General features: G+C 44.2%; 1 protein-coding gene across 2 annotated transcripts; it reads left to right on the top strand.

Annotated features, from left to right (window-relative positions):
* Positions 1-47,621: 47,621 nt before the first annotated feature.
* On the top strand, positions 47,622-101,296 carry TMEM151A (transmembrane protein 151A). Of its 2 annotated transcripts, none has more exons than XM_069207918.1 (2): positions 47,622-48,317; positions 97,630-101,296. In XM_069207918.1, exons 1-2 carry the CDS (start codon positions 48,258-48,260, stop codon positions 99,031-99,033), a joined length of 1,464 nt encoding a protein of 487 aa, XP_069064019.1. In that variant the 5' UTR covers positions 47,622-48,257; the 3' UTR covers positions 99,034-101,296. The 2 variants fall into 2 exon arrangements, with proteins under 2 accessions (XP_069064019.1, XP_069064020.1); XM_069207919.1 differs by having other exon boundaries at positions 97,633-101,026.
* Positions 101,297-144,179: the final 42,883 nt, after the last annotated feature.

Here is a 144,179-nt window from a genome sequence, read left to right as displayed (position 1 = left end):
CACTGATAGTGCTTACCGCCATGGATTTCATGGCGGTTCCAAATCGCATGAAATCCATGGTGGTCAGCCGGGTCCAAATACCCAGGTCTCCAGCCCAGCGGTTGTCTCCGCCCTGGCGGGCGGAACGGAGAAGTCGCGGATGACCATGGCGGTAACCGCCATGGTCATAATTGCACAAATTTGACCGCCAGCCCTGTTGGTGGTCTTACCGCCGCTTCTCCACCGTCCACCAGGGTCGTAATGACCCCCTTTGTGTCAATGGGAAACGGATATTCAGATCAAGTCGCAAGGTTTTGCTCATTGATCTGTATATCTTTCCAAGAATTGTTTACCGGAAACTGAAAATGAAACATGCTCAGGATATGCATTAAGGGTGGTTGACACACTGGATGAGCTCAAATCGCTGCAAGGACGTGCCAGCAAGGAGGAGAAACGCTCTTGGCTCAAAATGCAATGTGTACAAAGACCTGGTGATTTATGGGTTTCAGATGAGGGAAAAATGTTTTTGCCAAACAGTCTTTTGTCACAATTTGTGAGGTTTTACCATGGTCAAGCCCATGTTGGGAGAGACGCAATGATCAGGTAGTTCAAAATAGATTGGTTCAATCCAAAATTCAGAGAAGCTGCAGAAGTTATCTGTCACAGGTGCATCATCTGTCAACAGATGAATGCAGGAAAAGGGACCTTGGTGAACTTGAGCCACATAGGGAGAGCAGGAGGTTCATTTAGCAGAATGCAGATGGATTTTATTGAAATGCCTGTGTGTGGAGGTCTGAGGTATGTGTTGGTGATTGTGTGCATTTTCAGTTACTGGATTGAGGCCTACCATACAAGTAGAAATGATAGTCTCACAGTAGCGAAGCTGCTGCTTAGGGAGTTGATACCACGTTTCGGGTTTCCGATCTCTTTAGAATCAGATAGGGGAAGTCACTTCAACAATGAGGTGATCAAGCTCTTGTGTGCTGCATTGAACATTGAACAGAAGTTGCACTGTAGCTATCGCCCTGAAGCATCAGGACTAGTGGAGCAGATGAATGGTACCTTGAAGTCGAGAATGGCGAAAATGTGTGCAGCTACGAATTTGAAATGGCCAGATGCATTGCTCTTAGTGCTGATGTCAATGAGAAACAGAACCGACAAGAAAACAGGACGGTCTCCTCATGAAATTCTTATGGGCTGAGCTATGAGATTGCCTGCAGTGCCTGCAAATGCTCTTGTGAATATCACGGATGATATGGTGTTGGACTACTGCAAGGGTCTGGCTCACGTGGTCCGCTCTTTCTCTCACCAGATGGAAGCCACCACATTGCCACTGATAAATGATCCAGGTCACACCTTGAAAGCCGGTGATTGGGTTGTTGTCAAGAAACACGTGTGGAAGTCGTGTTTGGAGCCACGTTGGAAGGGGCCGTATCAAGTGATACTGACAACTACTACTGCTGTGAAATGTGCAGGGCTTCCAAATTGGATCCATGCCAGTCACACAAAGAAGGTGACGTGTCCAACTGATGAGGAACCAGAGTTGTCGAGAATAACAGCTGCAAGAAAGGAAGTCTCAGGGCCGGAGAGTAATCAAAGGGGAACTGAGACTGAAGGAGAGCCCGTTGAGGACGGCTTGGTCACTCAACCAGCAAACGAAAAACAGCTGGGTGACAGTGAGCCTATCTCAACTGAGGCACCTGGAGAATCGACCCAGAGAGAGTTTCTCCCAGAAGCAGACGGATACGGGTTTGAAGTTAAGCCCTTGACAGACCCAGAAGGCGAAGGAAGTGAGGCGGAAGGAAGTCAGAGTGTTCGACTCCTCCTGAGCCGCTTGCAGAGCCATCAGGAGAAAACACCATAGCACAAGATGAGGGCTGTGAACAGCAACCTGAAGGATCAAAAAGTAAAAAGACATAAAGGGAGATAAATGGCCAGAGGCGCAAGCTGCAAAAGGGAAAGTGGTAATAGACTAAACAATACAGGAAGAAGTTGATACCACAAGGAGGGAGGACCTGAGTGAAGAAGAGTTGCAGGGTGATCGCAAGCTGAAGAGAAAAAGAGTTGCAAATAGAAGGTACGCAGGTCCTGAATGGGCGTATGCAACATCAGCTGAGTGGCAACAAGAAATCTTGCCATTTTGTTTTGATCGAGGGATTCCAGGTCAATATTATGGTACATGAAGTTGCTCACAAGTAAGAGACTGTATTAAGTTGAAATTGAATAAAGCTGAAAAGATGAGAGAAGAAAAGAGGCTGATAAATTACCGGATGTGACACTGTTAACCTGAATTGACTTTGAAAACTGATTATGACACCTGCTAACCGGATGTGACAAAGGGTCCTGGGAGTGAGTGAAAAGCTGTAAATACTTGCTAAAGAAAGACTTTGCTCAAGAAAAAAAAAAAAATAAAGAGCTTTAGTTCTTCCTCGGTTGATTGTTTGCTTCCTGTTATTCTGCTCTCTGATTCTTTATAGATCATGAGTAATATTAGGGATAATAGTAACAGGGGTAGGACTCGTGGATGTTTGAGTGTTGTTTTGGGTGTTGTGTGTACAATCGTGATAATAGCTGTGATTGTGGGAATGCCATTGGTGGATAAGAGTGCGATTAACAATGCTTCAATTCCTGAGACTGCTACATTAACACCATGGGAGAAGTTTGAGCAGGATACAAAATATTTGCATGAAGGAACTAATACGAAAAGGGAACTATCTACTAATGTCTTCTATCGCTTGTTGAATGAGTATGTTGAGACAATGGATGCGAAGAATTGTTTTGTGTGCACAAAGATTCCTGCGTCAGTACAAGAAGGGGTTACTTATCATAGTTTGCCGCTTACCTACGGAATAAGCTGTAGTTTGCTATTACCTAGATTCTACAATCAACAGCATGTTCAATACTTCTATTCTAATTTAGATGTAGTGTTTTCTTTTGTGCCTATAATTGAGTTCCTGAATAAAATAGCTAAAGAACATAACATAAAAATTGTTAGGGGTTTCTTTGAGTCAACACTGACATTCGGGACAGCTTATGCGCACCGCATAATCTAACCTGCTTACTAACGCCTGTAGAGAAGAGCTTCTTAGATCACACTGATGATAGAAGAAAAGCATTAAAAGAGATACTAGAAAAGGGATTAGAAAAACGCACGTTTGTAAATGACAATGCTTATAGTGCAATAAAGACACAGGGCAAATTAGCTATAGATGCACTGCACGTAGGAAAGCTTTGAATATATAGGCCGAAATCTGATCATTACACTTTATTTGTCGGAACGAGTGAATGCAGACATGTGTTTTTGTTTCAGAGTAAGTGGACATTCATGTTAAATGGACAGGATCCAGCGATCTCAGGGATCTATTACATATGTGGACTTAATGCTTGTTACCGTCTTCCTAAGGGATGGTATGGGACATGTTATTTGGGAATAGTTTTTCCAAAGATCTACCAATTTGATGACTTAAAGAAGCTTCCTAAAGTGTCTGAATTACATCATACTAGACAAAAGAGAGAGACAGCGGCTGCTGTCGCAGGTGATATATTTGGAGCCAAAATTCCTTCAGTGCTAGTTATCTTAAACCCCATAAAGATTCGAAAGTTGTCTATTATTGTGGATAACATGCTGACAAACTTCACATGGGCTATACTCCTGATGGATACTGAACTTGCTGCGTAGAGGGCTATGACTCTTCAAAACTGGCTTGCTTTAGCGAAAAGTGGCAGAGTCTGTAGAATGCTTAATGAGTGCCACTGTTGTGCATTTATTCCTGATAATAGTGATAAGATCAGAGGTATGCTTACTAACCTTATAAAAGATAGCGCCGATTTGAAGGAACTGAAAGAATTTGGAGTCTGGGAAAAGGTTGGAAAGGGATTTGCTAAAGTGAGAAACTGGTTTAAAGACATTTGGATTGGGATATTGGGAAAAATAATACAGGGACTATTGATTGTCCTAGTTTGTTTATTCGGACTATGATTATTATATGAAATTAGTAAAAGAATTAAGGGAAAATTGGCAAAACATAATAAGAGGAAAGAAGAAAAGAAGAAGGAAAAAATATTCAAAGAAATTTATGAAAAATGTAAAAGAGGGGAAGAAATTGAAATGCGTCAATTGAGAAAGTGAAAGGTTGTGAAGGGAAAGGTTTTGTGTGATGACAAGTGTCATCAGTGGAGGGATTGTGAGAGCGTAGCTCTTATAATGAAAATGAACATGAAATGTTTATGAACTAATGCGTAATAATGCCGCATAGAAAATGTATTAATGTGTTTTTACTAAAACGTGTGTTAGAAATGTTCCCACGGGGAGTGGCCACCAATGTATACGATGAATAATGAAATTTAATAATAATGAACAATTAATGTATTAACGTATGATTTTGAACTAGTATTATGAGTTATGTATGTTAAGGTTTTGCTAAATTAATCATTAGGCCTTAGTTAGCATGAGCCGAGGCCTAGCTGCCCGGTTTCATATTAAATGTGTTTTTCTAACACGCAGTGTGCTGACAAGACTTGTTGAAGGACATTTACTCATACTTTTCCAAAAGCTAGAGGATGTATGTAACCGTAGTGGATCCGTTCTCATGAAATTCGACTTGCTCAAGGAGACATTTTTGCTGAATGCAACAGTGTAGACTTGCAAAAGGTACAAGGTCGCCTAAACCGGTGTAGACAATGGAACTACTGACTAGGGATTCGAGAGGAGCACATGAACATGAAATCATACCGGACATTCTGCCCGTTGAAGACGTCAATCACAAGAACCAATAAACTACGTGAGGACTGTTATGAGGTGACAATTTTGACGGTCTGACTGGTAAACCATTGGATGGAGATAATAGTGCACCAAACTCACCCAATTAAGAATTAGGGGATTGTACAACAGAAAAAGGATAAAAACCTTTGACACAAGGAGGAGAGAGTTCCGGAGAAGCCATTCTTGCCGTTACCTATACACTTTGTCACTCTGCCTAAAGACTTTGCTGTATGATTCTTTGAATTATTCTTCTCCTACTTACGTTGCCCGTTTATACTTTAGCTCCTTATGATGGAAGTACCCTTTACCCTGCCTTACCGAACTTTGCTGTGTTTCCCGGCAGATGGCGAATCAACTGATGTCCTGAGGACGAAGATTGACTCTGTATGCTGACCCATTACAGAGGGTAACTATATGATGACGCAAATGTAATTGTCTGTTTGCCTTTCCTTTCTAGGTACCAACTGCTTCTTTTGACAGGGACCTTAGTTAGAGGTTTTCCAAATTGATGTTGCTAAATTGTTTTGCATGAAGCCCAACATGCTGATGCTAATTCGAGGTTAGTTAAGAAGTTCACTGAATGACGCAAATAGAAAAATGACTGAATCTGTGCTTTGTTGAATAATGTGCTAATGATACTCTGCTAAGATTGATCCATGTTTACGCCGTGTTATATGCTAATGTTAATGATCTTTGCTTTGATGGAGTCTTATTCGAGTTGCCATATTATGACAATGTTGATGTGTTTCCTGGTCTGGTTTTGAGACTAATAAACTTGCTATTAGAATAGTAATCAATAGGGAATAAATATCATAAATGTTACTAAATTCTGTTTGGTTATTCATGGCTGAAAGGTCATGGTGGTTTCCAAGTTTCATTGATACCATTGATTACTTTGATTGACTTGCTATTGTGATTATTGACGACGTTATTGATCTATTGATTGACATGTTGAGTAGCTATCTCGTCTTAAGGTGTCTTTAAACAGGGTCAAAAGATCCATCGGCCTAAAGCGAGTCCCTGAGTGAGTTAAATATTGAGTTCAGGACGCGCTAACACTCCTCAGCTACCTCTATCCTTCTCCACTACTTTCGCTGTCACAGCTTCACAATTTCTGCATTTATATTTTCTTCCTAGCAAACTTTCTCAATTATTGTGTATCTTTTCGTGTACTCTACAAAATGTACTCCTGGGACTGTCAACTACCCTGTCACTTTGTTTAGTCACCCCATTTCCTTCTCTGCCTCAAAGTCTCAAGTGTGCTACAAACTTCTCCACTACAGTCTGTACTTTTGCCAGTACAATCTATACTATCTCCCTCAACTAACTGAGTTCTGTTCTCATTCCAAGACCAGGCAGGGACATTTTGCCATGCCAGTTAGTGAGCACGTCTATCGGGCTATGCTTCCATCTGAGATATCCAACAAGGCTTTCATAGGACCCCTGCATGATGACAGTTCTGGCAATAGTCATAGAAGCCTGTGCACAATGTCCAGGGGCTGCAGTTCAGCTCCTTGGCTTGTGACCTTTCTTGCTCCTTTCTTGTTCCTCTTGGCCAGGGCACCTTTCAGTGTTTTAATCTGGTTTGATAAACCAGCAATCCCTATTTTTCTGGCAAAAAGCAGAGATTTGCTTATTCTACTTCCATAGCTCTTCTGTGAGGCCCCCTGGTCTGTGCTCAGCCAGAGACTACTGAGCAGTATCCAAGGTAAGTGATGTAACAATCTACAGTCCCATGGCCTTTATAGAGGTCCAACTGAATTGATCTGGAGTTCTTTTATACCCCCTGACTTGCCAAATGATGCTTTGGTGAAGAGTTAGTGCTGTCACAAAGAGGCAATTCTACATTTTGAACTCCGATATAGTATGGCACATAAAACTCAAAACAAGTGGCAATACAATATTTTATTGTAGGAAAATGTACAACATTTAAAAAGAAGCCAGACGTGTTATTTTCTTGAGTTGAGATACAATTACATTATTTTAGCTCATTTGACATCAGCACTACAGTGCATTAAACCGTAGAACTCATGGACAATGTTATTCTATGAAAGCGGGATCACTGGTTCCTCTTCCGTCACTAGATATACCCCATGGATCAGGCGCCACACCCTGGACAAAGGGTGAACTGTGTCAGAAGGTGCAATTTATCTCACAGGGCTATGATCCATCTTTTCCAGTTTCACCACAGTATATGGTTCAATTAAGATAGCTCACTGGGAACCACCATTGGGGCAACCACGTAAAACTCAACAATCTCACCATCCTAAAGTGTATGGGGATTTCAAACCACTGAAAGAATGTTAATGACTGGCAAAACGAAACTGGAAGAAAATTTCTAGTCATTCTGGTGTCTGATATAGTGGGCATCACGCAATGGGGTATCGAACACAGCTCAGTGGACAAGTTGGAACTCAACTGGTCCTATTCAAGTTCATGCTTCCAAAGTGAAACTGGAAACAGGGTAGCATCTCACGCCTGGCACCAGAGGATGACTAAGGAATTTAGGGTCCCGTATCTTCAGGCTTCTTGCATTGACTGGCTTGAGTGCTCTGTAATGTAGGTGGGAGTGAAGCAGTCCCTAGTTCAGAGTTAGGGTGAAGTCTAAAACTTCAAGTTCAACACAACCACGCCCACAAAGTAAAAGGTATCCAATGTTTTCACGTGCAAACGAGCAAACACTACTGTTCCTCTTCGACGAAGACAATGAGTTACGGGTACCCGCAAAAGCAAACAAAACTATTATGACCTCTTCATCCATCCTGCTCCTCTCCATGTGATTCATAGTTTCTTGCCCTGAAACTGTGTTATCTGCACAAGCATTTTTCTGTACTTTCCACATTTGAGGGGCTGGGACGCAATGAGTCACCATTGGGATGTGGACTTGTAAGTAAAAGGTCAGACAGCCCATGAGGTCTAGCTGTCAGTTGGCAGTTTAGGGGACTGACTTCAAAGGATTCAAAGTGGTTACATCGGGACGTTACAGGTCACAACCCTTGGGTGAATGTGGAATGTAGTCCAGAAGCCGAATATAGATAAAAACGAAAATTAAGAATTACAAAAAAGAAGAGTGAAAAAATTAGGAAACTAAAGGGACAAATGTTTCATGTAATATTAGATTAACAATAATGAAGGACAAAAATGACAGAAATAAAGCATCACTCCCAATAACGCTCATCTTGTCTCTGCATCTACACCTACCTCAGTACCTACCTCTACGTGTACCTCTAACTCACACACTTCCTTTAAATTTACGCTCCCCACCACTGTTTTAAATACCTCTTTCCCTATATCTCCTACCTTTTCTACACCCACACATCATTATAACTCTACATCTAACTCTAACTTTGCCACTTTGTACAGCCAAAACCACTTCAGCCTCTCTAGCTCTTCCCCTCCTCTTAAACATACCTTTACCTCTGTATTTACACCTACCTATACCTCTGTATGTAAATCCATCTTTACATTTACACATAGCTTATTCACTATTGCAACAACTTACATCTACACTTACCTGTATCTCAAAACTTACACCTATGTCTAGTTTGACCTCAGCTTTTCCTCTTCCTCGACCCTTATACCTACTTCTTACTCTCACCCTGCATCGGTACCCATGTCTACAGCTACACATATGTTTACCTCTTCGCCTACAAGATTATCCCTGTACCTAATTCTATACCTGCCTCTGCCCCTAACTTTAAGCTCCTGCATCCCGCACATCTACTTACCCCTACACATACCTCTACCTCTATAACTGTTTCACATCTAACACTACTTCCCCACCACCCTCTGTATCTGTATCTACCTGTACATCAACCTGTAAGCCCACACCCGCCTCTACCAGTACTTCTACCCCTCCTCGTCATCTGTCTCCAACTCTAAACAGACCTCTGAGTAATTTAAATGTTTTAATACATTACATCAGGTTTAGCAGATGAACCCAAAGTAAGATCTGAGCAATTGAAATAAGGAACACAGATAGACAAATATGCGAAAAAGGGAACTTTTGACACACGATTTTCACACAAAAACCGAACTAGAGTCACATAGCTCTCAAAAACTAAAAGCAGTATTGAACTCAAATGTGGAACCCAACATTATCATGATGCTAAAACTAGCTTGTGAATGGCATGTGAGACTATTCAAAATGGTAAAAGAAAAAGAAAATACTGACTTGCTGAGACATTATCACACCAGAAAATAGCTCCGGATAAGCATGGATGAAGTATGATGTATGGAGGCAATAAACCCTTAGTGAGTCCTACAAACAGGAGGGCTGCAATTCGCATACTTAATATTTCCACAAAAGAGGGAAAATATATATGAATCGATAGCATGCAACCCAAGAATAATCTCTCGCTCAAGATTAATCTCATAGAAGAAATTGTGCCTGGGCCTGCCAAAGAGGTCGACGCTTTTCATCATCTGCTAAAATGTTCATCAATCACTGCGGAGCAATGTGAGTCTTCAGATTGCCCCAGCAGATCCTCGCTGGATCTGATCACACCGGGAGAATCCAGTGAACGTGTTGTTGTCTGCCAACTTCAACCGGTTGTTGAGGTCACCATTCTAACGAATGTCATCCAGGCTGAATTTAGGTTTCAGCCGTTTTAATAGAACAGCTGCCAAAGGGAGGCACAGATTGATAAATCAGCTCAGGGACAAAAATCTCATCATTTCAAGAATGTAAAATTCATTAACGTCCATCCCACTCTGATCCTTCTCGACAACAATGAAAGAAAGAGATTGGAGAGAGGGAGGGTAGTTGGGAAGCGTCCCTGCTGTGTCATACATCCGACTTAAGATGCCAGATAAAAGTTCCAACTAAGTGAATGTATAGGTCTTGTCCTCATGGACATTCCTAAGTTTTGCTGTGTGCAACAAGGTATCACCTAATTTCCATGTAATCAGTTTCTTTGTAACGCCCTATAGCTATGGCTTGGATTGCCTTGCTCTGAGGTAATCTGGTGTTAGAAATCGGGAAGCATATTTACAAAATAATGACGCAGCCCGGCGTTGCAAGCCATTAAGAAAGCCCAGGGATATATTGTGTTTACAGTAATATGACACATCCCTGTACTTTCCTCAAACCTGGCATACAATTGACAGCCTAGCACCAACTCAGGCACCCTTGCACCATGGTGCAAGGGTGCCTGTATTGCAGGATGATTATTTATGTGCAGGAAGGGACACCTTCCACAACATCACCCAAGGAATGCCCCTTCCACGCAGAGTAATGCATGATAGGGGGCCATATTTACAAGGCCATGAAAAGCCAAGCAAGGTGGCTTTGCGTGGCCTTGTAAATATGGGCCAGCACACTGCATCACCGGAGCATCAAGAAAAGTGACGCTCTGGTGGTGCTAGGGGCTTGTAAATATGCCCCTGGGTCTCTAGTTCACAGGTGTATGCACCCTGTCAAAGTAGGGACCACAATCCTAGTCATGGCAAGTCAGTCACACACTTAAATCAGGCTTTGCTCACCTTCTTATACCCTGGTACAGAGCAGTCAGGCTCAGAATAAGAGGCAATGTGGAAAGAATTTTTGCACATTCTAAAATACAGTAATACAGTGAAGATACCACAAACATGAATCTCCACTGGTTTAGAGAAATAGATTAATCTTTACTGATCAAAACAAGACCAAAATGACAACATTCCAATTGGTGGATCTCGAGTTATGAATGATTAAAGTATAGATGCAAATACAATGTTGAAGACATATTTACATTTAGTAGGTCAGTTGCGGTCATGTGCGAGAAGTGACAATAATCCGAGCAGTGGATCGGCCGATAGGCTTTCTTGAGGTTTTAGATCTGAAACAAGTTTACTGTAGGTCCCTCAAGACCAGGTTATTTTCAGTAAGTGCAGCCACCCGCGATAACATGCAGGTCAGCTATAGAGACCTGGCTGTACACAGTACCTTTATAGGTGGAAGCAGCAAAGTTGACATCTACTTATTTGGGGCCTGCAGTGCTGTGGTCTCCTCCGTCGACCTGACTGTGGTGTTGCGGCAGGTTGCACTGAGCTGTCCTTGAGAAGCACTGTGACGGCATCCATCCATCTTGGTTGAAGATGCAGTGGCTTCCCTCGATCGGGTCCCGCACTGTCAATGTCACTTCACTTTGGGGTTGCCAGCGACGAACTCCGAGCTGCAATGGGCTGCTTTCGAACAGTGCTGAAGTGGGAGAGGCCGATACCGCAATCTTTCATAGGGAAAGTGAAGGTGGCGCTCTTTGGTCAGCGCACAGACAAACCAGTTGCAGAAGCTCCGGATGGGTTTTGGGTGATTTCAGTAGGGTAGGACTCCGGAAGAGCCAAGTCCAGCAGCAGTTACGGTAGGAGCAAAGTCTTTGATGGCCCTGAGCCTTCCTCAAGAGGGAGCAAGCCAACAAGCCCTTTGTTGAAAATGCCCCACTCTACAGGGTCACCCCCAAACATTTTGCCTTTCTTTTCCTATTTTTTGCTGGATTTTTGCTTGTTGGCCTTAGGACTCTGTGCACTTTACCACTGCTAACCAGTGCTAAACTACATGTGCTCAAGCACGTCCCTAAACATCGTTTGATTGGCATATACCTGATTGGCATATTTATTTACATGTAAGTCCCTTGATAGAGCAGTATACCATATGCCCAGGGCCTGTAAAATAAATGCTACCATGCTAGGGGCCTGCGCACCTATTGTGCTACTCACTTAAGTAGCACCTTAAAACTTGCCCCAGGCCTACCATTGTAGCCTAAAGGCAGTGTCCCATTGCCATTTCGACTTCGCATTTAAAACCCCTTGCCAAGCCTTAGACTGACCTTTTATTACAGATACATAATCCCTAAGGTGGGCCCTAGGTAGCCCATAAAACAGGGTGCTGTGTAATTAAAAGGTCGGACATATACTTTTTAGTTTTACATGTCCTAGTAGTGAAAAAAAACTCCTAACTTCTGTTTCTCACTACTGAGATACTTACCCCTCCCACAGGGTAACATTGGGGATTCCTTATCAAAATGAATAAGTTGTAATTCCCAAAACAGAGATGGTAGATATGTTATGTTTGGTATTTATGAATTTGTAATAATAAACCCTCTTTCATGGAGAAGACGGATGTATTAAGCCAAGTTTAAAATATTGCCACTTTTAGAAAGTTAACACACTTAGGGGTCACCCAGTATTCCCCTAGGAACTGGGTACAGACAATGTCTCACGTAAAAATGCTCCTAGAGGAATTATTTAGATATAGTATGTGTACATATGATCCAGTGTTCAATTAATGAATTAGACAACTCCGTACTGTTCAAACAAATGTACAACAAATCCAACAAATGTCCATCTTATAAACAACAACACTGTATACAACCCCCCTTGATCACAAGATTGAATCTCAACAGAAAATCCGGGAAGGCATTATAACCCTCCTCATGACACAATACTGCACAACATTTGCCTAGTTTCAGTCCCAGTTCAAGCAATATCACGGACATTCAATTCAGCTTGTCAAATGAAAAGGTAATGTCGATGTTTCGGCCTGTGTTGGCTGTCAGAGGTCCGCATACCATCATCAGGACTCAGTGTTAAATAATACATCAGGTTGCAAAAATAGACTCTGTAGCAACACAAAAGGGACTTCAACCTTCCAAAAATTCAGAATTTGAATCTGGCTCGCATGTGTTGAGTGGATGCGGATGGAGACAGACGCTAGTGGTCCCATATTTAGAAGGTTGAAGTCCCCTTGTGTGGTTTCAGTCCCAGGCTGTAAAGCCTTGCTGCACAGTTGTGCAGGATCGATGCAAAGCGATGCCAATCTCTCCAAAGCCTCACCACATAGCTCCCCTGGATCAAAGCAAAGGGATGCCAAACCCTGCAAAGCCTCGCGCACAGCTTCTCAGAACTGATGCTGAATGACACAAAGCCTCGCACAGCGCGCTGCGCAGACGCGCTCCACGATTTAAGGTACTATGTTCAGCAGGCCTAAGTGGGCCCCTGTAGCCAGCCCATACTCCATCGCAGTCGTACCGAACTTGTGAAATGTCCCAGTTCAGCATGACCAGATAATCACAGTTGGCACTTTGCACTTCTATGTGCTATTTTCACCTAAATCATTAACATTGCATACCTCAGGATCTACAAATTGGATTCTTGTCATCATGGATTTGTTTTATTTATTAAATCATAATCTACTTTTTCTAACCTGGTGTGGAGTCTTTTTGTGGTATTTTCACTGTGTTACTGTATGAGTTGTTTCACAAATACTTTACACATTGCTTTCTAAGTTAAGCCTTCCAGAACTATGTCAAACTACCATAGGGTGAGCACAGGATAATTTAGGTTGTGTTGTGACTTACACTGACTAGGATTGGGGTCCCTTCTTGGACAGGGTGCATACCTCTGCCAACTAGAGACCCAAATTTCTAACATCCCTAGTGTTACTTAAGTTATTGGGGTAGAGGTTGTAGAGAACAGGACCAGCCCTTCTCACTGCTAAGCAAGGGGCATCAGGCCAACACAACAGAGCAGGTAGCAAAGTGGCAGTCCCTCCTACATCACAGCAATTGGCAGACAGCAGGCCAATACAGCAAAGGAATTAGCAAAGTGGCAATCCCTCCTGCAACGCACAAACTCTCTTCTTGGCAGAATCTCCTCAGGTCCCAAAAACAAACTGATTCGGTTGGGTTTGGGGTCCAGTCCTTATGCCCAGTTGAGGCTATAAAGGTGGAAGACTTTAGAGAGAGGACTTTGAAGTGCACAAGGTCCCTGCCCTTCCTTCCCTGGCTCCAGACACTCTATAGGGAGTTATGCAGCCCTTTTTTGTATAGCGAGACACAGCCCTATTCAGGTGTGGCATCTCCTCCCTCCCACCTAGCCCAGGAAGACCCATTAGCCTAGTTATGGCCATCAGGATGCAAATGTCACACCAAGCACCCTTTGTGTGTGACTGTCTTAAAGGAATGCACAAAGCCCAGCCATCACCCATGCCCGATGAGACAGGCATAGGCACAGAATGGGTAAAGTAAGAGCATGCCAACTTTCTAGAAGTATCATTTTCAGACTTACCATAAGTTGTGATTTTGGAGTCCAGAGACACCAAGCTCCACATTTCTATTTGTTCCCAATTGGAAGTTACACTTAAAGGCTGCTTATCAGTAACCCCAATGTTAATCTATGGGAGAAATAGGCAGTGCAGTAGTGAAAACCAAATTTAATAGTTTTTCACTACCAGGACATGTTAAACCTAAGTACATGTGCAACGTTTTAAATACACTGCACCCTGCCCTTGGGACTAAGCAGGGCCTGCTTTCGAGGTGACACGTATGTAATAAAAAGGAAGGTTTGGGCCACCAAGTGAGTATATTTGCTAGGTCAAAAGGGCAGTGTAAAACTACACATACAGGCTCTGAAGTGGCAGGCCTGGGCCATGTTTAAAGGGCTACTGTAGTGGATGGCACAATCAGTGCTGCAGACTGACTAGTAGCATTTAATTTATAGGCCCTGGGCTCATATAGTGCACTTTACTAGGTACACTAAATGTGCCAATTGTGCATAACCCATTACCACCATGTTTTAGGGAAAGAACATATGCACTTTAGCACAGGCTAGCAGTGATTAAGGGGGTCATTCTGACTTTGGCGGGCGGCAGAGGCCGCCCGCCAAAGTCCCGCCGTCAGAATACCGCTGCGCGGTCAAAAGACCGCCGCAGTAATTCTGAGTTTCCCGCTGGGCTGGCGGGCGACCGCCAGAAGGCCGCCCGCCAGCCCAGCGGGAAACCCCCTTCCATGAGGATGCCGGCTCCGAATGGAGCCGGCGGAGTGGAAGGGGTGCGACGGGTGCAGTTGCACCTGTCGCGATTTTCAGTGTCTGCTTGGCAGACACTGAAAATCTTGGTGGGGCCCTGTTAGGGGGCCCCACGACACCCGTTACCGCCAGCCAGGTTCTGGCGGTCAAAACCGCCAGAACCAGGCTGGCGGTAAGGGGGTCGGAATCCCCATGGCGGCGCTGCCATGGAGAATTCCCTACGGCAGCGGGAAACCGGCGGGACACCGCCGGTTTCCCGTTTCTGACCGCGGCTGTACCGCCGCGGTCAGAATGCCCATGGATGCACCACCAGCCTGTTGGCGGTGCATCCGTGGTCCCCGGCCCTGGCGGTAGTCAACCGCCAGGGTCGGAATGACCCCCTAAGTGTCCAGAGTCCTACAGCCAACACAAAAAAATGCAGCAAAAAGGGGAGGAGGAAGGCAAATCGTTTGGGGTTTACCCTGCAGAAAGAGAAATTTCCAACATCTGGAATGAGCAGTAAATTTTTCTTAAACTTATTTTTATTCATTTTTGTTTATAACAATGTTACATAACTGGGTCATAGGCAGTTTGGATCTTTTGTTGTATCTCTACGTACTTGACCATAGAACTTTTACCAACCGTTCGACCCTTGCATAAACACTTCTATCCCTCTCCACCTCCTGTGGGGGCCTTTGTCTGTGCTCCCCTGTAGTCCTGGAGAGGTCAGTCTCTAGACTGGTTTCTATTGTCCCCAGCTACTGTTCCTGTACCACAACCGGGCATGTCTTTGAAGACCCTATATTTTTTGGTGCTTCCTTGGGCATCCTCTTCCTTGATATATCACTTTTCTTCCACTTCCATGCAGCTATCGATTGCCATCTCCATTTCTCCAGACTTGGTGTTGCTTGCTTCCTCCAGTGTCTCATAATGTCACACTTACCCACCATAAACCCAAGGCAGCAAAATATTATACAATATTTTTCTAGGCTTTTCTTTCCTGGAAACCCTATGGTGTGCTTATTTACCTATTAAATCTCCTTGCTTATTACCTGAACACCAATACTTTTGCACCCTCAAAGACTACCTCTCACATGTCTCTGTCAGATTTCTTGTCAAAAGATGATTGGTTCACTGAACTGTAGCCCGAGCAAGGAGGTGGTAGTCCAAAATATCACTGAATTGTGATGCCAAGGAAGTTCCTTCTGAGGACATTCAACAGACAGATATTTTCTACCATCAATTAGTGCTGCACTCACTCCAGTTGTGCCTTGAGTAGTACCAGGGTGTAACAGCAACATCTTAAAGCCACAATAAGCTGTGCTTTAGCCTTCAGAACCACAACATAGTGTCCAGATTTGTAACACTCAGCAACATCACCAGCAGTTTCCCATCTGTCTTAGTCAGGTATCTCTCTAGAGCAGATATGGCTTTGTCCAAGGATGGTGGCTAGCTTTATTTGCTGCTCGTTGTCTATTGTAGGCCGCTGTTATATGTTTGCTGAGAAGTTACAAGTTTTCAGTAGAAGAAAATGCACTCTTTGCTAGTCAGTCAGTTTGTTACGGTATGTCACACCTGACATGTAGTTATGCATCTTCTCTACCCAGGTATTTCTATGTTTACAGTCACTTGGAGGGACTCTCTGCCAGTTGCATGAAACAGTTGTTGAGAAGAACAGATCCAGGATTAAGGAGGCAGTGAAACTCGAAGGATCAAACCCCAGGAAAAGGGCATGGGAGAAGCCCTATAAAATATCCTACCCATTCTATCTAAGGTTCCAAATCAGATATGAAGTAGAACCTTTTCCTGTGATGTTAGTGCCTCTTTGAATCATATATAAGGAGGCATTAACGAGTGATGAATGTGTTGCAACACCTTTGTTTCTATATTTTTCATTATGTCCCTCACCACGTTGCTACTAAATTTGACCCTGATTTTTGCTTCTTGTAGCTGGAACTTCAACTGGATCCAAGTCTGAATAATAAGCTAGGACAAGGAAGACAAGAAAAAGTTCGAAATCCACCCTGAGATTCTACCACCAAATGATCCAGACCACCAAACATGCCGATCTGGTGATGCCAGCACCAAAAGAAGCAAATACATCTTCACCGCTGTGAAAGATTTCACCTCTCCATCAGCTGCCTCCAACTCAGTCACTCCCTCACAGGATCTCAGGAACAATCTCTCTCAGTTCTTCAGCATCAAACCACTGCCATTTACAGCAACTTCAGCCCACAACCTGACCCAACAGACCTAGCCAAATACCTCCCAATCTTATCCAAAGAACCAATGCTAACCACATGGCTTGTATTGACCCCAGAAGAAACCACTGCCACAATGAGGTCCATCCACTCAGGGTCCCTATCGGACCCCTGCCACCACTATACCCTACTCCAGAGGACCTTGACCCATCAGAGCCATGCTCACACACATTCAGAATGCCTCCACCTCTTCCTCTGCCTTTCCAGATTCTTGGAAACATGCAACTGTCCTCCTATTGCTGAAGAAACCCTCTGTTGACTCTTCATGGCTTGTCAACTACAAACTGATCTCCCTACTACCTTTACCGGCCAAGATCTTTAGAAAACATCACCAAGAGACACCTCACTGAATACCTCAATGACCACCAACACCTCACCACCACTTATTCAGACCCAACCACAGCACAGAGAGTGCCCTCATCACTGCCACAGATGACATCTGCATGGCTATGTACAGAGGAGACACAGCGGCCCTCATCCTCCTGGATCTCTCTGCAGCATTTGACACAGTATCCCATTGCATCCTCATCCAATGCTTACATAGCATTGGAATCCAAGGACATCTACTCCAATGGATCTGCTCCTTCCTGATTGGAAGGACCCAGTCAGTTAAACTGGAACCACACACCTCGGACAACCGTGACCTCATCTGCAGAGTTTCACAAGGATCCAACTTGATCCTGACCCTTTTCAACATATACATGAATCCTCTAGCCAACATCTTTCCCTCTCACAATATTAACTTCCTCTTCTACCCTGATGACATGCAATTTATTCTCCCCCTCTTAAACGAGACGCCTAGTACCCAGACAAGGGCCTGGCAGAAATCGCCCACAGGATGAAGTGCAACTGTCGAAAGCTGAACACGACAAGACCGAAAAAGTGATTTTCGGAAAGAGCACCTCACCATGGGACTCCATCTAGTGGACAACAGAGCTACCCCACCACCCACACCAAGAACTTTGGGATCATCATAGATAGCAAACCTGACATGACTGCCCAAGTCAATGCCATCACTGCCTCATGCTTAATGTAGGAAAGTACCATCTTGCCTGGCATGTTACCCCCATTTTCACTGTATGTATGTTTGTTTTTGCCCTTGTGTCACTGGGATCCTGCTAGGCAGGACCCCAGTGCTCATAATGTTTGCCCTGTGTGTGTTCCCTGTGTGGTGCCTAACTGTATCACTGAGGCTCTGCTAACCAGAACCTAAGTGTTTATGCTCTCTCTGCTTTCTAAAATTGTCACTGCAGACTAGTGACTAATTTTACCAATTCTCATTGGCACACTGGTACACCTATATAATTCCCTTGTATATGGTACCTAGGTACCCAGGGTATTAGGGGTTCCAGGAGATCCCTATGGGCTACAGCATTTATTTTGCCACCCATAGGGAGGTCAGACAATTCTTACACAGGACTGCCACTGCAGCCTGAGTGAAATAACGTCCACGTTATTTCACAGCCATTTTTCACTGCACATAAATAACTTATAAGTCACCTATATGTCTAACCCTCACTTGGTGAAGGTTAGGTGCCAAGTTACTTAGTGTGTGGGCACACTGGCACTAGCCAAGGTGCCCCCACATTGTTCAGGGCAAATTCCCCGAACGTTGTGAGTGCGGGGACACCATTACACACGTGCACTACACATAGGTCACTACCTATGTGTAGCGTCACAATGGTAACTCCGAACATGGCCATGTAACATGTCTAAGATCATGGAATTGTCCCCCCAATACCATTCTGGTATTGGGGGGACAATTCCATGATCCCCCGGGTCTTTAGCACAGAACCTAGATACTGCCAAACTGCCTTTCCGGGGTTTCCACTGCAGCTGCTGCTGCTGCTAACCCCTCAGACAGGTTTCTGCCCTCCTGGGGTCTGGGCAGCCAAGTCCCAGGAAGGCAGAACACAGGATTTCCTCTGAGAGAGGGTGTTACACCCTCTCCCTTTGGAAATAGGTGTGAAGGGCTGGGGAGGAGTAGCCTCCCCCAGCCTCTGGAAATGCTTTGATGGGCACAGATGGTGCCCATCTCTGCATAAGCCAATCTACACCGGTTCAGGGATCCCCCAGCCTTGCTCTGGCACGAAACTGGACAAAGGAAAGGGGTAGTGACCACTCCCCTGACCTGCACCTCCCAGGGGAGGTGCCCAGAGCTCCTCCAGTTTGTCACAGACCTCTGCCATCTTGGATTTAGAGGTGTTGGGGCACAATGGCCTGCTCTGAGTGGCCACTGCCAGCAGGTGATGTCAGAGACCCCTCCTGATAGGGGCTCACCTCTCTTGGTAGCCAAACCTCCTTTCTTGGTAGCCAAACCTCCTATTCTGGTTATTTCCGGGTCTCTCCTCTGGGCTATTCCTCAGATAACGAATGCAAGAGCTCACCAGAGTTCCTCTGCACTTCCCTGTTCGACTTCTGCCAAGGATCGACTGCTGACTGCTCCAGGACGCCTGCAAAACCGCAACAAAGTAGCAAGACGACTACCAGCAACATTGTAGCGCCTCATCCTGCCGGCTTTCTTGACTTTTTTCCTGGTGGTGCATGCTCTGAGGGCTGTCTGCCTTCACCCTACACTGGAAGCCAAGAAGAAATCTCCTGTGGGTCTACGGAATCTTCCCCCTGCTAACGCAGGCACAAAAAGACTGCATCACCGGTCCTCTGGGCCCCCTCTCGTCCTGACGAGCGTGGTCCCTGAAACACAGGAGCTGGGTCCAAGTGTCTCCCACAGTCCAGTGGCCCTTCTGTCCAATTTTGGTGGAGGTAAGTCCTTGCCTCCCCACGCCAGACAGAAAACCTGTGTACTGCGTGATTTGCAGCTGCTCCCGCTTCTGTGCACTTCTCCAAGGATTCCTTTGTACACAGCCTAGCCTGGGTCCCCAGCACTCCGTCCTGCAGTGCTCAACCTGCTGAGTTGGACTTCGACGTCGTGAGACCCTCCTTTTTTTACTCTGGGTTCACAGGTCTTCTAAGTGCCTGCTCCGGTACTTCTGTGGGTGCCACCTGCTTCTGCGGGGGCTCTCTGAGTTGCTGAGTGCCCCCTCTGTCTCCTCCTCCAAGGGGCGACATCCTGGTCCTTCAAGGTCCCCAGCAGTACCCAAAAACCTCTACCGCGACTCTTGCAGCTAGCAAGGCTTGTTTGTGCTATTTCTGCGTGGAAGAAGTTTCAAGCCCTTTTCGTTGTTGCAGAATCTTCGGCTTCTTCCACCCGGAGGCAGCTAATTTGCACCTTCATCCGGGGTTTTCTGGGCTCCTGCCCCCCCTGGACACTATTGCGACTCTTGGACTTGGTCCCCTTCCTTTTCAGGTCCTCAGGTCCAGGAATCCATCTTCAGTGTTTTTCTGGTGCTTGTGGTTCTTGCAGAATCCCCCATCACGACTACTGTGTCTTTCTGGGGTAGTAGGGTAACTTTACTCCTACTTTCTAGGGTCTTGGGGTGGGGTTACTTGGACACCCTTACTGTTTTCCTACAGTCCCAGCGACCCTCTACAACCTCCCATAGGTCTGGGGTCCATTTGTGATTCACATTCCACTTTTGGAGTATATGGTTTGTGTTGCCCCTAGACCTATGTTCACCTATTGCATCCTATTGTGATTCTACATTGTTTGCACTTCTTTTCTTACTGTTACTTACCTGTTTTGGGTTTGTGTACATATAACTTGTGTATATTACTTACCTCCTAAGTGAGGGTATTTTCTGAGATACGTTTGGCATATTGTCACTAAAATAAAGTACCTTTATTTTTAGTAACTCTGAGTATTGTGTTTTCTTATGATATTGTGCTATATGATATAAGTGGTATAGTAGGAGCTTTGCATGTCTCCTAGTTCAGCCTAAGCTGCTTTGCCATAGCTACCTTCTATCAGCCTAAGCTGCTAGAAACACCTATATTCTACTAATAAGGGATAACTGGACCTGGCACAGGGTGTAAGTACCACAATGGACCCACTATAAGCCAGGCCAGCCTCCTACACTTACATACCCTGAAGATACTAAGGAAGATTTTCAAATGGCTCCCAAACAGCACCCAGAAAATCATCATGCATGCCCTCGTCACAAGCATGCTGGACTATGAGAACACCCTCTATGCCAGGATCAACAAAAAAACACCAGAAGGCTGCAGACCCTTCATAACTTGATGGCCAAAATTACTCTTAGCCTTCCACACTGCACTGACATATCACCACAACTGTAGGAGCCCCACTGACAGCCATTCACAAACGAGCACAAAACAGGCTCCTCGCCCACACTTTTAAAGCAGTACATAACACTGCCCCAGCATATCTCAACAATCACATCTGATTTCACAAACCTTCTAGACACCTCTTTTTGTCCAACTCCTACTTGGATAAATCCCACGCATACCGAAAACCAGATCCAGCAGTCGAACCTTCTCCTGCGTCGCTCCTAAAGCATAGAACAACCTGCCGCTACACATAAGAGCCTCCTCCTTACTCGTTGACTTCTGTAAGAAGCTGAAGACCTGGCTTTGCAAGTAGTCCCACTAAGTCCGAGGTATGCTTCGACTCACACCTGCTCATCACCAGTATACCTGGGTATATAGGGGGTGAGAGCACTCTACAAATCTGTATAACATATCATAACATCTCTTTACTTGTCTCCTTTCTCATCCATGAAATCATGGTTAGTTTGGTGTCTTGCTATTCACTTTTGCATTATTCTTTGATAAAGAGCTACAAGTTTTCTACAGAAGCTTTTCACTTTATGTTTTCTTTTTTATCTATTTGGACCCCTCTTAAAGAGACACTTGACACCTTTCACGGGACCTATTAAATAAGGATGGCATCAAGGTGTACGGGAGGAGGCAGCTTTACCTCAGGAAATCATATAATGATTCAATGGATTTTACCAGAGTCCAGTCCTTGACAGCCCTAAGAAGCTGCAGGATCACTAAATTACCTTGAGAAGGCCCCCTGCTTCTTATTCACCTTAATGTCTTCGCCAATCACCTTAGCGTCCTTTTCTCTAAGAGGGGCCTTTGAACTAGACAAAAGCTGTTTTCCATCTTGCTTCTTCTGGGGGCCGAAACAAAATGACCAAGTGCACAAGTTTACAGGATCAAATTTCATAAAATCAAACCCCTTGAATTTTCACTCTCCACACTCGATCAGGAGTCTGTCGCTCATCAGTCCTATAGGATGCAGATAAAAGCAAGAGAGTTTGTATATAGATCAGAGCCATACATCCGAGCCAATTGTTATCTCATGAGAGCTTGGGGAGTGGCAGTCTTTTGGGGCCTAACAGCTAGCAGAACCCACAGTTTTACAGTTGCAGTTGTTGATCGGCAATGCAAAGGCTTCAGCCTCTGGATTTCCCTTTAAACTGCTCTCTCCTCAGAACCCCGTCCATAACCCCAGAATAGAGAGATGAAATGGAGCTTAGAGAGCTTATATCTTTTTAGGAGCCGAGTAGAGGCTGGATGTATCTATCAGAAACAGAGATGTTGTAGTCACCTCTAATCTAAACAACCTGAGGTGAGAGAGTAATGCAACAGGACACAGGAATTTTACTCGATCTGTTAGGTGTCTTTAGCACCTTTGGCCTCATCATAGACTGCATTACTCAGGAATTCGGAAAAGTGGGCAGAATTGGATAAAATTGTTGATGACTAACAAATGTCAAGGTGATGGCACACCATTTCCCAAGCGCCTAATGTAAAGTTCACTTGCAGTGTGTCAAAGGCTCAATATAACAACCAATATTTTTTAGACCCTTCACAGTGCTGCATATGAAATTCAAATAATTGAATATCATGTTTTCAACTATGCCCATAATACTCAGATACCTTAGAAACTGAGGGCCTGATTTAGAACTTGGCAGACGGGTTACTCTGCCACAACGGTGACGAATATCCGGTCTGCCGAAATCTAAATCTAATTTGATATAATAGGATTTAGAGTTCGGCGGATGGAATATCCGCAAAACTCTAAATCAGGCCCTAAACCACATGCTAAACAATGATTGAGATATGTTGCTGGACATCTGGATGGACCACCTCCTCCTAAAATGTAAATTGTTTCTCTCCATCTATCCTTCCAAAGCCACGGCAGAGTGTCAACTTCAGTGGACTACTTGAAGAACGGCTGTGTTTAGAAACACTGGGCTAACAATTAATTCTAAAATTCTGCACATAATATAGACTCACTTTAAATATGACAGAAATGAAAGCAATCATATTTTTTAATTAGCTCTTTATTGCTTATTTTTTTAACTTAGATCTTATGCTACCTATCACCAAATTATTAATTAACATTTATATTTTGTATCCAGAAAGATTAATTGTGCCATACATTAGGATCAACAAGAGCTAATAATTTAATCAAACATATCAAACATAAACTCAACAAACATATCAAACATAAATCATCCCATAATCACATATATAGATTTTGCAGTTGGTTAACCATAATCATTCACATCACAGCCATATTTTCTGGCATGGGTATACATGATAGTATCTGTAGGGAAAAGGGTAACACAACATTTAAGCATGGTCTTAGTTTGTTAATATTATGCCATTCTCAGGCTATTAAGGCCCTCCATCCCAGCAATATTGTATCTTATGTTTTCCCTATATCATCCTTCCCATCTCAGTATATTCCATAAAGTATCCTACTATCCACATGGGGCCACTCGTCTGTGAAGAAAAAATATTTAGGGGAGGAAGAAATATGCCGTTCTGCCTGTGGAATTAACGTAATTTTGGCTACTCTGCGTTATTCTTTAATGCAGGGTTCTGGGTATATTCCGCCAGTCACCACTTAATAGCATTTGTATCCTGTGAGGCTCCTGAAAATGCAAGCTGGCGAGCAAGGTTTGGCATCCCCTAGAGCGATTCTTTTACTTGCGGTCAGTGGGCTGCTTTTTGAGTAGATTTGCTGCCACTCGAGTAGATTTTCTACTCAAGCTGCTGCAAAATAAACTCAAAAGGCAGCATGCTCTTGTGCAATGCATGTTGGCATTCTGAATGATTTTCAGTGATACTCACATTACTAGTGATAAATTACAACACAAACAGTGTGAGCTCCAAATTTTTCTCCTATTGGAGGAATCCCATGGAATCTTGCAGCGTTTTTCTGTAACTCTATGTAATTCCGCTGAGTGAAACTCCGTGAGTTTCTCCCACCCCCAAAAATATTATAGTTTTTGAGTCTCTGTCACAAGGTTTATTTTCGGCCCTCTTTTGTGTAGATTTGTCCAGCATTTACTTGGGCATTCCAACCTCCCATTTCGGGTCTCCCAGGGATATTTTTTTATCTTAAATCCTGGGACAATGTGTCTCCAGCACTGTGCTCCCTCCAATGGCTGTCTGCAGATTAAAGAATTCACTCCAAGGCTCCAAACATGGAATATTGTGCTATTCAACAATTCGTTTTCACATTTCTCCAACAGAGGTATTGATTGTAACACCAATCCGGAACTCATCAATTGGCAGTCTTAGCTTTCTCATGGTCAGAAGTACAAAAATAATTGGAGATGTTATGTTCTTGTTCCAAGTGCATAAGTCAGGGGATGTGACCCAGACAGACTTAAAAAAAATATTGGCTGTCTATCCTTCAATAGAAAAAGAACTGAAAACATGCCCATTTCCAGCTTAATTTGTTAGATTCACTACATGCTATTTTTTGCTAACTGACTATCAGTCTTTTAGTATCAAGAGGCCAAACGTCAGTGAATGCTGGAGTTTAGTACCATAACATGCATGGCAGTGCAGGGGCCCCCAGGGGCCCCGCGACTCCCCTTACCGCCAGCCTTTTCATGGTGGTTCAAACCGCCATGAAAAGGCTGGCGGTAAGGGGACTCATAATCCCCTGGGCAGCGCTGCAAGCAGCGCTGCCCTGGCGGATTAAAACGTCCGGGACCACTGTGGCAGGCGCCGGTCCCGGCGGTGCGACCGCGGCACTTCTGCCGCGGTCATAATTCCCTGTGAAGCACCGCCAGCCTGTTGGCGGTGCTTCCTCCAGAACAGTCCTGGCGGTCTTTGACCACCAGGGTTGTAATGATCCCCCATATCATATACCAAAATAGCAAAATATAGAAAAGTATAAAATTGAATAATTTTACACAATATAACATAATGTGACATCACATAATGCAGAACAACTTAATAAGGCTTTACACAGAATCTACATACACAACAGCATGGAAACTCAGGTGGCCATAGAAACCTAATTAAGGTCAGTGGTTTTCTCAAAACTGACTGAAGTGGGAATCAAGACCCTAAATGAATACATTCAGCCATGCAAGGTAATTGAGGCATTTAGGTTTATGTCAAATGGCAAGGCACACAAGAGTGATGGTTCACAGTTGCATTCTGTAAAAGATGTGTAGATATTTTGGAACCAAAACTTATACATATATGTCAGGCAGTCTTTTGGGACTCCCCCCCACTATACACATTTCGAGAGGTGGAACTTACCAAAATGTAGAGAAGACGACCACATGCTCCTTCTTGTAGAGCAAAGAATTGAGGATTAATAATTAAACATAGAAGTGAGGATGATTCCAGCGGAAAACTAATAGAGTGACGGGGCTCTTGGCCCTCCAATCTTGGTCACCTTAACAAAGGCTGTATGCGTCGAGTGCAGAGTGGGCAGGACTCGCGGATCCAGGGCAGTTCTGGAGTCCTTTTGAGCAGTTCTTCTGGACAGGGCCACTGTCCTCTGGAGTTCTTGGTCCTCTGGTGAGCAGGCAGTCCACTGGGGGTTGGAGAGGTTGCTGGTCCTGCTGAATGCATCGCCTTTTGGTAGCAGAGTGCTTCATGCTACAGACAGGCAGTTAGGGCTGGGGCCAAGTTATTTGTCGTCTGGAGTCTTCACTGCTGGGGGTTAGACTTAGCAGTCCTTCTTCTTTCTTCCTTCTTCTTCTTGTTGAGGTTGCCAGGAATCTGGTGAGCTAGGTTCAAGTGAGCACTTAAATCCTAGATTTAGGGGCACTGCAGGGGTCAGAGGGCAGTAACCAATGGCTACTGTCCCTGAGGGTGGCTACACCCTTCCTGTGCCCACTCCCTTTGGGCAGAGGAGCATGCTTCTAACCGTATTGGTCCCTGTCCTCCAAACCTAGATGAAGGATTCTGTAGGTAGGGGGGGTCACTTCAGCTCTGGACACCTTGGAAGTGGTGCCAGCAGGCGTTGTCACTCCTTCCTGTTTTACCTAATTGTCCCGCCGGACCTGCCAACAAAAGTGGCCACCCATAGCAGGCTTTGTTTCTGGCCTCAGAGAGCACAAAGGCTCTCTCCCTATGAGGTCAGAAACCTGTCTTTTAGTGGCAGGCTCACACAGACTGGTCAGTCCTACAGTAAAGGGTTGGTTAAAATACAAGGGGCATCTCTAAGATGCCTTCTAGGTGCATTGTACAATAAGTCCAAAACAGTGTGGGTTTATTGTGCTGAGAAGTTTGATACCAATCTTCCCAGGCTTCAGTGAAGCCATCGTGGAGCTGTGAGGTTTGTAATGACAAATTCCCAGTCCATGTACTTAATATGGCCACACTGCACTTATAATGTCTAAGAATTGACTTATACACTGTAAGGGCATATTGCTCATGCGGCTATACCCTCACCTGTGGTACAGTGCACACTGCCTTAGGGATATAAGGCCTGCTAGAGGAGTGACTTACCTATGCCACAGGCAGTGGGTTGTGGGCATGGCACCTTGGAAGGGGTGCCATATCAACTTTACCTTTTTCTCCCTACCAACACACACAATCTTCAATGGCAGTGTGCATGTGCTCCTTTACAAGGGACTCAGCTGTGTGCCAAGGGAGCGCCAATTCTGGAGACAATGGTACAGTTTAGGGAAAGAACACTGGTGCTGGGCCCTGATTAGCAGGATCCCAGCACACTCTCAGTCAAGTCAGCATCAATATCAGGCAAAAGGTGTGGGGGTAACCATGCCAAAAGGAGCACTTTCCTTCAATCACTTAGCAGTTTGTTTGTCGAAGGATCTCGTAAAATTGTTTCATTTGATTTGTCTCCATTGATGACTATTAAAGAGGATAAATGAAGAGGGTAGTCATACACTAAGGGGGTCATTATGATCCCTGGTGGTTCAGACTGCCATGCCGGCAGAGGGTGAAAAGACCACCACCAGCATGGCGGTCTGAACCGCTATATAAAGAACACAGTGAGGGCCGCCATAGGTGGCCCTCCTCCACTGCCAGGCTGTGTCCAACAGGTAGCCTGATGGTGGAGGGAATCATTATCCGACAGGGCAGCGCTGCTGCCCCTCGGATAATGATCCCTTCTGCCACCAGCCTTTCCCTGGCTGGTTCCCCCGCCAGAGAAAGGCTGGCGGAAGTGGTCCTGCACTGCCCATGCACTTGGCATGGGCAGTGCAGGGGCCCCTGTGCAGTGCCCCATCGCACAGGTCACTGCCCGATTTACGGGCAGTGATCTGCGCAACGGGTGCAGCTGCACTCGCCACACAGAGGCATTGATGGTGGCTCCATGTGGAGCCACCGGCAATGTCCCAGCCATGCATTCTGCTTGGCTGGCGAGCGGAAACAATGATTCCGCCCGCCGGGCCAGCAGAATGTTCTTTATGCGGCCGGTGGGATCCCAAGGGGGCTGGCGGTCAGTTAAATGACCGCCAGCATGAACACGGCGGTTAACACCGCTGTGTTCATAATGAGGGCCTAAGTTGTGGTCTTATGGCCTACAGTATATTAATATGAGCCTGTGTTTGAGCTTCTACTTTCTGTTTACTCTTTTGTTTATGACATTGTCCAAGGTCTTCTTTTGAGATCTCATCTTATAAGCAGGTAGCTTTGCGTGCTGTAGAAAATAGAGAGAATGCAACTCTGGAAACATGAAATACAATATTCCTAGTTTTGCATAAGATATGGCTGGGTCCTAGATCTCAGACTTTGCTGTAAGGTTGATCAATTTTAAGTTCCCCAAAAAAACAAAAAAAAACAAAGGCGCGATTAGACAATAACTGCCCATTTCTCATCACAATAGCAGATACTTTATGGCTCCCAAAAATAATATCAATATAAGCCTTTTGAACACTTCAAATTGAACATTTTTGAATTCATGGTTTGATCTTAAGAGGAATAATATATTTACAACATGGCATTTTCTGGGTACTTTGTTTGGGATCTACCATTCCCTTTTAATGTGAGAGCAACGTTCAATTTAGAAAGAATACTCAGCATTGTAATCGTGTGTCCGTTAACTGTTACGGAATGGGAATGTATATGCCTTAAAAGACCCAGAGGTTATGACAGTGTGAGTGGTGTCCTGAGGAGCGCGGGGGGAAAAAACATCACGTTGCACAAAAAATGATTTTGCTGGCTCTGTCGTCTGAAAAGTTTGCCACAGTGAAGTTCTACTCACAGTGAAAGGACTTGTCCTTCTGCCGTGAGCAATTCTACTGAATTTATACCTATTGTCTGTATTTGGTTTTGAGCACTATACAAGGTTTGCTGAAACTATTTTGGGCACCTTGCTTTTTATTAAAGGGTGGCTAGTGCTGCTCCGTTCATTTTGGAGGCTTGGAATCATGGGATATATAGAGAGTGCTGGATCTAACTACCACTTTACAAGAAGAGAACCATTGGAATATGGAAGGGAAGACCCTACTAATCCAAGCACAGAAGACAAGATGAGCCTTACCTCTTTACTCTTCAGATCCTCTAATTCACTATTTTTTATTGCTCTGTCACTCCCTCTCTCCCTACCTCACCCTTCCATTTGCAGTCCTAGCCGTCTCTCACTTCTCCCTTTCTGATTCATACTGTCTTCTAATAAATGTTTACTTTTTGTGTTTCTGTGAATCATTGCAACTTGAAGGATTGGTTCAAAGAAATGGTGGTCTGTTTCACAAAAATTGTGCTGTATTGTACCCCTGTATCAATCCTTGTTTACTTCTGAATTCTACCTGTAAGACGGAACTTCTTGCTTACTCTTGCAAGGCAGAAGCAAACCAGGAGTAATACAAGAGTAAGTCACACCTCCATTTTGAATTCGTTCATGGGAGCTCCTTTTTTATTTGGGTTTTTTAATTATTTTATTTCTAGGAGGCACAGAGGGCCAAAGTCATGCTAACAAAGCGGGCCCTACTTGCACCTCCTTTTGGGAAAACAAAAGCACTGCAGTCTGACAAGTGAGACACAGGACTGATTAAGACTGTCAGTGCTAACTGAAGGGTGCGATGACAGTCACACTTTGCATTCATAAAATAACAAGGACCCACTGCTGAATGGTTCTGTTTATTTCTTTTTCTGTTCTCTTCCTCTCTCTCTCTCTCTCTCTCTCTCTCTCGCTCTGTACTGCCTCAGAGTATCAGTTGGGATCCGAAACATTGCTTTTGCCCTGTTAAAATTAACATAAATGTATTGTTAGGGGTGAGAAAAGAGTACCAGGCAGTGTTGTCCAAGAGCTGGACAGCCCTATCTGCCAAAAAGGTGCTGCTCAAGCTTTCCCCTAATGTTTTCAGTGTGTTGACTCTGGTGGTGACAAGGTCACTAAACAGCATCACCTGTTACCAAACGAAACGTAGTCCTAAGCAAAACCTTGGTCTCCAGCTCCTGTATAAAAAGTGAAGACGGACTTACGATGTAATGACATTCATGTGCCTCTATTTAGCTACCAACCAGCTTTCTACATTATGAGAAGAATGAATAGTTTGTTCCAGTGACACCTACCTCGCTACCAACAGTGACAGTTCAACAGTGACTATGCACAACAATGCTTTGATGAGTAAGACCAAGGCTCATATTTGGCACCACCACCATCACCGCCACCATCAGCAGCGGTGACCACTCAGTAGTAGGAAGGTGCTGCCCTAGAGACTTCTGGCAGAAGCTTGCAAGGCTAATGTAAACAAACCTGCAACTCCTTGTCCCTAAACCAGGAAGCCACACCAGACTACACTTTAATAACTTGTGTGAATATAATTGGAACTGCGCAAAACCTGAGTGCTGCTCTATGTACCACACATACAAAGTACACCAATAGGGTTAGGTTAGACAGACAGTAAGGTGAGGTGAGCGACAAGGTCAAATTAAGAAAAAAAAGACTAGTGAATCTGGAGGTACAGTCAGAGTTCAGGGACAATGGTGGCATTGAGTATTCGGAATGAAGGTTCAAGCTCTGTACCAGATAAGGGCCTGTGTCAAAAGTATCTAATAGTAAGTCATCTTTGCGACAGCTGGCAACTATGAAGAGTGGGGGGGTCAGCAAATGGGTAGTGGGTGGGTGGGTGCATGCATGCTGGGTGAGCGGTGACTATAAATAAAAAGAAATAGGCACTTACTTTGCTTGCTGCACAACGTCCGACGTCCTCCTCACTCCGGTCCATGTTCTGCTTCTGTCTCCTCCAGGCTTTGTCAGCTCCAGCCAATTCCCCTGACCAATCTTAAAGCTGCTCTCATGCTGGTAACCAGCATCAGAGAAGAACCAGGATGGAGGGAGTAGCCTCTATCAGGGCTCTCAAGAGCACTGGAGATCTGTGCTTTCTCTAACCCAGCTGTCTAGGACAGCTGGGTTAGAGATGTTTAAAATGTGCAGGTCTTGCTGGCCGTCGTGAGACAGACAGCCAAAGAGACATGCACACTTTCAAACTGAGTGCACAGCCAGCCCATCACTCCTCCATGCTGCAGCAATAGTCCCTCCTCGTAATGATGCTTGGTTCAGGACGGGTTGGTGAAAAATAAAATGGTAATAAATTAACCTAATTAACAAATATATTTTTCATCCCTGGGGCCTCTCTAAGGTGCATTTTTGTTAGTGGTGTGATGCTCCTCTGCCCTAAAGGAGGAGTTGCTCCTGTGCAACACAGTAACCAGCATTGTTTTTGCTAACGGGAATGATAAATAGCCAATCATCCTAAGACTTCACAACCCATTGAGCACTCCCAGCTTGTTCATTTCGTTATTTCTAATGTTCCACCAATAGCAACAAAACGCCATCTACTTCTGTGTGCATTTGAGGGTGATTGGTACTGATCAATGAGCTCTAGTTATATAATTCAGAAGCACTTTCTCTTGTAGGACTAGTATGCGCACTTTTCTGCGTGGCTTTAACGTGTCAAAAGACCTTGGGCAAGATGTACAAAGCATTTTTCCAGTCGCAAATGGCCGCAAATGCCCGATTCTGCAAATCGGGCTGTTTGCAACAGGAAAATGTTTTTTCCTGATGTACAAAATGCAAATAGCTATTTGTTACCACTTGTTACCAAACCGTAATTTGCATTTGCAATTCAGTATTTGGAAGGGCTGTGATTTGGGCGTCCCTTCCAAATACTGAATCGGTATGGTATGTATTACTGTATTGCAACCGAATTCTGGTCGCAAAACAGTAATACTTTATTACCATTTAAAAAGTGGTGGTAACCCATTTCCAAGTGGGAATGGGTCCCTTTGGAACCCCTTATCCTTTGAAAATGTTGAAAATTTATTTTTTAAGTAAAGGAAGTGGTCCCACAGTCCACTGCCTATGGTTAAAATATGAAATGTAAACGATTTTTTTTTTTCCTTTTTAAACACATACCATTTTCCTTTAAGGAAAAATGGCTGCATTTACGGAAAAATGCTTTATTTAAAAGCAATCACAGGCATGGTGGTCTGCTGACCCCAGCAAGTCACCATCCTTGTGAATGCAACGAATCAAAGTGGGTCAAAAATTGCAAACTACCTTATTAATATGCATGAGGTAGGTCTGTTTGCGACTCATTGGGAATCACTAATGAAACTCAAAGAGCTTCCTACATTAGAAATAGCAATTTCCTAATTGTGATTAGCAGGAACTCACAATTAGGAAAACTGCTATTCCCAGGGGAGGCTCCTCCGCTAAGGAGGAGGAGCATCGCCCCACTGGTTTATCCAAAAAGGAAAAATAAAATGATAATAATGTACATTACGTTATTATCATTTTATTTTTCCTTGTAGGGTGGGGCTGGGGTGGTGAAAAGGGGCCTGAGGATGGCTATGTGCACACAAAGTGCACGTCTTTTTGGCCGGCCCTGTTCGGCCTGCCAGAAAGACATGCGCATTTCAAACGTTCTCTAGCCAGATGTTGAGCACAGCCGGATAGAGAACATGCACTGGCTCCCATTGCCAGTCTAAGCAGTGAAGCAGGCCGCTCAGACCAATAATGATGCTGCTTTCAGCAGTGCCATGATTGATTGGGAGCCTGTGCAGCCGGGAAGAGGAAGAGGACGAGGGGTGACAAACGCGTCTCCCCTTGAAGGTGTTTATGTTTTTATTTTATTGAATTTATTTTTTAACCACACGTCCCTTTGTGCTATGCCCCGTCCTGCCACCGATGTTCAGTGGTAGCCGCCACTCGTTATTCCTAATCTTTGTAAACGTGCCCCTTGTGTTTCAGCTTCAGTTTTCTATATTTTTCGAACAGTATCTTAAGTATATTAAACCAATATTTCACAATTCATTTAAAAAAATGTATTCTTCTGTTATGTAAATCAGATTCTCAACTCTAGAATTAGAGTCGGATTCCCATCTTTCTAACAATGCTCTTTCCGTCGTCCAGAATGACTGTCTCCAACACTCACACATTGGTGTACCCCTTGTGGGAATAAGCCCCCGATGAAGAACTTGTGGTTAGTCCAAAATGCATTGGGGATCGAGGAGTTAAAATTGTATATTTTCCGAAGATTTATCACCTTGCAAGAATTTGATAACAATTTAATTCAAAGAATAAAACGTAAAACTGAATTGTGGTATATGAACTGAAGTAACTTTGCAAAATAAGAGAAAGAAACATGACTGAAATTCAAAGTCTTTTGACAGGTCAAAGTTTTGCAGGAAGATAGGCAACCCTAACTCTATAAGGGAAAGTGCAACTACATTATAAGCAGCCAGTAATGGCACATGATGTACATGCCAGAAGATGCAGTTGGCTCAAGTGATTAAAATTCTCGCATTATCATGAACAACAGGTGACCCTCAAACACAACATCAAGGGACAATATGCTATTGCAAACCAATTGGGAGCATCAACATATGGAAAACCTGATGCTGATCTCCTCCCTTCCTTCGGTGTTACACGGTTTCAAAGAGCTAATTGGGTATTTGTTTCCTAGATAAAAGGCCACCACTTTCCTCTAGAAAGTTAGTACCATAACTTCATAGGCAGGTGTTCACACAGCAATAGGAGGTGTTGCAATTATTAGTGAAGTACACATTACCATCAATATGGGAATAAGTGCTCATAACTCTGAAATCCCACTGTTTTTGTTTCAAACCACAGTGCTACATCTTGCAATAATCAATGCTGACAAGACAATAATGTGCATGCAATTTGAGGGTGTGTGAAAGTAAAAAGGTTTGTATTGGGAAATTTCACCAACAGTACCAGAAATGATGTAAAATGCAATTTATTGTATCAAGCATGAAAATTGAATGTGACGGTATACTTCCTGATGAAAAGCTACATGAGATACAAGCAAGTCGACTGATGCCTGGAAATTGCATAATTAAATTTTGCATAATCCTAGTGTAAACCTTCAGTAAATTGTTAGGTAAGACACCAATTGTCACACTTAAATTGTGGGCTGTGATGGACGAGTGGCTCAGACTTTATTTGATATAATTTAGTTTTCTTACATCAGACAATACAATGACAGCAACATCATATTAGTCTTAATCCCAGTCAATTTAAAATACATTGCTTGCTTATCAGATGTCATATATCTACATATGTCAGGTTTGCATATATATTCCACCTTTATTGATAGGCTTGCATGAATATCCAAATTCTGCTTGCAATCATATTCACTTGTAATTCCTTTTTGCCAGCATCAGCAAATACACTATTGTTAGCAAAACATCATATTAATTGGAAAAAAAACAAAGTTTAATTGGCACTAATGCTGAAACTTCCAGCATTAATCTGCAACTGGGATTCAGGAAGAGCTTCTGAGATGTGGTGCTTGGTGCATCAGTTTTCCCATTAAATACCACTTGATCGCTTGATTTACGCTTCTTGGTGCAGCTTCTTCAGAAAACCTCATGCAAGGTTGCGTCTACAGCGTTCTTTAATTCTGCATCTAATTCAATTCATTTTGTGGGAACACCAATGGACTTCCAGATGTCAGCTTCGCTGAGTGATTCAGGCTCTTCCATCCCGGTGCAGTGGATGGGTTTGCTTCATCTTACCTCAGTTCCTGTATGGCTCCTCTCCCTCTTCTTCAGTTTGGATCACAATCAATGTCACAGAAAAGTCTACAGGGCAAATGCAAGATTGCTGTGTGTGCTAAAGTGGAAACTAAAGGTCAGAAGGACTCATAAGGATTAACTTGAAGCATCGGTGCCCGCTCTCCAGAGTGATGTTGGGAGTATTTTTCCATCCCAAACAGCCAGACAGGGAGATAAGAGTATATCTGAGATCCACTATTGATATATATGCAAGAGGACACTCATTAGAGACAAAAATGGCAGTGACCAAAGTTCAGGGGACGAGGTTGAAGTCCTTAGCAGTCTTTCTAAAAAATATTTGCCTGATTAATAGAGGCTTCAATAAAGGATCAACAAAAATACCACATGGACGCAGTTCTGAATCGCTGCTTCAGGGGTTGGGTTAACCCCCTTCATGTGTGAAGCAGCTTTCAGCAGTGCCTGACAGCCTTTGCATAACATTCCTGCAGGCCTGATCTCACTTTTGGCAGGATATTTTACAGCTCTTGGTGGTGTGGGTGGTGGTGGTGATGGGGGTCAGGGTGCTTTAGTGATGGTGGATGCAGCAAAGGTGGTTCTGTGAGGTGGTACAGCAGTTGACTGTAGCAGTCGCACATGGGTAGAAGCTGCATTAACAGCTTTGGGAAGATAATGAAACAATAAATTAGCCCAAGTATTTCTGATATTTTTGGGACATATCTACCTTCCAGCTAAAAGGTGGATGTAGTATTCAAAGCACTTCCTTCCTGCAAGGGTAAGGGAAAAGTGTGGCTTGTACTTGTATGCTCAGCTGTGGCATCCAATTGCTCCCTACCAGGGAGAGTACCATCTGGGAACATTTTGGCACTGGTAGTATCCTTGCGGGTGATAATTAGGAGGAATGAAGTTCCAAAGATTTCCTCTCCAGTACAAACTGTGATGTTTTAAAAACTTTGCAAGCTACACAAACGTGAGAATATTTACATTGTACAATACAAATCTAGTAAAATTATGTTGCAAAAAAGATGTTTTTGGTAAAGTATTCCAAATAAACTTTATATGCATGTAGTTTCATTCTTAGGTGATGTTTTGGTAAATTTATGAAACTTTGCAAACTTTGTAAGGTGCAAGGATCCCATACTTCCCAAAACTCTGCTTTGAAGATTTACTTAGCTCACTATACGGACAAGAGAAATTGGCTGTCATCAGCCCATGTTCAGAAACTTACTTTGATTGAAATTAATCACCATATGAGGACAAAGAACTATGCAGACCAAAGCCATTGTGTAGGTGATGTTTGTGCAGAGGGGAGAGACTTTGTAAAAGTAAAGTGACTTATATGTCATATTTTCACTGCATGTAAAAGTATCTTACAGTATCCCACAGGTCAAATTTGACTGCCCATATTTCTTTGCAGTTGGCCATAGTCAAAGATAGTTATAGAATCTGCTGAAATAAACCGTATTTATAATATAACATTTACTTACTTCATTCAGTTTCAGTTTTACCTACCCATCTTATGGTCTGGTGCTCTAAACGTGTCTATGTACTAATTTAACTCCACTCCTACTCACCTTGACAATATGTTGGTACTGATAACATGCAAACTATGTAAGTGCAGGTTGAAATGAAAAAAAAATCAACATTATGATAGAGTACACTCTGTGACTGCATGTAGGTATGATTGTAAACCACTGCTCTCTTGCCCCTTGATGTTCAGGAAAGACAATAGTCAATCACCATTATAACTAACACTGTCTTGTGAAGCGAATGATGTAATTATTCCCAAAGACATTAAATAATATATTTTACTGCACCAACGAGCAGTTTTGCCTACTTTTTGTGCCTTTGAGTGGGGTTTGAATCAGGACTGTAGTGGACAGCTACGTAGCTGATCGGACATGGGGTAATGTCATGCTGCATTTCCATGTTTATGATAAGGGCTGGAGTACTACAAAATGTTACGCTGGGTCACCAGGGTTGAGCTCGGACTAAAAATACATCCAGGCACCAAATTAAAAGCACCACCACCATTAGCGAAGCACATAGCCAAAAAAAGTGGCATTATAAGGGAAATCGACTGGAAAAACAGGCCCGCCTGGGGATACAATAGGCCTACAACTGCTAAAAAAAAAACACCCTTCACACTGTCAGACCAGCCCATCATACACTGTCTGACTGTTCTATAGGCCAGTCCGACCCTAACAGCTTTTGACAAATTTACTGTGCTGGTTGTAGGTCACGGTGGGCACGTCCTTCTCCAGCACTCCCATTTGCTAAGTGAAGGACTTCTATTTCTACAAAGAATGACAATATTCTGCTGCATCTCCTCCAGCTGTGACTCTAGGTGGTGGCGTTACTGACCCAGGTGATGGTGGTGCTGTTGGAGGTATAATTGCTGCAAAACTTCAGATGTCCTGGTTTATCCTTGGTGGCTGATGCAGCACGTCTCCTCTCCAAGTGACTCTTGTGTCTCGATGATGTCAGCGTTGACTGCCAGCCACTTATGTCGTCACTGCCTTTCTGGTTGGGAAACATCCTGAACAACTAGGTCTAAACCACTACTTGCCTGAACCACTACTGCTAAACATCTAAAAAGTCTCTACAACTAAGTACTGAACAACTACTGTCTGAACAACTACTGTGTCTGAATAACAATTGCCTGAACAACTAATTTTAAGGTAAGGTTTTCCTTTTGGTTTTTATGGTTTATTAGTTGTTTAGAATATATATATATATTAGTTGTTCAGGCAATTGTTATTCAGACACAGTAGTTGTTCAGACAGTAGTTGTTCAGTACTTAGTTGTAGACACTTTTTAGTTGTTTAGCAGTAGTGGTTTAGGCTATAGTTGTTTAGGACCTAGTTGTTCTGTCACATATTCTTTCTGGTTATGTTCAAGCTCTAGTAAAGCCTGGGTAGTGTCCTTTGTCACTGACGCTAACTGCAGGGTTAGTTCTACAGAAGGAAAAAGAAAGCAAAACAAAAAGGAAACAGAATGAGATAGGCAAAAAGCGTTACCAAAGAGGCTAAAACAAATGTTTCCATTGGGAAGAGGTTACAAAGATGGAAGTGTAGGAGGCTAGCCTGATTTGTAGTGGGTACCTTGGGTACTTACACCTTATACCAGGTCCAGTTATCCCTTATTAGTGAAATGTAGTAGTGTTCTAGCAGCATAGGCTAATAAAGGTAGCTTTAGCAGAGCAGCTTAGGCTGAATTAGGAAACATACAAAGCTCATGCAATACCACCTATAGTTACAGAGTACTTATACACAAGTAAAGACAATACTCAGTATTACCAAAAATAAAGGTATTTATTTGGGTGACTCAGTACTAAACATATCTTGGAGACAATACTCCTTCTGGAGGTAAGTATTATACACAATATGTACACGACACCAACATTTTACAAGAAAATAGTCATGGAACAATGCAAACAATAGGAAATGCTATAGAATGCAATCGGAAAAAATAGGTCTAGGGGCAACACAAACCATATACGAAGAAAGTGCTGCAAGGTTCCTTAGGACACACTACACCTCGTGACTGGGCTGCCCAGACCCAAGGAGGGCAGAACCCTGTCTGTGAGGTGGCAGCAACTGTAGCTGCAGTGCAAGCCTCAGAGAGCTGGTTGGGCAGTACTGGGGGTCCATGGTGGAGCCCCCATGATGCATGGAATTGGCTCCCCAATACCAGATTTGGAATGGAGGGACAATTCCATGATCTTAGACATGTTACATGGCCATATTCTGAGTTACCATTGTGAAGCTACATATAGGTATTGACCTATATGTAGTGCACGTGTGTAATGGTGTCCCCGCACTCACAAGGTCCGGGGAAATGGCCCTGAACTATGTGGGGGCACCTGTGCTAGTGCAAGGGTGCCCTCACACTTAGTAACTTTGCACATAACCTTCAGCAAGTGAAGGTTAGACATATAGGTGACCTATAAGTTACTCAAGTGCAGAGAAAATGGCTGTGAAATAACGTGTGCCTTATTTCACGCAGGCTGCAATGGCAGTCCTGTGTAAGAGTTTGTCTGAGCTCCCTATGGGTGGAAAAAGAAATGTTGCAGTCCATATGGATCTCCTGGAACCCCAAAGCCCTGGGTCCCTAGTTTCCATATACTAGGGACTTATAAGGGGGGGTCCAGTATGCCAATTAAAATTGGTAAATGAAGTCACTGGCCTACAGTGACAAATTTAAAAGCAGAGAGAGCATAAGCAATGAGGTTCTGGCTAGCAGAGCCTCAGTGACACAGTTAGGCACTACACAGGCGTACACATTAGGCCATAAATTATGAGCACTGGGGTCCTGACCAGAAGGATCCCAGTGAGACAGGCAAAAACATACTGACATACAGGTAAAATTGGGGGTAACAAGGCAAGGAACATGGTACTTTCCTACAGGAAGATACATGAAAAAAGGGGAAAATTAAGGGAATGAAGTAAAGTACAAAAAGGGAACACAGAATGGGAAGAGAGGGGTAATATGATGAAAGAGAACCTGAAGCCTTCTTAAGTCATGTTGCCTGCTTCTTTGCTGACTGCTTTTTACGGCACATCATTCCTCTCATCCATGGACAAGTTTACGCATGACAAGTAAATCCCTTCTGTGTTTGTAGCAAGAAACGTTCTGGTATAGACCATACAAGTGACAGGCAGACATGCTATATTTCATCTCAAATGATTGGAGAACCTTCCTTACAAATGCCAGAGCCAGATGCTTTCGACAAACACCAGTCTGTAGCCTCAAAAGATCTGACCAATCAGATTGTCTGAGACATTCAAACCAATGGGCATACCGAAAACACTGTAAGACTGTTTTGCCTACTACACTCTGGAACACCATGAAGGTTTCTGCATCACCACTGCGCTAAAATGTCCCTTTTGGTGGACCCAGCTTCTGCTTTACCCATTCAACCAGCAAAGTATAAGAAAATTGTTCTTCCCATTCCCAATTGTAGGCAACATGCAGTAGTTGAGAAAGATGCTTTGAATACTAATTAGTTTTTAGGAAGCCTTAAATAGACATCCCAAAGTAAGTAGATTAATTGTGGTTTTGTAGGAAATTCTAGTGGATATTAGGGTTGCAATTTCGGCCGTCTTTCTAAGGTGGCAGTATTTGGGTATGGTTATGGGCAGTGGTATGGGAAATACCAGGGCACAGATTTATACTCTGTTTGCGCTGAATCCGTGTTTTTTTTTTTTACGCTAATTCAGTGCAAACCTAACTCCATATTTATATTTTGACGCTAGACTAGTCTAGCGTCAAAATATTGGCGTTAAAGTCATTTTTTGCTAGCGGGTAACTACCTTGTGTCAATGAGATGCAAGATAGGTGTTCCCAGGCAAAAAATCACTCTAAGGCCCTAGCGCCTTATTTATCCTCCCGTACAAAATGGTGCACAGGAGGGAGGCAGGTCTAAATATTGGCACTAAGCTTGCTTAGCGCCATTATTTAACGCCTGGGTCAGGGCAGGCGTTAGGGGACCTGTAGGCCTATTCCCATGGTGTTCCACCATGGAATAAGCCCACGAGTGCCCTCCCCAGGCCCCAGGACACCCCACCCACATCAGAGGGACAGCAGAGGATGGGGGACACCATCCCAGGTAAGTAGAGGTAAGTATTTGGTTTAATTTTTAAAAATGCCATTTGGCACTGGGTGCAATGGCCAAGCCCAGGGGACCCTTGTCCCCTGGGATGGCCATTGGGGTGGTTGGCATGACTCCTGTCTTTTCTAAGACAGGAGTCATGTGGTATGGAAGGTTTTGCATTGAGAAATTACGCTTGGCTGGTTACACTAATATGGCGCCCCGGCTGGTGCTCTGGAATGGCGCTAGCCCGCTGTAAACAACGCAGTTTTGTGTGAAAAAGTTTAAATATAGGCCGAAATGTGATTTTTGAGTGCTGACAATGCAAACACTCACCCCCAGTCACAGATCTGGGTTTAATCCATTGTTCTTTTGCTCACCATGCCACCCCAGTTTAGACCCAGCCATATGCAAATCAGTCTTGACCCTGTTCCTCATGGGAACAGTCCATCCCGAACTGCCAGGCCAGGTCCTGCCTGGACCGGAAACAAGCATCCTGGGACCAGTTTCAGGGTATCACCCTTCTTCAGCCAGGCTAGCTTGATTCCAGTAGCACAGTGAGCAAGGGACCCACGTCTGGGCATACCCTTCCCACTTAGGGCAACTTTAGCAATACAAACAGATGATTGACGGAGTGCTGACAATGCAAACACTCACCCCCAGTCACAGATCTGGGTTTAATCCATTGTTCTTTTGCTCACCATGCATCCCAGTTTGGACCCAGCCATATGCAAATCAGTCTTGACCCTGTTCCTCATGGGAACAGTCCAGCCCGAACTGCCAGGCCAGGTCCTCCCTGGACCGGAAACAAGCATCCTGGGACCGGTTTCAGGGTATCACCCTTCTTCAGCCAGGCTAGCTTGATTCCAGTGGCACAGTGAGCAAGGGACCCACGTCTGGGCATACCCTTCCCACTTAGGGCAACTTTAGCAATACAAAAAGATGATGGACGGAGTGCTGACAATGCAAACACTCACCCCCAGTCACAGATCTGGGTTTAATCCATTGTTCTTTTGCTCACCATGCCACCCCAGTTTGGACCCAGCCATATGCAACTTCAAAAATGAAGGCCTTAGTAGCAACTGGGCAACAGATATTGTAATAAAACCTAGCTCTGAATGTCTCGGATGTGATATGCAACAGGATTCCTACTTCCGTGACATGTTCACAGTTCCTTCTTCATAGTTTTGACATCCCTCAGAAATGGCAGTTTTGGCTTTCTGAGATGTACCCCAGGGGAGTAAAGGAACCGGAAAAACATTCATTTTGGCACACATAGTGGGGATATAATTCGGTGTATTTTTTCCTTTGTGAGGGGCTTTAAGGATTGGATCAGGCAGAAGGTTCCATTGAATCACATGCAGGATCTTTTTCGCTAAGTTCTGTTAAATATGGAAATAAGCTTCCGACCATCTGTAATTTATTGGTTGCATTTTGCAGGAATCTGCATGACTGGAAAAAGGTAATCATCCTCTACAGGGCGATAAGGAATAACCTAATGGGGGAGCTATGTGATGTGGAAATACCTACTAATATTGGTCATAAAAATTACATGGGGAAACAATGTCATCGAAAAGCAGAAGATCGACCATAATGAATGACGATAATGAGGTTCATCCAACAGCAGTTGTTACTTGACTACCTCAGTAACTTGCAGTGTAGAAACAGATGAATTTTGACGCGATTGCTGTGTTTTTTTCCTGACAGTGTATCACAATTTTTCAGTATAGGAATGTTCTTATATTTTAGTTTATGTATATCCTGATGAGTTTGCTCTTTAGTGATTTTCATGATATGCAAGAATAAATCGCTACTTTGCTTTGTACAGGACCCATCTTCTTTGTTGGATGTCACCACACCAAGGATGATAGGAACCTACTGCATGTGTTTTACATGTTGCTCATAATTTAAGGGCCACAATGTGGAATAATATGAGCTCGAAGCCCTGTTTGCATATTCCCCAAAAATACTTCACTTCACTTGAGACAGCAGGCTATCTGTCTAAGGTTTGAATCTGAGGATAATGGTGCTTCGGATAAAGGTTTATCACCCTCAACAATTGGCATTCCTACCAGTGCTATATAGCATCATCATATACAACAGTTCTGGTGGGTCCTTCAAGTGCAGCACAATGGTGCTCAAAATGTGGCACCGCAGATAGCAGCCTCTTGATGTTGAATGTTCATCAGTGTCAACAGGCACAGCGTTCATTCAAAACTTTAGCTGCACAGAGTTATCCTTGCTTATCTTTGCTAATGCTCAACATTTGACACATGGATAGTGAACATTATGGGTGTGCAAACTTCAGAACGTAGGGAACCACAGTGGTTCACGCAGTAAATGTTCAGCACCGCAGATGCTGAGCATTCGAGCAACATAGCCATAATAGTGTCTTAGGTGTGGCCAATGTTCAAAACCATGGACATCGGACATTTTAATAAACGTCCATCCCAGTAGACAGGCGGGCATGGCCGGTCCTGCCTCTACTGAATGTTCAGCACAAAAGGGAATAGTCTTTCAGCACCAATAAAGTTCAGAACCCTAAATAGTGATTGTTGTTGGTGCTCAACATTTAATAGCAAAGATAGTGGTAGTCTTACCCGGTAAGGGGCAGCGCTGCTCAAATTTCAGAACCATGGGCAGTGGTCAAGTGTTGGGGACAAGTGTTCTCGAAATGACATAAAGGTGTGTGAGAGGATTAACAGAGTCGGATAGTCTAATGCGAACGCATCTTCCATGGGTGTTAATCCTCCATATTAGCATGAGGAAGTAGGGACCACTGCTCTTGGGGCTCAACTTTCTGCCCCAAGACCTGAACTTTCAGCACTGGCAAGGAGGGACCTCTGGCCAGGGTTCTGAACTCTTAGCATCACTATCAATGGTGGGGGTTAGATCCTACAAAGAAGCAGAGCGCATATTTCAGTCTAATACTTCACAATTAGTGGTGTTTGGCACGAGTAGATTTTTATTTAATGTGTACCTTATCAGAAAACGACTTGGTCACAATCTGTAATATTTTGTCAGGTGGCCCGCTCTTTCCCTTCCTTGTAAAGGTATATGATGCACTGTTTCTTCGATCCAAGTTATTTAATTTTTTAGTTCTGGCTTTTAATTAATTTATAAATTGTTATTTATATTTTTATATGCAGTACTGCTTAATCATGGAGACATCCATATATTTCTTGCCAATTGTATGTATTGTATCTTATATTTTTGTGAAATGTATATATGTATGTTGTATTTATCTCTTGTCTTGACTTTTATGGCAATATTTGCCGAAATAAAGTTTAACGAACGAACTATCAATGGTGCCGAATGTTCGGCAACTGGGAGGACAGAGTCAACCTGTTGTCTATAGTACTGAACGTTTGAGTTACAATATATTAAAAACAGGAATTGGCAAAGCCAATAGGTCTGGCCAATAGAATTCAACTTATAAATAAAATAATTTTAAAATGCTGCTGTAGTAAAAAAACATAAGAAACAAATGCTTTTTCAGTACACAATGCATCTGTGAGCAAATAATTTAATAGGTTGTGATTCTGTGTGCTTTTGAGATTAAAAACAGACCATCGAGCATTGTAGTGTAAGAACTCTATAGGAAATGGAATGATATAACAAACACCCAAACTCATGAGGTGAAAGAGTCATGCTCCTCTAGACGGAGCCAAAGCCCACTCTAAGTATATTTTAAAGAATTGGAATAGATCTGCAGAGAACTGCACTGTCAAGTCATATCGAACAAAGCTTGTCTTTACCAAGTCGCTTGGGGGAAATGTACTAAAAGCTTAGGTGAGCCTTATCAGGACATGTACCATTAGAGAGACCTTTTTCACGGTTGTGCTACACAGCTTGCAATATGTGTTTATGGGTTGTAATGTTCATTCGAGTCTCTAACATCAGAAGTAGCTACTCTGACTTCTGGTTGGGCGATGGAATGCAAAATTACTCTACCACTTGGATTTTCAAGTTTAATATTGTCGTCTGATTGTTCTCTAAATGATACTATTCTAAAGACTTGATGATTCCTGTGGTCTCCTTGTACATTGTTTAAACTTCTTATTACCACACCACTATGCTCAACACTCATCAAGGAAAAAGAAATTAGCCAGAGCTAACGGGTCCTCGTGGTCCTGAAGAATGCCCAATGACCGTGAAGGAAGTCTATTCAGAGCAGAAACATATCGAACTTCACGCTAGTGAAAAGGGTGAGTTCCTAAATAAGGAGACACTCTTTCCAGTTTTGTTTTTAATCTTAAGTCAATGTAAAAGAGGCTAATAAAATCAGGATTTCTACTTCTTAATACAATTGTATTCCCTGACACTCGTTTAGGATACATATTTTCTCAGAACCTCAAAATAAAAGCGCAAGGTGAGCTCACCTAGCAAAAAGGTTGGTTGCAGACTTGTAGTGACCCCCAAGATGAAGCACGCCCCCTAGTGTAGGTGAGGGTCAGTGTCCGCATTTTTAAAAGACTCATAGGAATGACTCCATTGTGATGGTTGCAGAGTGTAGGGGATTACATCTTCTATCACAACAGTAACACAGTCCTAAATTGTGTTTGACAGACGTTCTGTTCCAGGGCAGCAGACTATGTATGCTCTTGCTCATCGCAATTTGTAAAGGTCATTTGAAGTGCTAACAGTTTAACAATATCACCATAAGTCCTCGCTTGTGCTAACACTTCAAAACACAGGAGAGAAGTGCATGAAACTTCGCCAACTCAGAGAGCGACCCCTGCTGGCGCCACTTGTTCAGCACCGTAAACAGTTACGGGTTCAGCACCATGGACAACGGTGTTTGCTAGTGTTGAACATTTATGGTTGCGTTATTGATGCTCAGAGTTCAGAACCCTAGAAGACGCTTATTGGGGTTAAGGTTCAGAATCACGGACAGCGACCCTTGCTGTTGCCGAGCATTCGGCAAGGTGCACAGTCATCATCAGATGATTAAAGTTCAGAAAGCGGCCTGCATTGTGGCAGAAAGTTCATGGGCAGTGGCCCTTGACTGCACAGGCTAATGTTGAGGGTTAAACGCCCTGGACAGTGACCTCTGGCAACGCAAATGCTGGGGATTAAGCACGGGGGGCTTTAGCTCAAACATTAGCACTCTAGGCTCTGGCCCTGCCTTCTCGATCCTAATGCAGAGAGTTTGAAGCACCGCAGAGTTCACCACTCTGGGCAACGACCCTTGCTTGCCCATGCCAATATGACAGTACTACGAGCAGAGTTCAGGACCCTGGACAGCAGCCCATACTGCTGCTCGCTAAAACTAAGCTTTCAGCATAATGGACAGCAGCCCTTAAAGCGCCGTAATGTCAGCAAAATAGCTCTTCTCTGGCTAGATACTAGGGTATCGGCCAAGCCCTCCAATCCAAGCCTTATTCCTCCGAGATCAAGATATGCCCCGCCATCCGTGACGGGGGCTTCGAAGCACCCAACCCAGCTCAGGCATTCTCCCAGAGCTTGCTGCTCATCAGTGGGTCAGATGTCGTCAGATAGCGTTTGATCGAATTTCGGCAGGGTTAACTCTGCCTTCCATCCTTCTGAGGATGATAATGTGGAAATCATTGTACATTACAGATTCCATATTGTGAACCAAAAACTGTCGATTGGCCAGGGATCACAGTCATTACCTCCATGACAAGCAATCTAACGAAAGACGCTGTTTTTCGTCTTTCTTGAAAGCTTGTTCAGTTTGATCCCAGGCAAGTGCTTAGAAGCCCACTGGGCGTTGGAGGACTGGACACTTTTAAAAAATAAGGCTAAAAGGAGAGTTTGTGTCTTAGGCCATGTAAAGGAGACCCACAGCAGGTTAAGAGACTCACCTCCAGTTATAGATGTTAAAATGAAGAGCCGAGGATAGACAAAGGCCCTTAAACTTAGGGTCTGATTTAAGAGCCCCTAGTGCCTCCTTGCACCACATTAGTGTCATTTTTTATGCTAATGTGGCCCAAAGAGGCTAAAATCGCTGCACCAGATTTACAAAGTGGGGTAATGCATGCATTGAGCCACTTTGTAACCCTTTGCCCTACAGTATGTCTGCGTCAGGCATAATGTATGCAAAGGGTGTGTTCCCCCACTAGGGGGCTGTAAAAATGAAGCAAAAAAATAAAAGAGATTTCTTTGCATCATTTTTTCAGCACTTTTAATGTCTGATCACAGCTGCTTAAGATCAAAACGTCTGAACACAGCTGCGTTAAACTGAGGGAAATCCTTGTTTTCAATGGACCTCGATGGGCTTTGCAAGATTAGCGTTAAAAAGTTGATGCTAATCCTGCAATGCTCCAAATTAGGTTAAAAAATGTTGATGTTAGTTTCTCTAACCACCACCATGCTGCGCCATATCTTAGATACGGCACACCATGGTGGCATTAGGGGGGGCTAAGGGGCGCAATGAAAGTGGCGCTGCACTTAAAGTGAGCCAGAGTGAGTCTGTTTTTTAGGCTGAGCCGGATTAAGGTGAATGGAACAGTCAGTCAGTTGGAGTTATACTGCATGTCAGTGGCAAAGTCAGTACATGAAGGTGAAGTGGTTTGCCAGGAATAACCCAGAAAGAGAGGGTTAGACCGAGAAACAGATGGAGGAATAGGGACCTGAGTGAATTTGCATTAAGTCGTGGAGAGTGGTTGGAGTTAACAAAAAAGGCCCGGGGAGCGGAGATGCCTCCCCAAAGGTCACATTGAGAACAAGCTTAAAAGATGGGGTTACTTTCGGATGTGCGGAAACAGGACTCACTAGAGGTCATTCGGACAGAGCATCAGACCAGCCACAGTCAGACCCATTCAACTGATGCCCTTGACCTTACTCCTCACATCAGCATACCTTTAACAGCTCCCACAAAAATCAAGTCCATTACCTTGTCTAAGGCTTGAGTTGCACATTTCTGATGGGCTGCTGCAACCAAGCATTCCCTCCCACACTGCCTGCTATCAGAGCGCTCCTGGTGAAGGCTGACAAACTAAACTTCTCACGGTTAAAGCAGATGTTTTGGGTGCATGTGGGGCTCATTTCCACCACTTTGAAGAGGTTGCGGGACCATCATATTTGTGACTGTAACACATAGTAGCGTGCTGTATGCACTTTCGAGAGGTTTCTTGCCAGGGACAATGACATATAACACTAGTGTCAATGGGATTCAGGCCTGGTGACATTTTGGGACCTTCTTATGTGCATTTCAAGGAGGTTTGGCTCAGTGAGATTTGATGCCCGCAGACATCTGAGATTTAAAGTGAGGGACCGTTTAGGGGCATGTTATATGCATTTCATGGTGGTTTGAAGCTCTCTTTGGGCATTTCAATGCGGTTTCAGGTCAAAGAGGAGGGTTTAATGCAAAAAAACATATGGAAGTATCCCTTTCAAGGAGCTTTGGATCATGGTCTTTGACATTTGTATTTGGGAGATATCTGAGAACTCTTAATATTATTACCAAGGATAATGGTCAGGAATGTTGAGCTTGAAGACCAGCCAAGGAGATTGCCTCTAGTGCAAAAATATATGAACAGTGCTTTCAGAATGTCATGGAACACTATTTTATGAATATTGACTTACATGAATACTCTGCCCTAAATAGAAATAAAAAAAAAGATTGCCTAATTGAACTTAATAATGGAAAATCCACACCCAATAGGACAGTATTTTTGTAAACAATATTTGGGAAATTATATTTATGTCAGACAATATTTCTGTAGATGATATTCCAAAATAGAAACCAGAGAGCACTGTAACTATACTCAACTACAGTCAGGCACTGAAGGAAGTAAATTGAAGGATGATAATAAGAAAGAACAATAAACACCCTGTAGATGGGACTGGCCTATAGAAAAAGGATCACCTGAATAATTACATTGCAGATACTTCCTTTTGCTCTTAGGAACATATTTTAACAGCCTTCATCCGCTCACGATTTGTGGTGCAAGCCAGCGAGAAGCATATTTGTCTTGCGATCGCTGCCAATGTGGAGCCTTTCAATGCTAGGCTTGCTGGTGGTGGTGGGGGAGGAGGTTCCCACGTATTGACTGAGAGACCTGATCATAGAATTGCAGGAGAGGAGGGGTAGAGGGGGGCTGGTACCCATGAATTATTCACGATCTTTTATCTGAAAGGAAGGAGGGGACCAGTCTTTGAGTGGTTGATGGCAGACAGGAGAGGCAGGGAATGAGGGAGATGCTCAGTGCATAACGCAATTGTGTGGATACCTGGAGTACGGCAAATGGGGAGGTGTGTGTGGATGGAGGAGGAGGAGGCAGTGACGGGGGTGTGATGGGCGTTCTTGCTGGAAGAACAGAAGAGGGAATCGACACATAAGGCGAGCTGAAATCGCACGGTGGACACCGGACTGACTAAGCAGGCTGAACTGGTTCCAACCCAAGGGACACATCCGGCGCCAGAGCGGAGTACAGTGGCGGGGGCCTGCTATTATTATATTGTGATTTTTCATTAATTTGTTTCCATGCCCCCTACATTCCCTGCAGACATCATCTGAGATGCAGCGGTGGGTAATGGCGCTCACAGAGGAGGATGGGGTGACTACTGCAACCGGCATGGGGCAGCAGGCCGGAGGCAGCACTGAGAGAGTCTGCCCTGGGTGGCTGGATACCAGTGCAGCAGACAGTGAGACTGAGAAAGAAGCATAAGGAGGTCTGGGTCCCATCATCCTTCACCTCAGGCACTCCCACCTTAAAATGCCCGCTCACTTGCCCGGCGGCCACCGCCTCCGACTTTCTCACTGGTGCCTCATCCCAGAAGGCTCCAAGGAATCATGCGTGGTTTAGTGGCGAATGGTGAAGTGCCTACACTCAATCAAGAAGGCCGAGAAGAGGTAAGAGGGGGTCCTGGGGGTGGTAAGTGAGAGAGGCCCTTCTGCCTCATCACCAACAAAGCTGGGGCAAGTCATTCTTTAACAATTTTAGGTCAAATTTTGCCAAGGTGTACTCTCAGCTCTAAGGAGATTGACATTTGTTTGTAAATAGATAAGACCCAATGGAAAAGAGGGAGTTGGTGGTAGAGGAAGGAGGGAGGGGGAAAGATGTGAACATGGTGATGTCATGCATTTACTAAAGGAGATATCCCTCTGTACTCTCTTCCCATGACTAGAGCCTTTTGTCTACTCGGCCTTTGCTGAAGGATCATTGCTGGTCGTGCTGGCATCTGATGGAGATGTACAGACCTACCTCCTCTCTCTCCAGGCTCTCCCCCCGCTCTCTAACGTTACCCACCCTACCTCACGTCCTGGCGCCATCTTTAGGGACGATCCAAGCAGAGCTGGGCACGTTCGTTCACATGCAGCTTTTGGGAAAAGGGCGGTGGTGTGGTTTGGACGCGTTCTCCATGTTGGGTGCAAGGTTCTGTTCGGAGGGGGTGGGAGGTCAACGGTAGAAAAGAGGGGTCAATTCTAATCCCATCAGCTTTAAAGCAGTAGTCCCGATGTCTCCCCGGGTGAACCTGTGACCTGCAATAATAAACATTTGGGAGGTCACGCGATTCAGTAAATCGTGAGGTCGAGGGATTGTTCCGAGCTCGCGGCATAGGTGAAACCTCCCAATGTTCACCCGCCCTACACTGGGTCCTTCAGTTTCCACGCCTTTGATCCACACTGCAAGTGGCCTTGGGCTCCTGGACCCTTTGACTCCGCCGCCCACAGGTCCCGCGGTACCCTGTCCCTGGGCCCTCTCTGCTCTCCGAGCAGACGCCGAGCCCCATCTGCAATGCAGCGCCGCCCGGGCCCCCACACCGGGCGGATTGGGTAAAGGGAGCGGAGAGCCAGCGACCATCTGTCTGCAGGGATGGTGGGAGAGCGAGGTGGGGCCTGGGGGTGGCTTTGCTTCTTTTACAGGGAAGGATCGGTGGGTGGAGGTGTCTGAGATGGGGGAGGGCGGGGAGCAGGTGGGCGATGTATGAAAAGAGAGACGGGGGAGCAGAGACAAGAGGGAGAGAGAGACCAAAAGAGAGAGGGAGGGAGAGAGAAGGAGATGAAAGGAGGCAGAGAGGGATGGATGTAGCAATGGTGGGGAAGGGAGAGACGGGCTGGCGGAACTTAGGAGGGAAGTAAGCTTTGGAGCTGGAGAGCGGAGGGGTAGGCAGGAATAAAGCAGCAGTGAATGAAAGAGTTCGGAGGCCACGAGGGAGGAAAAATGGCATTGAGGGAACAAGGCTGAACTTCAGGGGTGTGGAGCAAGGAGCAAGTAAGGGAGGGGGCGGGTAGTGAAGGAAGAGAGTTACACGAAGAGTCCATATGTGAGTGGGAAGTTCAAGACTGGAGGAGAGAGATTTGAGAGAATCAGACAGAGGAAGAGCAGGAGAAAAGGAAGGCTGAAAGAGATCCAACAAAACATGGATAAAAAGAGGAAGCAAGGGGAGCTGAGCAAGTGAGAGGAGCGGGGAGAGAGGTAATGCCACGGACTGCACTTGCTGAAGTGCACAGGCCTCTGGGGGCTCGTGGAGGGCTGGTGCGGGCAGCCGGAACCTCCATTGTTTATATTTATGTTCCCCGCCCGGCCTTTCACGCGCCTGCTCCGCTCCCCTCACCCTCCAGCTGGTGCCCTCTCCCCTCCCCTCCTCTCCGCGGCGATGAATGGGGAACACGTCTGTCACCGCGAGCACTATAAAGCCTGTCCCCAGGGAGGGGGGCACGAGGCCTAGCCCTACTCTGACAGGCCGCCCTCTGCCACAACGCAGGGAAATGTAATAGGATTCCAATAACCCCACAATTTCACAATCCACGGAATACAATTACGTGCCTTATTTACATGACTAAGAAGATACAGGATTGCCAAAACTTGGATGACTTGAATGTAAGCAATATCATTTTAAATATTTGTGGGACTAATATATGTATATATTCCCACGGGTCGTCTGCCTCCACAGGCACACTATTAGCACACTCCTATTGTCACAAACCGCCCACAGACATACACGGATACGTACCTCCTATTGACTTTATCAAGGCCGTATTGGTGGCTGTCCGAACCTTCTGAGGGATACAAATGGCAGTTTGCACCCTTCTTACTGTCTCAGGCTTTAGGCAGCGGAGTTAGTTCTCATGTTACATAGAGGTTACATACTCAAGCTCCAGGAACCTGGGTACGTGGGGCTCAGGCATCAGTCCTGTCCCCTAGGCTATGCATATTTTACAGGCTAAGACAACAGGGCAGTCTCTTAGGTTAGACAAATCTTAAAGGAACAGTGTCTTGGTAGAAAATGTATCCTTTTGGGTACACAGAATTTACATGTTCATATCTGTGATGTCAGAGCTATCCATCTACAAGCTCAGAACTATCCCTGAGCTTATACGACTGTTACAGGCTCAGGCTTCAAGCAGCAAACCTGTCCTTATACACATCCTACACGATTAGATTTTACACAAAAGAGCAAACTAAGGTTGCGCTCACCTTCCTTGCTATCGGCAACGTCACATAGTTACAGTTCAAGTTACACATTTTTTACAAGATGGATGGCCTGACATGGGAACGTTTTTCTGCATACACATATCTTATCTCCCACAACAGTATTTGCCCTACATTACTCCGACGTACAGGCCCATCTCCTCTAAAATGATTTAAAAGTTTTGCAGATGTGCGACATCCGCTGAAAAGTAGCGGATGTCCTGTCCGCTGTATTTAGAGTGCATGGACATCTGTACAGCCTAAATAGCATGACAGGAACTCCACCACTTTTTGGGTATCCTACATCGTCAAAATAAAAAAAGACTCATCAACACTAAGGCCCTTATTACGAGTCTGGCGGTCACTAATCTGGGGGCCAGACCCGTAGATGCTGGTCGGACCGCCGCAAATGCAGTAGTCCGAGTGCCATATTTCAACTGTGAGAGTCGGGCCGCAAGGGGATCACCAGCTCTGCCAGGATCAGGGATCCTGGCGGTCTGGCAGTAGGTGGCAGTCCTAATCTGCCAAGGCAGCGCTGCAAGCAGTGCTGCCCTAGGGATTACAACCTTGTTCTCCGCCAGCCATTTCATGGTGGTAGCAAAACTTTACATTCAAGATATAGTTCCAATCTAAAATGTCAGTGGAAAACATTTAATTAGACGTGTGCCTATTCTGAGCTCATTCACACAATAAACACTAACAGTATGTGTTTCACTGGTTTCACATGTTAATTTAACTATAAATAACAAATGCACATGTATTTCTCCTACTTCATAGACTAGTAAATATTTCACAGTCCCATAACTGACTTGATTTGGGTATTTTTTCAATTCAAATGATTTCTTTGAAGTTATATGCAGGCTTCTTTTGTATTTATTTCCATCCTTTCCTATTGTATTGTGTTATTTGCCTCTCCTCAAGCTTTCACAGTGGGAGATTCCCTGGTCCCATCCTTCCTCCACCGCTCCACAGCAAGCACTTGTTTCCTGCTTTGAATCACCTCCACTTTCACCAGGTGGCATTCTCCCTGCTTCTGAATTTTCTATCCTTTACTGTATACCTGTGGGTCTTAGACTCAACATAGAGGCGCACCATTTTGGCCTCTCCAGTGAGTGCTATTTCTGCCCGTTTACAGGCTACTTAATTATCTATGTCTTTGTGCTGGGCATATACAAAAGACGAGAAAAAACTCCACTCACTCCTTGCTCACAGTGATGATGTTTGACAGCAAAGTTAGTTTTTTTGCGATTTCGCTGCCAAACACAACCGCAACATTTACAGTGCAAATAATTTGAATAAAGATTTTTTGTAGAGAGAAAGGTTCCAGTGATTTTTATTACCACTATATGATTTTGGAGGATATAATTAAATCACTTCAGAATGTCCATTCTTGTGTTCCATCATTAAGATATAGGCAGCATCACTGTCTGTCCACCATCTTTGTAAGAAAAATGGGATGATCTATCTAGGGTGAACCAGCATTTTGTATCCCTCCTGATATCAGCACAGATGTTTTATCCACCACAAAGAAGGTAAAATGCATGATTGGACACCAGTAAAATCTCAGTCACATTGATATTTCATCTGCTGTAAATAATACACTATAGAAAACCACTTCTTGGACTGCATTACGTTATCTGTCCAAACAGATACACGATTGAAGTCATTTGACTGAAGACTATGGGCAGACTGAGACTTTTTGTAAGACTGAGAATTGTCTTCAACCCTTGACTTACAATCAAAGAAAGCACTCCTCTCCCCAAAGACTATATTACCTACTGTCAATCACACTCTGGCTCTTGTTTACTATAGTTCAGATTATAACCTCACTAAGAAAAGATTAGCAAAAGGGTTTTGCTAATGTTTACAAACTTAACCAAAAGCTTCTCTTCAGTCTGCCACCAGTCGCTCCTTCTTTTATCTTTTCTTGAACATTCCCAATGCCTATGATGGTGGCCCGCACATAAAGTGGAAAATAAATGGACTAATCTCTCAAACAATAAACACAAAGCAGCTTTTGATAAGCAATTGTGTTGTAATAACCGAGAAAACCCAAAACCAAGTAAAGAACCAAATAATACTGAACAAACAAACCAAAACAGTTCCTTGTGCTGGGAATGTCTGTATAGGCAAGCCTCAGCCAATGGCAAAGTATGGTCAAATACACAAGTACTGTAATGCAACTAGCCAAACACCAATGAACATTAACCAAAACTCCAGACATTTTTAATAATCCATGCATTACCAATCAGACATAGTCAAACGATCGGGTTTTCTCAGATAAGTAATATTGATCTAAATGTTCAAGTGTAGCTCATAATGGAGCAATATACAACAACTATGCAGTGGTGAATGCCCTAAAAACTGAGTGTCTACAAATCACAGCCCAATCATTAAATATCTTTCAGTCAACAAATGCACCATCAAAAAACAGCATCACATGACAAGAATTCACTATTCAAACATTACAGGGGGCAAAAATCTGTACAATTGTAATTACAATAATCAGTCAAAAACCAGAATTCACCAAGCAGGATTTAATAGTCAAACACTGGAATATACCTTAACAACATTTAAAGCATTTTTCACCATCTGGTGGAAAAACACCACTTAATGACCATTCATCATCAAAGGCACCAACCAGCTAAGAAAAAAACCCTCATTCAACGGCCAGATCTCGTATTAGTGCTTTCCTCGTCTCCTTTAGGCTGTAAACTAAGGGTGACTCTGGGGCCACACAGCTCAGCCACTGCTAATATTCTGTGTGGTATCTGCCAGGGTTCTGCTCTGCCACCCTACCTTTTTAATATCTATGTGAGGCCTCATGCCACTTGCATTTGGTCGTATGACTTTTTTAACATAAGCCAACAATAATGAGTTTGTGTTGGACTCAAAATTGATTTAGATCAGTGGAGGGCTGCAAAAGGGACGTGGTTACTGTGTCTTTTATGTTCCAGATAAGAAAAGTCCAGAGGATTTTTTCTTTCTTAACTTTTGAGGTATGTTTGACAGCTCTATTAGTCTTGTCCATTGCAATACAGAATATCTAGTATAGGCATACATTCATAAATATATTTTACAGTATCTCCAATATCTTCAAAATAAAAAATCAACCTGCCAGACACTGCTCATTCCGAGTCTGGTGGTCTTTAGACTGCTAGACCCAGGGTGGCCATCGGACCGACGCGGTAGTGGCGGTCCTATCTGCCACATTCCAACTGCTGCCGAAACGCTGCGGGAATACCGCCACGCCAGAGATGGACTCCAGCCTCGGGGTTCTGGCTGTTGTAATCCGCCAGGGCAGCACTGCAAGCAGCGCTGCCCGCTGGATTACGAGTTCCATTCCGCCAGCCTTTCCATGTCGGTTCACACCACTGTGGAAAAGCTGGTGGAATAGGGGTGCCGGGGACCCCATACACAGCCCCGTTGCACACTTCACTGCCCGAATTACAGGCAGTGAAATGCGCGGCGGGTGCTGCTGCACCCGCTGCACCGCCACATTGGCGCCGGCTCGATTACGAACAGGGGTCGATGTTAAGGCCCTCTTCACTGCAGGGCTGGTGGGTGTGTTTCCGCCCGCCGGCCCTGCGGTGAAGTCGGAATACGGCCGGCAGTGTCCTGACGGCACCAGGGGTCAAACTTGGAATGAGGGCCTCAGTCTGCTTGCAGCCCTAGGCCATGTAACCTCTTACGCCACTCCTATTGGCTTCCGATCCAATCCAGAGTCACTTTTGAATCTTTCTCTCACATTCATTACTGTGTTTCCAAGACAGCCCCTTCTTTCTGGTACAAACAGACCTGCCCTAGTCTTCCCAATAGAATTCTCCGATCCACCAGTCTCACTGGCATGGAGCTCCATGTATGTTTAAAGCCAATTCTGGGAGCAGAGCTCTTTTTCTACCCCGCTCCTTTTTTGGTGGAATGCCATCAGGACCACCAGCTCTCAAATTTTTCAAGAAGCCAGTCTTTGGCCAAAGTTGAGGGTGGAGGAAACTAGTTATAAAGCTGTTTGTGCCGATCAGGTAGTGGTGGGTTCACTGGGGTTGCCCCTCTACCCCGTTGTTCAAAATAATTACAGGTGAGATGAGCTGCTAGTACCCTGCTGTAGAATAATAACGGATAAATCCCCAACAATAATAATAACTATTTTCATTTATTATGTTCGGTTGTCATCGCTAAGGAAATGAAGGAAACAACTATTTTTGTATTTTATGAGATCTGCAATTTCCATTTTATGTGATAGTGAAACAGGCTCTTCTCTCCTGCAGTCATTAGTGTTTTCTTTTAGTTTAGAGTGAAGGTGAAAACAAACTTTTTCCACCTTTAATTCAGTTTAAGCTGATGCCTTATCGGCATTAAGTGACCTTCGTGAGCACTATACAAAATTGCCCTTTAACATCAGAACATTGTCATTCAACATGGACAAGGAACATGCACATTTCAACTACCCGCAACAGTCGTTAAGGAAAGTGCCATCAATGAGAAAGCACCATCGGTGAACCAGCAGAACCAATTGCTGCGTGATAAGCAATCACAGCACAGTAGTATATTCCGTTTAAAACAGTCAGTCATTCTAGGTAGTAACCAAATCAAATCAGTCATTAAAATAAAGACCCATTTTTTGGATTGATCTCTTGTACAACATATCTAGTTATGATTATTCTTAATCGTATTCAAGAGTGGTTACACTGTGATAATTTCAACTTCTCTTGTGATGCATCAGGCAGGCATGGGATACATAAATATGAACACTGTCGTAGATTGCTCTTTTTTCAATGACTTATGCATTCCTCAAGCAAGGTATTTTGTTGATTCTTATTGACTCTAAGGGCCATATGTACGAACACATTTTCCCATAGACCCAGAATGGGTAAAACCCTTTGCTACATCTGGCCGTAAGACTGGTACGTACAAGAAGGGGGGTGATACCCAGTGACCCCTGGGAGGCCGGGCATAGCAATGCAGGAGAAAATATTTTACCAGAAGAGAGTTTTAAAAACTCAAAAAAGGGATTATTGTAAGATTAAACTGAATCACAAGTGAAAGAATCACAAGCACGATGATCATCATTTTAAGTAAATTCCAACATTTATTCAAAATATCGATTCTCATAGCTACATTCTATCCAACGTTCACTAGTGGATATAAACACAATTTTCCAACAGCCAAAGCCTGGTTACAAAATCTCAGGAATAAGTGAACAAAAATAACCTTAATTTGGATTTTTACATAACATATAATACTTAGGTAAATACACTTGAGATTCCTTTGGGAAATTTGACAACAAAAGGCAAAGCACAGAAAGAGTGTGCATGAATGTTCATATAGTTTGTCTTGTACATGGAATATGTTGCTCGACTAAAAATTGCACATGGTGTCCCATAGAACTCAATACCGTCCCCTATCATTCCCTCTGGCAGAGGTATTACTTTGTCTCTAAGGCGATCTAATGTCCAACAATGATAATCAGATTCAACTGTCCAAGACAGAGTAAGTTGTAAGACCATTCCTTAATGCCTGTGGGAAATCGAGGCCTCTTGGTATGCGTCCAACCACAATCCTGGCAAATTTATCTTGCAAACAAGGGAAAGAATCAATCACTTGATCTTGGAAGTGGATATGAGAGAATCCCAAATGACAACCCTTACGTGAACTCAAATTAGACAGTCACCCATGTGAAAAAGTATTCCGTGTGTGGAACAAAATCAGTAGAACAAGCAAATCCTGAAGGGAAAAATTGAGTTCTGGTATGTAAGGACCAAGAACAAAAGTGCATGTGCCGGTCAGAAAATGAGGCAAAACATGTCACAGAGGCCATGACCCTAAAATATGGTTACAGAAGTCTAACACAAGGGTATCACTCTCCATAGGCACTAATGTACTTGTGTTTGCATGGCTGGGACATGCAGTTCTCAAAGGCTCATTACATGGCACATTTAAGCTATATAAGACCTTAAAAGAACAAGCCTTTAAAAGAAAATATTCTTCTCCTGATACCCCGTAAGGTAATGACAGGTTTGTAGTTTACATAATGCAATATGCAGGATTTCAAAGAGGCTGATTAAATTTGCATAGACCCATAATCTGGAGTAGAGGGATGGCCCAAGTTCCGGCCAGCTTCCATTTGCACAATGAATCATGCTCTGATTACCCGTGACGTTTTATGAAGCGTACATACAATGATGTGACATAGCTAAATGGGAGAATCTATTTTGTCATTGCATTGTTCTTCTTGCCCTTGTCAGAATTCATTCTCCTGCAGGACAATAAAGCAAGCTTCTTGGTGTCGTGGCAGCTTTATAATGCACATTAAGTACTGTATGTATGTGGTATGTATTTAGTGAGAACTGGGCCAGAACTGTATGTATGTATATATGTATGTGGTATTTTATAGTGAGAACTGGGCCAGAACTGTATGTATGTATGTGGTATTTTATAGTGAGAACTGGGCCAGTACTGTATGTATGTATATATGTATGTGGTATTTTATAGTGAGAACTGGGCCAGAAAGCAGCGAAGCACCGTACAGGCTCGCAGGCACGCATACAGTCAGTGAGTAATTGGAGAGGTGGCTGGATTCTGGGAGCAGAAGTGTACTGTTATTGCATTCTGATGTACTGTGAATTTCAATGTAAAATTATTTTAATTTAAAAAAAATTGTAAAGTCATAAGAGCATTAAAAGAAGTTACTATTTATCATTACGATATTGTTCTTTCTCATTAAGGCCCCTGGAATACAGTGTTGCAGGATAACGAACTAAGCTTTCTGGTTTTGCGGCAGCTTATCTACATTGATGTTCTTCCTTCTGGTCTCTCCTAAACATCTGACCAGCACTACGGCAACCCTCAATGTAGTGGGCAGTGAGAGGGGCATTAGACACTTGACATATGATCCTAGGTCTGTAATGTATGATTAGTTTGCTTATCTCTTGCGTAGTTTTGTCCACATAAATCTGATTACACAGCTTCTGATTACATATGTAATATTGATTGTGGTTCAGTCTGTCTAAGGCAACATTCAACAGTATCCCATTTAAATTATCACATTTGAGAACTATTGAATTTAAAGGGTCCTTGTGTAATAAGTGACTCCCGCATTCCTGTCAATGGGGTGTGGGCCAGTGTACTCAGGGTGTTAACTTTCAACAGTTAATCACTGTGACTTCCTCAAATGTAAAGTGAGCAAGTTCTTTTCTAAGGGTTTCTTTAACGCACCAAAAATATGCCCATTTTTGTGCTTCAGTGGAATTAGTATTGGATATAAAGGTGCTAGTTCATGCTAATGATGTAGTGTCCCTCCTCTTTTTTTTCTTCAAAGTGGGTTTCCCACGGGATGTTCTAGACCCATACTTATTTTCGAGTCTGTGTGACATACTCGTGTGGCAACCCTGTGTAACTAAACATCTTTAAATTTGGATTTTTGAATGCGAAAAAGTTTTCCTTCTTGAACTAATCCCAAGCAAATACTGCTCAAAGGGAAGGCCATCTTTCAGATTTGTAGGATGGACGCTATTACATATTTTGGTCAGTTTCCTTTTTGCATAGAGTCAGAAACAATCTTTTGTTGTCATCGAAGGTGATCATATTAAGGAAAACAATTTTATAGTTATGGAAGGTAATTGTGAAATGTATTCATTAGGCCTGCAATCACTGAGGCAGGCCTTGGTGCATTTCAGGCTACTACATTCTGCCAGATAGAGAAAATATCAGTGATATGTCTAACACACTGTATGAGTTGTGTGGCAAAATGATTTGTGTCATGCCAGATCCCCTTACCTTCAAAGATATCTTGAAAAAGTATTCCTAATGATATTAGCTTGATTGGATGCATAATTAAAATCCATTGCAACCCCTAGTTTGAATTAAAAAAAAGTCCTCAAGAAAGAAAACATTCTTGGATATTACCAATTCGTCAAACCGAGAATGAGAATGTGTTGGAACAACATGGTACTTGGAACACATGTTACAATAGTACTCAATTAATTCCAAAGACAAGCCTTGAGTGATGTTAGTGTAAATTGATTCAACATCATAGGGCAGCTTAATTTGTGTAAAAATCTGACTTTTTAGAATTTCTACTATGTATATGAATTCAATTATAAATATTTGGTCAGTGGAACAACGGGTTCAACAAAACAAGCCCACAAATAAAAACTAACGTTTAAGGCACAACCCACAACCTCCCATGGTGGGCCTGCCAAAGCATTTGTGAAACTTTTGTCCATCTTCAGTAATAAATACAGTCTGTATTGTGGGGTTAACCACATTTAAGAACAATGTTAGTGTTCGTGAGTTCAGTCATGCTTCAAAGCATCGTCCATAAGATTTATGGTAGGAGCTTCTAGTGTTCTTTTCGGAAGTACAAGAGTAGGAATATAGAGGATTATCCAATCATCTCGATATTGGAAACAAATGTTTGGAAACATCATGTCTCATACTGGCCCCGCCTTCATCCGTTTAATTGATCACGATAGCCTCATTGTGAGCCAGAACATTTAAGGCAATGCTTTCTTTATTAATTAGGTTCTATTTGCTATAGTGTCTCTCATTCTGATACGAATTTAAACCCACCAAGTCTGCCCTCTCTAAGGCAATCATTTCAGGTGACCTACAGAAAGAGGCAGTTCCAGTTTAGGAAGACTTTGTAGACTCAGTGTTCCCTGAAAAAAATCCATGTAGTCCGATTTTTCCAATGATATTTTTCTTTAGATGTCTGCACAATCCCAACATGAATCATCTTAAAGTGTGGGGATGAGAGAGAGTGTTTTACTGAGAATATTGTACCACATTAAACATAGCATTATTGTTTGGTTGACCGCCTACTATTTTTACACCTGCCTTCAGTAGAGATCTCATAACGTTTGTAATTTGCCTCAGCCTCACTTCCCTTGAATTGATTTATTCACCAGAACATCATTCTCAAGTTTCTCTAATTTTTCTTTCTCTCTATGACTGCATGCGTGTTCGGTTTCCATATACAGGACAAGACATTCCCTGAAACATTTTGTACCAATACAGATACAATCTGAAACTATGAAGATGATTGGGATGCTATAGTCCTGTAATTAAAGCAGGGTCGTTTTGGTTTTCACATGTTCCAATAAACTATTATCTGTAATGCAATATTATCTTTATTTACTCCATCTAGTAATGCGGTCTCGGCCCACATGTTGGGAAGTTGTAGCTCTAGTATTATCTGTGGAAAACACTGAGGGCCTGATTTATGAAAAGTTAGTGCGCCTTTGCATTGTTTTTTGACGCAAAAGCGGCATAAACTTACAAAATATAATTAGATTTTGTAAAAATGCGCTGCTTTAGTGTCAATGACACAAAGGAGGCGCTAACTTTTCATAAATCAGGCCTTGAGGGTTTTTGAAAAAGGCGTGCAATTATCTCATTGCTGATTTTTGTGAAAAAGATGCATGTCAGCATCTTGGTGTGTACTTAAAGTAGTTTTTTGGCTGAAACAAGATCAGAATCTCACTTGAAGTTGTGCAAGCCTTGAGCGAACAAGCCCAACGAGGGTAACAGCAGCAATGGCAGAGCTTCAGGGAGCAGATAAAGGCAAGCACGCTTACTGCGCTGCTTCCTTTTGCTAGTGACATGTGGGAGTCGAGATGAGATGGAAGGAGGTGACACCCACAAAAAGGCATTAAAAGGGAGATGTTCCACATTGTCTAGACCTCCCTCTTAGTTCAGAAAGCAACTATCTCTGTTCAAGCAGACCTAAAATATCAATAATGTAAGGCTGGAGAGGTATCTCGGTCAGCTTTCTGTGACCAAGAAGATGCAGAATTGTTCAGTTTCAAATTCACCAATTAATATAATGTAATCACAGGCAATTCCAACATATGTGTTGATGCATGATGATGACATCGAAGGAAAATCACATCACTTGAACTTGGGCCCTGATCAGGGGAAATATTAGTGTGACATTAGACCCAGATAACTTCAAGAAAAATACATGAAATGACGTAGAAGAACTACGTTTGAACAACCTTAACCAGATTAGCACATCTTTCCAACAGCAAACATATCAGTTAGGCACTAGCAAAATTCCTGTTTCACAAGCAAAATGTTTGTTTTACAGGCGTTACCATGTAATTTTGATAATTTTGCATTATGCAAGATATGCAAAATTCCTAAAATCACGTTATTAATTTACGTTGCATAACTGTGCATAAACTCACAAGAAAAACGTGAATAGCTAGAATGCAAGCGGGCACGTTTTGCAAAGCTTGTGGTATTTATACTATTTTTTTAGTGCAAAGGTGTCCTGGTGTCCAAAATGGAAGTAAGACAGCGTTCAAGTTAAAATATAGCATCAAATGCTGGTTCTGGATTTTGCTAATTTTTATGAAATGTTTGTGTAAGTACACAAAAGCAAATTAGGCTAATGTCACATACTTCAAATATCAAGGCAGTGCAGCGTCACTGCTTAACTCCGTTAGCAGCTGAGGGCCATGACATTAATTTCAAGTGACAAACTGGATCTAAGGGAGTTGTTGGTAATTCTTTTCCTGCTCAGAGCTGGCTTTGACCACTTAGCAGTTCCTCAAAAGCAGTCAGCTGACTCGAAACAATAGATAGGCTGTACTTTTGCTGCAAGAGCACTATCCACCTCCTAAATCAGTTGAGTTGGAATTCATTTACATATTTTGAATCTTTTATAGAGTATTCGGCCCCAGGGGACATCAGAGTGCTTTAGAGTAATACAACATACATGACATACTGTGAAAAACATCCACCTGATGCTACAAGGTAGCAGAGATAAGCAGTGGCGGCTTATGGAAGGGAAAAGGGATGGCGTGTGGCGAGGGAGGGTGGAGAAATAAAATAAAATAATTTTGTTGAAAACTTTCCTTAACTGCTCCGCTCCTCCATTATATTCTATGGAACTTGTAAAATGGCAGGCAGGATATCCGTCACGTTTGTGACCGAGTATCCAATTCGCCAAGGTCGTAATCAGGTCCTCAGTCCTGTCAACACCCTTCCTTCCATGTGAGTCAAAGGTGAATACAAATGCACAAACGCAATATATACACTTGATTTTTTGCCCTTCACTTGTTTTTGATGCTTGCCCCGCTATTAGCTTGCCCCAGTTTTGCCTGCCTGATACCCCCTGTTGCTTTGTTTTTGCACTGGTGTTTAAAGTGTTGCCCTTGAGTGCTGATAAATGCGCACCAGGAAGATATACAGATTTGCACATAAGCGGGAGTCGGAAGCTGTGATCGGCCACGAAGCAATGCTTTATTCTCACTGTATTCTGAACTTACATCTGGAACTTAATGTTACATGTAGTAAGATTCAGTTTCTAGTTTTGACTTTTCTACTCTTATCCTGATTTGCTTATTTGTAATGGATAGTTGTAAAGATACATGTGCTCTTTAAAATCAGCATGTACCCTTTAATCAGAAATATATTCACTGTAGTGTATATATATATATATATATATATATATATATATATATATTCTTGCGTTGAATTCTGAGTGTGGATTTGCCTTTTGGCTCCATTCGTCTGGAGCCAGGCCCTAAATCACGCAGCCCTTCTCTGCTCACCCACCGGGATCTCTTTAGAAGGAACTGAATTTCCGGCATTCCAGAAGGATAGGCCCTTTGTGGGTTTGGGAGGAGGGATTCGGTGGGAGGGGGGGGGGGGGGGTTGCTTGCACCCATCTCTGTACACTGACTGCATCGCATGTACTTCTCACTCCCAGAGCAAAAGGAGAGCGGACAGCGTGACCAACAGATCTACAGAGAGCATCAGAGCATGGCGGTCTGGGTAGATAATACCGGAGGTGTTCACTATTGTGGGGAAAAACAAAAGTCCAGTAAACCAATTACCGGACATTTTGTCTTCTCCGAGCCAGTGAATTGTGCTCCAACCTGTTTACCACACGTGAAACACTATATTTTAACCTTCCATGCAGTGTAAACAAGGGCATTGGAATTCCTCAACAGGATACGTCCCTGGTGTTAAAGGTGACCTCATTAAAATTATCTATTCATTGCTTTGAAATCCGCTTACAGTACTGCTCACTGAGCAGCTACATTTAACAACTAGACGGACCCTTCATTCTTAATAATTTGTTTGTAAAAATGAAAATGTGAACATGTAACTTGCAGAAACTGCAACCCCTTTTAGCACAAGCCAGCAGCCTCACAGACGAACTGTGAATAAGGTGTAAAGATAAATGAATACAAGCGGGAGGCTGGCAGGATCGGCCTGGCCTACAAGGCAATTAGGCACTGCCTGATGGGCTGGCTAGATTGTGGGACGGGTATTGTCTGTCTGTAAGCCTGTTTTGTGGTTTGCTGGGCTGTTTTTATTGTTGATTTCCCTGATATTAAAACAAATTGTGTCTGCAGTAACCTCATATCCATGCAGTCTACCATACCTTGTAATACACTTAAACAGCATGTCTTCACAAGTTCAAAATTGCCCTAATTTGCAGACATGGTGCACTTTTGTGGCTATCTGTTTGACTAATGGGGACCAATTGTATTTTGGTGCCCGGGCCTATTTTCTATTCCATTCCTACCTTGGAGGCTGCTCTGGTCAGTAATCGGTAACAGCGACTAGTGCTGTGCCAATAGTAGCATTCCATCTAATGACTCAGCGAGTTAAACGCCCACATCTGACATCTGTTGTGAACAGCAGGTCATGTCGGAAAAATAAGGACAGTTATGGTTGGTCACAGAAACACCTGTTATTTAAAGTGTTTATAAATAGCAAAGCGCTATAAAAAAACAAGTTATCTCTATGTACATTAACAGGCAAATGGCTGCCTGTGGGTCATTACAAACATTTCATGTATCTCACTGCCGCTATTCCTCGAAATGTCTGAAAGGCCTGCGTTCAACATTGCCACAAACTATACCTCCAGGATGTACACAGAAAATGCTCCCACCAAATTCACACATATTTTGTTAGAAAGCTTTAGTGTTGTAACCCACCAATCAAATAGATCATGTTTGACCAGAGTTAATGGCAAAAATACCTGTGAATAACAATTCATATATGGTGCATACTACAATGGGATTGAAGTTGGGTACTCTACCGAGTGCTTTTCAGCCAGCCCCCTTATTCTTTTCAGACTCAGAAATGTATAATTGTCTTGTGGTAGGTGTAGCTTTGGAAGACGACTGGGAAAGTGTATGTGGCAGGAAGGTACACACAGTCATTAAAGCTGGTAAAGTTAATTTCAAAATTCTTATTCATAAGGTGGAAAGAAAACCTGCACTGGCTGCTTAACTCAATAATGCTTTTTTCCTGTCCCATTCCCTCCTCCCACCTATCCTTCTGTTGCCCAACACCCACTCAATTGGCAAAGCCAATAGCTTGCCCTTAGACACGACCTTTTGGCTTTGCCAATGCTTGTTTAAAGATAAGTTCGGGTATTTAGGTGTAATGTCTTATAAGTTAGACAGGCCATTGTATAAATGCATCTTGCCATGATTGGGAGCCATTTTAGGAGTATGAAAGCCGGTGTTATGTGGTTGTATTTCAAAGAATTTGAAACCAACTAGGCTGCTGCATGTACAATAGATTTCATGGGTGCAAGGCACTTCGTTGAGAGTCCTTATGAGAAGAGCATTCCAATAGTAATGTCAAGAAAGGAAAAATGATAGCACAGCAGCTTTTGAGTCAATTGGTAGTAAGCTGAAAAACGTGTTATTTTATTTCAGGGACAAAGATAACTCATTTTAGTGAAGAGGACAAGTAAGTAATTAATGCTCCAGAGGTTGCTAATTTTGGGGAAGCATGTCAAGTTTCCTTCCTTGAAACTGGGGATAGCTTTAAGAAGTATTTACCATATTTTCACTTTGAACGCTATACTACAAGAATATTCGAGTTTTAAATATAATGCTACCAAAATGTCATAGCCAGAATATGGAGTACAAAAATATTCTGAAGGTACGTACAGTTTGTCAAATATAGGTTTAGTATGCTGAACTCCACATATATGTACCTTGACGATAAATATATCATGAAAGTTGGTAGATGAGCTAAGAACAGTAAATGTTTAGGTACATATTTATAAGTAATTTCACAGTATGTTGGTAGCTGATGTTAAGGATCCCTTGATATTTTGGCATGCAGCCCACTGAAGCCCTTACCTCTCTGGAAGTGCCCATGGTTAGACCCGTGTACTGCAATGTTTGAGGGCCAGGCAAGGAAAATGCTTGAACTCACACGTGCTCACTGGCTCCTGCGGTTTACTTATATCAAAACCCCATTAGATTTTCTTGACCTTAATCACTTGTGGGATTCTCCAGATTCTCCAGAATCGGTGTTGCCTAGCAACACTGAGGTACTAAAAGCCGCTTGTTAGGAAATGCAGAGGATGGTCATCAGTGACAGGCAGCTGGCTCTACGTTGAGGCGTTATTATCTGGAAGCAAAACCAGAATTACTAGAGTGTGTAATTGGCAAAAAGTGCCCATCTGGAAATGATAACATAGTACATGTGCTTGGGGGTTGGCTTGGCAACACTTCTAGCCATTATCTCTAGATAGGCTGGTTTTAAACTCTACCCCCTCACCCCTGGGCCAGTGCTACATTCAACCCTCTGTATGCAACTGCCTTATGGCGCCACCACAAAATGGTCTTTTTGGCAAGGGAGAGGGAGTGCCCAACCTGAAGACTGTCATTTTGACAAGGCTGCGAAAATCCCTGCCCCACAGCTGCTAAGTGCCAAACCTCCAACAAAAGTGTTATCACCTTTTCCTTGCATTATATGTAATTTAGCTCCAGCTCGAGTACATAGGCATATGTGTCGTTGTGCTAAACAGTCACTAAGGTTCACAAATGTGCTTTACACAGGTTACATGGAAAAATGGGTCAAAAGAAGAAAGTTCTTTTTACTATCTTAATTTTTCCTTTTTTTTAAGAAGGACTTGTCATAGGGTCTGATTTAGATCATGGCGGTCACACCGCCAAGCCGTGTCAGAGGTGGACCAGAGAAGACCACCAAGGTGACAGTCTTCTGCCCGCCTTACTGAGATGTTTTGCAGCTGAACCGAAGACAGCAACAATGGAATGCTCTTCCTAGCTGTCAGGCGGCAGGTTTCCAACGGCCATATTTAGATATTGCAGTTGGACAGGTGGTGTACTGATGGAGGGAGGACATTGGTTGACCCAATGGACATGGGGGAATGCCAGAAGCCATAGAATAGAGGTAAGTCACACACACACACTCCACCCTTCACATATGCACCCCCTGCTTAACACCCAACACAACCACAACAACCAACACACTCATCTACACAACCACATGCACACACAAGTACAACTACACACATCATGACTGCCACACAATAACATGCACTTGAGATCTGCACGCGGCAACACTACACAACATACACAATAACATTCATGCTATATGCAAGTGACAAACATGCTGACATAACCACATCACCCACTACACCTCCCTCCACCTCCGCCAGCCAATTGCATTGCACACACATTTACTCGTACTTACTTACACACACAAGTCAAGCACTACATGACAGATATAAGTCTCCTTGAAATGTTCACATATGGGCACAGTTGACAAGCGTGAATGTACCATTATTGTGGTGCCAGCATTCATTTGCCAATGAATACTGATTTCATAATGACAGTTGATGTACCAGTGTGTCCCCATCTGTGTCTGACCCACCCGTTTCCTCGACATAGACATGTCACTATAAATTAAAAAACGATTACGTAACATGTATGTGTCTGCACTGGTCCCGTGCCCATGTGCAGTGACCCGAAAACTTACACAGCCAATGCAAGTTGTCTTTCTTCATGTTCAGAGATGGGGGGATCATGTTTTCTCCAGGGGCCCATGGAAGCAGTGACAGAGGGTCCTGTCCAGTTATGTCCAGCCAGAAACTGAAGTGGAATCAGGAGAAAAGTGAGTTTTTAACCTTCTTTCTCCCCCAATCTGCCAAGTAAGAAGTTGAGACCAGACTGCCACTTTTTGCTTGGTGGTATGGCACATCCAAATCTGCTCGGCAGTAAGTGTGGCTGGAGTCCTGCCGTCAGTCACACTTTCCTATGGGGCCGTCGATGCGGATGGCAATGCTTGGTGGAGTTGGTGCGACTTGGGCGTGGTAAAGTCTATGCGACTGCCAACATCTAAATACTGCGGCCGGGCCATCATGGCGGCGGATGGGTCTTCAGTCGGAAAACCGACGGCGGAACCGTTACCATCAAAATGTCTCTGGGACAACAATGCCAGCTCCCACAGGAGGTGGGGAACTGGCTGGGACGACGGGGAACTTCAGATTCCCTCCGCGGTCCCCAACATTGTGACTGGGTGCCCTGGGGGGCACCCAGATCACAGGACCAGGCCCGGGGGAATGGGGCCTATTGGGCTGAGATTGGCCGCGGGGAGAGGTGGCCCATAAGGACCCCTCCCCCAAAAATGTAAATAATTAGGCCTGCCTTGGAGGATGTGGTCCCTGGGGCCAAGATCGGCCTGGTTAGTGGGGGAGGGGCGAGCTTTGCCCCTCCCCCGCCCCCAAAAAGAAATTCGGCCGGGTATCGGAGATGGGGTCCCTGGTGCTGAGATCGGCCTTGAGAGGGAGGCTGTGCCCCCTCCAAAAAACAATTACATATTTAGGCCAGGGGATGGGGTCCCCAGGGCCAAGTTCTGCCTGGGAAGGGGGCCGTGGGCCCCCCCAAGAATTTTGGGATGGGACCCAGGTGATGGGTCCCTGGGCTGAGACTGCCATGGGGAGGGGGCTGGGCGGTCCCTCCCCTCCCAAAAATATTTTAGAAGGCCAGGCCCCTGGGGATGTCGTCCCTGGGGCTGAAATCAGCTGGAGGGGACATGCAGGCCTGTGACCAACTACTGTGGTGCATGGTGAAAGGCTGTGTGCATTGTGAGGTTCAGTGGTTCTGGGTGTTGGCTGCAGGGACTGGCCACAGGCCAGACCTTGACGCCAACCCTCACTGCGCACAGCTGAAGGTTGTACACAGTGAGGGGTTGGGTGGTTATGGACTGGCTTTAGGGGTTGGCTCGCTGGCCTTAGCACAGGCCCGGCCTTGTAGCCAATCCCCACTGTGCATGGCCAAAGGCAGTGCTCAGCACAGGGTTGGGTGGTTATGGGGGTTGGCCCCAGGGTCTGGCCACAGGCCAGGCCTTGCGGCCAACACCCTCTGAGCACAGCTGAAGGCCGTGCGCAGCGCAGGGTGGGTGGTTATGTGGTTTGGCTTCAGGGCCTGCAGCCAACCGCTGTGCACGGGGGTTGTTAGATTAACATATAGTAATGAAAATTACTTTACGTTAAAAAAAAAGCATAGAAATTCACTAAAAACAAAGGTTACAGGGATGTTATAGTTAGGAAATAGAACTAAAAAACATAGACATTCAATTAAAAAAACAAAGATTACAAGGAAGTGATAGTTAGGCTCACATTTCACATGTACAAAACTATAGAAGTTCAGCAGTTATAGTTACCTGAGCTAGCTATAACTTGCGCCCGTAATGCGCTGCATATGACCTCACATATCACATCACTCATGACATGGTCAGTGACATCACTGATGACATCTCATACACCGACTATCTAGTTGGTGTGAAAGTCTATGATGCAGTTACGGCAGGTCCGTGGGGGCTCGGTCTCTCTGTATACAAGGATTTTGGATACAGTGGGTATGAATGCTGTATCACACACAGGACAGGCTGGGAAACTGGGCACGGCACACTGATCATCAGTTGGTACCTATTTTGTCACCTGGTGCTTAATTTGTGCCAGTGGTTGCAGGTGGTGGGAACAGGCACTCAGTTTTGGGGCTCAGAACTTATTTCTCATCATCAGACTTTGACTGAGACCAATAGTGAGAAATTCAAAAAAGAGAGAAAGATGGAAGAGGAGAAGAAAACATTGTAAAGCAGGGATGAATTGGGACCTGTAAGTATAAGAGCAAGAGGCATGGAATGTAGGGTGGTGGAAGAGGAGGCATGCGGTGGGGCAAGACTAGGCAGACTTGAGATTCGTATCCTTACTTGGAGACAGCGGCCCCTGAGACACTCTTTGGACCCCTGCACGTTTGTACAAATGAAACTCCGGATTGGTTTCTCTGTCTGATTTAGATGGAGTTTGTGTGCACGATTTTGTGCGCCCTGGATTGTACCGGACACTTAATATGACGCACCCAGTCCGGCAGTTGACGACCCATAGTGCCACCAACTATCTGAGAGAACTGAGAGGCCTCTGTGTAGCATGTTGGATCGGTGGAGGTGAGTGGTGGTGGGGAGAAGGAAGAGGGTGACATCAACCACCAGTGCTAAGTCACAAACAATCAATAGCTGTGCGCGTCAGCTGATAAATCTCTGCTGGCGTCAAGCCAGCAGAGACATAATTAACATCACTGCAGCAGCGACCTTGAGGCGCTCAGTGGGTTTCTGAGAACTGAAGCCCCACTGACCTTTCAATGGAGAGTCTGTGAGTGGCACCACCCCAGCCCACCAGCCATTCAGTTACATCTACTTATCGATCTCATAGATTGCATGTAGACCAGTTGACCTCTCTGCTCCAGGGTCATATGCCTATCAGAAGCATTCCAAGGTTGAGAGCAGCACAGCATGGAAATCATATAAGGTTTCTCCACAAAGAGAAAAGGTACATCAGCGACAGTGCAAGGGGCGCACACAAACACAGAGACAAACGCATAAGCACACAAGTAGCAGCAGAGCAGTGTTGCCCCACACACAACGGATAGCCACAGCAGGACAGGGCACTGCACTGACACTTACTTACACATAGGGCATGACCTACCTGAGCAGCGATATGTCAAAGGAAACACCTGTACAAACCTCACTCACACATAAGAGGTACAATTGAGCAACAGCAGTGTAGGTGTTCCACCACACTCACATGCATCAACTATACACCACACAGTATGTCAAAATGATTTCATACAAGTGTGTGCCTAGAGATACTCTGTCAGAAATTACCTGACAAGAATGAAATGCAACTATCCTTATACTAGTACACATCTATCAGTTAACTGACTCAGGCCCAGCCTCGCCGGCCTACCAGAGACACTATGCCTGAAGGAGATCATCCAGGTTCCTCTCTAGAATAGTCCCCGACAGAAACCAGACAAAAGACCATCTGTGCCGCAGTACTATTTGCTTATCGATTGAATTGGCATTTTGGGAAAGTTGCCCATTTTCTTTAGGCCTTTTAGACTCTGATGGGTTAAAATAATGTATTAAATCTAAAAAGTATATCAACTATATAGTCCATAAAATCACTGTGTGCACTATATAGTAAGTAAGCAATCTCTCATGCTCGTCGGGTGTATGCTCTTTTTTTGTTGTGAGCAGTAATGATAGAACTAGTTGGTAGCAGTGACAATAAAAAAAAATACAATGAGGCTTATGGGTTGGTAACTGCTGTTGATCGTTCAGTTAGTTCCGAGTTTGAAGCTGAGGTTGTGAGTGAGATTAGTAAAGCGGCTGAATTTGAGTTCAGGTTAGGGGTTTGGTTGTGCGTTGTGCATGGGGCTGATTGGACCCTTCAAATTATCAAGCCTGTGGTGATTAGTTTTTCAATCGGTGACCAGGCTGGGTGGGTGGCGCTTGGATGTCACTATTATGTAGAAGGCAGGAGAATGGTTTCGGCGCACCATGTGGGGGCAGCTGGCCCTGGCTGGACCCTACTATTACAATCACCATTAACTGTAAGATCAATGTGGCAACTAAAAGGGAAGTCCCTCTGACACTCAATTATGCTGCCACCACTATTAGTGTGTCAGGGAAAGGCGTATTACTGCGAAGCAAGAGTCACTGTTGACGTCGGCTCCACATCGGTTTCTTGTCTTCTGCCCCATGTGTATTTGTAGAGTGAAATACTTGAATTCAGCGTATGAGTGAATTGTCTCTGTGTCATCAGAACAGGGAATTTGTGCTTGAAAGTCAATGGTGTCTTGGAGAAAGAGAAAGGCCCTGCTGAGTAGGACTTTTGTGGGTCGTGTCTCTGCATGACAGGGTGTCCGTCATGACTACCAGGACACCGGCATTGCCCTCGGGCCACTCTTGCACCAGTTGCCAGCGCCAAATCTGATGGGCCATGCCCTCAAATTCTTGCAGGATCCACAAACCAGAGAGCACCAAGCAGTGGGCAACGCCAGCATCTGGAAGGTATGATGCGTGCATGGTGCAGTGGCGGCATACAAAAAGAAAGACTCACGCAAGTTGCTCAGTGGGGGAAAACTGAACATATCTTACTGGCACATCCTTAAAAGGTTCTATCAGTGTGTCTTTAACAAAAATATCATCTGATATAAATATCGTGTATTAAATATGAATTACAAAAATATGGTCCAATCGGGAGCATATTTTCAGTTACGAACTCAAATGGGGCAAATTATTTGTAAACACTATTTAAGACACAATATTCTAGTAGCAAACTGAGCCGGTGTCCACACGCTGGCTATTGTTCAAGGATCTACCCACGTGAGACTGCACATGTTCCATGGGATGCTTCCCAAGCACATGAAGGCTGTGATTAGTTTCTGCCTAAACAGTACTGGTACAAAGAGGAGCTCTGGTCTTTGATAAGTGCTGTGTTGGTGGGATGATGTGTCACATCTAGGTCCTGCTACAGCATATTAGTCAATGTAGTACTGAATGCAGTGGTTGAATCTTCCCTAGTGACATGCTTACTCATGCACACATCGCTCATTTGCCATGCCTTAATCACCACTAATCTTGTCTGTGACTAACGCAGAAGTGAAGTGACTACATGACGTTCCAGGTTTTGTAGGCCAATGGGAGGTACTGTTGTAATTTAACTGGCCATATCACACTGCTTCTTTTGGCTGCCTCTCGACCAATGTGGTTCGGCTGCTTTACACTCAATCTGGGCACAGTGTGCTGGAAGCGGGTAAAGTTCTGCACATAGAGCCTGGACATTTTAAGCAGATGGCGCGAAGGATAAACCAAGAAGAATGGATCAATAGTGACAACTCCTTACCCTACACTGCACCATGGGCATGCTGTGCTTGACTACAAGGTGTGAGGTAGACTTTTTATGCAAGTGCACCATGAATCAAGATTCTGAAACTCTATTTGTCCTATTGGTAAGACTGTCAAGGTTTGAACCGCCAACTTTGTTCTTACTCCTATGAAGTAGAACACATGGTTGAGAAGTTTCTATGACTATTTTGTGGCCGTAGATGGCGTAGGTTTCTATTGGTTACTGCTTCTCACGTACATTTTCTCTGTGTGAAGGAACCTCACACTTTGGTTTTCATGCTGTGCGTATGTTCATGAGAGAGAAGCTTGCACTACTGCTGCCGCTGTTCCCATTAATGTCTGTTTATTAGGAAAACTTCCATTGCTGCTGCCTGAACAGCACCTGCTCTGGATATGTAAGTAAAAATACTTTTATTGCTGTTCCTATTATTACGCATGTTCTTTGTGTGAGGGAAGCTTGCACTGCTGCTGCCAGTTCGAGGCAAGGTGGATCCTAGGAGAAGGTGACCACAGGCACATCCATTCAGCATGGCGTCTGACCTGGCACTGTATACACTAATGGTTACTGCAATGTGTCTATATTAATTGCACCTTGTTATATTTTCAAGTTGATGGATGTTTACAAACATTTTTATACAATATTGTTTAGGGTGCATATAATTTGCATGAACTCCAATACTTTTATATTATAGCATTTAATATGGTGTAGTGGGTATATAAAAAGATGCTCGTATTTGTCACACTGTGCTTTCTTTTTTTACTGTGAGAAGTATCTGAAACTGTTTCTTTCAACAAGTTTGCATCCACAAAGTGCACACTAAAATTCTCAACCTGTTGTAACCCTTAAAATCCTGCAGAAAAACTGACCTTCCAATCACTTATGTTTTTTAAATCGACCTCTGCGTCTTTCTATTTTCTGTCTCCCTCATCTGTGTACAAGTTACTCTAAGAATATCATAACTATCTGCCTTAAAGCTCTTTTGAAACCATAACAATATTAATTCCAGTTAGTAATTGTGCCTCGTGTAGCCTCTCTATTAATAATCACATCAAACTAAACAAGCCCCCACACAGCATGCAAACTAACCCCAATAACCAATTGACTGACAACTAACTAGGCTCTGAGTAGCGTGCTACTCACCGTAAAGTGCTTCAGCGCCTCATCAGGGGTAGTAAGCGCTATACAAATACTATATATATATATATATATATATATATCAGCGCTTATGACACACCTGATTAATTTGTGAATAACAATTTCACTCTTGCTAACTGTGTCCTGTGTGGGATGGAGGCTTGCACTGATGCTGTCAGTTATGTGCCTGGCCATTGCTGGAATGAAGCCTATGAGACTGCAGCTACCCTCTGAAAGATGAAAGGCTACACTCAAGGGGTCTAAGTACCCTAATTATGCAGGTGTAAGGAAGCCTATCCTCCTACTGGAAGAGGTGTGTGTGTGTATGTGCCTGTATGATATGTATTCATGGCTGGTGCCTGTGATGTTCTAGTACACTGCTGTACCCGTGCTGTTTTTCTTCACCATGCAAGTTTCACTTGTTTTGTTGCTGCATATACTTTGTTTTATGCGTATACATGCTCTTCCTGCCCTTTCTAAATCTGCTGTTTTTGTGAATTAAGCTGCTTGCCATGTGCCTTTTCTTTGCATTGGAGAAGGTTGCACCATCTCTACCTGTGCTGTACTTGCACTGCATGAGGGAAGTTGCTGCTGCCTGTACTGTGTACATTTCACCCGAGGGAACTCTGCACTGTTAAGGCCTCTGCTGCACATTTTCTCAGTGTGTGAGGGAAGCTTGCACTTCATTGCCATCCTCTCTTCCGTTTCTGAGAGAGAAGCTTGCACTGCTGCTACTGTCTGTGGTGCGGGCGAGAGATCCTAGCCCATGAAACAGCTCTCTGTGTTAAGTAGCTATGGCTGAGTTCGGTGTTTTCTCCGCGCTTACAGTGCAAATTGCAGCAAGATCACAATGATGTAACTCGCACCAGGAGAGTTGTTCAAAATTAGTAGGTTATGTTTGCAATGTTGCATATGTGTATTATGTATGAAGGGAGCTCTTATGTGCATGACAAACATGTGATTTTGTGTCATTACCTCAGAGGTCATCCTACCTTTTCCTCTGCTAGCCCAGGACGGTGGATATTTTAACCAACAATGGTTTACCAAAGCTCCATTAGTTTTCATTACTCACATGTGGCACATGTGGACGAGGAGATAAGGCTTATTCAAAGGAGACGGAGCAAGGCCTGGGGTCAGATAAAATATCAAAAACAAAAAAATGATTGGTGGAAGACTTACACTAATGTCAACGCAAGGTAATTAAGCTGGGTGCTTTCCATACAATTTTCTTTGATTGCTTTCCATTCCAATTTATGGATTTCCTCATCTATTGGTCATGTAACTCTAAGTGTCATAGGAGCGCAAGCTAGAATGAAGCCTGAGATCGATGGCTTGTGGGGTTTACATTCCTGTTTAGACGGAATGTGACCAATCATTTTGGACTGACATGCACCTTTCGGTGCAGAGCTTCACATATGGCTTGTTATCTCCTATTATAGCCCAGACAGCACATGTGTATTGCAATTCACAACCGCAAATTAGACTGCATATTTGCGCACATGGGAATTTACATTCAGGAAGAAGTTTGCAAATACAAAGTTGTTTTGTTTTGTTATTATAGTGCTGTTTTTATAATATAAAGTCTGAAAGATCAGCCAAAAAGCGAGGCATCATTGTGAAAACTAAATGATTTTCATTTATATAAATTACATCTGCTCAGATATGGCTCCAAGATGACAGAAATGAGATCTACTCTTAGTATGGGCAACATTATCCTATTAAGAGAGCTTCATGACCAACTGACAGTCCTTGAGTCTTCGAGAGAATCCCAGTTCTGTTTCCATTCAGCTGAAGTCCACAATGTTTTACTTTGTGCTCCAGATTGGCTTGTAGTAAAAAATGTGCCTTTGCCTGATAGGGATTTTTAATATCTAGGATGTTTTGGCTATTACTGAGAGGTTTGGGGCCCGTCCATTGTAGAGCACTAAATGGAATTTAAATAAAAATGAATCAACTGAGCTATTGTGGCTGCTGTGATCTGTGGTTTCTTGATGTCTACTGAAACCACAAAGAACTCTTCATCCCACAGTTGTTGCCCTGCTCTGTCCAATGATGGGTGAATTTGTCTGGGTGCCTGCAGAGTACTGGGATGCTGTGCTCATGGTGTGGAATACTGGCTGGTGGTTGTTGGAATTTCCGGTGGCCCGTAGTCTCTGGTGTCCAGAAGGCCCAGTTAGTAGAACTAAAGGGTAAACTTCAGAGTCTAATTGGGATCACCAGTTAAGATTAGAAAAAGCTTTGACGCTTGATCGTTACAGCACTGTAGCACTCTTTTGAAAGGCGTTGGATGCTCCAAATAGAAGAATACATTGAGATGTGTACAGGTAAAGGACATTTATCATTGAATCTTTACTGTAGTCCTGCTGTTCTCTGACAGGTTCACAGTTCACTATTGTTGAGTTTGTTCCCAAGATCAACTCTGAATAGACATGATAGGTTTCAGTGATGCATATTTGGAGGCATCTCAGTTCATCAGTGATTAATAGCTACTTTTGGTGCAAGCAAGTAATTGCTACAGGAAGAGTCAACCCTCAATTCAGACAGGTATTTTTGTTATCGTAGTTCTTGACATCCTGGTCTTTTTATCTCACAGTAGGGGAGTACACATAGTTTCTGGAAGGCAGGCTGGCTAGACGTTCTAAACCTGGCAAGGTTGCTGTCCTCTTCTGGGCAGGAAGAGTTAGATCTGCAAACAGTCATCCAAAAGGTGTATTAGGCTTAGCAACTTTGGTCCTCATTGTGAGCAGCCTCTTGATTCAATTCGGGCTAAAAAGGACATAAAAGGCCCCATCAGAATTACGTGATCCACGTCAACAATGCAGATCTATTTATTTTCACATTGAAATTTCATCTGCTAATATCAGCTGGTGAAAGTTGGAGGAGAAAAATTAATTGGAGAGTCAAATCTGGAATTACTGACAGGGTGTCTCTTCGTTTCTTATCCAATTGTAATTGCCCAGTGACCTAGGCACTTCGTGGTTACCTGTAATGCTGAGCTACTGGTAATAATGGCCGTGAAGTTCAGAGCGGGTTCCTATTCAATGCTTGGTTCAAGCCTCAGGGAAATTATCAACTCAGATGTGTGTATGAAGGAAGCGAAGAAAGAACCGTCAGGTTCCAGTTTGAGCAATAGCCCTTCAAAATATCGGCTTTAAGGGGCCAGTATGATTTAATTTTGATCAAATTTTGAAGAAATTCCAGCGCCAAGGAACTCAGAGGGTTTGTTCAAATTTCTGGCCATCAGTCAGATTACAAAGGAAGCTGCTATGTGATCTTTTTCGCTAGCAGGAACAATTAAAACTGACTCAGACGTTTTGCATACTCCCAGCTCAGCCAGACAGCTGAAAACAAGTCCCTGAACGACAACTAGGGGATGGGGGCACGTAAATTGAGTGAGTTATATGCAGCTTTTGAAGGAAACGCAGGCGCACAGGGGCATTCCATGGTATGTGAGAGGTTCATACACACTGGTGGTCTTATAATTGGCTTCTGCCTATGGCAGAAGCCTGCTGCAAAGTGCTAAAAGATGCAGGCAATTAACAATGGCAGATATTCATGCGAGTGAGAGATAAATGCATGAAGAGGTACTAGATCTCACTCCAGACCTCCCCACCAAAAAGTCCTACCTCTACCTACAATCAGAAGTCATGCCAACTAGGTAATCATACCTTGGTTTACCAGCGAAGCATCTCCCTAAGATGAAAGGAGGAGCACTTTGTATGCCCCTCTTCTAAGCAGTCTAAACTGCCAACTTATTTGACCCTGCTGGTGCATATCAACAGGTTAAAAGGAGATGAACCAGGGGAAATCTAAGGGAAAACTTGAAATTAGTGGGTTGGCAGAGGTGCCACAGCCATCAGCTGTCCTCACAGAGACGTTTGACCCTCAGTTCCCCCTGCTGTACCTACTCTGTGTAAGGGAAGTGGCAGTATCTCTTCTGTGCATGATGTAAGCTTATACTGAAGTTGCCTGTGGCGTGCCTGGTCTGTCTGAGGAAATCTAGCCCTGCTCTTGTCTGTACTATGAGTGTCTGTGTTCGAAGGAAGGCAGCACATTTGCACACTACTTGTTCGCCATTATGAAGATAGTCTCTTCTGCATATTGATGACAAAAGAATAAGGCTGCTGTTCCCACAGCAGGATGGATTCTTCAACATCCTCACACCACTTGATGTTGCTATCATTTGATTTCTTCTTTATTTTCAGCTCTTCTTCTTCTTAAGAACACCACAAATTGAATTCAACAAGCTAAAACATGCCAATCCTGCCACTTATTCACAAGAATGTCATGAACCATTCTCAGAAGCCACCGACTCATAAATCCTGTTTTGTGTCCATTTAAAAAAAAAAGGTTTGACCAGGATTAATCAATAACCCTACTTTTAGAGCGTTTTCAGTAGTGCGGTCACAGCTTTAAAAGCTGCACCTCCTCAGAATACAGACTGGTGCCTCAAGAAGCACAAATAATGTACATCTTTACTGCAAAGTCCCAAAACATCCATTCTGTGCCCATTATTGTCTAGATAGTGTACTTTCAATGCCTAGGTTAAGTCCTTCTAAAACTGAGCCTTGGTCCTTAATGTTTAAATCTATGTCCATTAACATATTCGTATAAAGACTCGTATGGGTCAACTCTGATTTAAAAAATGTTAACGGTCTGCTGCCTTAAGAAGATGCACTTGGACAGGAAGATACTATCAGAAAATGCAGGCGGCTGAAAGTGAAACTTGTACAGGCAGCTGTCATGATAGAACTGACGCCCCTCTTGACCAAGGTCGGACTGGCCTATAGCAATCAGGCAGTGCTGATAGGCTGATCTGGCAGCTCAGGGTGTGGAATGTTTTTGGGCTCTTTTGGGCCTGTTTTCTGGTCTACTGGGTGGGTTTACCATTCATTTACCTGATATTACAACAAACACTGGCAGCAGAAAGCACAGATCAGTGCAATCTTCCATACTTTGCAAAGCACATGTACAGAGTGCCTTTACATGTTAAAAACTGCCCCAGTTTGCAAACATGGGCCTCGTTTTAGCTATCAAATTCACTAATGGGTGCCACTTTTATTTTGGCACCCAGCCCTATTTCCTGTCCCAGTCTGACCCTGCCTTTGATTGACAAGTGTGAGATGACAGGGCACTTCAGTGGCTAGTAGCGCTTATTTTCCACCAGTGCTTGCAGGTGACAGGGACTGCGCTCATTTTTGGGGACTAGACTTTATCAGTAGACTCGGACCCAGAACAAAGGAGAGCAAGTCAGAAAAGGGAGGAAGAATGAGGAAGAGAAATATAGCAAAACGGTGACAAAGGGAGAGAAAAACAGGATTTGGAAAGCAACTGCGAGTGCCAGATCTAGAGTGTGGTGAAAGAAAGAGGCATGAGGTGGAATGAAAACTAGGCAGCCTTGGTATTCAGCCACCCAAAACACTGGCAAGAACTGACAACTAACAGTGTGGCGACGACTACATGACAGGAAAGATTTGGCAGTGACAGGACAAGCCATTGCGACTGGTTCATCACGTCAGCCCGCTCCTTTGTTGCCCCGGTCATTCCCCTCACCCCACCCCTTGTGGGCACAGCTGGGCCTGTAGCCGGCTTCGGGTGCTAAGTGGCAGCAGGTGCCGCACGGTTCTGAGGTAATGCGATCACTGAAGTGACACAAAGAAGTTCAATTACAGAGCGCGAGGCCTAGCCTTTGAGCGACCAGAAATTAGCATTAAGAAGAGACGAGTGGTGAAAGGTCGGAGGGAGGGAACTGAAAGGTCAAGGGGCAGGACTAGAAGCAACGTGCCCTGCGTGCTGCCTGGCGCTCCGTGAAGCTGTTAATTCGTCAGTTATTGTGTTGGAAAGAGTGATGGGAGTGTTGCGGCTGCCCCGGGCTGTTCAACGTAAACACGATACGTTTACACACAATCAACTCAAGATACACAATATCTACTTGCCAAAATGTTGTGATCAAGTTGAGGCACGATTTTCCAGGATTCAAAATGACAAAGTAGCACAATGATGTCATCAAAATCACTTCACCTAGGAGGGAGATGCTGTAGGACGCAGTGGCTGGTGGCAGCAGTTAGAGGGGCACAGGTCCATGAGGAGCAGGCGTAGTAAGCGCTCACAGCCGCCTGCCATCGGGGCCACACTGGCCTTTTTATCGGACAATTCCTTAGTGGGCTGGAGTTATCGGTGACTTCAAAGCAACCGTGTTCTGCGGGTTTTGTCTGTAGTGGGAAACAAGTGACACATAAGCTGCTTCTTCGAGCTAGTAGGAGACATTTCTTATGAAAGCTTCCTCTACCTTGTCCAGCTGCTAGCAGCACCTGTGCCAGCTTCCTGGGTGTGGTGAAGCAGAATGAAGGTCACAAGACAAATGCTCTCTTTAAGGTTCTTAAGGAAATAATTGTTCCTAAACGTTATTTTTACCTCTCTTTTCTTATTGGCAGCGAAAAGAGACAGGTTTTGAGCCTCAGCAGGTTGACTGATCTTGCCCTAACCGCCCATTGCTCTTTGTCCACACGCCGTGTTTCACTTTTTCAGAGATGCTTGGGAATTTAGGAATGTAATTGTTGACGGCCCATGCTGAGCAGGAGGGGCAGTGAATTTCTGAGACCTATTCAAGCAAAAATAAAATCCATACAATCACAATCATAAATCTGTAGGTGGTATGGCTTCTGAAAATTCATTATGCTACCATATAATTTAGTAGATTTATGAAAATAACTCGAGACATTAATATCTTCTTGTCCCTCTACCTGGTCACAGTCCTTACACCATGTGGTTTGCCATCAGTGTTTTTGTCTGAATGCTCTCTGCCGAGTTGTTCCTTCGCTTGGGTGCATCCTCATGGTGCAGAGGCCATCACCATGAAGAACAGGGCTCAAGAAGATGACCAGGAAGTAATCAGAACATTTCTCAGTAGCCCTGGCCCCACTAATTATTTAATCAGTTTTGGACACAAGATTTATGAATCTCATCTCCATTTAATACAGCATGCATTGCTTTCTCCCTCCCTGTGTTGTCCCCTTACTTTCTTGCAGCAGTTTGTTTGTCCTAGTTTTACCAAAGACCAACAGAAAGGCATCTGAATGGAAGAGCTGAAACCAAATTCATGATTGCTGAGCTGAGATTCATTGGATCCTTGTCATTCGAAGTAAAGGCCATCCTAAACTGAAGTGGACTATAATTAAATAAGCTTAACAATTCTTTGATTGTCCAGAGGGTATAACTGTTTATTCATTCTTATATCTTGAATACAACAATCCTGAATCCCAGCCATTAGAGGAGTCAGTGTGAACCCATTGCCATGTAACACTATGCATCTTTCACTGCTTTTCCTTCCTGCATTATTATTTATCAAACAGGGTTTTCACAAACTCGCACACTGACTCTTTTTATCTCAGACCTGCTGACTCTGAAATGAGCAAGCATGCTCTTACATACAAGCACTTTTACATGAATGAGTCCACCTATTTCCAATATTGACAATACTTCATCGTATTTATGATTATTTGGAATCACACATGCAGGGGGAATAGGAACGCATGTGTCACATATTTGATTAACATGGGGATCAGGACCCAAACAGAGAATAATTCGTTTGGATAACATCCTCAGTAATCCTCAACAAATGTTTTATTAATGCCCTGAAAAAGGATATGTAAAATAAATTATGTTAGACCGATATATAAGCAACACCCCTCAGTGTTAATAGTAGAACGAAATGATTCAATAACTGGGCGGACAAACTATACTATGAATATCTAAACACCAAAATGGAGAGCACACTCCAACAAACCAGATAATACTTGCAAGGGGCTTTATTACTTCTATCTCACAGCATTGTGAGCCTTGTAGTTCATGCATTTTTATCATCAATGCAAGATATAATTCATCCAAATCCTAGTTCAAATTCAGGTGTATAGAAGAACAACTAATCATTAAACAATAACCAAGCTGTGCCATGAATCAAAAACCTGAGGGAGCCTGTAATAACATTTTATTTTGTATGTAAATGTTGGTACACCCTCACTCATATGTACTTATCACCTGTGCTGTTCCTGATTTTTTCTCTATGCTTTGTGCAATAGACTGTCAGCTCAAAACTCTATAAAGCTGTGTTGCAATGCTAAACACATTGCTAATATTGACTCATTGACTGAGGAAGGACTCGTTAATGAGTTCATGCTGACTGATCTAGGTACTGAAGATCATTGTATCAGGTCTCAGTGTATTCTACGTTTTACTTTTTACTCTTATCCCTGCCAAGATATCCATTGAAGTGATGTCCTTCTTATAGAAAGACTTACAACTCTTCTCCATCTAAAAAATATTTTCTTGATCAAGTGGGTGTTGGATAAATTGTTCTTTTATCCTTGCAAAATGTCACAGTGGCCACACATATTCTGTCTGATATCTCAACTTCCTATTCCCCTGTGCCCAAAGTCATTATGCCTAAAAGCTAGGGAGCACCTTTACAGACCATTGATGCCACCTGGGACCCCCCATGCCCACTTTATACCTGCACATGGGGACATCACCAATGATCTCAGTGCTAACCTGTTTAGGTAGAGAACCCATTGCTCCAGGGCTGTTTCAGCAACAGTACAATGCTTTCTTGTGCATTAAGTACATCACTCTTCAGAAACCTTACATTTAAAAGGGGAGATGACATCAGCAATTTCGTAATTACAAATTTAGCTGTGCAGCGAATTTTCAATATCAGACACTTTAAGATCAATCTCCTTAGAAGACTGAGGCTGTGTGGTCATCAACCTGATTGGTTCTTGAGCTTGTCCTAATAATCTTCTGTCAGACCAGAACACTATGCTCTTATTTGAAAACTAATCACCCCAAATGTTCACTAACACTAACAGAGAGAACAGATTCAGAAAGCTGATGTAATCTACACTGCGCTGATCTTCCAAGCCACTTTTCTGCATATATACAATTGCTTGTCTAAGATGGTTACAAAGCTAGGGATTTGATAAAATGAAAATTCCACCAATGCAGTTGAAAAGTTTGGCAACTTTGCACAACATCACATGTGTGATACATTTCCCACAAATACAAGTTTTTTGTGAAACAAATTTCTTTATAAGGTTATGAAACTCCAAAGTGACTTGCAAAATCCTTATCACTTTTGCCAGGGGTACTTTATCCCATATGATACATGGACACACCATCACCTTGGTGTGAAGCTCTTTCACATGAAAGAGCAAGCATGTTTGCAAACACAAAGAATAAACATAAAAAGTCTAGTGAAAAATAAAACACATCATGAGCCTGTTAGTTATTTGTTGCATGCAAATATTAGAAACAGTTCAATACAATTCCATTTATTCTTACAAAAAAGCTGCACACACTCAGAATGTATAGAAACAAGCAGAAATAATCTAGCTTTTCTCTAACTACCTAAGGAGTGCCAGAAATAAACATGTTCCCTCTGCTTCTCATTTTGAGCTAACAAATAGAGAAGAATAAAGACAATGCTCTGTTTTCGTTGCTTTAAACAGCTGCTTCAATTATGCTGCGTGGCCTGACCTGCCTTTCAGATCGGCTGCTGGCTCTGGCAGCTGGCATTGTGAGGTCAGATTTCGACATTAATAGCTTACAACAGTCGATTTCTGACACCATTTCTTTGTAATCGGTGTCCGGGTGTGTCTCTAAATGTCTTTGCCATGTTGGTTAATGGCCCTTAATTCACATAACAAACTGACTAGCACTTGCCAGGATTACCCTGTTTCTGTGACAGATTGTATTGTATTCCATTGTAGTTGCATGTACAAACCACAACTTATTCCTGATGAGGTGCCAAAGTGCTTTTGGGAATGGTTAGCGTGCTTCTCTGTGGGAGTGCTTTGGAAGGAAGAATCTTTTTCTCACAAAGCTTATATCAGTAGTGCAAATGTTGTGTGTGAGATCCAAAGTTTTTCTTATATCTTGCTTTTGTACTTGCATCCTGTGCATCATCTTGAAGCAAAAAAAGATTGAGAGACAGGGTCTTTACGCATATGATATAAGGTCATGCAAGCTTATTGGTACCTTTTGATATCGCGGCCTAGTAAAAGTGGTACCTGTACATGCTTAAGGGCACTAGCAGAAGCTACATACAGTCTGCCCAGATAGTGAATAAACCAAAATCCTTCTTGCTTTGTACACATTAAATTCAGTGGGGAAATTCTGAAATGGCACAGAGGGGAACAACGAAAAGCCCAGTTACCTTTGTTTGCCTGTACGTTTACTGCATTTTTATACTTATTTCAGCTAGCATTTCGCTGGATCACTTCTAGGGTAGCTTCTAAGTTGGGGTCTTTAGGGACTGCATATGTTAGAACAAACTCGCGGAAAATGAAAGAGGATCAATGTGCATTTCCAACACACCATTCACATTTTTTCCTCAGCAGTGATGGTTGTCATCCCAGAGTCCTTCTAACCATCTTTTTTTAGGGGTGAACCTTGTGACAAGATTATTTGTTCACAGTTTTCTCACTCGCTTCCCATATCTTGCCTTGGGGTGCCCACCACCACACGAACTCCAGTTGTGCACAGATCTGCACCGTTGACAAGACTGGTAGTTCACTTTGTCAAATAGCCCAAAATAGCTTTTCTTCTTGATCGATCCCTCCTTCTTGCTCCTAGCTGCCGCTCTTGTGGAGGCAACCATAATAAAGTGTGAAAAAGACAATCGTCCAATATACTATTCATGGGACTAATTCAGAATTTAGTGAATGTGTAACATTTACTCTTACGGGCATACACTGAATACAAACTAGTAAATACAAACTTTTTTTAAGACAACTGGGTGTACAAAAAACGGACTCTTTACCAACACAACTTATGGAGAAAAACAACACAAATAACAAAAGCAATCACATGAACAAAGCAGCAGTTTGTAAATGTTCTAGCACACAACACCAGTGTGACCCACAATAGTTTAAGGAGCAAAGTCAGTGGTAAGGGTCACGTCAGTGTTGAACCACTCTTTCAGTAAAGTTCTAGTCCTGTGATAGGTCTGTTGGTGAGAAGCTAAGTCAAACGAAGACACAGTCTTGTTACTGAAGAAGCGAGTAGAAGGGAGGCACCAATGTTTTGGTCTCTGTTATAATTAATATATGAGTCCTCCTCAGGCCAATGCTTAGAGTAAAGTATTTAAAACCCTGCAGTTTTGCCAGTATTACTGAGCAGTGCCACTAAAACACACAGTGGAATGATTAATCCACCCCTTAAAAAATCGGTATTTATTGCCCTTCTTAAAAACAGTTGCTATCTACTTGCTGTGAAATCACTACAGTTTAAAACTAAGTATTCACAAAACCAATTGGGTTCTCCCGCTTCCTGCCTTTGGATGGATGATTTACCCAGCAGGGCCATGGATTCTTCACTGGGTTTGTACGGGGTCTATTCATTACTAAGAGAACATTTGCCCCCTACTAACTGCCCCACCAGGTCGCAGCACACACCAACTGTCCACTGTGACACAACTAATCCATATTGATTAATTCACATATGTGTGCATTTACAAACATACATTGAAAGTTGTTGCCTGTACGTAAAAGTGTCACTTGTTCACATCTACCTGTTTTTTTTAACTTGGGCCACAGTGCACAATTGTTGATTTTTCCACTTATTGCACAAATATACTTCTTTGCGTAGCCAAAACGTAGAGAGGTACTCAAAACACACCATCTTATTCTTCCTCATACCTATTCTACTACTGTCTTACTTCCTTGTCCTTTGTTACCTTCCCTTTTTCCTTCTGTGCTTCGTTCTCTTAATGATGTGGGGACCCTCTCTTGTTCATCCCATTCCTCTTCCTCAGTGTTTAATTTGTAAATAAAAAGCTGCTGGTGCCCAAAGCCCTCCTCTTAAACACGTGGCTGCTGCAATTAAATGTGTGAGCACGGACTACTGAGGCAACGTTATCCTCAAGCCATCCCCGGCATCTTCAATCCATTTAAAAGCCACTCCCTGCCCCATCAGCCCACACCTGCAGATCTCTGCTTTCTCCCATTGTGACGCTTTTTCGTTTTTCCCTTCCTCCGTCTTTCCCATATGTATCTTTTGCTCACAGAAAATGCTTGAGGCAGAAAACTAAGCACCAGCCCTCAAAAATAAGTGCCGGTGCTGCACACCAGAAACAACAAGCACAAATTAAGCACTGCACTTCCTCCTCTTCTTTGTCCTTATTCTCAGCCACCCTGTCGACCTTCCATTCACTGTCCTTATTCCACTTTTCCCATTGCCTAAATCTGCTATTCTTTGCCTCTACCCCTTTCTTCCTTTTTCTTTCTACTATTCCTGCCCTTCACAATAACTAAGCCCATGTCTGCTTGTACTCCTTTCTTTAATTATCTGTTTTCCCTAAACCATTTTCTTTTTCTAGGATGTCTTGCTGCACTTTAAGTGCAATCTGAGTCTGAGTGCTGGGGCCCTGGGATGTATTTTGGGAATCCCACGGTTTAGGATTGCACAAGATGAGAGTAATAGAGCTTCAGGACAGTGATCCAGAGGCTGAAAGGAGGGAGGATAGAGAAAAGGTTACCTTTATAAACTCAGTGAGGAGCATGTCAGTGAAAGGCTGCTGATTGGTTACTAATGAGCACTGACATTTGCAAATGATATGGTAAGTGGTAGGATTGCCACTCAGTTTCTGTTGTTGAAGGCCAGAAAGTTGCCTGGCAGGGCCTGCCTTTTAGTCTGCCCCTGAACACTGCTTCAGAAAGGCTGATGACAGCTAGGTGCAGATATCTCACAATTCAATTTGCCCTTGTTTTGCATACTAGTGCTTAGATTTAGTCCTATTGCTATCTGCTTGGAGAGCCATCACCTTGCACAAAGGCTGACTGTGTCCGTCCGCTTTTTTCCAGCAACAAAGGGTGTTAATGCTTACCTAGGAATCGTGGTGTTGTGTAGCCATTTTAGCTATAGCTTTATACACATTATTTTAGCAAATTAGGCCTGCACTTTAACCTATATATGTTTTATTCTAGCTTTGTTATATTATTTTAACAGTAGCCACATTTGCAATCTTGTTTTATTTTCTCTATCTAGCTGTTCTTCGCCTAGGTCAGCACTGCGTTCTTAAACAAGACATTTCTTTCACTCTGTGCTTTTCTCAAGGCTGCAGTAAGATAGGTTGCAAGCAAAAGCAGTACGCTTTGTCTCCAATGTTCACAGAAATATACACACTCTTACGTGGGGATTCTTGGAACATCAGCTGTTTTATTATAAAAAGACTACTTTGACCCAGGTACGTTAGAGGGAGATTCCAGCCAGATGACCACAACTATATGCTAATTGCTACGCTACAGCTGCTTATGTAGACTACAGGCCTCTTGCTCAGGTATGAAGGATGATGTCTTCCAAGGGGGATCCTGAAGGGCAGAATTAGAGCTTAACATGCTGTGCTCTAACATGGCCTATGTAGGAACTATCCTTCACAATATTAGTGACACAATAGTAGCGTTATTTTTGTGTTTTTCTCTCCTTGTCACAATCTTAATTTTATTGTGCTTTATCGTCCAAGTTATTGCAATACATGCTTTATTATCTAATATGCAGTTACTACAATAAAACCTTATTGAACCTTACTCTGCCTCTGATTGTCCTTGCATATGTGAGACTTATGTAACTCAAAGAAACGGATGAGATCTGAGTGACCACGATTCTCCTGAGGAGTCACTTATGTCATGCACTCGGTTGCCCAATCATCCCTGCTCTTGGGTGGAGATGAGGAACTGCTAGTTAGCCGGAACAAACCCGGATTAGGCCGACAGTTGTCGCATGGTGCGGGTTCAGACTCAGTCCCCCCACAGTCCAAGTGATTCTGCCGCCCAAATCCAGTAGTCTCATTAGCATAATGAGAAACTATGTGACAGTAGTTTGCCTCATTAAGTTGTGTAGCCTTAGGTTTTGCTGTGCTATTAAAGTACTTTCTTTTCCTCAAGATAAGCAGGGCGCTGGACAATACATTAGTGTATCTGTTTGATTTAAGGTTCCGAGCTCTTGCTTACCATACTACTTCCTGAGAAGCCTTCGACTGTTCGCCCTCACTGCCCTGGCAGTCATTTGTGGAAAGGGTGTACTAGATCTAATTTGCGGAGCGATAGTAGGATCGGCTCCTGGACATTAGTAGCATATTGCCTTAGCCACCATATATACAGCCTAGAAGTCGCTGTCTGTCCTGTGATCACACGAACAGCGTCTGACAGCTGTTGTCTGAGATATTTATGCTGTTCCTTTTGTGGTCAATATTTCCCTTACTAAACCCCCTTTCCCCTGTATTTCTTGCCATCTGCAGCTACATATCACACTGAAACATTCCTTTTTTGACTTCCCTTGCTGCTACATATTCTAACAAACCCATTTCCCCTTCATCTTCTGTGTTGACGCTCCAACTTTCATTTATTCATTAGTTTCCATCTTCTTCAATCGTATTCAATATCTCCACTGATTTGTTTACCCTTGCCCTACTCCGTATACCACATCTAAAACCTTTTTTCTTTCTCAGCCTCAAGGCTCACCACATTTTACAGCATTTTGTCTATCATTTCCTTTGTTATATATTGTAGTATGATTTCCTTTGTTAAATATTATAGTATAGTCATGCAGTGGACCCCGTGAAACGGGCTAGCACTAATTCTTGCTTCTTTTGCCTGGCCAAGAACCCCACTGTCAGTTCTGCATCTTACATAACCCTACCTTCCATCTTGTGCTTGATTCCATACCTTGGTAGAAACCAGTGTCACCTCAGAAAGAAGTCAGCAAAAAGGAAGGATACCAGGTGAGCAGTCTTTGTCGTCTCTACCCAAAAGGTAACCCCTCAAGCACCGGCTACCAAATCGTGAAATTCTCCTGGGGTTTCAATAAGTAGGAGGTGGCGGGGTCACGTCTCTGTGCAGCACATCTCCAAAACTACAACTGCCAAGTTGGTATGGGTCCACAAGCACTTTCATGGAGCACACTGTCATGAACACAGATGCACTGGGGAGTGCGGGGAGTTTTGATTAAGTATTGAACATTTTATTAAAAAATGTAAATTCCGTTTTCTGAAATCTCACTTGACTTTTTTTTATGTGAGTGCGTACTACACAAACCAGTCTTTTATTATTGAAAATGATACGAAATTGTCTAATGTAAAATTCTGAGAAATTTGAATAATTTTACCTAACTCAAAATGTGGTAATTTCGTACATTTCACTCACCAAATTAAAATTTCACTGGAGCCTAGTATTAAACATTGTGAGTAAGCTATACTGTGATATAATAGGTGTCATCTCCTATTCCTATATCTTAACAGAGATCCTAGCAAATGTGTGTTGTGGGGTAAGGGATGGGAACTCACATTATGCATAGGTATCAGTCCGCCTTTAGTTGATTCTATAAGAAGTCACCTGGCAGGGCATGGTTTGGAGAATGCCTAGAGACGTAAATGGAACATATACTTAAAGAAAGATTCGTTTTTCCTCCACATAACTTTTTGCCTTCTGCTCGAGATTCCAAATGTTATTTTCTTAATTTAAATATTAACATTTTATGAGCCCGTTCCTTACTTAAGACTATCATCCCTTTGTAAACTGTCTTAAAACACAGAAACAGCAGGGAATATAGGTGTAGGACAGGGAATTCAGTTTCTTGAAAAATAATTGGTTTTCTTAATGCTGAATTTTTAAAAAACTTTTACCGTAGAAAATTGCTGATGGGCTGCATACCAACATACCCCCCCCACCCCCCGCCCCCCACTTTGATGTATTCTTCTCTTTGGAAGGTTGAAAAGACTTTATAAATTGCAGGACCACTCAAGTAGCAAAAACTTTTCACAAAATGGAAAATCATATGCAAAAAGTTAAATCTTCAAAATCAGGTAAAAGTTTATTTTGCTTTTGCTAACATGTTAGCTGAATTATCTCAATTACCTAATCTAGTAATTTGCAAACACTAATGTGCACAAATGACCTCCTTGAAATACTAATGACTTCCTGAAAGCAGCTTAGATCGAGACGTACTTTGTCAAGAGGTACTGTGGTATACAGAATAATACAAATCATTTCAATACAGTTAAGAAACAAAACGTCCAGGCAAGAACACATATAAAAATAATATGAGTATATTCTCTGAGTATCATAAAAACATTTGGAATGAAAACTGGAGAAACGGCATTAGTTGTACAATTGGTCATTTCAGTAAAAGACAGTGGTTGCCAACTTTATAGTAAAAATTAACAAAGACCGATAAAAACAATTGGAGGGTCAAAGCGTCCTCTGGGGTCTTTTTTGTAGATGGGGCATATATGGACTTGCCCACTGCAAGGAAACTTGGTCTAGCTGTTATTGGTGATAGAGTGTGTTAACAAAAGTTACATTTGTACTTAGAAGGATGCCTGCACCCAACATCACCCAAGTGCGACCTGCCACAGGGAATAGACAAGGCATCTTCCACAGCCATGTAACAGGTTAATTTTATTCGAGTCACGTACCCACACTGGCATAATATTGTGAAATACTGTGAAAATGGCAGATTATTTGCGAATGGCAGATTCAATTAATGTCATATATTGTTGTTAATGCAACTTAATATAGGAATGCATTAATCACTGTTTTCTGGGTGCTGAAGTACATTTGCATGCTTTAGATATGAATAATTGTACATTGTCTAATTCCAAGTAAGGATGAAGCACGCTCTAAAGATACACTAACTCCTTAAAGAAAAAAGTTACTATTTACCAAGCTTAGCAAAGACCTGGTTTCCCATTAATTCTACTGCCATCTTCAAGCTGTGTTTCCCCAAAAGGCACACCATTATCTATAGAGCAATGGTCAGAGGTGAAGGAATTGCAGTGATCGAATAAAGATGTATCAAGCACCGTAGGCAATTCTTTCTGGCTTTCTAACAATGCTTACTTAGCAAAAACAAGTCTTTCATTTCATCACTAATCTATCACAAAGTAGGGCACAGCATGACCACCATATAGACGTTCATCATCTTAGTCTTCAATGGTCAAGCCTTGTCTCAAATAAATATCCTACTTGGCGAATCTAACCACTGGGTACACTCACTGAATGACCAACAAGATGCAGAGGAAGTGAGAAACTTGGGAGCATTAGGCTTCAACCAGTCAAATTCTGTAAGCGTAGAGTGTATGCCACACAAATCTGATTTTCACTCTTGGCATAGACTTATTGGAACACATCATCATCATCCAGCCACAATCTGAAAAGATGCTCGTCACCAATACAGCACTGCAGAGGTCTCTATTAACTAGCTCGCCCACCAAGTTTTCTTCATGGCCCTCACCAAAACAACCTTCAAATACACACAGTCCACAGAATAAGAGATACTGATCACGACAGAATTTAAGAAAGTCTATGTGCTAAACATTTTGAGGGCATGCAATCCCTCACGCTTTAAATGAGGGACAGAATGTGGAGGCAGATGGAGAGGGCATCTGTAACTTTTGTCAGCTATCCTATCGCTATTAGGGTATACCACAGGACCGTTCGCAATTCAAAATATGCTCAAATCAGAGGATAATGTTTTCCCTAGAACTCTCCTTGCAGAAGCAGACGACACAGATGACCTACACAAGTTTTTCAAGCCAAGAATTAAAACATTCACTCTTCTATCCAAGACATGACAATAGAATTGCCTATAGCCTCAGAAATATGATATTTGTTTGAGGTAACAATGTTAGAGAATGATCCAGTGAACCCCAGCAAAATCACTCAACCATCAGAGAAAAAGAGCGTAGTGAGTCTTCCATTCACACATGCCCCGCTGAGTTCCTTAAGGAGTGCATTGATATAGTTGCACAGTCATGCTAAATGCATTCCTCCTTCAAGGCTTAATTCTCACCACAATAAACGCCAATCATAAACCCACCTTTTAAAAAATATCCACATCCTAAACAGAAAACCTGCCAAAATATCAACCTACCTCTCACCTCCCTTCACCAGAAACAACTGTACACCATGATGGTTACTACTACCAGCCTCCTTGAATGGTAGTCCAGGGTTAGACTCTCCAGGGCTAAAAAACAGTCTTGACTGACATCATACGTACTCATATATATGTAGGCTCAAACCAACTCGTACCAAGGTATCCACTGCCTAAAACACAGTAGACAATGGGATTCTCTTAGTCTGTTTAATAAAGTGGGCTTTGGTGAAATGAAATTGCTTCATGAAATTCAGTGGTGATGAGGATCACCCTTCAAGTCTCCCCAGGATCATTATCAGCGCCACTGTTGTTGATACAGATCACAATACCAGAGGAAGGCGAACAAGATGCAAATCCCCCTCCAGATAAACAGCGCACCCTCAAACAAAACACAGAGATGTACTCCCTGAGCCACATTTACTTTTTGACTAAGTGAAACTACCTTTGTAGAGACAGGTATGGAAATAGCCTCAGTTGGTCGTTTGGAAGGGGAAGTTATAAAATTCCAGGCCTATAACTTTGGATTTTCAGTCTTTTAAAGAAGTCAAAATGGCCACATGCATTTGGTAAGTAAATATCTTCAATAACAAAAATATGGCAAACCAATTGTGGTGGCAGGCAGCACCACCCTTCTTTCAGACTTTTATTGTTGAAAGGCTAAATGGAAAGCAGAGCAGGCAGAAGGATTTGTCAACAGTACCAACGTAGACAGGGGGAATGAATGGAGAGATTTAATCCAATTGACAATATTTTTAGGGTGCACATCTAGAAGTCATATTAATAGGTCTCACATTTGCTCGAGTTACAGCTATTGGCTTTGTAAATTCATAACTGGACTTTTCTTGCCACATAAATTCGTCAACTTTGCCTCATAATTTTGTCTTTTGCTGCCATATAATTTCAGTGGCACTGCATATAACTAAAGCACTTCCATTTACCCTTTTCATCTATCTGCAGCAAAAAATGAATATGTAGCCATTTAGCATCATAATTTAAATCTGCTATGCTAATTCCAATAAAATACCACTTTCACCACCCCACCATCAGAGTTGCTGGTTAACACAATTCCCCAAAAATGACACAAGAAGGCCACAGAGGAGAAAGAAGCTAGAATGGTCACACAAGCATATCAAGAGTATTCAAACAGTTGTAGTGTAATAAGGATGTTAGGTTGGCCTGAATCCTGGTCATAATTGTAATAAGTAGAGATCATTAACACATATACAATTATCATATAAACCTTTATCAGAAATAAACTTTTGGCATTAGACTGTAATGCTCAAAAGAGCCCCCACAGAGCACCATAACAAAAATATCATTTGCAAGAAGCATGGTCATGTAACCATATTTTTAGCCCCTAAATAATATAACCCAATGAAAAAAACAGAAGAAAGTAATGCAGTGTAAGTATGTACTTAGGTCCTAGAAACATTTTAAGGATAACAGGCCTACTATAAAGATATTACAAACAAGGCCTTTAAATCAAATCTTCTCCCAGCTTAAAAAAAAGTTACAACCATGAAAAAGCTTAAAAGACACTGACTGGTGGGAGGGTTATTATTTTGGGGTCCCCGGTAACCCGGTGTGGGGACCCAGAGATGGTGTAGCTGTGAGCAAATATGTTTTGTAAAAGTAATGCCCTGCAAAGCATTATGGGGCAAATTTCTGTGCCATCAATATTTTAGTATGTTGATATGACTGTAATGCTTAGAACAGACCCAAGAAAACACCACAATGAAAAAAACATTTGTAAGAAACATCGTTATGTAACTATATAGTTATCCCCTAGAGAACATAACCACAAGAAATAGAAGATAGCATTAAATAATGCAGTGTAACCATATATTTTGCCCCTTGAGGGCATACTGCATTAGACATGTTCAAGAGTAGCAATCCTATAGCAATGATATTATAAACAAGACCCTTAAAACACAAGCTATTCTCACCTATAAAACAAAAGTTCTAGCCATGAGAGTAGTTAAAAAGGCACTGAATGGTGGGAGGGGTTAATATTTTGAGGTCCCTTTTAACCTAGTGTGGGGGCCCAGGGATGATGTAGACAGAAAGAGCACATCGTGCTGAATATTTTGTATGTGATCCCATTGTCCTAGGACCACCACAGGCTAAATTATGAGCAAAACTGTTTCGTGAAGGTAATGCCCTGCATTATGGGGCAAGTTTCATGGGTCCAGTGAATTTTGTAGTATTGTCTCTCCTGCTGTTCTGGGAGAGCTGTTTTCTCTTTGAGGATTTCTGTTTTAGTAAAGCATTTATAAATTTCAAGTGTTTTAAGGGGTGAGCCAACTGAAATGACTCTGATTAGTTAAGTGTGAACAATGTGGCCAGCGCTCTAATACCACCGATCGAATACACGCTGTTGGGCCTGTTCGTGCTGCGAGCACCATGGCAGCCATGCAGCACGAAGGGGAGAGACAAAAGAAAAAGTCATCAGTCATGCAATAATACATGTAACAGGTGCAGTGTGCAAGGTATGACAAAAACAGCCTCAAGGCGGGACAAACATAAAGCATTTACCAAAGACATCAAGTGATTTTTGAAAGGAAAGCCCAGGAATGAGTGAAAGTGATGGACGTGGTTAAAAGCCCACAATACGTACAACATCAAAGAGTCTGTGCACTCGACCTAATAATGTAATCGTTCTCCTTTACATCTTGGATTTTATTTTTTATATTTTTGCTCTAATCCGGACCTTAAAATGCTCACTTTGGAGTAAAGGAAGCACTAGGTGTGGGTAAAATCCTGCCACAGCAGACAGCTTAGAAAGAGAGAGAAGGTCAGGCAGAGAGAGAACCAGAGTCAGGAAACAAGACAGACGACAGACAGTGGCTAAAACAACATGAGGACAGTTTAGGAATCATATTGATGTAATAACATAAGAGGATTAAGTGCGATTAAGGGTAAAAAAATACAATTTGTAATTTTTTCCCCCAACACAAGTGAAACAACATTAAAATACTTATTTTGCTGAAAATCTTCCCATGAAAATGCTTTTTTGTGGGGAAAAACTTCACCAAATGCCTTATTAAACTTTTCTTAGTTTTAATGTAGATCACAGGAAATGAGATCATTAGAGGAGCAAAGAATTACTGTAACCAGAATACATAGTTTAAACATTCAATGATGACTTAAAAAAGGTTGAAAACTGTAAAGAAAACTATTTTTGAAAAGTAAAGTTTTGGCCCAACAGCCCAAGCACGGGCGTGCACTTCTTTTTAGGTGGAATGGTTGTGCATATGTGCAGGACCAGAACGGTAACGAACACAGTACAAGGGAGCCAGAGGTTGAAATGTGCCGCTACACTTCCATATATTGTGTGCCATGCAGGGCGAAGCAAAAATGTGAATGGCAGTTGAATAGACCAATGGATGAAGAAGGTTGACACAACTCCCCTCTATGTATCTATATACCTATAGTTTTTTAAATCAACATGTTTTTTTTACATGAGGTTGGCAAAACAACTAAAGCTGTCTTTAGGCCAGAAATATTAAAACAATCGAACCCTCCTTTCCATTATACTAATTTCCCTGTTCTCATCCCCACAAATTGATTAAAAGTTATTCACTAGGGAAATAAGTATGTGTGGGAATCAGGTTCCTCTAGCACCACTGGATGATGTTTCTTCCAGTTTCCACATCATTTTCAAAGTAAATGGCATTCCCATATTGTCAACTTTTACCACCAAATCGTGGCTTTCATAAAAAAAAAAAAACGTTACGAAGTCCCTTTTTGGTCATCCCCACATATGTACTATTGTTAACTTTTGCAATCATACCACCTACGACCCTCCTTTTTATTACTTTTCATCATATGCCTCTGAAATAGGCCTGCGCGTAATGTGCATAATTCTAACCTTACTCAAGATACTGGCAGGAGATTTGATTGAGTAGAAAGTGTCTCTTTGTAAGGTATTGTCTGGTCAAACGTTCTCCCGTTGGATGAAATAATAGGAGACTTTTCTTGTTATGCAAAATGACAACATTTTTTGCACAATTCACGAAACAAAACGTTTGGCAATTATGTGAGGTTACACCTGCAAAACCAAAACAACTCACTGACCTACCTATTCTTGACCTCACTTTCCTTGCCTGGAATATACCTCCACCTCCTTTGCACTCAATCTCTTTTGACTTCTTCCCACTTATTGTTAATCCACGACATCGTCTGCCCCCATCATTTTCTTCATTTTGTTTTTTCACCTCAATGTGTGCCTCTACGGTAGTTCAACACATCTTCCTTCCTACCAGCCACACGTCTGCACTTACTCCGCCTTTTTTGTGTTCCTCTGCTCAGTCTTCCCGCCCCGCAATTCATCCTGGTTACAGAACATATCATAGTAGATACAGAAAGCATAAATATATTTATAATAAAATTATGTCAGAGCCTGGTTTAGAGTCTGGCGGAATGGCCATTCTTAGGTCCATCTACCTCATTTACAGATGGTTGTTTTTTAAGGTTTCATTCGGTGGAGACAACATGGGCTTTTCCTTATTGGCTGAAAAAGTTGGGACCGTCGGAAGAAGGACTCTGTACTGCCCAAACTATTTATAGGGGATAATGTCAGGTCTTTTTTTATGCCCTTCACCACCAGGAAAACCTGGTGGTGAGGGACAGAAAAAAACAATAATGGCCCTCAACCTGGGGAAACCCTGAGGGCATGGGGGTAATTCGTTTTTTTGTTTTTCAGTAACAAACTGCCACTTTGATTTTTTTTTTCTGAAAAACCAAACCCTTGGAAAAGTTTGGTGAATGCCAATCAAAACTGATGGTGGCTGGCCGCCAAACTTTTTGTACAATGAAAGGACCCACCATGATGGCAGTTCCTTATAATGTACTCAGATGGCTGCTGGGCAAGAGGTTATCTCTAAATTTAGTGGGCCACAGTTTATTAAGGCACCAGAAGTAGGGGCAGATTTATGGAAAGTGGCCTTGCACTAAGTGCAGCGCCACTTTACCTGCCCTCCTTAGCGCTCCCCAACCGCCACCATGTGTGTGCCGTATTTAAAATACAACACACCACGGCTCAGGTTAGGGGGCAATAGCATCACTCTATGTGATGCTATTGATGTACTCTGCAGAGTACATAAGGGCCCATTCTAAAGAATGGAAGCACCCTTTTAATGCCTGTTCTGAGCATGCTTTAAAAGTGACGCAAGGAAATCTCATAGATTTCCTTGTGCCATTTCTTCGGCCCCCTATCAGGGCAACACCCCTTTGCATACAGTATGCCTGGAGCAGGCATAAAGTAGCCAAAGGTTTACAGAGTGGCACAGTGCATGCATTGCGCCACAGTAAGTACGTTGCAGGGATTTTGGCTTTTTGGGCCACATTAACGTAAAAAATAATGATGTTACTGTGGCACAAGGTGGTGCTAGGGGATTATAAATTCCCTGCAATGTCATCCACCACCCTGATGGATGAAGGGATAAAATACTGTCCACCACCTTAACTCATCCCCCTAAACTTAACATTTCTAATATTTTCTTAAAGTTTTGTTTTTGTTAAGCTGTTCTTACCGGACACAGGTTTGATGAAAGGTAACTGTTGAATGAAAATTGTCAAATTTTCATCAACTCAAGCTTTTCAACATATTGAAAACTCACTTACAAGGATATTCACTACTGTAGGGTCATCAGAATAATAGCCTTCATGTTGGATTTTTGTTTTCAGCGAATGTAGTATAGCCTTCCTTGTACATACCTCCAGTTATGTTCCTCTGTCTCTCTATATCGCCCAGTAGAGAAATAGTTAAACTGTGCTAAATTAAAATAGTGTCTGTATAAAGATGTCTATTTTATATCGGATCCACAAAATTGAGCAGGTGTCTATGCATGAGCTCAGTTTACCTAAAGAGTTTGCAAAAAAAGAAGCTACAATTGTCTCATGCTGAATATTGTTTTTCAATAGAAAAAATCGACTTTGTACATATTTTTATTATAATTTTAGGTGGATTGCCTACGTTTTTGTCTTCAGAGGTGATTTAAGAGTAAATGGAACTTAATGTATCTGAGATTTTAAATGTATGTTTCTGAGCAATTAACTGATTACATTCATGAGCAGCTGACTAGTCATACCACTATATTCTCTCCTTTCATTAGTTATCTTTTTTTGAGAAAGCCTAAGAGATGAACTTGAATGCACTTGGAGAGAGAAGTTCATTATCTCATTTTCTCCCATTTCCATTTTTCCCGTAGTCTTCACAGTCGTCATACTAAAAATAGAATCTAAGAAATGGTTGGGTAGAACTGCCATTGGTATTAACATGTCACCGATAGTCAATTAAAGAGGTAGTAGTAGCCTTGCAATGAGTCACCTTCCCACCGACTACTCCTTTATACTTTCTTTATAGAAATGGCGGGTAGCACTCTCTGTGACTAGAATAAGTCAGAAGCATATATGCTAACAACTAAAGTCCATTTAATCGACAAACAAGAATTGTTTCCTTCTTCAGATAACAGAATTTGTGGTTGACACAATTGACACATGTTTCGCTCAGGTGGAGTATTGCTGTTGTGCTAATTCAAAGCATCATTCATTAAAACAATTTGTTTTTTTTTGCATCATGAAATATGTGGGTGTGTGGAGTGCTGTAGATATGCGGGATTGTACCATCTCATCTCTTTATAAGACAGTTGAATGTGAATGCTCATCTGACTTTCTCTGTCTTTTTTTTTTCTGTCGCCCAGCAGCAGCGTCCCCTCAAGCAGTCCCTGAGCAGCTCCTTGTGTCGTGAGTCCCACTGGAAATGCCTTGTTCTTACTCTACTGATGTATGGCTGCTTCTGTGTCATGGCTTGGTGCCAGCTTTCCAAGGTGACCCGCCTGACTTTCGATGGGACCTACCGTGGTGAGTCAATGGTCTACCACGACAGTCCCTGCTCAAATGGTTATATCTACATTCCGCTGGCCTTCCTTAGCATGCTCTATGTAGTTTACCTGGTAGAGTGCTGGCATTGCTTTACCAAGAATGAGCTTCAGCACAAGGTGGATGTCAACAGCGTCTATGAGAAGATCCAGCGGATGCAGCAGTCCACGCCCTGCATCTGGTGGAAAGCCATCAGCTATCATTACATCCGACGAACAAGGCAGGTGACACGCTACCGCAATGGTGATGCCTACACCACCACTCAAGTCTACCATGAGCGTGTCAACACCCATGTGGCTGAGTCTGAGTTTGACTATGCTCGCCATGGTGTAAAAGATGTTTCCAAGGAGCTACTGGGCCTCTCAGACTACCCTGTCACCAAGCTCCGCTTCACAAAGTGCTTCAGCTTTGCCAGCTCTGATGCAGAGACTGCTTACCTGACCCAGCGGGCTCGCTTCTTCAGTGAAAATGAAGGCTTGAATGACTACATGGAAGCCCGTGAGGGCATGCACTTAAAGAATGTGGATTTCAAAGAATATATGATTGCCTTTCCAGATCCCACGTGCCCTCCCTGGTATGTCCGGCGCTACGTCTTCTGGTTGGCTTCTTTTGCCATTCTGTCTTGGCCCTTGCGGGTCTTGGCTGAGTATCGAACGGCCAATGTCCATTACCATGTGGAGAAGCTCTTTGGAGCAGATGATGGGGTCACCACCCCAGAGGAGTCAGGATTTGGCCGCTGGATTTCCAGAGTCAACACAATTGATATGACAGAGCTGGAGTGGCACATCAGGTCCAACCAGCAAATCGTGCCAAGCTATTCTGAGGCCATGCTTATGGATGCAACTGTCGCCAACAGCACCTACACAGCCTACATGCAGAACTGCCAACGCTGCCGTCGGACTGTCAGCAGCAACTCGCTACCCTCTCAACGAAGTGCTCGTGTTGGAGCTCCTTTCCCCCGTATCCCTTTCAGCCGCAGTCGCTTCTCCCTCAGTGGGAGGCTGCAAACAGCCCGGCGAGGATACCTCTTCCGTAGTCTGAGTAATCTAGTTGGTGGAGGCAGCCGCTCACCAACATCCAGTGAGACACAGCCCCTGGAGAACCCCCCATGCTACAGAGAGGCCCTGTGCTTTCCAGTTTTAATTGTGCACGGCAATGAGAGTTGTCACCGAGAGGCATCTCCCTTGACCCAGTCCAGCGGAAGGATTGGTGGCACACCCTTGTGATATCACAGACCACAACTGTTTGCTGCTACAGGAGTTGGACCTAAGGAGGACCACATAACAGAAAGGGATATCCTATAACAATGACATGGGATAAAAGGAAAACAATTTGTTCCACAAACATCACCCTTAATTTGCTTCATGTAAATTTACCAGATTTTCAAATAGATTGCCATCTACACATTACTATTTCAACATTTTCTTAAATGCTATTGGTCCTGCTCACTTGCCTCCTCGACTCCCTTCCATCATATGCACATTTCTCCCACCTTGAGAAAGAATGCTCTAACCAATGGGCAGCAACATAGAAATCAAACTATTACACGTAAAACTGTCTGGGCCCATGTGTCCTTCATCTTGTGTCTTTTACTGCCTTTCTCAGGAGTCCTCAGCAAATCAGAAATCAGTATTCTCCCACCGTTGGCCGGTGGAGATGTCTGAGCTGCGTACTGGAACCGTTAAAGTCATGTCCCTTCACTGCCCTCTGTTATTGGTTTTCTCTGCACAAATTCTTCCGATATTTTTTTTCTGTTCAAATGACTTACAATAATAATAATATCAATAATAATATATATCTATATAAATGCATAATTGTTTCTTTAATTTATTCTGGAATGAGATTTTATTAATCTCTTGTGGTCATCGTGTTAAGATATGTTATCTGTGGTAGTCAACTTTGGGTCAGGTCAGACCCCCCAAATATACACAGAAGGATGTCTTATTTCACAACGGGACACACTGCACATCTTTTTAAAGTATTTTAAGTAAGTTGCGACACAGCAAACATAGAAACGTTTGTAACGTAGGTCCATATGTATCAACGTTATGCATCACCCTTGCGCCATGAAAGGGAGGCAACGGCGAAGCAAAACCTAACTGAGGTTTATCTAGCCACACAAGGACCCCTTGTATGACCCTGCATGGCTTGATAAATCTAAAGTAACGCAAAGCAGTGTAAACTACTGCCTTGCTTTATTGTGCGGCAGGAAGGTGTTGCATGGGTAGAGCATGGGTGTTCCCATGTATCCACCCCGGATTTTGCCGCATTCCCAGATTTACCATTATTGGTAGACTTGGGAATGCATCAAAATGCTATGCTTCCCCAGGTGAGGCAAAACAAGGAGAAATATATTTATTTTTCCTTGTTTTGTTTCTTCTTTATTTGTGTGCTACTCTCTGCCAAAAGTGTGACAGTGTTAGGAAAGGACAGGAATGAACTGTATAATGGTAAATATGCACATTCCTGCCCTTTCAGTTTCACGCAGCGCAATGCAGCAAGGTGGCTTGCCGCATTGTACCTTGTGAAAGAATCATAAATCTGCCCCTTCATTTTTAGTGCTGTTGATGTCTAGGGCATTCTTAAGAGAAGAGCAGTACCAAACTATTATCAATGCTGAATGCAGGTGAGAATTTTGCTGTGTATGCTAGGTTATATCTAGCTTAACACCCTCGTTAAATGCACATCGCAGGGCTCGTTCTGAACGGTCTAGATAAGCTGGTGTGCAAGAGTGAAAAAATGGAACAGAATTTCACAGGAGACCCCCTCCTGGACATAGAGAAGAAAAAGCATGCTCCACACATATGCACAGTTTTCTGTAAAGTTAATGGCACATCTAGATAAGCGGGTCATCCCTTGATACTTTTCCCACTTCTCTCTCTCCCCTTTTTCCACCTACTTTCAACATGATCTCAGAACGCAAAACATTTTAGTACTGTCAACTGAATTGCTTCAATATCTCAAGATTCAAGGATGTTTCTCATTCTTGCACAATTATTAATGTTGCAGAAACAACAGAATGTATTAAATTGGTGCATGTTGTCAAAAGCAATGTAAATTACATTAAAGTGTACATTCAATTCCATGGTTAGAGATTATCCAGAAGAGAACAGTGTGGACCTGAAGATGGCCATGTAATTAAACATTGTCGAAACATGCTGACATCAAGTCTCAGACTCACTGGGCTAGAGGTCAAAGAGAACAGAGCTAGTAAAAACATTTTATATTTTTAGGTCTGTACCCTCCACTTAAGTTAACTTGTTCTCAGTTTGCAATTTTGCAGTTTTAGCCACTAACGTTGGAACTCAAGAATGTAATACATTTTTGGCTATTAGAAAGGAATGTTGTAATTCTGACAACTGATAAAACATCCATAACAGGCTATGGGTTAAGTTCAATTACTCAAAGAATGATTGCACACAAAATACTTGCTACACACTTGGTTAAAAATAGGTATTTGCTTACGTGGGCACTGTACTACAATTTAAAAGCTCAACCTCCCAATCCTGAAGACAGTGCAGAAAATAGAGAATTTGTAGTTTTCAATAGGATTTATTCTGCTAAAAATGGAAAAATACCGCCAGTAATACGAATTTTTAGGTGAGCAAATCTTCTCTCCAGGGCAGATTTGTGGATATGTTGCTGTAGGTGTACTTGAAGAAGCTAGTGAAGATCGACACACTTGCAGGCCTAGGTGTATTTTCCAAACCATGTGCTTATAGTTTTTCAACCTAAAAACAAGTGGCAATTTTGAATCACGAATGAATCAGTTTTTAAGGGGATTATGGAGGGTGGGAAGCCCCTAAAGTTAGTGGTGATGTATGGGAAGGTTTTTCTCAATGGGAAAAATATCCCTGTGCAGGAATAAATACATGACAGGCTCAGAAAGTGTGCTACCGAAAAGATACAAAAGGAACTGCTAGAGGTGATCCCTTTACTCTGCCTCAAGGAAGACCCTAATATTAGGGTTGCAGTCTTCAAATTCCTGCCACGAATATTTCATTGATTGAAGTGCAGAACAGGAAGTACCGTTCTTTTCAAGACATTATTGGTCTCTCCCACTCCTGTTGCAGAGCCATCTGACCAAGAAGAGGGACCAACTCAATTGTTTCCACTGGGGAACAATCGTATCATGATCATAAGAGCCACTTGTCTTCGGATATAGCTAGGAGTCAAAATAGAGAAACCGGGTAGGGGGGCAGGAATGAATGAGAATTAATTTGTAGCCAACACTGGAGAAGACCATTCCTTATGTCCCCTGCTCCTAAAAACAGGAGTAGTGATGAATTAATCATAGGTTCTTTGGATCACAAGATCATAAAACACTGAATGAGACAAAAATCTTGAAAGTAGCGAAATACCCCTCTTGGATAATCAAGATGGTTGCATGCAGAGTATCGAATAGAGCGGGGCAAGCCAGATGAGTCATGGAAAGAGAAGAGCCAAGGGTCCAGTTTGGCTCTAAGCGCCCAAGTACGAGCCAAACCTGGAAAACAATTAGCAGCAGCCATAACATGACATAAAACAGAGAGCAACTAGGAGAAAGGTGGAGGGTTGAATGGACAGCGCACCATTATCCCAGTTTATGTTCCCCCCAACCCAAACTCTATCTCCTCCCACCCATTTCAGGTGTGCCACTGAAAGAATGGTCGATTATATCATTCCAGCAGCTGTGAATGTGTTGCTGATGGTGGGGGAACCAAGGGAGGAATTGGCGTGTTACAACCTTTTTAGTTTACCTCTGAGCTCTACAAAAGCCAATATTTCTTTTGTCGGAGAGTTCCTTTAGGGAAACTCTAATGACACTGTCAAGGCCAACCACTGACACTTTTCACAATCTCCAGATCTGAGAGGGTGGGAATCAAGGGGGTAAGTGAAAATTCAAAGTACCCCTTTCTCTCCGAAATTAAACTGGCTCACACGGTTGCCACCTTTCTAAAAGAGAAATGTTGGCCCTTTGTCCATGTTTTAAGAGTCTGCAAAGGCTCGGCGGTATACTTAAAAGACAACTTCATATACTCTCTAACATTCCTTTCTAACCTTCATATAAACTCTAACCTTCCACTCTCTGCTTTCTTGTTCAGTAGTAACTTGCTGATTAGGTGGGCCGAACATGCCCTAAGACTGAAGGGCTTATTACGACTTTGGTGGGTGGCGGAGGCTACTCAATCCCGTGTCGGGATGACTGCCTATGTGGCCGTCCCTCCGCGGGCCCTTTTACGAGTTTCCCACTGTGCCGTGGGAGGAAACAGCGTTTCTGCCCACTGGCCCAGCGTGAAACACACCACAACATTGGCGCCAGCTCGTAATCGAGCCGGTGGCAATGTTGCAGTGCGTCGGGTGCGATAGCACTTGTCGCGTTTTTTACTGCCCATAATCCGGGCAGTGAAAAGCGTGATGGGGCTGTCTATGGGGGCCCATCGCGCTTGGGCATGGCCCGACCGCCATGCAAAGGCTGGAGGAAAGGGGACTCTTAATCTGGAGGGCAGCGCTGGTTACAGGTTTGGCTTGACAGATTACAACCGCTGAGACTGCCAGGCTGGCGACTGGAAGCAACCTGGTGGTACCCACGATCAGGCCGTGGACATTCCGCCATGATAATAATATGGCAGTTGGACCACTGCTTTTTCGGCGGTCTGACTGCCATCGCGAGTCTGGCAGTCCCAGGACCGCCAGATTTGTAATGAGGCCCTGAGTTTGAATGCATCCTTCCATTCTAAGTATGGTGGCCATCTGTGCCAACATTGTACCCACACCTGGCACGTTTCAAAATCCACTTTTAACAGTGATGCTAACAACATGTTTTCTCATGGACAATCAGGGCTCTTCTACACACCGCAAAGACCACCGCTCACGTTTGATTGACATTGGAAGCATGGAAGTTTGAGTCAGCAACCATTTGAACATAAAGTAACATGCATGGTGCATGATACGGACCGAATGTACCACCTACCCAATACAAAAAAAGTTACAAAGAATGACGTTTTCAAAAGCCAAGAACATGGCGCATGGGTGAAATTCTTGACTGATGAGAGATCACAACTTATATTTTAAACACTAAAATCACAGGGTTTCTAAACGGAGAGTGATCTCATTCTTTGGAATAACAGAGTCAGTTGTAAGGAAGGTGTTCTTGGGTTCACATCCCGCCCTAATGGCAGGCTGTGTGGAGCTGAACAAGTATCCACCTTAGAAATAACTCTGTAATGTTCTTTCTGTTTTAGAAAGTCCTCAAAGCGTGGTGTATCCATGTGTTGCAAGAACAGATGCTAAATTGTGTTACTCAGTGGTATTCCATCCATTCCTTAACACGCCATGTCATGCACTGCGATTTAATGGAGGTAAGAAGGTCTAAAATAATGAAATAAAATACAGAGGACGGGTAAAAACACTTAATGTGTTTTAGATCTGCCTCTCCTCCTGCATCTTGTGATAACATAAACATAAGGGGATAAATTAAAATATTTTGAATGCACAATGACACCCTTAATTGTTACTGGTAATACATTTATTAGTCACATGAATCAATTTTGAAACAATTGCAAAACAATTGAAACTGCTTCCCCACAAAAGAAAGCTGTACCATTTAGATTTTATTGAAAAAAATGCCAAACAATATTTTGACAATTATACTTCTCATCATGCATATCCGTAGTCAGTGTACTATGTTAATAATATTTACCAGGCCACCTTAGATGTTCATTCATCAAAAATAATGGTTTCTGATAGTTATAAATATCATGTAATGTTCATGCAGCAGCCATTACCTAACCACTACCAGATGAGTGGATAGGGTTCTTACTACCAAAGGGAGATCTACGCACTACTCACCCACTCTTATCTCACAAGCACTCTTCTAGAGCATCCTCCTTGAATAAACAGACTGCTACTGACTGGAACAGAACGCCTAAAATAAACACTCCCAATAGGAGACTCACCGGAGCTCCGTCCGTGTTCTATCAAGTATTTATAAAGTTTTCTCTCTTTCAGCCATAACCAGTCTAGGTAAACGAGAAAGGGAATGGCAATCATGCATACAGTAAAGGGTGCAGTCCACATGCAGTGTTGAAAAATTTAGATTTTCCTGGCCTTACTTTCTGAAAGGCTAGATTTTATTAAAGACACGGAGGCGGGTATTATGAGTTCTTTTCCTACTTTAATAAATACAGCAGCCAGGAAACTACAAATCCCAGAAACCCTGGGAAAGAAACTACAATATTACATCATAAAGGGGATAACCAATCACACATTGAGTACGAGTACAATTATCTTGACTGAGAGCAACAATCCCTCTTTTCTTGCGAGAGTCAGTCAGAAGAATAATCCGAGAGCCAAATCAGAACCAAATAGAAAGTCAAAAGGGCGAATAGAAAATCCATAAAGGAATCCATCAAGAATGAAGCAGGATGAACTGGCCACCAGGAAGCTCGATGTGACAATGCCAGACACAGAGAACCTGAATGAGAGACAGCTGGATGTAGCGGAGCTGGTTGAAGGTAGAGGAACTGCGGATGAAATAAGAGGGAGGGTTAATGAAATTGTGGTGGGATAATACTCGCCTCCATGTCTTTAATAAAATCTATAGCAACACAAAAGGATGATGGACGGAGTGCTGAACAATGCAAACACTCACCCCCAGTCACAGATCTGGGTTTAATCCATCGTTCTTTTGCTCACCATGCCACCCCAGCTTGGGCCCAGCCATATGCAAATCAGTCTTGACCCTGTGCACCATGGGAACAGTCCAGCCTGAACTGCCAAGCCAGGTCCTCACTGGACTGGAAACAAGCATCCTGGGACCGGTTTCAGGGTTTCACCCTTCATCAGCCAGACTAGCTTGAATCCAGTGGCACAGTGAGCAAGGGACCCACATCTGGGCATACCCTTCCCACTTGGGGCAACTTTAGCAACACAAAAGGATGATGGACGGAGTGCTGAACAATGCAAACACTCACCCCCAGTCACAGATCTGGGTTTCATCTATCGTTCTTTTGCTCACCATGCCACCCCAAGCTTGGACCCAGCCATATGCAAATCAGTCTTGACCCTGTGCCTCATGGGAACAGTCCAGCCCGAACTGCCAAGCCAGGTCCTCACTGGACCGGAAACAAGCATCCTGGGACTGGTTTCAGGGTTTCACCCTTCTTCAGCCAGGCTAGCTTGAATCCAGTGGCACAGTGAGCAAGGGACCCACGTCTGGGCATACCCTTCCCACTTGGGGCAACTTTAGCAACACAAAAGTATGATGGACGGAGTGCTGAACAATGCAAACACTCACCCCCAGTCACAGATCTGGGTTTAATCCATCGTTCTTTTGCTCACCATGCCACCCCCAGCTTGGACCCAGACATATGCAAATCAGTCTTGACCCTGTGCCTCATGGGAACAGTCCAGCCCGAACTGCCAAGCCAGGTCCTCACTGGACCGGAAACAAGCATCCTGGGACCGGTTTCAGGGTTTCACCCTTCATCAGCCAGGCTGGCTTGAATCCAGTGGCACAGTGAGCAAGGGACCCACGTCTGGGCATACCCTTCCCACTTGGGGCAACATTAGCAACACAAAAGGTCCTGTGCTTCCCATGCCACTGGATTCTAAATCGGTCCCAGGATGCTTGTTTCTAGTCCAGGGAAGACCTGGCCTGGCAGTTCAGGCTGGACTGTTTCCATGGGGAACAGGGTCAAGGCTGATTTGCATATGGCTGGGTCCAAACTGGAATGGCATGGGCAGCAAAAAAACAATGGATTTAGGCCCAGATCTCTGTACTGGGGTGAATGTTTGACATTGTTCAGCATTCCGTCCATCACTTGTTGTTTTTGCATTTAATAAAATCTAGCCTTTCAGATACCAAGGCTAGGAAAATCTCAATTTTATTGCAAAACCGGAGGCTCATATTATGCTGGTTCAAAGCAAGAAAATAGCATTGTCCAATGGGTGATCAAGAGGTTTACAGTAAAATGTTCTAAAAGTGTTAACGTTTGATCAATCTGCAGATCTGAGAATATCATGTAAACCAGCTCCTGACCAAAAGGCGCGAGAGGCCACAGCCCCTCTCACTGAATGGGCACCAAAGGAAAGGGTAGATATACCCGCTAGGGACATGAGCCACTTAATCCAATGGGCCAAAGTGGGAGCAGACACAGGCTTATGTGGTTTCTGAAAGGAAATAAGTAACTGGGAAGAGGAAATGCTTCTAAGATCTGCAGTTCGAGAAACGTAACAGTTACCAACACACAGCTTGGGTTGAGAGGGGAAAAATGGGTAAATACATAGATGCTAAATTACTTTTGGTGTGTCTACTGACCTGGAAGTAGACGCCCAACGAGGAATAACGGAAAGAGGAAACATCTAAAGCTTTTACATCAGAAACATGTTTAGTAGATACCAAACACAAAAGCATTGTCAACTTAGCAGTCAAATGTTTGAGTGACAATTCAGCATTATCTGGCCATGCAATAAAAAGACAAAGTACAGTATTAACATCCCACATGACATTGTATTTAGGAGTTGGAGGTTTAACAAAACTTACTCCCTTCAAAAGTCGGCAGACTAATGGATGTTCGTCAATAGGTGTTCCGTCCACTCTGATATGCTCTGAAGAGATTGTTGACTTATATGTATTAATAGTCCGATAAGCTTTACCTTGAGATGCTAAAGAGGCAAGGAAATTGACCATCAAGGTTGCATCTGCCGAAACGGGATCTGAATTCCTGTCCAAACACCAGCTACACCAGGCCAGCCAGGCCGGGCAATAGACCTTTGTTGTGCCTGGAGCCCAGGACTGTTGGATAAAATGGATAGCTTCCTTCGAAATTCCTGGGGCTCTCCAGGAAGCCCTGAAAACCTCCATGCTATGAGATGAAGGGTGTTCTCTATGACCAGGGGTTGGGGAAGACCCTGGGGGTTCAAGAGTAAATCTGGAAAGGGAGGAATCAACACAGGGAAATCCGAGATTAGCTCCAATAGGATTGGATACCAAGGTTGGGACTGCCAAAAGGGAGTGAGCAAGATGAGGCATGACTGTTGTCTGCGTACATGTTCTAGAACATGAGCAATAAGAAGAAACAGACGGAAGGCGTAGAGAAGGGAAGGGGGCCATGACTGAAGGAAGGCATCCGTGGCTATTGCCAAAGGGCCTGGTCTCCAGTTGAAAAAGGAAGGAAGTTGAGTGTTGAGACGGGAAGCGAAGAGGTCTATCGACATTATGCCAAAGATGGAAGAAAGATGATTGAAAACAGAAGGATGCAGATGCCAGTCGCGTGAGTCATAAATATGGCTGGAAAACCAATCGGCCATGACATTGAGTTGGCCCGGTAGATATTCTGCCCTGACTGATATGTTCTTCTGTAGGCAGAATTCCCACAGGTTTCTGGCCAGTAAAGCCAGAGATCTGGATCTGGTACCACCCAATCGATTTATGTACCTGACCGCTGACAGGTTGTCCATCCGGAGTAGCACCGTACACCTTACCCTGCCTTTTGTAAAGGACTGGATGGCAAAGAAACCTGCAAGCATCTCTAAACAATTGATGTGCAGTGTTGACTCCAGAAAGGACCATGAACCCCCAGTCGAGAGTTGACCACATCTTGAGCCCCAACCTGTCAGACTTGCATCTGACTCTAAGACAATATCTTGGGCGGCAGAGAAAATTGTTCTCCCATTCTAGGCATCTAAGTGACTGAGCAACCAAAGGAGTTCCTTTCTGGATTCGGAATCAAAAACAACTGGGTCTGAGTAAGCAAGGCCTTGACGAAGATGACAGATTTTTAATCTTTGAAGGGCCCTGTAATGTAGAGGCCCTGGAAAAATGGCCTGAATGGAGGAAAAGAGAAGGCCCACCAACCGAGCCAAAGACGTGAGGGAGTTGCAGGAAATGGATAAGGCGTGACAAATCTGTTTCTTTATCAAATCTACTTTCAGTTGAGGAAGTTGAAGAATCGAATCGACTGTATTCACTAAAAAAAACAGAAATTCCATTTGCTGAGCAGGTACCAGAACCGACTTCTGAGGGTTGATGAGGAAACCCAGACTTAACAAAAGATTCCGACAAAGATCCTGGAGATCTAGACTTACCAACCAATCACCCTGAAGGAGAAGGTCACTGAGATGAAGGATAGTCTCCATCTTGAAACGATGATATACTACAAAATCGTTGAACATTTTTAAATTTATGACAGGACGATGTTTGTTGATTTTCTTGTGGACAAACAAATATGGTGCTCAGGAAACCTGAAGGACGAAGGAGGCCCTTTCTATGGCCTATTTCACCAGTAAAGCTTGTATCTCCTCCTGAACCAACATAAACTGGTTGTTTGAAAAATGAAGAGGTTGAGGAAGATGGGTCTGGAAGGGACGCTGATGCAACTCTATACAATAACTCTGGACGGTTTGTATAACCCAGGGATCCGACGTGAGAGACATCCAAACATGTAAACAGCTTGCTAGTCTGCCTCCTACGGGAGGAAGGCCAGAACTGAACGTTCTTACCTGCGAGTTGTTAACCCTTGGGTTTGAAACCCCTGCGTGGCCTCCACGGAAACGTCGGGGATAAAACTGGGGTTTGTATCCCTGATAGAAGTCTTTCTGGGAGTCTTGGTTGAAGGAACCTCAGTTGAGGTATTGTCCTCGGGATGCATAACGGCTGGCAAAGCCACTCCTTCCTCTGCTGGCCCTGCCAAAAACCCATTGAGAAAAAAATGTATTCATGGAAGACTGGGCCTTGTCAATAGAGACAAAGGTTGAGACGTATCTGCTCATTTCTTTGATGAAGGAGTCTCCAAAGAGAAGACCTTCAGCTTTGTGTCCTTCTTCTTTGGTAGCCAAGGAACTCAACTTAGGGTCAATTTTGAGTAAAAGGCTCTTGCGTCGATCTTGAGAGATATAAGCATTGGCGTTGCCAAGCATGCAAATTGCCCTTTGCGCCCAATTGGAAAGAGTCTCAGGATCCACCTGACCGCCCTCTGTTTTAGCCTCTTCGGCGAGATCCAAAATCCTTGTCAAAGGACCAACCAGATCAAGAAGTCTATCCTGGCAGTTAGACCAGGCTCTATCGACCCCTTTCTTGGGATCCTTTCCGAACTTGGTGAAAAATAATAACATGTTCGGATCAATAGTGGGGGTATCAGCCACCTTAGAAGGAAGGGAAGGTCTGGGAAATTCGGACTTACATTTTTTCCTGCATGACTTGTCTAAAGCATGCCTTAAATAGAAGGAAACATAGTCTGAGATGTACTCAGAAGGGACCACTCTGAGGAATTAGGGTGGTGGATCGACATAGGGTCGAACATGGGTTCCCCAAACTGGTCCACCAAATCATTGGACAATGCGAGGGATGAAATTGCAGAAGGAGAAATTTTTCGCCTTTTCTCCAAAGGCCCGTGATCAGAAATATCATCATTGACAATAGTGTCAAAGGTATCATCCCCATCACTGTCTATCCCTAAGGTTAGTAAGCCCCGAAGGATTCGCCTCTCGGGTGGGAGGCCTAATCTTTAAGGAAACGCCTTCTGGAGGCACCTGGGAGGGAGCTGCACGTTTTGTTCCCTTTTTTGAAAGAACATCACCAGAGGGCTGTAACATTTTAGATATAGAGGCCTCTAAATTTGTGGAATTATCCAGCATGTAAACTGAAACAGCATGCTGCACAGAATCCTTAATAAAGGACTTCAAATGATCTTTTAAAAATTGTGATTGTTCTTCCCCAGACATTATGAAGTAATAGGGAAAACAAGTGCAATAAAAAACGAATCCAGAATAATTAAATTATAATAGTATTAATAATATTATAACCTCAAACCAAATAAAAAGGGAATAACAACAATACATTTTTGAGAAACAGAACTGTCAGGGAAACCAGACATGCAGGGGTTAACCTAACCCAGGCAGGAGGGTGTGTGCCGAGGCGGAGCAGGGAAGGAACTGCAGCAGAACCAGGAATGCCCCCAGAGGAAAGAGGGGACATCTGGAAGGCAGCCGAGTAGAGCGAGAAGGAAGCAGCGTCAAAAAAACGAAACCGCCTGAGGCTTCGCAAAGAGAGACGAAGCAGCAGCAGTTGAAGACGAGGTGAAATGCCTCAGGGAAGCAAGCGTGCGCAGCAGAACATTCGAAACGAGCGCGAGGCTCGAACGGTAATAATAAAAGGCAATTAATTGAAATATAATCTGAAAAAACATATAACACATTGAAAATAAATATATATGAAGTGAGCAGAGCACTTATCTTGACTGCAAGCAGCAAGAAAAGAGGGCTTGTTGCTCTCAGTCAAGATAATTGTACTCGTTCTCGATGTGTGATTGGTTATCCCCTTTATGACGTAATATTGTAGTTTTTTTCCAAGGGTTTCCGGGATTTGTAGTTTCTTGGCTGCTGTATTTGTTAAAGTAGGAAAGAACGCATAATATGAGCCTCTGGTCTTGTAATAAAATCTAAAGGCTTACTGTTCCAATCCTGTACTCGAAAAAAACAATCAATAGTTCCCCCGTTCCTGTGGGGAACAAACAATATAAACTGTAGCTGTCATTCACCTCTCCCGTCACTAATGTGTGAAAAGTAGGAGCAAGGACCCTTCAAATCCCAGTTCCTATCTTATACTTCATGGACCTGGCATGGCGATCTTAATTGAAGTGTGTACGCACACCAAACATAGAGGTGGATGCATCCCAAGGCAGCTCTACCCTTCACTGTTCAAGCAAAGAAAAATAATCCTCCCCGCTTTCCAGCGTATAGCGCAATGTGGGTGCCCAAATCACTTCCCTGCTAAAATACCAAGCGAGTAACCCCCACCCAGACATGCTTGCTGCAGTAAACAAAGAGGAGGTAACTAACATTTGGCTCGCGAAGTGTGGCAGCCATATTGAAATGTAGTGCAGCCAAATAGATATCCCATGATCCTGTGTCATGACTGCAGGCTTCTCCATCCGTGATAGTTCATATAAGCAAAATGTCTCACAATTGCTTCGCTTAACAAGTGGCTGTGTGCATGCCTAATCAATCCCCGTGCCCATAATAAAAGAAGGTCTTGTGATAACATGGCAACATTGGCCAGCACCAGAAGAGTAGCAGCCCTCTTGTACAGAAAACAACCTTTAGAGAATCTTCAAAAACTTCAGAACACACCTCAAGTACAACCACATCAGGAAATAAGAAATTCCCTTTCAGTGGACACAGCAACTGCTCTTTTGCACATGGGTAGGAACTTAGAAACATCACTATGGGTGCATTGTGTAGTGCTCAGAGAAGGCAATAGACAATGCGTCCTTGTTTGTGTTTCACAAGCATTTTTTTCACAGCCACAGCTCATAATTAAGAGGGAAGCGCCAGGCTCGAAACATGTTGGGCTCCAGGGTCCATGACGACCATGAACTGAGCAAGGGCCAGGCTTCTGGCTCGGGTCAGGCTTGAACTTTCAAAGGCTCGCTAACCTGTAGGATTAAATACAGAAATATCATCTGACGATAATGGTATGTCGCCAGTAGACAGTTGTAGTTAGGACCATGTTTTCATAGAAAAAGCGTTTTTTGACTTGCCTTTATCTGTGGCATCGTTTGATGAATCTTCATTACATTTTCCCAAGAAATTGTCTCTGTGATGTGTGATGGAAAGTTTCGGGGTGCTCTATCAAGAGGGGGACGAGAAAAAGAGGGGTGTAAAAAAAGTTGTGTTTCCCATGTTAATTCCCATAGGACCTTTAGGCATGACTGTAGCCTGAACCGCTGGACAGGATGTTAGCTTTTGGTACGCAGCTTACGCTTTTGTTTATTTGGTGTAAATCCATTCAGTCATTTTTTAAATATTAAAGGGAAAATACATTTGTATATCTAGGGAAGCAGATCCTTTGTGAATAAATCACAAATATTTGTGAATTTTCATGAATGCACGCGCAAATAGAAGCATTGTAATTGGCTGGCCGCAACCTGACTAGAAAGTTGCAGCCGCCATTTTATGTTATCGGAGAGGGTCCCAGGAGCTGAAAATAGAAATGATAAGTGGTATAAGGGGTCAGGGTGGAGGCACCCAGAAACCAGGGGTGTGATATAGGGGTTTTCAGGGTCACTTTATGTGTATAAAATGATTTTTCTTCACTGTGTGCGATATTCGTGTATTTCCTCAAATATCCTTGGATATTCATCGAGAATATGCAAAAAAAACGTAAACAAAATTCACAGACTCATTCATACACTAATTCATTCAATCATACATGCACTCAGAGACTCATGTACCCACCTACTGGCAGTCGCCAATTTTCCAGAAAGGTAGCTTTCTGTACGCAGATTACACTTTTTGTTATTTGTGTAAATCCCTCCAGAAGTTTAAAAGAAATTGAAGGAAGTCCACATTTGTATATCTAGGGCCGCGGATCCTCCTCAATGACTTTGTGAATAATAAGAGCTAATGCAGAGAACTGCAGATCTCTTATTGGCTACCAACACTATAACCAGAAAGTGTTGGCTGCCATCTTGGGAATCGGCTTCAGCCAAGTCCCTAAAAAAAGTGAAAAAAAAGGAAAGGGGCCAGGGTAGGCAAAAAAGCACTTTAAAAAAAACATTTGCTACAGATTTGCTACAAATTTGTAATGATTTGCTAATTGAACCCCCCCTGTCCCCTGGGGACTGCCACATCCCTGGGGCTGCTTAGAATATATGCTGTGGGGACCACTACCTCCTTGGGGCAAAATTTCAAAATATAGAAGGGGGTCCAGTGGACCCCCGGGGCCCCAGGGATCACCACCTCCCTGGGGCTAACATTCTATTGTATGTAGGGGAGCCATGAGGCATCCCCCTGCGGCCCCGGGGACCACCCCCCCAGGCTGAAATAAAAGAAGATAAGGGGTCCGTTCAGGACCTCTGGTCCTGGTGATGACCACCTCCCTGGGGCTAAATTCAAATGTTTGGAGGGGGCGCTCGACTCCCCTCAAGGACCCATAAATGGCCCTGAGGAAACCCCCCTGCCTCCACCGAGCCAGCTCCTGCAATGTCCCAGGGCACCCACCCCCAGGACATAGCTGTTTGCTCTGACTTGATGGGTGACAAATCAGAACAAACACTCTAGTTCCAGCAAGCCAGACCTGTCAAACAGCTCTTGCTTGCTGGAAGCAGAGGTTACCTCTGTTTCCCTGCCAACAGGCATGCGGGCATAGGAAACTATTGCTCTCACAGACAGGGAGGTGCATGTTTAGCAGCTCCCTGTGGGTGTCAGCAATGCCGACTCCTGAAGGAGGTGGGGAGTCAGCTGGGAACGTGGGGGCCTTGAGGCTCCCCCTGTGATCCCATTGCACACTGGGTGCCCTACCGGGCACCCAGGAGACATGTCCAGGCCCAGGTGATGGGTTCCCCAGAGCAGAAGTCGGCCTGGGGAGAGGTGCCATGTGCACTCCCCCCGATTGAATTGTAGTGGGCCCTGGGGGTTAGGGTCCCAGGGACTAAAATCGGCCAGAGAAGGGGACCACATGGTCCCCCTCCCTCACTCTGGACATTCAACCAATGAGGTAGCACTTATTAACTAAACAGTAAGAAAGTGCTCCATTTGGATAGACATTTTCTGCAAAACTGTGGACTCTAGTTGGATAAACAAAAAGGTGAGCTTCCATTTTGGCCATAATGCTCGTCACAGAAATTAAACCTCAACAAGAAACACTTACGAATATAAATGTAGCAGGTACCCCAGTTGAAGCTCCAATTCTGGAAAGGACAAATGATCTCAACTCCTGGGCTTGGCGAAACAAAGCAACTGTGTTTACTCCGAGATTCCAAATTGAAAAACGATCCGAAATCCTTTGTCAAGGTGAATGCATCTTTCATCTATTGGAGCACAATCACACACTCTCATATCCACTCTCACACCCACATAGACCCTTTCACACCCACTCTCAGACCCAGACACTCTTAAAGCCACTCTCACACCCAGAGACACTGTCTCACACCTATTCTCACACCCAGAGAGATAGTCCCAGTGGCCAACTCCCATTGCACACGGCCAAAGGCCGTGCCTGGCATTGGGTTGGGTAGTTGGGGGGGGGGGGGTTGGCAGCAGGGACTGGCTGCAGGCCAGGCCCTGTGGCCAACCCTGCCAAAGGCCATTCACGGTGGTGGCTAGATTAACGTACAGTAATGAAAATTACTTTATGTTAAAAAAGCAGAGAAATTCAGCAGTTGGAGTTAGAATTATTTCAAGTAACTATTTTCAAGTGACTAGAACTTGCAGCCTAAGGTAACTTCTATAGTAAGTTTTATGTTAAAACTATACATCCCACAATGCATCATGACAGGCTAGTGGGTAGTGGTGTATAAAAACAGAAAGCGAGGTATACCTCGCATGCCTTGATCAAGACTCAATAGAGTTGAAATGCATTGGTGTGGAGGCTTTGTGTGTGGTATAAAATAAAGGAGCTGTAAAATTCATCTCCCTGGAGTGCGACGTTTATTTTGGGAATCTTCAATTGTAACAGAGCATGTTCGGGCTCTGATGTCGACACAGTGGAATGCGCGCTGAGTTAAACTGACCGCAGTGATATATCCATATATATAAGAGAGAGAGAGAGATATGTATGTATATAGATATAGATATTCACTTAAACTACAGGTAAGTACTGTAGTGGTTATGAATTGAAACAGAAAATCCACTTAAATTCACTATTGGTTTGCTCCAGAAACCATCCCATAACAGACATGCAAAACATAGCACACAAGCCAAATGCAATGCTTAATATGCATCCCCCTTGATGTGACAGATGCAAATACAAATGTCAAAAATTATCTCAAAGCTCAGGTTACATATTGCATTACCATTTATGCTATCAATTAGAAAACTAGGACTATAGTATAATTTATTGATTTAGCTCTGTGTTGTTATTTAATGAGGTTGTACTTTTAGGTGTTGTTTCTTACTGATATAAATATGATGATGCCATATGCTTTGAATTTGGTGTGCCTTCGGCCAGCCTACTTACCCACTATGACATTCGAGCCATTTGAAAATGTCTTGAATAATCAGCTCCAATGAGAACAGTCCAGCCCCAAGTGACAGACCACGTTCGCTCAAGAGGAGAACACAATCAAGCCCAGACTAGGTTCAGCCTACTTATGACTTGTGACTGATTCACACCTTAAATTGTGTGGCACAATGATCACTGGGCGGATGTCTAGGCATATTGATCACACTTAGGGCGTCAACTGCAAGAAGCTACAAACTGATTGGAGGAATGCTTGAGTTATTCTCAGCCACTTTACATCTGTTTGGGCCTCATTTCAACCATCATTGGTTGCTTACTGTGTCTCTATAGACTGAGAGCAGCCCTATGCAAATCAGCCTTTGTCCTGCTCCACTAGCACAGTCCAGCCTATGCTATCAGACCAGGTCCTCTGCAAATGAGAGTACAATCAACCTCCTACAAGTTTGGGCTACTTGGGCCTTGTCAGTGAGTTATAGCATGGGTCCTTTTGTGCAGTGAGCTCAGAGCACACATCAGGGGATACACATCACACTTGGGCTTCATCAGTGAGGTATCATCTAAGTTCTGTAGCTCAATTTGCAACAGGTCCACTTCCAATGAAACCTGTCACACTTAGGGCATCTACTGCAACAAACAGCAAAGTGATGGAAGGAATATTGGAGTTTATCTCAGCCACTGGAGATCGCTTGGGTTGCATTTCAGACCACTGTAATTTACCCACTATGCAACTCTATGCAGAGACTGATCAATGTTATGCACATCAGTTTTGGTCCCAAGACTCAGACGCACCAGCATTTACACAGGTGCTGAATGCCAGACAGTACTACGCAGAGGTCACCACAAAGGAACAAATCTAACAAGTAACTATGTCCTTAGGAGAGATTGGAAACCTGGACACATGAATGGGAAAACACAACAAGTGTTAGGGTAGATGTCAATGGTGAAAGAACTAAAGACAATGGATAGCCCCATAACCAATGAGGTTGTGAGGCATCCTCTTCTGTTCTGCTATCTTTACGTAAGCAACCCTGGGAACGGTTGCAGGCTTTTCTTAGTGTTCTATCGACCTTTTACTTGCTCATGACTCAGAAATCCCTCTTTGTGCCCTGCCTCCCCAGTTTCCATAATAGCAGGTTCTACCTTTTCCATTCATCCATTTCTTGTAAATTCTGACAATGTTGTACACTTATATTGCTCTGACTAGTATAGCATCTGCCAAGTTCTTCAACCACCTATCTCCAGAGCCTTTTTCATCCTATTGATGATATTACCCCATGCTCATTCACCCAATCTATTTGAACAATCTTAGCCACTGGAGATCACTCAGACAACATTCCAAACCATTGCTTCTACCACACTAGATGCCACTCTAGGTAAAGACTATCCACATGCCTTGATCCTCCTCCAATAGGAACAGGCCAGGACCAAGTACCAGGCCAGGTCCCACTCAATGAAAAATACAAGCTGTTCCAGACCATTTTTGACCCACTAGGACCTTGTCAGCGAGTCAGTGTTTAGGTCCTGGGTCACAGTGATCAGAGCACATGACTGGGCTTAGTCATTACAAATGAGGCTTAGATCATCATCTGGTACCCTCAGAAGCCTTCTGAAAACAAAACACTCCTGACAAGACTCAGCATCTACTTTTTGCCTGGGCACCTTCACAATGGTATTGTTTTAGAAGGAATCCCTGATAAAAACGCTAACAGGCAATATATTGAGCCTCTTCTTGAGACACTTGGTTCTTAAGATGTCTGAATTTTTCCAAAAGAACATAGTATGGAAATTCTTTAGGAAAGGAGTCAGCCTTGTCCTAGACCAGAAAGTTTTGCAACTGTCTCTAAACCTTTGAAGTCTATTGTATCATTAATTGTTCTGAACCAAACTTCTTGCAACTGTCTCTAAACCTTTGAAGTCTATTGTATCATTAATTGTTCTGAACCAAACTTCTGGAATGTGTTAGAGAAAGTACAATGAAAATAACCTTCTGCAAATTGTCCATCATTTAAGTACAAGCCCACATTGAACTACAAGCCACAAAAAATGATCCAGCAATTAGGGTTGTGATATCAAATAAAACTGTCCCTAAACCTCCATTCTATCAAAGGGATGAACATCCACTTCCCTGTTGAATGCATGTTGTGAGCATCTGAAAATATTTCACCGGGAAGCTGTGGTTATATAAGTTCCTGCACAAAGAATCAGGTTCTAGCCTGCATGAGATGTCCTCTGTACTGCATCAACTTTGGAAGTGACGTCTTCAGGAGTTAACACTGACTTTCTCTGACAGTTGTGCCAAAACAGGATCCACATTCATCACTTGCAAACATTTTACTTTGGCTCCCTCACTGGATAATAGCTTATTTTTTTAGTTTGGGAAAGGCCTTTTTGTCCAATTCCCTTTATCTGTGAAGAATGAGGCACTTCAAAGGTGAATATTTAGGTATTTCAAACATACAAAAGATGATGGGAAGAATGCTTGTAAAACCACTGACAACTGCTCAACATAGCATTTCAACTCATTGTTCTTTTGTCCACTGTGTCAACTCAGTTTGGGCCCATCCATATGCAAATCTCTCTTGACCCTGCTCCATTCGGACTAGTTTAGCCCAAACTGCCAAGCCAGTTTTGTGTGGTAAATGCATAGGTATTATCACACTGAGGAAAAATCTATGATAATATGAGTGGAAGATAACGTTTTTCTTTATTTATGTATTTTTGTTCACCATCTCTGACAGTCTTATTTATTATGGTCTGGCTTGACAGCTCAGTTGTCACCAGACAATTACGGGAGAACCACGAGGAGTACAGTTTTGATTGGGCAGATGTTGTGTGCTTTCACAGAAAAAGTGCATGCCCTCCGCACAGCTAAAATAATTTCATTTATCCAGCTGCACGGGGTCAAACTTTCAGGGGTGCCCGCGCATTACACTATAATGTTTTTGAAGTGTCTTAGATGACTAGAAAATGTATGGTGCTTTTCTCTGGCAGCAGAACTGATGGGAGAAGGGCAGTCATTAGCCTATATTGTTTTTGAGGTCTAGCTTTACAGAGTATTCACAAACCAGGCCAATTGGCATTGCCAATGCTTGTTATTTATATAACTTGAAATTTCGAGGTGCCAGCTGGGTATGTTTGGAACCTGTGTTACTGACTCCGGGGTCCCTTTATAAACAGACCAACCAGCAGCCTCTTTACTATTTTATTAATTTCCCTACCTAAAATGGATGCTGAACTCATAGAGCAACCTCTGCATCAAGTGCATGTAGCAGAACGAAATTAAGTTCTTGCCACTAAAAGCAGAGCAAGGCCTGGGTGAGCAGCTAAGAGTAAGGGCTAATTTGGGCACTGGGTATGTTACTCAGAGTGTGAGTTGGTAATCACACACAGCAAAATCAATGTCAAGTCACAGGTGTTATTTACAAATAATATACCAGTTATTTTCATCAGTGTTGTAAAGGTGGGGAGTTTATCTAGACAGCATTGAAGACTAGAAGGTCATACTCATTCTGGGATAGAGAAGGCTATTGGATGCCAAAGAAAAGTATAACACGAGAGACCAAAAGCCTGTGGTGAAATGGTTTGGCGACACTGACTGCAACAGCCATGCCTTACCAGTTCACCTCTTTCTCCTTAGGTAACCCCTGAGGACAACTGTTACTTGTATCTCTTGTCTACCAGGTATTTAGTTGTAAATGTAGTGCAGGTTTTTGTCTGCTGTTTGTCTTATTTTGATCTATAACTATTGGTTCGAGGGAAGTAGATCTGTTGGTCTAAGTCAGTGTTGCGACTGTGTCCACTCTGAAGTCACAGCGCAATGGAGAACTGAAGTCACTGGCCTCCAGGTTAAGGTGCTGGCATTCGTGGTTATCAAACGAAGTTCAGGAGACATCAAACTGGTGGGTCTCAAGGATATTGGTGCTAATACAAGGATATTGATTGAAACCTCACGGTAACACCCAATGTGTGTTGTGCAATTCAGAAGGCTACGTCCTGCAGAAGGTTGATCAGAATGAAGGTTTTTCAGTAGCAAGGCAGTGCTTAATTTGAGCTGATGGTTGCCGGTGGGGCCCACTAGCACTCATATTCGGGGAATGACACTTGTGTTTTTCTCATCAAACGTTTACTGAGAGCAACAAAGGGAAAACACACAAACGGGAAAGAATGAGGGCGAGAAAGATGAAAAACTGTCACAAAAGGAGAAAACAGGAACCTGCATAAGTGAGATAAAGAGGTAGTGACTGTCTGGTAGGGGATTAAAATGCATGAGGTGGAATCAAGAGTACGCAGCCTTGGTATTTACATGACATTTAATAGCGCCGGCCACAGTTTTCTGAGCAGAGCTTTCAAAATGGAACTCATTGTTTATAAATTAGGCACTGTAGCAGGTCCACCAGTCTACCACGGGACCAGGAGTTATAACGGTTTTGAGTTCAGGGTGACCAGCATCAGTCAACAGAACACGTCACACATGTCTAAAGTGGATAGAGGGTAACCTCAAAGTTCATGCTTGACCCATGAATAGAAGTACCTATAACATGAAGGGGTGTTTGATGATCGCCTGCAGTTCACGCTTCTTTCTACCTCTGGGTCGCGAGCTCAGGTTCTCTCTACCAGGCAGCAGGGTTAGAAGGAGCGGATTAAGGTGTCAGTGCAGACAGGCTAGCATGAGGTACCTCTGAGTCTCTGACACGTGGCTTCTCGTGAGAAGCAGATTCATCAGGCATCTTTTGGGTTCACTGCATGCTGACAAGGCTTTAGCTTCCCGTGGCTTCAGTGCAGGATATGCTGTGGAGTTGTCCCCTGTGAGCTGGTCCTTGGTTTGGTCCTTCGAGTCGGGGATGCATATTTCCACTCCAGGAAGTGCAGAGAGATGCCAGATAAGCAAGGCACAACAACACGGCTTTCCTATCTGCATCCTTTTGTCATCTTATGCTTGGGGAAACAGCAGCAGGAAGTCCCAGCATGTTATCTTCCTCTTTTCTGACAATTTCAGAATCTGTAACCCACACGCAGGTACTTTCCCAGCAGAGTCCATCAATCCAGAAAGTGAGATGGGAACAACAAACGGTTTAGAGGATGTATATTGAAATGTCACACTTCAGCATTCACATGTGGGGTGAATCTCTGCGCGTATCTAAGAATATAATGACCTGGCAGTAAAACTGATTTCAGTCAGTGCAAGGTATGGGACACGGATGAGGTTTCCAATCCAAAAGGCAGACAAGAGAGACACTCCGAGGGTTTCTGAAGTGCATGCCTTCGGGGCTGCAGCCGGGACTAGAAAGGAGGCCCAACCCCCATAGAAATGACTCCTGTCTTAGCAAAGACAGGAGTCATGCCCCCTTGCCCAATGGCCATGCCCAGGGGACTTCTGTCCCCTGGGCATGGTCATTGGGCATAGTGGCATGTAGGGGGGCACAAATCAGGCCCCCCTATGCCACAAAATAAAAAATAAAAAAAAAACTTAACGGAACTTACCTTAATGTCCCTGGGATGGGTCCCTCCAGCCTTGGGTGTCCTCCTGGGGTGGGCAAGGGTGGCAGGGGGTGTCCCTGGGGGCATGGGAGGGCACCTCTGGGCTCCTTCCGAGCCCACAGGTCCCTTAACGCCTGCCTTGTCCAGGCGCAAAAAAACGGCGCAAAAGCGGCCGTACGTCATTTTTTTGGACCCGCCCACTCCCGGGCGTGAATTTTGCCCGGGAGTGTAAATACGGCGCACATGCCTCGGAGTCAATTTTTTCGACGGGAACGCCTACCTTGCATCTCATTAACGCAAAGTAGGTGTCCACGCTAAAAAATGACGCAAACTCCATGGACTTTGGCGCTAGACGCGTCTAACGCCAAAGTATAAATATGGAGTTAGTTTTGTGTCGGAATTGCGTAAAAAAAAACGACGCAATTCCGGCGCAAACAGAGTATAAATATGCCCCTGTATGTCTATGGAGAATCATCCTACCCTGATCTGGAGGATGGTATGGATGGTGTGTCTACGGGTAATAGTGCAACTGGCACTGACCATGAAGGTGGTGTCAACGAGTGTGAAGGTTGTGCAAGAGATATTACGTAGGAATTGGATTGTTTGATGGGACATTCAGGAGGTGAGTTGCGTGATGGGAAGAGGAAGGTGACACCTCCTGGTTCGCTGAAGGATTTTGTGGTGGGGTGCATTGCAAGAATTCAGGGTCTGTGGTGATGGGTGCGTATATGTTTATGTAGTTCATTTAAGGCTAGAGTGTTTTGGGGGTTTGTGTTTGTTGTATATTTGTGTTGTTATTTTGTATTGATGTTTATTTTGTGTGTGTTCTTTTGGGTTTGTATTTGTTGTTATTTTGTGTGGTTGTTTGTTGTTTATCTTTCCGTCTTAGTTCTTGTGCTTGTGTGGGGTTATTGAACCTGCATAAATAAAAAGGGGGAGGATGTGTTGTGTGTGCTTAGAAAGAATGTCACTGAAGTGTGTGGCATAGGTAGGTTCTACGTACCACCATGACACGTTGGAACTAAGACTTGACAGTTGTGCCTCAGTGCTTGAGGAGTGCTGTTTCCTGCACTGTCATATTACCAAATAAAAGAAGATCATCGGAACTGTGTGCGGAGCGTTATTGACTGTACCGAGTTAAGGAGGTCACTTCACTGAAGCACAGTGTAGCCTACTAAGAAGGAGCTGAAATTGCAGTAGAAACGTACAGAAATGAAAATTACAATACATGTTTCATTAGGTGAACTGTTGGATATGCTGCCAGATTGACTAACAATCTTTGAAAATTTGGGATTGATTAAGTAAATTCTCATAATGAATAATCCATTTCTACTAATCTCGAAGAACACAATATGAAAGACAATGGGGGTTCTTCCAATGAATGATTGACCTGTAATTCACAAAATGCTTGTCTAGCTGGAGACTCTATCAGCCCTAGCCGTGAACAGAAAAGTACTAACGAACAACAAGAACCAAAAATACAGATGCCAGAATTAACTGGAAATAGTTCTAAATATAGCAGAATCTACTGTTTGTAGTAGAAGAAGATCTTTCTCTTGGTTCAAAAGAGGAACAATGCACCAAGATTGTGTATTGAACTATAGGAGTTCAGCAAATCCTAAATGGGACCTTTTCACAATGCAGCAATAGTGGCACTCCACAGTGAAACAAGTGGTGCTCAAGGTTTCTCAAACAGCTGCTGGTGTGTGCTCTGATTGTTTGAGGAACTGCGGGTGTTAACTCCTCAGAAACTGTTTGCACTCCTGTACACCTGACTGTGAGAGAGTGGAGTTAAAATAAATCTCACCTTTTCATCTCACTCCTCCCCTATACCTCCTCTCCCTCTCTTTACATGTAATAACCCGTCACCAAATCTCAACAAACCCCTGTTATGTGACATTTTCACCTTGTCCCTCCTCCCTCTTCTACAGCACCAGCACCACATTATTCTCCTTCCACTTCTTCCACACATCTCTCCCACTTTTCCAATTTTACTTTCCATTGGCAAACAATCTCCCCTTATCTTTATCACCATTGGGATTCTCCTCTCCCACTTCGCCATGGCTCCTCCCACCTCTTCCTCTGCCCTCTACACACTTATTCTCAACAAACTGCCCTCTCAGGAACTTCCCTCCTAACACTTTCGCTCTCTCTTTTAGCCCAACCACTATCACCCGCACAAAAGCATCCAGGGGATGCCGAAGGGCACATATGGACATCATCTCATGTGAAACCTGACCACCACAGACTGCAGTCTCCATGAAAAGAGCAGAAGTACTTGGTAAAAGTTGCACCATGCAAATACCCCACAATACATAACAAAATATAGGGGGTCATTCTGACCCCGGCGGTAAAAGGTGCTTACCGCCGGTCAGAAGACCGCCATAACACCGCCGCGGTCGCGGTAAACCACCACGGTCATTCTGACCCGCAACTGGCAAACCGCCAAAAACCCGACATCAACAAAATTCCGCCACAGCAACGGCCAGAGAAAAACTGGCGATGACCAAACCTCCACCGTCACGCCAACAGAAATACGCCCATGCCATTCCGACCCACAAATCCCCGCAGCGGTCTTTCAACCGCGGTATTCCATTGGCGGTACACACCGCCGCGCTCAAAATACACACACCTCTACAAAACACATCCACATTGGACAATTCAAAATACACACATCTGAGACACCTACACACACCACTCCCACACACCCAATTAAATATTAAACACACACCCACATCACCCACAAACCCTTACGACCACAATTGCGACTGAAGGACAGAGAGAGACAGCACAGAATAGAGTAGACCATCACACAGAGGCAAATCACAACATCACCCACACAATATCCACGCACAAAACACCATACACCACCACACTCACCACACTCTACAACACATACACCACCCCTCACCTCATCCACACCACCCCATGGCACCCCAAAGACACCCCAGGTTCTCTGACGCAGAACTCAGGGTCATGGTGGAGGAAATAGTTCGGGTAGAGCCCCAGCTCTTCGGGACACAGGTGCAGCACACCACCATTGCCAGGAAGATGGAGCTATGGCAAAGAATAGTGGACAGGGTCAACGCTGTGGGACAGCATCCACGAAATTGGGCCGACATCAGGAAGCGGTGGAAGGTGCGTTCCATGATATCAAGGCACAACATCGCGGTGCAGAAGACTGGCGGCGGACCCCCACCTACTCCCCCAGAATTCACAGCATGGGAGGAGGAAGTCTTGCACATCCTGCATCCTGAGGGCCTCGCAGGAGTAGGCGTAGGAATGGACTCTGGTAAGTCAAATCTTCACTACTTCATTCCCCCCACCCCACCTGCATGCCAAATCATACCCCCACCCCCATCACACCAACTCCTTGCAAATGGCTCACCATCACAACCCACCCATCCCAAAACCTAGCCCTGCATGCGTCCCCAAAGCATGGACACCCATCACCAAAGCATGCCCACTGCACATACCCATCTCCCCCACAAGCCACCGTCACAAAAGCCCCCACAAGGGAATGCCAGCACTGGGGCACACGGCCACCCACCCATTACACGAAATGGCACACACAGAAGCAAGAACCATACTCTTATACCCCTGCAGGACCCGAACGCCACCACACCGCCCAGGAGTCTCCAGAGATGTCCATCCCACCCCCAGAAGAGGCCCCCAGTGATGACAGCAGCTCTGTCTCCCTGGACCCAGATGACCAGCCCGGCCCATCGAGGACCTCAGGACAGTCGGTTCCCCACAGACAGCCACAGGCTACAGCAGACCTAACCCCCTCTAGGAACACCAGCACAGCTCCCACCCAGCGGGCCCATGCCTCTGTCTCCAGGACACGTCAATCAGTGGTGTGTCCACCACTACAGGGCACCCAGGTTGACCCACCACCCCAACAACAACAGGGACCTGGGGGCAGTGGTAGTGGGCGCACGGTCCAGGGGACAGAGACCCAGGGAAACAGGGGAACTGGGAGGGCTGCTGTGCGACAGGGGGGGGACAGGCCCAGGGAACCGACTCTCCAAGAGGCCCTCTCCTCCATCATGGGAGCATACCACCGCTCCCAGGAGACGATGGCTACGGTACTGGCCAGGTTCCAGGAGATCCAGGTACTGCAGGAGGAACAGTACATGGGGTTCAGAGAGGAACTGAGAAACATTAGTTCCGCAATGGGGACCATCGTCGTGGCCCTTAACCAGATAGTCACCACATTGCGGGACCATGTGGCACCACAAAGGGCCCCTGTCACTAGCATGGACCCAGACCAGGCTACCACCTCCGCCGGAGCTAGTGGACAGGAGGCCCCCACACAACGACAGGCCACCAGAACCCCACCTCCTGCAGAAGAAGAACCACCCCGCAAGCGGTACCTGAGATCTCAGAAGAAGACAGAGTAGGATGCCAAGACCCCCGCCAGCAAACGATACCCCCTGATGTCATCCCACTGTCCCACATTGTCACCCTGTCCAAACTTAAACTGCCCCTGCTCCATCCTTCCACAGGCATATGGACAATGCACCTGTGAGACTGAAAACTGGACTCTGCCATGGACATTACTCCACCATCACCCATCACCGTTTTACAATCATGTCCCTAAATTTAGCACTTTAATAAAATCACTTATTGCACTTAAAAAATCTGGAGTCTGCTTGTATTTTGAACAAATGTATTAGACATAACGGTGCCAAAATGTTCAGTTACATTGTGACAACATACCACTGTCACACAGCTGTAGTCCATGGGGAAACAAAGCAGAGGTCACGCAGTGGGGCCCACAGCTCTGAAAACGGAAGGGAAAGTCACAACTCAGTTAACAGGAACTGGGGGGAAACACATACAGTAGAGAGGCAGGAGACTTTAAGTAAATGTAAAATGGCGGGGTTGATTCGTACCTGTGTGCTACTGAAAATACTGTTGTATCACTGTGTCCCTGTTGGCTGTGTTGTCCCCGTCGTCTTCCTCCTCTTCACTCTCCACAGGCTCCACAGCTGCTACAACACCACCATCTGGACCATCCTCCTGCAGGAAAGGCACCTGGCGTCGCAAAGCCAGGTTGTGAAGCATACAGCAGGCCACGATGATATGGCACACCTTCTTTGGTGAGTACATTAGGGATCTACCTGTCATATGCAGGCACCTAAACCTGGCCTTCAGGAGGCCGAAGGTCCGCTCGATCACCCTCCTAGTACGCCCATGGGCCTCATTGTACCGTTCCTCTGCCCTTGTCCTGGGATTCCTCACTGGGGTCAGTAGCCACGACAGGTTGGGGTAACCAGAGTCACCAATTAGCCACACACGGTGTCTCTGTAGCTGTTCCATCACATAAGGGATGCTGCTATTTCGCATGATGTACGCGTCATGCACTGACCTAGGGAACTTGGCATTTACATGGGAGATGTACTGGTCAGCCAAACAGACCACCTGGACATTCATCGAATGATAACTTTTTCTGTTCCTGTACACCTGCTCACTTTCACTGGGGGGAACCATAGCCACATGGGTCCCATCAATGGCACCAATGATGTTGGGGATATGGCCAAGGGCATAGAAATCAACCTTCACTGTAGCCAAATCGCCCACCTCAGGGAAAACAATGTAGCTCTGCATGTATTTCATCAGGGCAGACAACACTCTGGACAAAACCTTAGAAAACATAGGCTGAGACATCCCTGATGATATGGCCACTGTTGTTTGGAATGATCCACTTGCCAAAAAATAGAGTACTGACAGAACCTGCACCAGGAATCCCTGTGGGTTGGCGAATGGGTGACATCAGGTCTGGCTCCAGCTGGGCACACAGTTCCTGTATAGTGGCTCGGTCAAGTCTGTATGTCAGTATAACATGTCTTTCTTCCATTGTCGACAGGTCCACCAGCGGTCTGTACACGGGAACATTCCTCCATCTCCTCGCAAGTCCCAGCGGACGGTGCCTAGGAAGGACAACATGGAGCACAGAGTCAAGCAACCCACAGGTACGTAACCACAGCTTGCACAGAACACGATTCGCTATGCATTGAAAGGCTTGTATGAGTGGCAATGCAACGCCTAGGCCTGTGTGACGCAGTATAAATTAAGCCATATGGGCCCTTGAAATGGCGGCTGCCTGACCTGTGAAGTGTGACAATGGGATGTGAGGTCAATGCGCTGGCGTGGCACACAGTGGCGGTAGGCGGTCGAAGACCGCGGAGCAAAGCAGCATTGGTTAACATTGAACCCTATGGGTCTCAGGAGCCAATGACGATGTGCGCCGGCGGTCGCGGTACGCACCGCCGCGGGCGTGACCGCCATTTTCTATCTGCTTAATCACTCGAGACCTGATAATCCACAGGAGAGGACCTATACTGCAAGTGCTGCTGTGACCTCGGTCTGGAAGAGACAATGGCTGCTGCGACTGGGGAAAGGGCCCCTGCCTTCACATCTGAGGAATTGGAGAAACTTGTTGATGGGGTCCTCCCCCAGTATGCGCTACTCTACGGTCCCCCAGACCAACAGGTAAGTGCACTGGGACCATGCTTTGTGGGCAATGCCTGTGTTGAGTGGGGTGGACGAAAGATGGTGGGGAGGGGAGCGAATGAGGCATGCATCGCACGACAGATGAGAGCATGTGCCATATGGCAAGGTTGGGGAGGGGGGGCCACTCACATCGACCATGCAGAAAATGATGATATTTATTTTCCCACCCTGTCCATGTCACATAGGTCAGCGCCCATCAGAAGATCGACATTTGGCGTGCCATCGCCAAGGACGTCCGGACCCTGGGGGTCCACAACAGACGGGGCACCCACTGCCGAAAGAGTTGGGAGGACATCCGCCGCGGGAGCAGAAAGACCGCGGAGGCTCTGCTGGGGATGGCCTCCCAACCTAGGAGGGGTGCCACACGGCAATTGACCCCCCTGATGTCCCGGATCCTGGCGGTGGCCTACCCCGATTTGGATGGGCGTGTGAGGACATCACAGCAGACACAAGGGGGTGAGTACCAGCACATTCTGCTATATTAGCGCACAGTGGAGGTGTCTGGGTGGGGGAGGAGGCCTGTGGGTATCTCTAGGCCAGGGCGATTTCTGTAGGCTAGGCCCCTCCGTAAGGCATGGCCCTGTGCCCCCGACCCCCACCTCTGTAGGGTGCTAAGTACAGCTATCCATGGCCCTGGGTCACCTATGTGTGCAGTTGTTGTCCATAGGCTTGTAGGCCAAGTCACAATAATTGAGTAGTGTACACCGAGTTCGCGGAGTAGTGCAGGGGGCTTCTGTGTCTGTCCTCTCCGCCAACGGTGTCGCCAATGCATGCACTCAACATGTCATTTTTTCTCCCCCCCACCCCTTTTTTTTGGTCTTCCTGTTCATGTGTGCATTAGCATCATCAGGCGGAGGAGAAGTGGCATCGGAGCACGAGGGAGCTGCATCTCACATGGCCCGGAGGGCCATGCAACCGACTCCGAGTTGACTAGTGAGACGGAGGGCGAGGGGAGCTCCACAACGGGGACCCGTGGAGACGTCAGCGACACAGACACGTCCTCGGAAGGGAGCTCCCTTGTGGTGGCGGCAACATCCGTGCCCACCGCTACAACAGGTACAGCCGCCACCCAGCGCACCAGCTCCGCCCTCCAAGTAGCCCCTCAGCGTTCGCCCAGTGCCCGCTCGGCCAGGAAGGCGGGCATCTCCTTCACCCCAGGCACCTCAGGCCCTGCCCCAGTTACCCCTGCTGCCCTCAGTGAGGAGATCATTGACCTCCTCCAGACGCTCATTGTTGGGCAGTCTACCCTTTTGAATGCCATCCAGGGTGTAGAAGCAATGCATACCTGGAGGGCATTCATTCGGGTCAGGCTGCCCATCAGCGATCGTTCAACGCTCTGGCCTTAGCACTGATGGCAGCCATTGTCCCTGTCTCCTGCCTCCCCCCTCCAATTTCCTCATCCCAGTCCCACTCCCCTGTTCCTCTGCCTATCCCATCCACACCTACAGACCAGCCTGCACACACATCAACACCCAAGGGCAGCTCATCCAGACATAAGCACCACAGATCACACAAGCATTCACACATGCAACATCCACATGCAGACATGCCAACAGCCACTGCCTCCTCTGTGTCCCCCTCCTCCTCGTCTCCCTCCTCCCTCCCTGTGACGTCTCCACTCACACCTGCATGCACACCACCATCAGCCAGTACGTCCATCACCAGCACACCCACCAGAACACTCCGCACACGTGCAGTCACCACCCCCACTGCCATTTACACGTCCCCTGTGTCCTCTCCCAGTGTGTCTGTCACCCCCTCTTCCAAACCACACAAACGCAGGCAGCCACCCACCCAACAGCCATCCACCTCACGACAGCCTCCGTCACAAACACCTGCACCCAAAGACACCACACTTGACTCTCCTACAACCACATCCTCTTCCTCCACTCCCATACCCACTGCACCTACCCTTCCCACTGCTCCTAAAAAGTTTTTCCTCTCCAAAATTAACTTCTTTGCATAACCTGACCCACCCCCTCCATCTCGTAAGAGTCCAAACAGCACCTCAGCCACCACAAGCCCTGCACCTACAAGGACCATAGTCCAGGGCTATTGGAGTCCACCAGCTTCTAGGGCAGCAACATCAGCCAGCAGCAAGGGGACAGCCAGCCCACCCCCTGGGAAACAAACTAAAAAAGGGAAGGGCCGGCGCGAGAGGCCAGAGACGGCAGCCCCCAAAGGCACGACCCTTGCACCGTCACCTGGCACATCCACAAAGGGAGGCAAGGGCCCCAGAGAATCGGCGAAGGAGGGCAAGGGCAGCAGGGCGGACAAGTCCGGCAGCAGGCGAGCTGCCCAGGAGGGCCCCACCAGCCCCATTTCGGGTGTGAAGGAGGACACCCACGGGCCCAGGACTCCAGCACAGGAGGGCCCCGCAAGCGAAAGGTCGGATGGCGACTGAGCGGTAAATATTGGCCCGATCTGGTTCCCTGGGAACACATGTCAAGCACTGCTGAACAGGGCCCCGCCGTGACAAGCACCGCTGAACAGGGCCCCGCCGTGACAAGCACCGCTGAACAGGGCCCTGCCGTGACAGGCACCGCCGAACTGGGCTCTTCAAGACAAGCACCGCTGAACAGGGCCCCGCCGTGACAAGCACCGCCGAACTGGGCCCTTCAAGACAAGCACCGCTGAACAGGGCCCCGCCGTGACAAGCACCGCTGAACAGGGCCCCGCCGTGACAAGCACCGCCGAACTGGGCCCCGCCGTGACAAGCACCGCTGAACAGGACCCTTCAAGACAAGCACCGCTGAACAGGGCCCCGCCGTGACAAGCACCGCTGAACAGGGCCCCGCAGTGACAAGCACCGCCGAACTGGGCCCTTCAAGACAAGCACCGCTGAACAGGGCCCCGCCGTGACAAGCACCGCTGAACAGGGCCCCGCCGTGACAAGCACCGCCGAACTGGGCCCCGCCGTGACAAGCACCACCGAACCGGGCCCTTCAAGACAAGCACCGCTGAACAGGGCCCCACCGTGACAAGCACCGCTGAACAGGGCCCCCCGTGACAAGCACCGCCGTACTGGGCCCCGCCGTGACAAGCACCGCTGAACAGGGCCCTTCAAGACAAGCACCGCTAAACAGGGCCCCGCCGTGACAAGCACCGCCGAACTGGGCCCTTCAAGACAAGCACCGCTGAACAGGGCCCCGCCGTGACAAGCACCGCCGAACTGGGCCCTTCAAGACAAGCACCGCTGAACTGGGCCCCGCCGTGACAAGCACCGCTGAACAGGGCCCCGCCGTGACAAGCACCGCCGAACTGGGCCCCGCCGTGACAAGCACCGCTGAACAGGGCCCCGCCGGGACAAGCCCTGCCGAACTGGGCCCCGCCGTGACAAGCACCGCTGAACAGGGCCCCGCCGTGACAAGCACCGCCAAACTGGGCCCTTCAAGACAAGCACCGCTGAACAGGGCCCCGCCGTGACAAGCACCGCCGAACTGGGCCCTTCCTGTCAAGCACCGCTCCGCTGGGCCCTTCCTGTCAAGCACCGCTCCGCTGGGCCTTCCATCTCAAGCACCGCTCTGCTGGGCCCTTCATCTCAAGCACCGCTCCGCTGGGCCCTTCCTGTCAAGCACCGCTCCGCTGGGCCCTTCCTGTCAAGCACCGCTCCGCTGGGCCCTTCATCTCAAGCACCGCTCCGCTGGGCCCTTCCTGTCAAGCACCGCTCCGCTGGGCCCTTCCTGTCAAGCACCGCTCCGCTGGGCACCGCCGTCTCTGAACTGCTCCGCTGGGCCCTTCCTGTCAAGCACCGCTCCGCTGGGCCCTTCCTGTCAAGCACCGCTCCGCTGGGCCCTTCATCTCAAGCACCGCTGGCCCATTGGCAGGGCCGGATCTGTGTCGGCCAGGGCTTCACGAAGCACTCTGGGCACCATGCCTCCTCCAGAACCAGTGGAGTCTGTAATCCACTTGATGGACTGTGGCTTTGCACTCCCCAGGATGGTACAGTGGGCAACCCACCCACTGTAGAGACTTGTGAGACTGTGGCTTTGCACTCCCCAGGATGGTACAGTGGGCATGGAGGCCCCTCGTGGATCTGGCGTCGTGGACTCAACAGGCTGAGGTGCCCCTCCTTCCCTTCCCCCTGAGGTGCCTGTAGTTTTACTATCTGATGCCCCTGCAGTGTTCTCTCCAATGGAATCGGGTCTCGTGTGTGGGCTTTGCCCATGTGTTTAGGCCCATTGGCCCACGAACAATGGATGATAGCCAATATGGGCCGGACTTTTGACCTATGTATATATTGTTCATGATGTAATATATTTTATTTATATATTTCATATTTCACTTAACTTCAATTATGCTATAATATACTTCATTTTTAATGATCATTTTATTTTGTCTTTGCATTCTTCCGGGGGGTTTGGGGGTGTCACTCTGACTTGTTGCTCTGCATTGATGTGTGTGTTGTAGTTGGTGAGGGTGGGGGTGGGTGTGTGGCATATGTGTGTCCCCGTAATTTTTTGCCTCCCCCCTCCCCTGTGTCGTAGGTGCAGTACTCACCGTTGTCGTCTGCGCCGGCGTTCGTGCTCCTGGTAGAGGAGCAGGAAGACAATGGCTAGGAGGATGTGTAGTTCTGGTTCCATGCTGTCCAGATTCCTCGTGGAGTGTGTAGAGGTGAGCGTTTTTTTATCGGCGGGGCTCCCGCCCCGGAAAAGGTGGCGGATTGGTGAGTTGTGATAGGGTGGGCGGTACATTGTCTGCCGCCTGTCTGTTGGCGGTGACCGCCGCGCTGCTTGTCTGTACCGCCATGGCGGTCAGAGTGTTAAAGTGGCGGGCTGTGTTGGCGGTTCCCGCCAGGGTCGGAATTCCATTTTTTTGGCCGCCTGCCTGTTTGCGGGTTGGCCGCCACTTTTACACCGTCCGCCAGGGTTGGAATGACCCCCATAATGTTTATTGTCTGTATGAACATGGGTGCCTCTAAGTTGTCAGTGTACAAGGCTGATTGTACGCAGGTGATCTGTGCATGTTGGTACATGTGTGGGAAAGTGTTTTTGCATCTTTGTGGTTATGTGTGAATCAGTGCCCACAGGTGTGTTTGTGGGCATCCACTTGGATGCCTGTAGGTGCGCCTGTATGTTGGGTGTCTCTGTACGTATAGTACAAGAGCTAAAACTATTTATTATCCCCTTGAAGTTGGGGGCTGAGTGACAAAAGGCCGCTTTGAGCATACGAGAAATGTGGTAAGAGGCAAATGAGTCTGGTATTCTACCAAACATTGCATAGTTAAAGTTACAGAACTGAAAATGTATGGTGTGCTTGATAAACCTGTAGCTGGGTGAGAACGTGTTTCCATATTAGACAAAGAATTCAGATAAAAACAGGAACACACAGTAAAACAGATTTATTGTTTTCACATATGCAATACTCTTAGGTCAGCAAGGCATAAATAGGTTGCATAGCTCAATTAAGATGAAATTGTTGTTGCTGCACAGTACTGTTTCTTGTACATGCTGCACCGCCTTTGAAGCAAAATGTACTTGTACGTCTTCTATGGAACTACCAACATCAGCCAACACGTGTTTGCACCTTATGACATAAAGGCCACATTCTCCTTCTTGCATGGGCGTGCATACCACTTTTATGATTTGTCCCAGACCACGTCAAGGACTACAGAAAGAATTTCTGCTACTCTACATTAAGGATTTAGAAATACTCAAAACTCAGATAGATGTGAGAGTTAAGCCTTGAAAAAAAGCCCCAGGCATAAATGCCGTGAGGGGTGAAACACTTGTTGGCTGATGCTCACAGTTTTGTATAAGATGTAACAAGAACTAGTTAGAGCTCAGTTTTAGAAAGATCGAAGTGAGGATAGAAATCAAGGAAAAGAAGATGGAGAAAGCAGCCGAACCTGATGGATTGCCTGATGAGTTTCGATAACTAGTTAAAAACTATTTTTATATTCTGTTGTTGAAAAGCATTTGGAAAAAATACACAGTCCCCAGTTAATTGGCCACAGCAGTCTGTTAAATTATTAAACCAGGGAAAGATGCCATGAGGTTTGAAAGCTATAGAGTGATATCTTTGCTTAACATTAAAATGTTTACAAGAATATTACCATTAATGTTAAGTTATATGATGCATTTGCTGGTACATCACCATCAAAAGGAGTTTATCTCCAAGACGTGTTTGAGAAGTCTGACTCGGACTGTGATAGCCACTGTTGACATGGCGAGTGCCAATAATTTGCTTTCAGCAATCCATTTCATGGACACAGCCGAGGCCATGATTAGGCCAATTGTGAGTTCCTGTGGATGGTCCTAGATACGCTTGGTTTGAGTCAAACATTTACTGGGGCCATTAAAGCCTGCCATACAAATCCTAAAGTTTGAATTTTGGTCGATCAACGCATTTGACAATCCTTAAAAATGGAAGGTGAGGTCAGCCAGGAAAGTCTGTCATAGTTCTACTATTTTGACATGACTAGAGAGCCACCAGAAGCAAAAATCAGAGTGGCTAAGGAAATTAAGCAATGAAGCTGTAAGTGCCATGAGACAAAGTGGCTCCATGTGCAGTTGGCCTAGCTAATCTCACTCCTAGTCCTGAGGAGGAGCTGCAGGAAGTAGATCATGTGGTTCTTAATTATACCTCTATCTCTTGTTACACAATGATTGTTATAAATGGGGTCTGTAGTTGGCAGTGGTTTGCACCCTGTCCAAGTAGGGACCCTCACTCTAGTCAGGGCAAGAGAATCACACACCTAAAATAACCTCAGCTCACCCGCTTGGTAGCTTGTTTCAAGTAGTCAGGCTTATCTCAAAGGAAATGTGTAAAATATTTACACACACACATACACACACAGAGAGTAACGCAGTGAAAACACCACAAAAGTGGTTCACACCAGTTTAGAAAAATAACCAATATTTATCTGAGTAAAACAAGACCAAAACAACAAAAATCCAACATACACAGGTAAAGATATCATTTTTAACTGTATAAATGAGTCTTGGTCCATAGGGATGAATGGTTGTGTCCTTTTAACACACAGTACTTTGGATGAGTCAAATAACAAAGACGATGGGTGCTGCAGAAGGAGATGCATTGGAAAAGCAAGCAATGTGTTGATTCCTTACTGTGCAGGGGAGGTGATGTGTCGATTCTTTCCTCACAGATAAGGTGATGCATCAATTCTTTCCTCATAGGAAAGGTGATGCTTTGGTTCCTTACTGCGGTGCTGGGTCAATGAGAAAATGACGTCCAGTGACGATGTGTGGAAAATCCAGATGTGCTGTGTTGATGGGTCCACGCTGAAACAGGTGCTGCATAGATTCTACTGTTGGGAGACCGGCGCTGTGTCGATTCTTCAGCTGTGAAGCAGGCGCTGCATTGATTTTTCTGCTGCAGTGTGCCGATGAGTGGATTCTTTTCTTCAGGTCACCAGCTTCCACTTCCAAGGGCCCAGTGACTGGATTTGGCACCACTTGGCAAGTTAGGACTCTCAGCAAGAGAGTCCAGGCACTGGCATAGGATGTTTTTTTATGTCCCTGAGACTTCTTAACAGGAGGCAAGCTCAGTTCAAGCCCTTGGAGAATCTTGGAAAGCAGGATGTAGAAAGCAAGGTCCAGTCCATTTTCTCTCAGGACAGAAGCAGCAAGCAGCAGGTCAGCAGAGTAAAGCAGCAGGCAGAGTGGCATTGCTTCCTACAGTATCCAGCTCTTCTTCTTGGCAGAATGTCTTCAGTACCGAAGAAGTCTAGCTCTGTGGTGTCAGAGGTCCAGTACTTATACCCATTTCTGTATTTGAAGGAGGCAATCTTCAAAGCAAAGTCTTTGTAAAGCACAAGACCCTGCCTTTCCCTTCAGGGGGTTGGAGAACGCTTTATGTGAGGGCAAGCACAGCCCTATTCAGGTGAAAGTGTCAGCTCCTCCCCACACTCTAGCCCAGGAAGACCCATCATGACATGTAGGGCACATCTCAGCTCCCTTTGTGTGACTGTCTAGAGTGAATTCACAAACAACGCAACTATCATCCTGACCCAGACGGGTATTCCACAGACAGGAAGAGGCACAGAATGGTTAAGCAAGAAAATGCCTACTTTCTAAAAGTGCCATTTTCAAACTAACAATTCAAAAAAACAACTTCACCAAAAGATGTATTTTTGAATTGTGAGTTGAGAGACCCCAAACCCCACATCTCTATCTGCTCCCAATGGGAAATGACACTTAAAAAATATTTCAAGGCAATTTGTATGTTACCCTAAGGGAGAGATAGGCCTTGCAATAGTGAAAAACTAATTCAGCGGTATTTCACCATCAGGACATGTAAAACACACCAGCACATGTCCTACCTTTTGAATACACTGCACCCTGCCCATGGGGCTGCTGCCTTGGCCCTGCTTAGGGATGACTTACATGTAGTAAAAGGGAACATTTGGGCCTGGCAAATGGGTGCTGATGCCAGGTTGAACTGGCAGTTTAAAATTGCACACACAGACACCGAAGTGGCAGGCCTGAGACATGTTTACAGGGCTACTCATGTGGGTGGCACAATCAGTGCTGCCCACTAGTAGCATTTAATTTACAGTCCCTGTGCACGCATACTGCACTTTTCTAGGGACGTACTAGTAAACAAAATATGTCAATCATGTAGAAACAAATCACCAATACACTTTACACAGAGAGCATTTGCACTTTAGCACTGGTCAGCAGTGATAAAGTGCCCAGAGTCCTAAAACCATTGAAAACGAAATGCAGAACACATTAAAAAAAGGAGGTCAAAGGTAAAACGTTTGGGGATAACCCTGAAAAAATAGCCATTTCCAACACTGAACAAATTAGAATCTGAAACAATGGTTGGAATTTAAATTATTCAACATCTTAAATTAAAACTAAAGTTACATATTTTAGTATAATGACAGCTTTGAAGACAGAACACCGAATACAGGAAAAAGTGATAGTCATTAAAGAGGTAAAATCTTTTCCAAAAAAATAGGCTGAAATTCACTAATAGTTGTCAGAATAATCATGTTAATACATATGCATACTTTACAATAACATGGCTCTCTATTTGATACTTTTCCACCAGACGTCAAGATGAAAGCATTTGAAAACCAATAGACAGTATTCTATGACCTTGTATGGGAAGACACGTTACATAGGCTTACTTGAAAAAAACTGACTAAGGCACTGAAAAAAGAGCTGGGTACTCCCAAATTTTCAATTTTATTTTGAAAATCTCAGTTGAAGCAATTTATGACACTCTCAGCTTTTACGAGTGTGACAGAACCAGAAAGCTGGATGATGGTGGACATTCAGAAAGGTTGATGGAGGCTATTTTACATAAGGTTTGTGTCATCAACAATTGTCAAGAAAATTAAATATAAGCTACAGCAGAATGCACACATGGGGTCCACAACTGCTTATTTATTTGGAGCTCTTGACCCTGGCCTTTCCCATACGGTCTGAGATTGCCGAAGGTCCTGTTAAATGGTACACCGAACTTGCCATTAAAAAAAAGAAGTTGGGGGTGGATCTTTGATGATCAATTTATGACTTGATTTAGTGGAGGTAACAAGGGGCAAACTGCCCATGTTCAAATATTATCAGTTGGTGGAGTGGTTAAAAGGGACAGAGGTAAAGGAGTGGTTTGGTGATGTCAACAGTTTGAGACTGAACTGAATGAAGTGGATACTTGCAAGGAATCTTTACTGACTCTATGGGAATGGAGAGATGCCTTGTGAATTCAGGGGACAGAATACAAATGGCAAGTATCTTTTGATTTCTGACTGCATAAGGTGATACAACATGCTCACTATAAGAGAAACCACTCCTTCACCATATCCACGTGACACTGATCACCAAAGAGAATCATGAAAATTCTTGGGCCTTCTAATCTTATTGGTTAATCAGGAAACTTGAAACAGTTTGTGGTAAAGCAAATCAAATGCCGTATGCATATATTCTATAACAGTGGTTCCCAACCTCTTGAATTCTGTGGACCCCCAAGTTATCATTACTGGATCCCGGGGAGCCCCACTGAATCATTATTGGAATCCGGGGACCCGCATACTGAGTCATTACTCAAAGCTGGGGACCTAATCTGTTAATCTTATTTAATTTTCTAAGCAGTCGCGGACCCCCTTAAGAGGGTTTGCGGCCCCCCAAGGGTCCCCGGACCACAGGTTGGGAACCAATGTTCTAAGCCACCTATCTTTATTAACATAGCCAGAGATGGTCCCGTCAGATTGATTACACAGTCAATCAATCAATCAATCAGCATTCATAAAGTTCGGCTTATCTGATGGGGGTCTGAAGGCTCTAACTGGTGGACGCAGGTCAGTTGAAGAACCAGGTCTTGAGGTCCTTCATGAACTGAGCCAGCGAGGAAGACTGTCTGAGATGGAGCGGCATCGTGTTCCAGGCCTGCGCGGCAATTTAGGAGAAGGATCTTCCTCCTGCCATGTACTTCCTGAGCCTGGGGATGGTGGCGAGGGCCAGGTGAGCAGAGTTGAGTTGTCTGGAGGGTATGTAGAAGAAGAGGTGGTTGAGGTAGGCAGGTTCAATGTGGTGAAGGGCCTTGTATGTGTTTGTCAGAAGCTTAAAAGTGATGCGTTTGTTGACAGGGAGCCAGTGTATGTCTCTCAGATGGACGGAGATGTGGTTGTGGTGGGGATGTCCAGAATCAGTCTGGCTGCGACATTCTATATTCTCTGAAGTCTAGTTTGGAGTTTCTTGTTGTTTTCGGCAGGGAGCATTGCATAGTCGAGTTTACTGCTGACAAGTACGTGGGTGACTGTCTTTCTTGTGTCGATGGGTATACTCTTGAAGATCTTCCAGAGTAAGCGGAGAGTGTGGAAGTGTTGACTTGGCAGGTCATGGAAAGTGACGAGGAAGATGTTAGGCCACCAGGAGTCATCTCATTCAGTGGTGGTGGGGCCCAGGATGAGGATCTCCATTTTGTCCGAGTTGAGCTTGAGGCAGCTGTCTCTCATCCAGTCGGAGACTGCCTTCATACCGTCGTGAAAGTTCTCTTTGGCTGTTGATGGTTTGTCGGTGAGGGAGAGCATGATCTGTGTGTCGTCAGCGTATGAGACGAGGTTGAGCCTATGGTGTCTGACGATTTTGGCAAGTAGGGTCATGTAGATACAGGTGTCAGGGTCATACAGGGGCCCATGAGTATTATAACAAAAAAGCAAAACTTCACCTTAATTGTATTACATAGCCCTTTTATTCCTTGCTTCTGTAGGGTAATGTATGTGGAAAAAATGTTTCACTGTTTTTCCTTATATTTGCATCTTTCCTTATTTAAACCCTTTTGATCATGAACCAGTTTACAAATACTCCCGTCGCTCACAGAAATAAACAGTCTCTCCCCCCTCCCCCTACTTCCTTGCGCTGCTAAGGCGTGTAGTATTTCAGGACGCGACCTTCAGATCACGCATCAGCTCAATTTCCCATCAATGAGAGCCGCACAACAACATAAAAATACTACAGCGGAAGAAAGACAAAAGCCTGTATCGCCTTTCACAGGAAAGAGAAAGGAATCAAGAAGTCCTAGCCTAAGGGGAGGAGGGGGCGAGAGGGCCTTTGGGAAGTGGTGATTGGATGGAGGGTAAAAGATAACAATTCAGTTACGGATGAAGAGAACTCATTTTTTACGGGGATGAGTGGGTTTAAACCCACGTTGGAACCGACGGTGCTTAATGTGTAAAGAAAAAAGTGCCTGGGCCTAAATCGTTTCATAGGAGCCGGTCGTTGTCGCTGCTCTAAGCCAGGGTTGCTGATAACCAAGACTGCCTAAACTTGATTCCACCTCATCCCTCTTTTTCAAACCCCAGTACACTACCTGTCTCTTTATCTCGCGTTTCCGGGTTCTTATCGTGAGCGGTTTGCTCTTCTTATCATCCATTTCCTGTCTTCTGCCTCTAGCTATTTCACTCCCTTTTGCTTTGGGCCAAAGTGTGATGGTGCCCGGGGTACCACAGAAATAGGCGTCGGGTGATGCCAATGCCAACCACCGATGAACCCCAGCACAAATTAAGCGCTGGCTACAGCTCGACATTTCACTGGATACAGGGCGCTTTAACCCCCAATGCATGAATATGTCTGAGGTCTGGTATTTCTTTCCAAGAAGGGGTGACAATGAAAAGACCGCTTCATCTGTTCGGACTGTGGGGTTTAAACACCTCACAATTTGGCATCTCACGAAGTCAATGGCGTAGCAAGGGAGCCGTGGGCCCTTGTGTGAGTGAAGAAAATGGGCACGTAAAGAAAATAGCTAATATTGGGGTGGCCCCCTTCAAACACTGGGCCCCGGTGCCACTGCACCTTCTGCACGATTGGTAGCTAAACTATAAGTGAAATTTAAGGTTTCTTATTTTGTCACCTACTAAATGTCCGAGAAAATAAGCTCGGTTTTTAAGACTTGAATTACTTGCATTTCTGAGCAGCTCAGTTTGGATGCCATGTTGTCAGGCACCTTGTCCTTCAGCATTGCTGGTGAACTAGACTGTAATGAACGCTCGGTAAGTGAGAGATACTGACAGGGAGACGTATGTAACGCACACGCTGTACCACCGGATCGCTTAGGGCGTTTTTAGGCAAGGTCAGCGCCCCGAGAACAGGTAGGACTTTAAAGCTTTCTTCTAGGGTGTCATTGGTGTAATCTGGCGCAGCAGGGATCGAGTGCACTGCAACAGGCATGAATGTGGTTCGATGGTACGAGAAAGCCTTTACTCTTCTGGGGCAGACTTAATTTGACCAGGTGGTTGCAAATGGGGGGCACCGGAACTTATTTTTGGTGGCCGGCACTTATTTCTGCTGATGAGACATTTCCCGAGACCAATGTAGGGAAAAACAAACATTGAAAAAACGGATTAAGAAAAATACAGAAAATGTGTCGCCAAGGGAGAAAGCTGACACCTGTGAGAGTGAGATAACTGAGTGGCTCCACTGAACCAGAGAGGCCTGAAGTGGAATCGGGACTACACACGCTTGCTATTTTTGCTCTGACATTTTATACCGCCAGCCCTTGGTGTCTGAGCAACGCTTTGAGCACCATCACTTATAATTTTACAAATAAAGCACTGTTTTGGAGGAGTTTAAAAGCAGGCGTCTCTACTAAGCACCAATATGTTCTTCTCGGGTTTCTTGTGTCAGGTAGGGTAGAGTAAGCCATGGGGTGACCACCTCCTTCCAGGTCCTTATGGACACCGTTTCCATTCATTAACTTGTGTGTGACAATCTACTAATGCATCCTGGTGTTGTAGCCTTTCTTTGCTTCCACTGAAATAATAAGACTAATGCTCTTGAAATCAATGGCTTGTAGGTCAAAAGTTCTGGACTGGACACACTTTGTCTAATTGCCTGGGATGAGGTGGTCTCTTTAGAACCCCTAGCAAACCCATGTAGGCATTTAAAAGCCAGGCAGCATGTCTTAAACAAGATCCTGCCTTTCATCAGTGACCAGTATAAGGACCTTCCTACTGCAGCGGGAAATGGTGCAGCCATGTGATACCTTGTTTCATGCCTCCTCACATAGCCACAGGGTGAAGAGGCACAATCAGATGGTAAGCTGGAAACCCCCACAGAGTAAAGGTTTCTAGCTCAGGCTGAAGGCTCTACACAGCTAGAATCAAATTAAAACCTCAGCCTGAGCACCAGATAAGTTAATTATCGCTGTAGGGAGGGTAGCTGTTTATGAGAGCAAAGAAGAGGGGGCCAAAGCCCTTCTTGCCATAGACTAGGAATAGACTAGCCCCCTCACCAAGGCAATACCTCTATCTCCATGTACTCTCACATGCTATTGAAGTAATTAGATTTTTAGGTCTGGCAAAGTCAAAACGTTTTGATTTTATTAAAATTATATGCAAAACATACTTGCTTAATGGGGCTTTCAGCTCAGCCCACTTAATCCATTGGTCTTTTACTGTATCATTCACATTTTTCTACCATAAACTACAGCGTACACTTTGGGGCAGTGCATCAGCCTATTTCAGACATTGGCTAACTTCACTGTTAGTGACAGTTTCCTGCTCTTTCACAAGGGGCAGATACGCACACAAAGTAGTTCCTTTCAGTGCCAGGGACAATTATGACAATATATGAGCTCAAAAAATATTAGCCCTTTTGTAAATTTCACATTAGAGAGAGCTAATCCTTCCCAATAACAAACTAAAACAAACTAAAAACTAAACTAAAAGAAGCAAATTGACAAAGTCAGCACCAGACCTATTTGCTTTGCCCATGCTTTTATTCTTAGGCGTGGTATAAATGCAGAGGCATAGTTACAAGAAAGTGGTGCACCATCAATGATGTGCCACTTTTTTTGCACCACCGTACTGGCACCTAACAACCCCATGGTTGTGCCATATTTACAATACTGCGCACCATGGCAGTTGTTAGCACAATAGGATCAACGTTTTCGATGCTATTAAGCCGCTTTGCTACATTAGCGTAAAAAATGTTGATGCTAGTACAGCAAAGCACCTGGAGGCCCATTGAATATAATGGGTGCGTCATTTTTATCTCTGCTCAAAGCAGGCGTTAAAAATTACGTAAAATGGCGAAGTGAAATGTAAAAGGTGATAGATCTGACCTGTGTGAAGACCTGTAAATAGGGCATAACAGTCATCCAGCTGCACATTAATAAACAAACCCACAACCTTGGCCTCATTAGAGATGGAGAGTAAATGACTGGAATGCTGAAGTGAGCCATAATAGAAAAAGCAATTGCTAGTCCGTGTTGATCTGGCTGTTCAAATAAGTACAATTGTCACATTTTTTCCCGTTCTCCAATTTTGAGATTTGCTGTCCAAACGGTATTTTTCTCATGAAAGTCCTATTTTCTGCCTCAAATATGATAGTCAAATTTTTTAGAGCGGTTTAATTGCAGGCTATTCTGACACATTCAGAAATGCACCTCTCACTCAAATTCTCTGCAACACCAGAATGGATTTTATGTTCAGTGCTTAATTTGAGCAGGTGGTTGCCGGTTTGGGAAACTGGTGCTAATTTATGGCACTTATATTGCTACACATCAGGTATTTCCAAACTACAAGAGAGGTTAAAAACACACACATTGGAAAGACGGAGAAAAAGAAAGACGGCAAAACTGTCTCAAAGAGGAAAAGGAGGAGCCCGCAAGAGCCAGACAAAGGAGCAAGGAGGGCCTGATAGTGGATTGAAGACTACCAGCCTTGGTTTGCAGCGCAGTGAATGCACCACTCGTGGATTATGAGCGGAGTTTTAGCCACTGGCACTCTTTCTTTAACAAACTAAGTCCTGCTTATATTGTCCAAAAATGTAATACAGCCCTGTGTAACATCTGCTTAAGAACTCAGCCTGTCCTGGGAGATGTTAAATAAGGGGACAGATGCAATGTGAAAAAGACCAGGTGAGAAGAGATGAGCCTTTTAAACCCCCTACGAAGGTGCTAATGATTGTACTACAGAATATCCAGCATAGGAATATCGTGGTGTCAAAGTACTATGGACAGAATATCGAGAGACAAAATATTGAAAGGAGAGTACATATATAGGAAGGATAGATTTACTAACTTTAACTCCACATCTATGCACCTTGAAGATAGATAGATAGATAGATAGATAGATAGATAGATAGATAGATAGATAGATAGATAGATAGATAGATAGATACTCTACCTACTTACCTTTCTATAATACAGCCTAATTCTTCTTTTTTTTAAAGGTTTTGTTTATTGAGTCAAATACAAGACCATTAACTTAACAGTGCCAGAACAGAGATATGCAGTTGTGGATATAAATATTAAAAAATAATTTTGTACTTATAAATGCATACTAAACATGTAAATGAATTAGGCGTATACAGCAATATAGTATCAAAGACTCCAAGTTTGAATAAAGAAAGAAGAGAGAGAAAGGGAGAAGGAGAAGAGCTATAGGGATAGAAAAGGTATTCAAGTGATAGCCATGTGGAGAAAAAGGTAATAGACAATAGTTACAGCAAATGTACAATGAAATAAGCATATCTAAGAAAAAAACAGGAAATATATTGACATATTTAAAAAGGAGGAGAAAAATCAATTTCCTTCGCAGTGCATGAGAGATGGTTACTTAATGGCAACCATAGCTGGTGACGTTTGAAGAAAGTTCCCATTGAATCAAGCTTGTATTTGTCAAGTCTATGATGATAACATACAGTATTCCACCACTGTGTGAGTAGTATTCTCTGAAGATTTCCAGTTAGAAGTAATAGTAGACATTGCAATAGAAAGCAAGAGGTCCACAAGTTTTACAAGGGGCTTGAATAAACTTCAGATTCAGTGTATGCCACCCAAAAACAGTAATTCACATGACATTGGTAAGGAGATCTGAGCTATTGCTGAAATGCAAGACCATATTGAGGACCAAAAAGGAGATAAGGATGGACAAGAAAAAAAACATGTGAAAGTCAGTACCCTGCTGAATGTGGCAGTGCCAATATTTGTAATTTTGTGTAAGTGTGAGTTTGTAAA

This window comes from Pleurodeles waltl, chromosome 9 (assembly GCF_031143425.1).
Source record: "Pleurodeles waltl isolate 20211129_DDA chromosome 9, aPleWal1.hap1.20221129, whole genome shotgun sequence".
In the NCBI taxonomy this organism is placed as follows: Eukaryota; Metazoa; Chordata; class Amphibia; order Caudata; family Salamandridae; genus Pleurodeles; species Pleurodeles waltl.
Note: the sequence above shows the minus strand (reverse complement) of the source record. Positions and strands in the feature narration are given on the sequence as shown.

What these genes read in the sequence shown, in the direction of transcription:
- TMEM151A (XM_069207918.1), top strand. Translation starts at nt 48,258, where the DNA reads ATGCGTGGTTTAGTGGCGAATGGTGAAGTGCCTACACTCAATCAAGAA. An exon ending in ATCAAGAAGGCCGAGAAGAG is followed by an intron (nt 48,318 to 97,629) that starts GTAAGAGGGGGT and finishes TCTGTCGCCCAG; the next exon opens with CAGCAGCGTCCCCTCAAGCA.